This window comes from Ambystoma mexicanum, chromosome 4q (genome assembly GCF_040938575.1).
Source record: "Ambystoma mexicanum isolate Mex_15411 chromosome 4q, UKY_AmexF1_1, whole genome shotgun sequence".
Lineage (NCBI taxonomy): Eukaryota > Metazoa > Chordata > Amphibia > Caudata > Ambystomatidae > Ambystoma > Ambystoma mexicanum.
Window position 1 is genome coordinate 462,119,647 of NC_090928.1, and position 144,179 is coordinate 462,263,825.

Genomic DNA, 144,179 nt, shown 5'->3' on the forward strand with positions numbered 1-144,179 from the left:
ACTGCCTGGGTCCTCAGACTTGGGAGACGCCAAAAAAAACAGAAAAACCACAGTCATCACAAAAAAATCGACGGTTAAGCGACATTGCCATGGCTATTCATAAAGATTCTTCAACCAAAAAACCGGACATGACCACAATCATGTCGGCAATGTCTATTGTTCTAACACCTTTTTGCAAGCTATATGAAGCACTAAAAGAAGAAATCCAGGACAACACAGCAATGCTCTCTAATATGATAGCAAAAATGGCTCATGTAGAAAGCTATATAACAGCAGTAGAAGCACAAAAAAGTATTCAAGAGATCCTGTGGGAAAATAAAATCGAGACTCTAGAAAGGAAAATCGAACTGCTGGAGAAACAAAAAAATAACCCGCAAACAACACAAGACTTAAAAGGGGACAAGCATGTGGTAGACAAATTAAAAAAATTAGATTATGAGCTGAACGGCCTGGAGGTCATTACAGAGAAGAGCTCAGTAAATCCACCATCGACTCAAAATAAATCAGCTATACCGAGAGCTTCACATACACTCTCATCGGAGGCTAGAGCAAAACCACCATATTTAGCCAAAAGTCCAAACAAAACAGAGATGAAGAAAGATGAGATCCAAACTCTTGACGCCCAGTCCCCTCAGACGCCCTCAGATCGGAGATCACCTAGGACGGTGGAAGAATTCATTTTAGATTCAGCATTGATGAATATATCACAACATGATAAACAAATCAAAACTACCACGAAGTCACAGGTGTTAACAGCTGCCACGATAGACAAGTTAAAGAATGATGAAACAAACATCAAAGAAGGAGAAAGAGCGCTGAGTAACGATGAAGAAACGTGGGTGCTTGTGAAGCGAAGGGAAAAATTGCCCGAAAAAAGAGATGTTAGCGATTATAACAGTAAAAGTCAGAAAGACAACAAAGCATCACCACATAGAGTGAGGCGAAGAAGCAGAAGTACCCCGCGAAAACAAGTTCCAGTGAGGGGAAATGGGAAAATGACAACAGAAGAAAGAGGCAAAACCCGATTGTTCAAACTTGAGCAACAGGTCATCAAAGAAGACAATTTAATTCTAAACAGGCCAACGGTTCTGCAGATCCTGAAAAAATCGAAAACTCTCAGGGACCTCAGAACAAAGGACCTAGACTTGGTCGAACCGTACCATAGGGGTAAGACAGCAAAAGCATTTTTACATGTAAAAGCGGAGAGTATAATGCATCTGGACAAATCAGTGTTTGAAGAGCTGAAAGATATGGGCTTCTACTTGAGAGAGCTAACACACCCACAGCGGGAAGAGCGAAGCAGAAATCCAACAAAAATGAACGATCAGAGCACACATTACCATTCAAAAACTGAAAGGCTGTATTCTCATAAGCGATGGAACGAAAAGAGGGACATCAAGCACGTTCGTGAAGACCCAAAATATAGCCGAAGAAATGGGCCGCTGAATTGGGAGGGGGCCTCTAAGTGGGGAAACAGCAAATCACGTCTGAGTAGCCTCCAAGAAAGCAGTAGTGACCCACAGGAACGGAGACCTACCAATAGAAGCAGAGAAAATGAGAAATCCCCACAACAAATCAAACATTCCGGAGGAGAAATAATGGCTCAAAAGAGTTTAGCTAAAACACAAGAATCAAGATCGCCGAGAGGACCGTGGGACTGGTTTACATCCACCTGGTTAAAGAAATCACAAAAATAGCAACAAATAGGGCGGAGTCCCGAGACTTTGTCTTCGGCCTCAACCCTAGAGGAACGGCCCGAACAAAACCACTACAAGGTAGGCTCATGGAACACCAGAGGGCATAATCATTTAACAGTACCGGGGGATGTAAATCTGGGCTCACTTGATATAATATGCCTTCAAGAGACGTGGCTACTTGAGAAACCCTCGCTGGACGGATTCTGCTTGGAAACATCTGCAGCAATTAGAGGTCCTTTAGGAAGACCATCGTCTGGCTTGCTCACAGCCATCAAAAACGGCTTAGGACTGGAACCTCCAAAGAAATGGAGTGAAGCATACGAAATGCTGGTGACCCTTTCCACATGGTCTCCCCCCATGGAAAAGGGTAATGGCACCACAAGAAACACCCTAGCAATTATAAATTGCTATTGGAACCCCCAGCGGACGACAACAAAGGCTTTCTGTGCAAGAATGAGTGCGACTATTGATCAGCTCTATGAAGATTTCGATGATATCGAGATCATGATATGCGGCGATTTAAACGCCAATTGCAATGAAGAAATAGAGAGAACAGAAACAACTGCAACACAAGAACGGGGAAAAGCCTGGATGAAAGTAACAAGCTCTAGAAACTTACAAAACATAGCGACACTCTTCCCAAGTCAACTGAATATCCCGACTTGGGAAAGGGGAGAATCAAAAGCAACCCTAGATTACATCTTTGTATCATCTGGACTGGCAGCAAACATAGTGAGCTTTAAAGTGCTGAAAACGAACAACAGCGACCACAACTTACTTATTTGTAAGTGGAATGGCCGGAGACCAACTAAAGTGGTATACAAAGCCACACTTGAAACAAATGTGCAACAAACCCGTCTACGCATAACGGAGGCAAATATTCAACAAATAAAATCAGCATGGGATAAAAAAGTAAGAGCAAATCAACAAACAAAAACAATTGAGAAACCGGACTATCTACCACTCCTAATACCATACCGGAAACCAATAGTCGCTAGAAAGAAGCCTGTACCACAGGCCGCCCACGCATACAACAAAGAACTTGTAGAACAAAGGAAACTAGGGCGGCAACTAAAAAGAAAGGCAAAAAAAACAAATCAGGCACAAGACTGGTTAAACTGGAAATTGGAAGTAAAAAGATACACTGCCTGGAGAAAACAAACAAAAGCAACACAATACCAGTTGGACGCAGAAGAAATGATGAAAAAACTGATCACCAACAAATCTAGCGACTTCTGGTCTTTAATTAAAAAAAGTAACGCATCACACAATCTAACACCAACAAATGCAGTATCAGAAGCAAAATGGATGGAGCACATTTCGAATGAATTTGAGGAACCTCAGAACCTGACAAAAGTTCTGAAACCTGCAACAAACACGACTTGGGTGTCGATAGCCAATGTGGTAGACATTGAAAAAAAAATAAGAAGCTTGAAATCATCTAGAGCACCCGGCCCGGACGGATTGACAAACACCATCCTAAAAGAGTTCCCAAAAGACTGGGCAAAAGTGATTGGAAAGATTTTCGAGATCTGTGAACAATCCCATCAAATTCCAGATACTTGGTTAAAAGCGGTCATCGTCCCAATCTATAAGAAAGGTAGTCGGGAGGACCCCGCTAATTATAGACCGATTGCTTTATTAGACATTCTGGGAAAGATCTTTTCATCCCTCATCCTGGACCATCTGAGGATATGGGAAAGGTCATCAAAATCGAAAGACATATTACAAACAGGCTTCCAGAAAAACGGAACGACAGCAATCAACATTCTGATAATAAACATTTTCAAAGCAAAAATCAAAGAAGGAGCACCAAAAATATATCTGGCTTTTGTGGACATGTCAAAAGCATTCGACAAAGTGGACAGAAACATGCTTTGGGGAAAATTGAATGGGTGGGGATGCCCAAGATCATTGTTAGATCCACTAATTGCCCTGCACTCAAATACAACGGTAAGAGTGAAATTAAACCAACAGGGAATTCTCTCAGAGGAAATTCAAGTAAAAAGAGGCGTAAAACAGGGTTGTCCTCTTGCGCCCGCACTTTTTATCGCCTTTCTGGGAGATTTGCAATATTCGGAAAATGAGATCAGAACGTTCCCTCCGAAACTAGGGAAAACTCCTATTCCCCGTCTCCTATACGCGGACGACGTGATTCTCATCGACCAGACTAAAGTGGGTTTACAACGGAAATTAACAAACTTGAAAAAATACACAGATGAAAACCTTCTGGAGATAAATAGAAATAAAACAAAAATCATGAACCTTGAGAAACATAGAAAGAACCTAACAACCAAGTACTAAATATCAGATATCTAGGGTTTGAAATAGACAATACAACAACAGACAAAGCTATGCAAACAGTACTCTGGGACAAAGTGAAGAGCCTGATAGCGCAAATGAGAACAATAGACAAGAAATTTGGTAAATTCACCTTAACTCCGGCAATCAACTTCTATAAAATAAAAGTAGTGCCCTCGCTAACAAGCGGTATGGAAGCCTCTCTCTGTATTCCGGAGAACATTTGGAACAAGATAGAAGGTATGGTCTGGAGATCTGTTTTGGGATTGCCCAAATCAACGGCAATTGCGGCCATCAGAAGGGAACTTGGGCTAACGTCTTTGGCCTCGATAGTCGACGTTAGCGCAATGAGGTTATTTAGAAAAATCATTCTGGCAGACTCCCTCCCGATCTACGCTGTAGTTAAAGAAGAAATGTTAAACGGGAATTGCATGATATTCAGAAATTGGGCCGAAACTAGAAAAGAAAGACTGTCGCAAATAATGTGCACGGAAACAGATTTAAAAGAAAATCCAGACAAAATCAAGCGGAAAATGCAGGAAATGGACTGGATTAAAACAATAGAAATAGCAGCAGACAACAAATTGCTACAGCATCTTCCACCTACATGCAATAAATTAAAGGTACCTATAAAATACGTCAGCAAATTTCCAGAAAAGAAAAAAAGACACTTGTTTATGAAAGCGAGACTAAATACACTTCACACAAAGCAAATACTTGCCATCCGAGGTTTGGTGGAAAACCAAGCATGCAGGTTATGTAAAAACGTGGACACCGTGGAAACGATTAGGCACCTGGTTTTAAACTGTCCATACACCAAACAGAACAGAATCACTTATCTATCTCCGTTGATTACAAATCCCTGGATGTTCGAAGAGGATAACATATGGAACAGATTGATCTCAGGTGAAGCTACGCGGTGGACCATGGCCATGACAAACCTAATCGAGTTGGCTTTCAAACAGATAAATGAAATTCTCCTCATCGAAGACGCCTCATTAGTACAAACCTAAGGAGCATCTGAACAATGATATTTGAAACGTATCTACTGTTTATTAAAAGATGTACCTCGATTTGTTGAAAGCCAACTCTCCGGAGAATCTTGAAGGGTTAAATGCGTAGATCTTTTTGATAAAATTACAGGTCTTGGCCTGAAATATAAATCAAATAATAAAAAAAAAAAAAAAAAAAAAAAAAAATAAGGCTCTTTTCAGAGCCGCCTTTCACAGTTAAAAAATAGAAGTGAAAATAAATGAAGCAGGGCCCTTTGTATTTTTTAGAAGTCCGCGGACAGTTCGCAAGCATTTAAAAAATTGGGTTGCTACCCCATCACAAACATTGCAATTTTCTCTGGGAAGAAGTGGTGGCTCTGAAAAGAGCCTTTGGGTGGTGTTTGTAAGTCAAAAATTATAAATGCTTAACACCTACTTCAAAATGGTTGTTGTAATTCAAAAAAAGGTTGCAATGCATTTTGTACATTTCTCAGAAAAATCTGATTGCCAGCATAATTAAGATGGACTCCATCTCTGCGAAAAATGATTGTACTACGAAACATAATATTTTCATTGTGAAAAGAGGACATGCCAAAATCTCTTAGAAAGGCACAAACAGCCTTATTAACATTGCGCCTTGCTTTTTCCATTTGTGGACCAAATGAAGAAGAACGAAGCCACATTTGTCTCTGCGCAATCTGTGAAAATATCACTTGAGAATTAGGAAACATGTCCATAACCTTCCCAAGTCCTTCTTTCATAGCAAATTGCAAAAAAATTCCAGTCACAAGTCCTAAACTGTTCCCTCCACAATGAATTACAATTATGTCTGGATGTTGCTCTGTCTCCAAAGTAGCACAGAGAGGTAGCAAGTCCAACCACTTAATTCTACGTACTCCATGCCAGTGTACTTCCACATGTGGGAATCCAAGATCTACAGCTACTCCACAGCTTTCTGCATGCACCTTCAACCAATGTATCCACGAATCTCCCAAAATCCAAACAATCTGATTTCTGAAACACACAGCCATAGCTATCTTTTGTTCTCTCAGCAAAAAGAGTATCTGAGAAACTCTCTCCTGGCACAACACACCACTAAACATTCCTGACCAATCCCTTTCAGTGCTTATTCTCATTTGCATGACTTCTGAACCCAAAAATCCCCGGATATAACTCCCGATGTCTACGAACTACCGCCATGTCCGCGGACATATCGTAACATGAACAGCCCTTCTACCATTTCCACTTCACTCTCTCTGCCATTCCCTCATTGGATGTAGCTAAAACATCACATGACCATGCACCAATCACATTCAAGACCTCTAGATCTAACTGCATCATCATAGATCAGCACTGCAAATGTACTGTGAATCTCTCTGAGTACAAGTGTCATATCATTGGCAAGCACCATCTACCAGAAATACTGTACAAGTCTCCAAGATTTCTACTTGCAGCTCGATGCATATCCATATGCATGAACACAAACTTCAGGTATGCATATTTTCTGTACAGTAGATAAACACATTTTCAAACAGACTTTTAGCTTGTGTAATCTGTAAAATGAATTTACTGTATTTTTTTCAATATCCTAAAATCAACTATCACTTATAAACCTTTATACTATTTACTTTCTTTATACACACACACTCAAATCATGTTAAACTAACATTTTTTAAATGAAATATATAGACTACATATATTCAAACAAAATTGCATGTAAGCACAATCTATGTTTAAATCTTTAAAAAAATACTTATACAATTTCATATTTTTTTTGTTTTTATTTATTTACTTAATCTCTTTAATTTAGACATGACATTGAGGCGCTATTACCTAGAACATCTTACTTACAGAAATAGTGGTATTCACTGGTATATTATAAATTTCACAAGACATAGTAAAGATATTTTTTTTGCTACAGTTAGTCATTCAATACAATTTGTTCATTAAGAACATATCATATGTACTGAACTGATGCAATGTATCTCATGTAAATAAATTAGTTTAATGGTTTTAAACAAGGCACTGAGGATTTCAATTAAAAAAATCAATATCTAAATTAAAAACAGCACTATATACAAACAAAGTTACTAATTTGAAGCTTTTACAATTGCAGTGAAGACTAGTCTACTGAAAAGAAGCAGCCGAATTCGAAGAACAAAGAAGAACTAAGAAGTTACCTGTTAATTTAAGAAAATAAGTAAGTAGAATATCACCATAATATTTGTATTATTAATCAAACATACTATAACATTAATACAAGCTATTTTGGTGCCTAAAAATAGAGATTGTGTACCATTTTGTCCAAAAATCTCCATGTCTTAAACAGTGATTTACAGCCAGAATGGCCCACAAATTCCTATTTTTGGACACACAAATTACCCAACTGAACCGCTACCATTTTCATATTATAGAACTGTTTTAATTGTATACATTAGATTTACTATTTGTACTTTTCCACACCACTAGCTTACTTTTTTTTGTCATCTGAACCCCAGTTTAGTAACACATAAATTCAAGAATACCTATCCCTACTAGTTGTAGTTCCCAATGCACAATCACACACCATTACATACATCTTTATCATCTTACTCAAACACCCATGCACACAGCACACATACATTCCAGAACACCCCAACCCATATCTTCTTTATTTTTTTCAACAGACCCTAAAGAATGCCTACCCTAAGTCAAGTCCGTAGAAAGCAATGCAAAAGTAGAGCAAATGAAAATAAAAGTGTCCAACATAAGCATCCATCTCTAGCAGAATTTGTAAATAAAAGTTGAAACAAAACAGCTAATACAGTCATTTAGTGAAACACAAGAAGTTTCAAGTACAAAAACTTTGCCTCCTCTATCAAAATGTAAAACAAACCAAAAAACAATTAACAGAAAGTCAGCTATCACTACAGATAAAATTACTTCTTCAAATTTTAATATAGTGCAAAGTAAGCCAAAATGTACCGTCACAAAGTCCTTCAAAATGTTATAAAAACAGGAGAGAAATCAGGTTCAGTGCTTAAAACCTATCGTAGGAAATGAATCTTAGAAGCGTTGATGGACAGTGCAATTCTTCTGAAAAGAAAGTTATTGATTTTACTGTTAAACAAAATGAAACCACTAACAAAACGAATAACTAAATTACAAAAAAGACTACTCAATAAGCGAAAAGTCAACAGAAAGAACTTCTTAAGTATCTGCGGAGGTGAATGGAATCACATTACGAGCACAGAACCATATTTTAATGAAGAAGCGTACAAACAAAAGCAAACAAATACAATTGCCATACATAGCAGTGGTCGAGGTTATGAAAAAGTGAATAATACCATAATGGAACAAGAAGTACTCCTTACAAAAATATGCCCTGAAAACTTAGAATTACCCCTCGATTCAACTGAATCAGAACGTCTAGTGTACAAATGGCCATGCACGTCAATGTGTAACATTCCCAAACAATGTTTCAAATCTTTACGCCAATTCCTCAATAAATATGTAAAAAGCAAAGACAAAATCAAAATTAAATTACTGCAAAATTTGGATACCTGTCCAGTGCGCAAGTACACAGGACTACAAGGACATTCATTGGCCTGCATTACATGACCTACTTGTAAAACCACTTTCCATGATATCAAAAGTATATCAACACATCATTCAACTATAAGAAATCTAGTCTATAAACTGTACTATGCTAAAAGTCCTGCTTTAGCACTAGCAAAGTTAAATAACATCCTTCTACATGGTAAAGCAAAAAACCTACTTGAAGAAATTCACTATATCCAGAAAAAATATTTTGGAAGTGAAAGCCATTTACAGAATGAAATAGCTTTAAACCAATTAAGCAACAATTCTACACATGGCAACTTTTTGCTAAACACATACAAAAAAGAAATACTAAAATTTAAAAGTACATCTGCTGAAGTACCAAACCATGTATGTGTATGTTGCCGTAGAACTTTTTATAAAAGTAACACAAAAACTGTAGACCTATCATACAAAATAGAAGACAATGAAGATTCTAAATGGTTTGAATTAGCTCTCTACCTTGTAGCAGAAAACAAATACGAAATAACTGAGCCCTTAATACTTTGCAGTTACTGCACTACAAAACTTGACAACAACCAAACTCCTTCACGTGCTATCACAAATAAATTGGAATTATACCCAGTACCAAAACCCATACAACAACTTAATTTATATGAGAGCATCATAATTCAAACACTACACCCATTTCAAGCAATAATACGCCTTCAACCAAAAACAGCAAAATTACCTCCCTCTGAATTGGTAAAAGGCATTCGTGGAAAAGTAGTTTATTTACCATTAGATCTAAAAGAAAATGTGCATACCCTAGGAGTGCAACGTCCAATGCAGCAATCTTTAATTATCTTAGTAAATGGAGTACCTACAAAAGACAAAAAAATATGGCAACAGCTGGTAGATTTATATAAAGTTAGACAAGCCTTCCAATATCTTAAAGAGAATAATGAATATTACAAAGAAATTAATATTGAAGAAAACTTGAAAGATACAACTGAAATAATTCAAGAAACACAAGAAGCTGGTCAATTTGAGCTACTAGATCCTGCTACAATATCAAATACTTTAGACCATTATACAAATCATCCTTTGCACTGTAATGACACCGTAGAAGATGTACTGGAAACTTACCAAATGTGTCAAACAAAAGGATAGCCAATCGGCATATGGGAAAAAAGTATAGAAGCACATGCTTTTCCTCTACTCTTTCCTACTGGCAAAGGAGGAAGGTATGATGATAGACCTATTCAAATATCGGCTTCAGAATAGCGCTCATTACGGTTGTATTCTGAAGATCCCAGATTTAGACAAAATGTGGAATACATATTCCACCTACTCTTTGAAAGTGAACTAGCAACTTTATGTTACAGAGTTGCACACATATTAAAATCAGGATCACACTTTCAAAATATGACAGCTACACAATTATTAGAAAAAGTGCAACAAAAGGATGAGGTTTTACAATCAAATATTACAAATCTATTAGCAAATATGCATGGTACTAAAGAGTACTGGTTTCGACGTCATGGAGATGTACGTTGTATGATCAGAAACCTTGGCCCACCCACTTGGTTTGTTACATTAAGTTGTGCAGAATATGCATGGGAAGATTTACATGATTTCCTACGCAAATCAAATAAAAACAAAACAAACATAGATATACTAACACCTGGAGAACTTTGTTCTTTGGATCCTGTTAATGTTTCAAGATATTTTCACCATCGCTTCATTGCTATGCTACATTTTATTTGTAATAAAACTGTTCCTCCTCTTGGAGAAGTGCAACACTTCGTTTGGAGAAAAGAATACCAAGCCAGAGGAGCACCACATATCCACATGCTTTTATGGATTAAAGATGCTCCTAAATTTGGTCAAGACAGTGATGCCACTGTTTTACAGTTTATTGAAAAATATTTTGCTTGTGAAATTCCATCAGAAGCCACAAATAGTGATCTTCATGCACAAATTTTACAATTTCAAAGACACAAATGTGGAAAATATTGTCGTCGCAATTACAAAAACAAAGGGAAATACTACACCAAATGCCGATTTGGTTTCCCTAGACCAGTTACAAATGCAGGTCAAGTGAACAACCTCATGTCTTCAGTTAGACATAGTGTTAAAGGTAAGTCACCTAAAAATACATATTACATAAAAAGAAAAGAAGAAGAACAATATATCAATGATCTTAATGCAATCATTGCCCACTTATGGAATGCAAACATAGATGTGCAGTACATTGCAGACAATTCTACTGCAGTTGCACAATATGTCAGAGCATACTTAACTAAAGCAGAAAAGACAGAGCTCCAAGACCTCTGGAATGACCTGTCATCAGATAAAACAGTATCTCAGAAATTATACAGCTTGGGCATAAAAATGCTCACCCATAGAGAATGTGGATCATATGAAGCAGCTGATTGTTTAACTGGTACTGCATTGTATGGTAAATCTGAAAATATAGTATGGCTAAGTCTTGGTCCAGCTAAATCTAGAAAACGAGTTCTAAAATCATATGAAGACATAGAAACAATAGCCAAACATGATCCCAACAGCCAAGACATTTAAAAAAAACAATTTATTGGACACATACTACCCAAACAGAAGTAATACTTTGGAAAACATGTGTCTATACCACATAGCCCAAAACTACACATACAAAAATAATATGAAACCTGATGAAAAAAAAGGTAAATATAGAGTAACAAACTGTGAAGGCAGCTTAGTTAAACTCACTAAACCAAATTTAATTAATCATATCAAATTGTCCTTAAAGACTCCTCAACATAAAGAAGTATATTAAATGTCCCTGCTACAACTCTTCAAACCATGGAGAAACGAAGAACAATTACTAGATAACTATGACTCATATGAGGATGCTTTCAAAGCAAATGAAAGCACTATAACTGATGTAAACTTTACACAGTACAAAACAATGTTGCACAATGAACAGCAACACGAAGAAGAACTCCAAGCCCAACTAGATAAGGACGCTCCTGACATTAGTCAACCTTCTGTAACAGGAAGCCAAGAACCACTGGGAGAACCACTAATAATAAATGAGGCAGAATTAGCTATGATAGAAGTAGAAAACACCATGTGTCAGTATGAAGATAAGGAAGACTTAACTATACTACAATCGAAACTAAACAATGAGGAAAGTAGCATTTTTCAAGAACTAACAAAACAAATTGCACATGGTGTAAAACATGAAAATAAAGAATGTTCCTGCCATAATTATAAACCTATACTACTGTACGTCAGTGGTGAAGCTGGTTCTGGCAAAACATTCCTAATCAAAATCATTAGTAAGTTCCTTCAACAATTGACAAACAATAAACTGTCAGCTGTTGTCACTGCCCCACAGGTTTAGCTGCCTACAACATAGGTGGTGTTAGATTACACCGATTACTACTATTACCAGTAGAACACCAGAACAAATTAGACTATTACAAACGTTCTGCAGAAGCTGCAATGGAATTACGCAGAGTATTGAAACAAATGAAAATGCTACTAATAGATGAAGTGAGCATGGTCTCCAACCTGATGTTAGCTTTGATTCACCTCAGATTACAAGAAGTACTCAAAACAGACTATGAAGAGCTCTTTTCAGGAAAACACATTATTGTTTTTGGAGATCTGCTTCAATTAACACCAGTAAAAGGTGAGCCTATTTTTAAAACATTAGGACACAAACTCTGCCGTAAAACTGTTGGCAGAATTGGAAATTTCAACCTTTGGCAACATTTCCAATACAGAGAATTAACAGAAAACATGCAGCAATATGCAGATCTCACTTATGCCAACATTTTAGAATAGTATCAGAGTTGGTATACTTTCTAAAGAAGCAGAAGCAATATTGAAAACCCGGCACATTAATGCACTTTATGGCGATAATGCATGTGCTACAGATGTTATGGAACAATTAGCCCACAAAGATGTCAATTGTATGGCCTTAATGCCAACTCTTGCAAGCTGTTTCAAATTCAATGAAATCATGCTAAGTAAAGAAATGCAACCAATCATGGAAATTAGCGCCACAGACAAACTAGATGTACATGGTATGACACTAACCATGTGTGACCAAGCCACAACAAGAATAAATAGTTTAGAAAAATCAATCTCAAACACAGCAGGTTTAGAAAAGATATTAAAATTATCCTTAAATTGCAGAGTAATGCTTAAACGTAACCTTGACGTGGACCAAGGACTAGTTAATGAAGCACTGGGTACAGTTGTTGGCTTTCAAACATACCCACGCGACAACAAAATTCAGTTTGTCAATATACTCTTTGACAAACTTTCAGAAGTAAAAAGGATAGGACGCTCAACAGCTAGATTCCTTCTCTTCAAAGATATGTATGTACGCAGAGAACAATTTTCTCTAACTCTTGCATACGCAGTTCCGATTCATAAATCACAAGGTCTTACCATAGACAAAGCAATGATAGATATTGGTAACACAGTCTTTAAAGAAGGCATGAGCTATGTAGCACTATCACGCTTACGTACACTTGACGGTCTATTTCTAATCCACTTTGATGCAAGTAAAATAAACACTGATATTCCTTGCATTTTAGAATACAATAGACTTCGCTCACTATACAACCCCCACCTAAACACATATTCTGTTCCACAAAAAGTAAAACGTTATAAAAGAAAAATAAATCAAACAGAAATGCAACAGGATGTCACTGCAAATCCTCCAAAGAGAGTAAAAGAAACTAATACTTCATCAAGTACCACAAGCAAAAAAGAATCAATTAGGAAAGTAAACCAAGTACTTCTTTAAAGAAGGAAGACAAACTCCAAAAAAAGCAGTTAGATACAGAACTACATGGACCATTTCAATTCTCAAATATAGTTGGTGTAAGTTGCTACGCAAATGTAGCAATGAATATTCTATTTCAATTACCACCAATTGTTGACAACATTTACTTACACAGTACAGACCCATTGTGTTTGCAAATGTTAGTACTTCACAGAAATGCAGCAAACAATCCTGACAACACCTATAGTGTTTTTGGAATAAGACAACAATTAGACTACTGTGCTGGAATGGTGAAATTCACTATAAATTCCCAGGAAGATCCACAAGAATTTCTAATGTACTTACTACAAGTAGTGGAAAACAAAAACATACCTATAAATGAAATCTTTCAGATTTCATACATGTGGAAACATACATGCACTCTCTGCAACAATGTGACACAAGAAGAAATCCCCAATGAACGCTTCATATATATATCAATACCTAATTGTGAATCCATTCCATTTCAGCGACTTGTACAAAATGCAAACCATGGTAGATTATGCTCTACCTGCAATTCAGATAATCGCTCCACGTTAGTAATACAAACACATAGTAAATACATAATACTAATGCTTCTACGTTACAATGCAGATTGTACCAAAAACAACTGCAAGCTGACTGGATTCACACATGGTCAAATATCACTTGGTAAGAAAACCTTCACAACAATAGGTAAAATCTACCACGCAGGAGCCACAACCAATTCAGGGCACTACACTGCATATATAAAAAAGAAATGTGGATGGTTTGAATGTAATGATAGTACCATTACTCTAAAGCAGAGATTACCAGGAAATCTTACAAACGCTTATTTGATGGTCTTAAAACCAAAATTTGATAAATAAACTGTATTTAAACCCTAAGTAAACTTGTGTTAAAAAAATATAAACTGTTAGAATACTCCAAAGCTATCTAACTGCTCAAAGATTCTACAACAACTAATCAGATAAATGAATACCACTAAATTAGACCAAAAAATACACAGTTAGAATACGCCAATTGGTATCTAACTGTCCCAAAATTTAACAATATCCAAATAGATAAATCAATACCACTAAAATATATAAAAAAAATAGACCGTTAGAATACGCCAATTGGTATCTAACTGCTCCAAAATTTTATAATATCAAAACAAATAAATAATATGTTACTGCTCCAAAAAATACAATAAGCCAAAGTATAAAGCATTAGCCAGAAACAACAAGTGAACACTGAAAACAAATAAATAAACTGTAGCATAACAGAAAAAGTTTTTTTAATTCAACATGGATTTTTTTTTTCTCCCACAGACCCAATGATTTTAGCAACAAATACAGAAACTGAGCAAATTGCACAGTACTCTGATTTGTAATCTACTAAATATGAGAGTACAAAAAAAAGTATATTGATTATACAATGTAATTACAAAATACTAATACTAACATGCTATTTTATTAAATCACAGAAATTAACAAGAAAAACATGGACTCCCGTTACTGGACCAAACAGTAAGTATACAATATTAAGGGGAACCATAGCAGCATATCACATCCATAGAGTCAAACATTTCAACTATGGTCTATGGAAACTTTTAATGTCCGTGGACATTATGAGTGTTCTTAGAACATTTCAGAACAATGCAATAGTTCTTAGAACACTTTCAACTTGACAACAAACAATACGGACAGTGTCCTCAGGACACCCCCATTTTGTTTATTTGCGAACATTTCAGGACACTGCGAGTGTTCTTAGAACACATTCAACTTGACAACGAACAATACGGACATCGTCCTCAGGACACCCCCTAAGAACATTCCCTGGACACTGCAAGTGTTCTTAGAAGCGTCTTCAGAACACCACCATCTTGTTTATTTGCGAACATTTCAGGACACCGGAAGTGTTCTTAGAACACATTCAACTTGACAACGAACAATACGGACAGTGTCCTCAGAACACCCCCATTTCGTTTATTTGCGAACATTTCAGGACACCATCAGTGTTCTAAGAACACATTCAACTTGACAGAGAACAATACGGACAGCGTCCTCAGGACACCCCCATTTTGTTTATTTGCAAACATTTCAGGACACCGCAAGTGTTCTTAGAACACATTCAACTTGACAGAGAACAATATGGAGAGCGTCCTCAGGACACCCCCATTTTGTTTATTTGCGAACATTTCAGGACACCGCAAGTGTTCTTAGAACACATTCAACTTGTCAGCCACAACCCCATTCATATTTGCGAACATTTCAGGACACAGCGAGTGTTCGACAACGTCTTCAGAACACCCCCATTTTGTGTATTTGCGAACAATTCAGGACACCGCGAGTGTTCTTAGAACATATTCAACTTGATTATGGACAATAGGGACAGCGTCCTCAGGACACCCCCTGTTTGTTTATTTGCGAACATTTCAGGACACTGTGAGTGTTCTTAGAACAGTTTCAGTTTGCTTGCAAACAAAACTGACAAATATTGAGTCCTCAGAACACCCACCATTCAGTTTATTTAGAACATTTCAGAACACCCGTCAGGTCCGCAGACAAATCGAACACAAACAGAATGTCTAACACATAAAAAACACAACTTTCATCCTATCTCATACACTCCCACCCTGCCCAAACACTCCTACACACCAACACACTCTACTAAATACAAATTTTGAACAAAGTCTCACCGCGCTGTCCACGGACGACCGCAAATCCAAGATGGCGGGCGCTACCGAAAATCAGACGCGCTTCACGCTCCACGCCGTCCAATCAGCGAACACGTTGCATGTCCGCAAACATCATGCAAGCCGATTGGCCAATCAGGACACTGTCCACGGAGCTAACAGGCAAGTCTGTCCGCAGACCGAACACAGATATCACTAATTTTTTTGGACCTACTTTTTGGTCATTTTTAAAAAAACTACTGGACGGATTTTCATCAAATTTGCAAAAGCACGCTTTCGGGACCAAGCCGCTGCTCCTGGTCCAAATTTGGTGAAAACCCATCCAGCGGTTTGGGCTGTAGACGCGAGCAAACATTTTTTCCCATTCAGTCTATGGGAAAAAAAAGTTTTGGGACCCCCCCTATAACTTTGCCCCCCCTGGACGAATACTCACCAAACTTTGCAAAAAAATCAGAGTGACCCAAATACTTTTTTTGCAAAGTTTGGTGAGGATTCGTCCAGGGAGACCGAAGTTATAAGCCGCCCAAAAAGTGTTCTTCCTATGGAAACAGCAACTTAACCATAACTACATGGCCACTATCGTGGCCATGTAATATATGTATATTCATTGAAAAAACATTGTTAAAGGGACGTTATGGTTAAGTTGCGCTACTAAAAACCTATGAAATTCAGAGAAAAAACGTTGTTAAAGGGACGTTATGGTTAAGTTGCGCTACTAAAAACCTATGAAGTTCAGTGAAAAAACTTTGTCAAAGGGACGTTATGGTTCCAAGTAAAACCGAAAAACCCTTGAAATTCGCCAGTTATGGTAAGCTAAGCAACCATAACTCGCGCCACCAAGTGCACTGCTAAGACTAATACCCAGGACATAAAAGATGACATCACAAATGTCATTGATGACATCACTGATGACATCACATGTGTATGTACTTTTCATGAAATATGTGTACAAGGGATTCTTATTATAATGTTGCGAAACAAGTGTCAAGGATCATTGTAATAAATATCATACCCTATTTAGTGCATTGAACGATGCATTGATATAAATAGCATTCTATTATGGGGTTCTATCTGGTATACTAAGCTACTCATACAGAAACATAACATTGTGTGCAGCGTACAAGATGAAGGTATAATATTCGTAATGTTAATATGTTGAATATTGAAATGATAATTGTTTTCTTAATAGATTTTTGTGTACTGTGAAATATGTAATACATAGTTAATAAAACACATGTATCACATATTTGCATTACTATAGACAAAACACAAAGACACAAGAACACATACCAATATGGGTATATACAGGGAAAGTGAAGTTAGCAAAAAAGCACCAGTAGTAGCAGAAACAATTCATAACTTAACTGATTATTTTCATGCAAATAAATGATTGCTCTGTTTCAAAGCTGCTATTTACCCTATGTATATGTATCACTTGATGTGATTGGACCCACAGGGAAAGTACAGCCATAAAAAAAAAACAACAGAACTTTCAGGAAGTGCTCATATGTCTATTGATTATCTTTATGCACAAAAGGATTGCTGTCTTTCAAGCTTGTGTCTTCCCGTATGTATATGTTTCATATGATGTGACTGGACTCTAAGGGAATTACTGTAAGAACCTACTTGAAGGATATATCTACAAATAAAATAACATTTTTAGTTTCTGACTGTTACTGAAGAAAACCATGTGGCCTAGACATGCCAGCAAAAGAAAAAAGAGCGAGCCAGACATGTGATGTCATCAGTGATGTCATCTTTGATGTCCTGGGTGTTAGTCTTAGCAGTGCACGGTGGTGGCACGAGTTATGGTTGCTTAGCTTACCATAACTGGCGAATTTCAAGGGTTTTTCGGTTTTACTTGGAACCATAACGTCCCGTTGACAAAGTTTTTTCACTGAATTTCATAGGCTATTAGTAGCGCAACTTAACCATAACGTCCCTTTAACAATGTTTTTTCACTGAATTTCACAGGTTTTTAGTAGCGCAACATAACCATAACGGCCCTTTAACAAAGTTTTTTCATTTAATTTAATAGGTTTTTATTAGTGCAATTTAACCATAACGTCCCTTTAACAAAGTTTTTTCATTGAATTTCATAGGTTTTTATTAGTGCAACATCACCATAACATCCTTTTCAATAGATGAAGACCACTAGCATCTTAGGTCCTCAAATTGGGAACCCCAGGTGGTAAAAAAAAGATGTTTCATCCCAAACCGGGACGCCTGCGGCGTCCTGGTGCAGGAAGGAAAATCTTTTACCAAGATGGCCACCATGGAAAGGGAAGGCAGAGTGTATAAAGAGAACACAACAGGGCATGAGCAGGGGGTGGGCGGGAGGGGATAGACACACACAGGGCATGAGCGGGGGGTCGGAGGGCGACCGGGGATAGACACACGGGGCAGGAGCGTGGGGGTGTGCGGGAGGGATAGCGACACACGGGACATGAGTGGGGGGGCGGGAGGGATAGAGACACACGGGGCATGACCGGGGGGTGGGCGGGAGGGATAGAGACACACGGGGCATGTGCGGGGGGTGGCGGAGAGGGATAGAGACACACGGGGCATTAGCGGGGGGTGGGTGGGAGGGATAGAAACACGGGGCATGAGCGGGGGTGTGTGGGAGGGTTAGAGACACAGGGGCATGAGCGGGGGGTGGGTGGGAGGGATAGAAACACAGGGAGCATGAGCAGGGGGTGGGTGGGAGGGATAGAGACACAATGGGCATGAGTGGGGGGTGGGTGGTCGGGATAGAGACACACGGGGCATGAGCGGGGGGTGGGTGGGAGGGATAGAGACATATGGGGCATGAGCGGGGGGTGTGTGGGAGGGATAGGGGCATGAGCGGGGGTGGACGGGAGGGATAGAGACACTCAGGGCATGAGCGTGGGGGGGCGGGAGGGGAGAGACACATGGGGCATGAGCGGGGGGTGGTTGGGAGGGATAGAGACACACGGGACATGAGCGGAGGGTGGGGGGAAGGGATAGAGACACACGGGGCATGAGCGGGGGGTGGGCGATAGGGTAGAGACACACGGGGCATGAGCGGGGGATGGGTGGGAGGGGAGAGACAAACGGGGCATGAGCGGGGGGTGGGTGTTAGGGGAGAGACAAACGGGGCATGAGCGGGGGGTGGGTGGGAGGGGAGAGACACACGGGGCATGAGCGGGGGGTGGGTGGGAGGGCTAGAGACATGGGGGGCATGAGCAGGGGGTGGGGGGAGAGACACACGGGGCATGAGTAGGGGGTGGGGGGAGGGCTAGAGACACACGGGGCATGAGCGGGGGGTGGGTGGGAGGGCTGGCTAGAGACACACAGGGCATGAGCGGCGAGTGGGGGAAGAGACACACAGGGCATGAGCGGGGGTAGGTGGGAGGTCAAGAGACACACAGGGCATGAGCGGGGGGTTGGTGGGAGGTCTAGAGACACACGGGGCATGAGCGGGGGTGGGGGGAGGGAGAGAGACACACGAGGCATGAGCGGGGGATGAGCGGGAGGGAGAGAGACACACGGGGCATGAGCAGGGGTGGGGGGAGGGAGAGAGACACACGGGGCATGAACGGGGGTGGTGGGGAATGAGAGACACACACGGGGCATGAGCGGAGGTGGGGGGAGGGAGAGAGACACACGGGGCGTGAGCGGGGGGTGGGCGGGAGGGATAGAGACACAAGGGGCATGAGTGGGGGTGGGGAGTGAGAGACACACGGGCATGAGCGTGGGGTTGGTTGGGAGGGATAGAGATACACGGGGCATGAGCGGGGGTGGGTGGGAGGGATAGAGACACACGGGGCATGAGTGGGGGATGGGTGGGAGGGATAAAGACACACGGGGCATGAGCGGGGGTGGGTGGGAGGGATAGAGACACACGGGGCATGAGCGGGGGTGGGTGGGAGGGATAGAGACACACGGGCAATGAGTGGGGGTGGGTGGAAGGGATAGAGACACACGGGGCATGAGTAGGGGGTGAGGGGAGAGACACACGGGGCATGAGCAGGGGGTGGGTGTAGGGAGAGACACGGGGCATGAGCGGGGGGTGGGTGGGGGGGATAGAGACACACAGGGCATGAGCGGGGGGTGGGTGGGAGGGATAGAGACACACAGGGCATGAGCGGGGGGTGGGTGGGAGGGATAGAGACACACGGGGCATGAGCGGGGGGTGGGTGGGCGGGATAGAGACACACGGGGCATGAGCGGGGGGTGGGTGGGAGGGATAAAGACATACGGGGAATGAGCGGTGGTGGGTGGGAGGGCCAGGGGCATGAGCGGGGGGTGGGTGGTAGGGCTAGAGACACATGGGACATGAGTAGGGGGTGAGGGGAGAGACACACGGGGCATGAGCGGGGGGAGGGAGAGACACACACGGGGCATGAGCGGGGGTGGGGGAGGGAGAGACACACACGGGGCTTGAGAGAGGGGTGGGTGGGAGGGATAGAGACACACGGGGCATGAGCGGGGGAGAGCGGGAGGGAGAGAGACACGCGGGGCATGAGCGGGGGTGGGGAGGAGGAAGTGAGACACACGGGGCATGAGCGGAGGTGGGGGGAGGGAGAGACACACACAGGGCATGAGCAGGGTTGCGGGGGAGGGAGAGAGACACACGGGGCATGAGCGGGGGTGGGGGGAGGAAGAGAGACACACGGGGCATGAGCGGGGGGTGGGCGGGAGGGATAGAGACACACGGGGCATGAGCGGGGGATGGGTGGGATTGCTAGGGGCATGAGTGGGGGTGGCTGGGAGTTCTAGAGACACATGGGGCATGAGCAGGGGGTGAGAGGAGAGACATACGGGGCATGAGCAGGGGGGGTGAGGGAGAGACACACACGGGGCATGAGCGGGGGGTGGGTGGGAGGGCTAGAGACACACGGGGCATGAGCGGGGTGGTGGGGAGGGAGAGAGACACTCGCGGCATGAGCGGGGGTGGCGGGGAGGGAGAGAGACACACAGGGCATGAGCAGGGGTGCGGAGGAGGGAAAGAGACCCACGAGGCATGAGCGGGGGGTGGGCGGGAGGGATAGAGACACACGGGGCGTGAGCGGGGGTGTGGGGGTGGGAGAGACACACACGGGATCATGAGCGGGGGGTGGGGGGGACAAACAAAAACACGGACATGCCGCACGGACATGAGTTTGTGCGGCAGATCCCTCTCCTCAGCCCTCCGCTGGACACCAACACGGGGCATGAGCGGGGGTGGGGGGGAGGGAGAGAGACACACGGGGCATGAGCGGGGGTGGGGGGGAGGGAGAGAGACACACAGGGCATGATCGGGGGTGGGGGGAGGGCGAGAGACACACGGGGCATGAGCGGGGGTGGGAGGGAGGGAGAGAGACACATGGGGCATGAGCGGGGGTGGGGGGAGGGAGAGAGACACACAGGGCATGAGCGTGAGGTGGGCGGGAGGGATAGAGACACACGGGGCATGAGCGGGGGTGGGGGGGAGGGCGAGACACACACAGGGCATGAGCGGGGGTGGGCGGGAGGAATACAGACACACGGGGCATGAGCGGGGGGTGAGGAGGACAAATAAAAACACGGACATGCCGCACGGACATGAGTCCGTGTGGCAGATCCCGCTCCTCGGCCCTCCGCTGGCCACCGTGTGCGATGGCGTGAGCGGGGGGCTGGAGGAACAGGGGACACACGGAGCATGAGTGGGGGTGGGGGGACAGGAAGGACACACGGGGCATGAGCGGGGGTGGGGGGGACAGAAAGGACACACGGGGCATGAGCGGGGGGTGGGGCAGACACGGGCATGAGTGGGGGTAGTAGGAACAAGAGACAGCCACGCTCCTGCTGACCTGACAAAGCCTCTCATGTGGCAAAGAAAGATGGAGGGCGTCTCTGAAGCCAGATGCACTGCACGCTTCCACCGCATCCAATGAGAGAGCACGTCAGATGTCCGCGGACATCACACAAGCTGCTGGCCCAATAACCGTCCTGTCCGTGGAGCGAACAAGGAAGTCCGTCCCCGGACCAAACACAGATATCACTAATTTTTTTTTACCTACTTTTTGGTAATTTTAAAAAAAACTGCTGGACGCATTTTCACCAAAATCCGTCCAGCGGTTTGGGCTGTAGACACGAGCAAAAAAAAATTCCCATTCAGTCTATGGGAAAAAAAAATGTTTTGGGACCCCCCCCATAACTTTGCCCCCCCTGGACGAATCCTCACCAAACTTTGCAAAAATATTCAGAGTGACCCAAATACTTTTTTTGCAAAGTTTGGTGAGGATTCGTCCAGGGAGATCGAAGTTATAAGCCGCCCAAAAAGTGCTCTTCCTATGGAAACAGCAACTTAACCATAACTACATGGCCACTACCGTGGCATTGTAATATATATATACACAGTTGGTGTTTCCATAGGAAGAGCACTTTTTGGGCAGCTTATAACTTCGCTCCCCCTGGACGAATCCTCAACAAAGTTTGCAAAGAAAGTATATGGCCCACTCTGATTTTTTTTGCAAAGTTTGGTGAGGATTCGTCCAGGGGGGGGGAAAGTTATAGGGGGGGTCCCAAAACTTTTTTTTTCCCATAGACTGAATGGGAAAAAACTTTGCGCACGGCTACAGCCCGAACCGCTGGACGGATATACACCAAATCTTCGGCAGGAGCGGCGGCCTGGTCCCGAAAGCGTGCTTTTGCAAATTTGGTGTAAATCCGTCCAGTAGTTTTTTTAAAAAATGACCAAAATGTAAGGCAAAAAAATTAGTGATATCTGTGTTCACTTCGCGGACGGACTTCCCTGTTCGCTCTGCGGACAGCACCCCGATTGGCCCATGGCATTGCGTCATGTCCGCGGACATGTGACGTGTTCGCTGATTGGACGGCGAGGGGCGTGGAGCGTGTCAGATTTTCTGTGGTGCCCGCCATCTTGTATTCTCCGTCGACCACGTACAGCGCGGTGAAACGTGGATAAAAAATTGTATTTAGTGCCCTGTGTTGGTGTGTAAGAGTGTTTGGGGAGGGTGGGGGAGTATGAGGCTAGGTTCAATGTTTTGTTTTTTTATGTGCTAGACGTTTTTGTTGCGTTCGATTTGTCCGCGGAGAACACGGCTGTTCAGACATTTTGTAAATAAAATAAATGGTGGGGTGTTTAGAGGACGGAGTATGTGTCATTTTTGTTCGCAAGGAAGGTAAAAATGAGCTATGAACACTCGCGGTGTACTTAATTGTTAGTAAATACACAAACTGGGGGTGTCCTCAGGAAGCTGTCCGTATTGTAATCTGTCTAGTTGAATGTGTTCTAAAAACACTTGCGGTGTCCTGAAATGGTTGCAATTACACAAAATGGGGGTGTTCTGAGAATGTTGTTTGTATTGTTTGTTGTCAGGGTGAAAGTGTTTTAAGACCACTCCTTTTGTCCGCTAATAGTACAATTTCCTATGGGCGTCAACGACTTTTTGTCCAATAAAGAAACGATAAATCTGGCTGGTGTGCGCCGACATTATGTGATAATCCTATGACTGGCGCTATTGACCTGGCTGCCTTGCTTTTGCGACACTAAATCATATCTCCCGCCCCTAAGCCTGATATTATCAAAGCATTCATATTCCCCGCCTTTCTCCGTGACGTTACATGGTGCATCATCAAACGCGCCCAGTCCTCTCCAGTCCTAAGTGACTTTACACAGAACCCGGAAGACAACACATATTATGTCACAACACAGCACACCACAATTCGGAATATGAAACAGTGATTTAAAAGCAAACAGCAAGATTGTAAATTTTGTAAAGTACATTTATTTGACATCAAAATGTTTAGAGAATATTCAGCAATTTGCATTTGTCTTTGTTGTCGATCCGCAAAAGTTCATGTTGAGGCACGCGATGTTCCTTTGCGGTACAGAGGGTGTTAGATCAGCTTACAACTCAGTGCGCCACAATTCGGAATATGAAACTGTGGTTTAAAAGTAAACAGCAGGATTGTACATTTGGTAAACTACATTTATTTCACATGAAATGTTTAGTGAATATTCAGCGATTTGCTATTGTCTCTGCTGTCGATCAGCAAAAGTTTATTTGGAGCCACGCGTTGTTCCTTTGCGGTAGATAGGCTGTTGGTTTATGATAAAAGCAGTAAATGGTCGCTCTGATAATCGGAAGGTTGCTCCAAAAACGAGCCATTAGACCACCCTATTGGTTGGTGTGTTGTTTGTAGCCGCTAGTACTGCGTAAGGGCGTATTGGTCCTTGGCGATTGTCCCATAAAATGGTGAGAGTCATGAAGTTGCATACTTGGACCTGCACCTGGCAGTTGAAGACCCCATCCGCTGGAGTCTGTAAATCATGACATAGGCAAAATGGGGCCACATACCTGTTTTAAAAAACATAAATTAGTCTCACCAGCTGATCTTCATTAAAAATCATAATTTTATTTATTAGGGCGTGAAACTATTTGCTATCGAAGATAGTGCAACGGAGTATGTTAATAATATTTTCCCTTTCATATAGCGCTAAGAACTGTGAGGTATCTAAGCGGTGCTTATTATTAACCACGTGTGTGGTGCTCATTTATCGACCACGGAAGGATGAAAGGCTGAGTTTGGCCTTGCCAGGATTCGAACTTGCGTTAGCGAGCGTTGCACTCACTGTGCCATTTGACAGGCTACAGTGAAGTGGCACAGTGAGTGGAGCGCTTGACCGCCTATAGACCGGTTAAATTATTTGTAGTAACCCACCCTGTGTCGTCTGCCTTTTTCAGAGCCCTCTAAACAACAGGGGATCAATTCGGCGGTGATAGTGCGCGGTAGAAAACATTATGCCACTTTCAACGAACAAGTTCAACTTGAGCGGTCTTTAATGCTACGCTATTGTAATTATATTTGGTATAAAATAATCTAAAGGGTTACTTACAGTACAATTGCAATTTCCATTGTCTACAAGTGGTGCAGTCCCAAAATACGACTCCGCGTGTGCCAACGATCTTTCGCATAGTGATATAATATATAAAAGTGGTTTCGATTCATACATTTCATCCTTATCTTCTCTTACGTTTTAGCAACACTCCTTCAAGAGAAGTCTTTCATCACAATCTCTGTCTGTCAAGGTCAAAACACAATACAACCTTATAGTCTGCTTCGTGAGCCTCTCCGGGGCCCGAGAAAAAAATGGAAGCAGCTGACCTTCAGTGTGAACGAGCATAAATTTTTACTTTGCAACATTCTGTGTAAAGCCATATGTAGAAGTTGGTTTTTGCACGCCATGTTTGTATATTTTTTGCGTGATATTAAAAAAAGTTTGTTTAAAGGACATTATGGTTTTAAGTACAGCCGAAACACCCCTGAAAATCGCAAGTTATGGTAAGCTATGAAAAATAACTCGCGCCACCACCGTGCACTGCTAAGAGTAACACCCAGGACATCAAAGATGACATTGCAAATGTCATTGATGAAATCACTGATGACATCACATGTGTATGTACTTTTCATGGAATTTGTGTACAAGGGATGTTTATTATAATGTTGCGAAAAAAGTGTCAAGGATATTGCAATAAATATCATACCGTTATTAGTGCTTTGAACGATGCATTGATATAAATAGCATTGTATTATGGGATTCTGTCTAGTATACTGGGCTACTAATGGAGAAACATAGCATTGTGTGCAGAGTACAAGATGAAAGTATAATACTTGTAATGTTAATATGTTGAATAATGAAATAATTGTCCTGAAATGTTCAAAAATTCACAAAATGGGGGTGTTCTGAGGACGTTATTTGTATTGTGTGATTGCTTAGCTGTATGCAATGAGGGAATGGCACAGAGAGTAAAGTGGACGCCGTCCGCGGACACCACGGCTGTTCGTGGACAGGGCATGCTACATCCGGGTTTTTCCAGGAAATCCAACATGGAAAGAAGACTGTACGTATTAGCCAATCAGATTTCGAGGTTGTGGATTTGTGTTGAAAGAGACTTTGTGTGGTGAAGATGGCAGAAGTGGAGAAAGTCAGGGTGTTGGTGCTCGGAGATATGTTTGTGCATGGTTTACAGCAGTATGCTGAATGCAGGCATGTTGCAAAGAACTTTGATGTGAAAGGAGTGGAGGTGGTGTGGAGCACTGTGCCTGATTGCAATGTACAGGGAATTGTACAAGTTTGTGAGGATATGGCCACGATGAACAATCCGCATGTGGTAGTTTTGCACTATGGTGCTTTCCATTTGGGCAACGTCAGTGCCCCTACTTTGTTGGCTGATTTGGAACACTTGGTTCAAGCCGTAATGAAGATCCTTCCAAATGCGAAAGTAATTTTTTCTGGATTACTACCTAGGGCAATATGGGACAATAGTTCAGTTTTTTGTCCTCAGCAAAACATTGCTAGGTGTGTCATCAACCGAGGCATGTGTGCCTTCATGCTTACAGCTGGTATGTTCTTCTGTAACAATGAGAATATTGATGCCAGTAATGCTGTTAATTTTAAAGAAGATGGCATTTCTTTATCTTTTAGGGGAAATGCCTTTCTATTTTGGAATGTAAGGGTTGCTTTGGAGAAGGTTATGTAAAGATTTTAGGAGTAAAGTAAGAAAAGAAAACAAGAAAAAAATACAAAATAACAGGTGTCTGTCAAGCATCTGTAAAAAAAGAAAAAAAACGGTTCTTTTCAGAGCCAACTTCAAAGGGGAAATGGGGCACAATATTTAAATTTACATTCACCACGCTCAGATTTTCGATGTGTCCGCGGATATGGCGGTAGTCCGCGGACATGAAAATCACTATGAGGGGGTTAGTATGTTCTATGTTACATGTATATGAAGTCAGGGGTATTATGGTTAAGTTGTGCTACTAAAAACCTATGAAATTCAGTGAAAAATCGTTGTTAAAGGGACGTTATGGTTAAGTTGCGCTACTAAAAAGCTATGAAATTCAGTAAAAAAAAAACTTTGTTAAAGGGACGTTATGGTTAAGTTGCGCTACTAAAAACCTATGAAATTCAGTGAAAAAACTTTGTTAAAGGGATGTTATGGTTCAAAGTAAAACCGAAAAACCCCTGAAATTCGGCAGTTATGGTAAGATAAGCAACCATAACTCGCGCCGCCACCGTCCACTGCTAACACTAACACCCAGGACATCAAAGATGACATCACAAATGTCATTGATATATATATATATTACATGGCCACGGTAGAGCGAATTTATAAGCCGCCCAAAAAGTGCTCTTCCTTCGCTTTCGTATGGAAACAGCAACTTAACCATAACTACATGGCCACTACCGTGGCCATGTAATATATATATATATATATATATATATATATATGTTTATATATATAACATGGCCACGGTAGTGGCCATGTAGTTATGGTTAAATTGCTGTTTCCTTAGGAAGAGCACTTTTTGGGCGGCTTATAACTTCGCTCTCCCTGGACGAATCCTCACCAAACTTTGCAAAAATGTATATATAACATGTAATATATATATATATATATATATATATATATATATATATATATATATATATATATATATATATTACATGGCCACGGTAGGGGCCATGTAGTTATGGTTAAGTTGCTGTTTCCTTAGTAAGAGCACTTTTTGGACGGCTTATAACTCCGCTCCCCTGGGACGAATCCACACCAAACTTTGCAATAAAAGTGTATGGGGAACTCTGAATATTTTTGTAAAGTTCATGAGAAATCGTCCAGGGGGGGAAAAGTTATAGGGGGGGTCCCAAAACATCTTTTTTCCCATAGACTGAATGGGGGAAAAACTTTGCGCACGGCTACAGGTCGAACCGCTGGACGGATTTTGACGAAATCTGCGGCAGGTACAGGGGCTTGGTCCAGAAACTTTCTTTTGTAAATTTTGTCACCCTACACGCAGTACGTTCATTTATAATTATGAAAAAGTAGGTCTGAAAAAATGTGTGATATCTATGTTCGCTCCGCGGTCACACTTCCCTGTTCGATAGAAGAACCAGAAACCGATTGGCTAAGGGGCTGCCGTCATGACCGCGCACACGCAACGTCTCTGTCCATTGGTTGCTGCGAGACGTCTTCTGCATCAGATGGTTTGGATGCACCTGACATCTTGGATCCGCGGAAAGCGGAGAAGCGGAGAAACAAACAGCGTACACAAGCTTTTTTCATTACCCTATTTAGCTGTGGCACAGAGCATTGGGAAAGGTTCACACAGTAAGAAATGGGTGATCTATGCATTTTCTCCTCGGCCGTCATGATGTAATTTCTATGCACACATTGTACGTACAGTAAATGTGGGGGATAATAACGATAGCATTTCAGTCCATATAGTGGGCAGGAAATTTGTAACACTGGACTGCATGTAGTGGATGGGTTGGCACATGCTACGGTGGTAGTGGCCAGGGGCTGCAGTCTTCACATATGGGTGATTAAAGCACTTTTTCTGGGGGTCGGTCGTCATGATCTAATGTATATGGACATCTTGTACGCAGAGTACACTTAAACCTGCTCACTGACGTATGTTGTTCAACTGCCTTGTAGGCTCAGAAAAGGAGGGGTCCAATAAGGGCAGTATTTGAGGCCATGTATTGCACAGGGGAGTTGTTACATTTGTACGGACACGTCTGGTGTTAGGGAACATTGAAATTGCCTACATGCTGTGAATACATTACTGTTTCCAATGCCTAATATTATATTCATTAGTACGCTGCACCGGCGAAGTCCCGTAAAGTCCCGCTTTGCCCGCTGCTCTGTGCTGCTTTTTTGCAACTGACGTTTGCTTTGGATCGCCGTTATTACTACGGACTATTACGGACTCAAACAACCATAAGGTGAAGGAAGCACTTTTGAAGATTCAACACCCAGCATCTAAGAGACTATATTTATTATACATATATTAACATATATTAACTCTGTATTTACTTACTTGTAGGCTCTGTATCTCCCTCTGTGGGCGTGCCTATATAAGAGGACTCACGCGCGCACCGTGTGCGCACACCGGCGAAGTCCCGTAAAGCCCCGCTTTGCCGCTTCGCCGCGGCGGCGCGAGCAAAGCGAGTTTCTGGGAAAAACCGCTTGTTGCCCTTTCTTGTTTACCCATTTATTTGCTTAGAAACTTTGAGATCTTGGTGCTTCGCAGTGGTAATCGTGACAAAGTCTCCTGGTTTTGACCTTCACTCGTCAAGTGTCTGTGACTTTCGCTCCCTGGAGGCATCATGAAACGAAATGTATAATGAATGCCTTCTTTGCTCACTACGAATATGAACCTGAACTCAAGCAACATGCAAGTGAAGGCAGTTACCTGTGTATCGACTCCTCGCGCGGTAGGCTTAGGAGCTAAAGCGCAGCGTTCCCTGAAATTGAAAAAGCGTATTACATCTCACGCCACTGACCTTAAGAAACAATCTGTAAGTACACAGGATATACGTTTATTTTACCCGGATTGTGTGACACAAAATCCAACTGTGCAGATTACTAAAGGCAATTCTCAGGTTGCTCTGCCTAAAGTTATAAATAATCAAGAGTGTTGTACGAAAGTGCATGAATCTCTATCTGACAGCACAGTGTTAAGAGGGGACTCAATGGCTCCAAACTCTGAAAACAAACAGAGATCATCGTCAGTGAGAAATCCTGAAGATGTAGCGGTGATTGATTCGCCTTCTTGTGATTTCGGATTTTTTGTTGCAACAAACTCTTGGCAATCTGTCCTTTTCACCAAAGCTGTACTCGAATGGAGGTTGCACAAAATCTAATTTAACATCTTCCTTTTTACATCCGACTCCGCGTAAATGCTCTCCGGCAGAGAAACTGCAGCTGCCACAAAATGTTTCTACGGTAGTTGAATTAACATTGGGAGCAATGAACCTAACTATGCAAACAATTACTACATTGTTTAATACGTTGAATACTAAACTGGACGTTCAAAGTGCCCAATTATTTTCTGCCAATGTATTACCAATAGCGGTCGATAATTCAATCTTGCACCAACATGCTGAGAGTCAAATGTCACCAATTACTGTAGATAACTCAGGCATTTTGTGCTCCCTTCCGTATATTGGTCAAATTATTAGCGAAATGATGCCAGATAATAACCAGTGTCCAGTTGGCTCTACCAACAATGCTACTACTCAAGTGCCCTATACAATTTTCTATAAAAATCCCGCTTTGGCAGAAACCAAATCTGACTCTGGTGGTAACACCAAACAAAAAAACAAAGGCCGTGGTTGCTTGTAAAAAATCCAAACATGTTAAGCCATCGGAAATAATTGCTCCAAACCCTTTTTTGACATGCTCACCCTCCCTAAAAAGCATAGCCAGTTAACTTCCAGTGCCATCACAAAAAAGTACACTCAGTTGACCTTTTAGTTCAAGCAGCCCAAGATTACAAAAACATTGGCACGCAGGAAGATCGTTCTGAGACTCAGCTACCCGAGCGGGTGGTCAGTATTAAACTGCAGAAGACTGCCCTGAGAGAAACTGTTAACCGAACTTCCAAAAGCTCCAAAAAGAGTCTAGCGTTAACTTCCCAATCCAATACATCTGATGATTATGAGCAAGATTTGCTGGCAATCCGAAGAGCAGAAATCAGAAAGGAAGTTGATGCTTATATGAGTGCCTTTGTATCCCAACCGACACTCAAAGCCCCAACACTTAATTTTGGCAAGTGCAAAACTTCTACAACCCAGTCCCTTGTGCCTAGACGCTCGGTCACTTTTAAGAGCAGCCATGAGAAGATACTGGTAGTTTCTTCACCTTCATCGCCTAGTCACAATGCAGAAATTGCCACCTTGTTAAAATTGATACGCCCAGTGCCACTTAATTCCGAGTCCTCTTTGGTCTCAGTTCCTCCTAAGAATCCTGCCACAAAGTCCATCTTGAAACGAAAGCGAACAAAGAGAATCATATTGCCTTAGTGCTAGGCTGTCGGCCAGCGCCACATCCTCAATATGTATTAAATCGTCATAGCATTTTAGAGGTGTTTTCTGATATACCACTCTTACAAGACATTGGGTCAGCAGACATAGCTCAAGTGGAGTTCTTTAATGATAACCTAGTGAGCATGGCGTGTATATGGCTCACATCCCGAGTTATTAGGAATCTCATATGGGAAGCCAAAGATCAACTATTAGCGCTAGGTTTCATTCTTTTATTGGGCCCTACAAATCCATCTGAGGGTCCCTACAGTGCATATGCCTGGATTGAATCTGTCTTGAAGGAGATCATGAACCCTATGAGTGACAGAGAAGCTAAAACAGTGACAAATGTTCCCTCCAAATGCCATTGTAATTGTGACTCCAGCAGTTAACTTCCGTACAAGGTTAAAAATGAACGATCCATCAGTCTTGCCTCATGGAATACGCGGGGTTTCCGCCACCTACTTAATAACACGCAAGACCCCTTCATTAACTATGATGTGATTCTTTTACAAGAAACCTGGCTTATGTCTGCTCCCTCCTGGGAAAATCACAGCATACATTTCTTGCCAGCAATGAAGGGAGAGAAAGGTCGGCCGATGTCTGGCCTCTTGACGGGTTCCAAATTGACCTCGAACACCAGCATAATATTTACATATTCTCCAAATTCTTTTGCCCAACTAACGGTCATAGTAATTGAGAAAATCTTGTACGCGATAGTAAACTTATACTAGAATCCCAAAGGCATTGAAAATCGAAGGTTTCTGATGGATTTATCCACCATGCTGGACTTTATTGTATTAGTTCCGAATATTCAGCACACTATTGTTGCCGGTGACCTCAATCTGCACTGCCTACAAGAAAAGTATGTGATGAAAAATTCGAGACAAAGATTGTGGGAAAAAATAATGTCAAATAGAGGGTTTTGTATGCTGAATGGGAGCAGACTAGACATAGGTGTGCTTGATCATACGTGGCAACAGAGTTCCTTAAAAGCCACAATTGATTATATTTACACAGATGATAGATTGTTCTCTAAAATCCAAGCCTTTAACATTGACTTAAATGCAAACAGCGACCATTGCATTCTCTCTATCAAATGGCTGTCCACTGTTGCCCATACTAAATATAACTCCATGGTGATCTCCCGTCAAATGTCTGTTTCAAACCATTTAAATCGCCTATATTGGAATGAAACCAGTCTTAGTAACTTCGACAACTCTTTGCGAGTTGCCTTTTGCCACTCGCGGAATGCTCCAGCTTCCATAGATACTCCCTACTATGATCTGATGCAATATTTTCCAGACAGCAGAGCTCATAAAACACTGAACCCTAGGCGCACTCATCGATTTGACATAGAAGCGCAAAATAAAAAATCAGAATTTTGACTTCAAATAAGGAATGCGCTAAAGCTCCCACTGAGCATTAGATATGAAACATTAAACAAAGTTAAAACTGCATACAGAAATTGGCGGCGCCACCATCGTAGCAAACTGTTCCAGCGTGATGGAGAGCTGATGTTAAAAATCACTCGAGATAGGAACTCGGCTCAAATTTGGAAAGTTTTAACGGATGCCATATCTCAGGTGCAGGCGATGTCCCAAATTCAGAGTCTCCCAGAAGTGAGTTGGGTTAATCACTTTTCCAAAATTTATGCTCTTCCACCTAACTCTATGCAATATTCTGGGACACTTCCTTATAAACCATTTCACATTGACATCTTTAAGTCCGATATATTATATTTTATTAACAAAATAAGTCATTCCAGAGCTCCGGGTCCAGATGGCCTATCCAATAAAACTTTCAAACAGCATCCTGAGTTGTGGACATCAATTTTGTATCAAATTTTTGAGCATATAAATGACACGCAAGAGATTCCTGTCTGGTGGAAACACTCCCTAATTGTTCCTATCCACAAAAAAGGAGACCGGAGTCTACCTGAGAACTGCAGACCCATCGCCTTATTAGATGCCCCTGGAAAATTATATTGTCGCATTATAATACAATAACTGAACAGATGGACTTCAGCTGATCTTAAACGAGACCCGTTTCAATCTGGTTTTGTGGCGGGTTTAGGGACCTCGATAAACTTAATCACGCTAAACATGCTAAAGTCGAAATACGCCAAGATTAATCAACCACTATATATGGCATTTGTAGACTTTCGTTTAGCGTTTGATTCGGTGGATAGAATGTTGCTTTTTCAGAAACTGAAAAATTATGGCTGCCCATCATCAGTACTAACCATAATCAAAAAGCTTCATTCAAACACAACTATGCAAGTCAGACTATCTCTTGAGGGTTTATTATCTGTGAAAATTGAGACACTGAGAGGCCTAAAACAAGGGTGCATTTTAGCATCAACATTATTTAATCTTTTCCTATTAGATATAGGAATCTCCTTTGAGGAAGTACTCTCTGATGCTCCCAAGTTAGGGTCCCAAAAAATCACATGGCTTTTGTATGCCGACGATTTAGTCTTAATTTCACAAACCCCAAAAGGACTGCAAGAACTACTAAACAAATTAGATGAGTATGTTGGTAATAACAATCTGACTATCAACGTGAGTAAAACGCAGATAGTTACCTGTCAAAAAAGAAAGAACACAACAATGTCTAATTTTCAATGGTTTTTATTACCTCTAAAAATTGTAACTAATTACAAATATTTAGGTCTTCCCTTTTCAGGCTCTGTAAAAAATCAAATTTATGCAGACACATTAAGGGCAAAAACTATGACTTTAACATCACAAGCAAGGATAATACTGCATAAATATGGAAAATGTACATCTACTCATGTTGTCACCTTTTACAACCAAAAAGTCATCCCCATTCTTTCTTACGGAGCTGAGACCTTGATACCACAGCCCAGAACATTTTGGGATCACCTTGAAGGTAAATTTTGGAAAGCAGTGTTATGCTTACCGTTGTGTACTCCGATTTGTTTATTAAGGTATGAATTAGGTTTGATCTCACTCTCTGCTTTGGTCCTATGGAAGATTAATACACAAACATTAGCGATCACCGGCTATGTATCCCTGCTCATCTCATGATGCATTCCCTAAACAGTGGGTAAAAGTCATCTTGAGTTCGCTAGTTGATGCTGATATTTCAATTGATTTGTTAATTACTAATTCCGACAAAGCCAAGAAAAAAATCTATTGGCATGATTGGATTTTGACGCATCAACTGTGTACAAGTTATGTAGATTTAATACTTACTGTTTCCAATGCCTATCATCATATTCATTAGTACGCTGACATGGTTGGTACATGCTACAGAGGTCTACATGCTACAGAGGTCTTGGATGCATGGCCGTCGGCCAAAGGCCGAAGGCCTTACTTCCAAGACTCTAGGCCCTGGCCACAACCACCGTAGCATGTGCCAACCATGCATACACCCCTTGTTGTGTTGCATTTTCATTGGCAAGTTGTGGAGAGTGCGTGCAGTGTTGGATGCATGGCCAAAGGCCATGCATCCAAAAACAAAGAGGTGGTTGTGGGGACATCCTGCACTCTTGGGTGCAAGGCTGTAGACCAGGCACCCAATAATACACTTATACATACTTTATGATGTATGTTCTGTGGCCTCCTTGTACGCACAGAAAATGAGGGGTCCAATAGGGTCAGTATTTCAGCCCGTGCAGTGCACGTGGGAGTTGTTAGATTTTTAGGGACACGTGCATTACTGTTTCCAATGGCTATTATTATCTTCATTAGTATGCTGACATGGTTGGCACATGCTACGGTGGTTGTGGCCAGGGCCTAGAGTCTTGGATGCATGGCCGAAGGCCGAAGGCCTTACTTCCAAGACTCTAGGCCCTGGCCATAAACACCGCCGCATATGCCAGTCATACATACACCCCTTGTGTTGCATTTTCATTGGCAAGTTGTGGGGAGTGTGTGCAGTGTTGGGTCCATGGCCGAAGCCCATGCCCCCAACAAGAAAGTGGTAAGTACTACACTTGGAAGACACTGCACACCCATCCCATTTAAGATCTAGAGACATACACCTAGGAGGGAAGCCTCTGCGCAGAGGTACAGCAGGATAGCACTCCTATAGAATAACCCCCACTACCACACATCACCGAGGTGGTTGTGGGGAGACCCTGCAGTCTTGGATGCATGGCTAAAGCCCATGCATGCAATAATAAAGCAATAAGCAGTGGAGTTCCAAGTTAATATGGGTGTGGCGGATTCTGGTTGTTGTTTTGATGCCCTAGTTTCTTCACTTCATGGCTGCAGACGAAGGTCCGAAAAGTAAATATATAAGCAGCTACTTTACAAGGACCATGTTTCACATATGCAGTGATGGTTGTGAATAGGACCTGTACTCCTTACAACTTGTTTGTAAGGCGTAGGTGTGTAGGTTACTCACCGCAGATGAAAGGCCAGTCTACAGGCACTGTAGCATATTACTACCACACATTAGGTGAGTACATTCCCATGTGTAGAAACTGCCGGCCAATATACTTACTCCTTACTTTGTTTAGAATCCAGAAAAAAAAATGTGTGTTTGGTTTTCGTACTTGACGGAAGTATCACTTTTTCCATTTTTGAGATGAAAGAAAAAGGTGTGTTAATGGTTGCAGATTTTCCACATTTACTACATTGCTTAATAGACAGTGAATTATTTTTGTTAGACCCCCATTTGTACTTTACAAACCAGTGTACTGTGCATTGCACTCAGTTTCTGTGTTTGCTTTCCTAATCCTTGGGTCTGGGGAAAAAAATCCTTGTGGGATTAAAAAAAAACCTTAATTTCTTATACAACTAAGTACTTCATTTTATCATTTCAGTGTGTTCTTCATTTTTCTGATCAATGTTATGTTTGTTGCCTTCCTGCCCATTTTTTATCAACAGTTACATACCTGTAGGAGTATTCAAACTGTGCATTTGTTCCTACAGATTTTTGATACTCATTCATTTGTGTCGTTGTTACATCCTGTTTCCTTCATCTTTCCCATTAATGTTTTCTTTGTTGCCTTCCTGCCCATTTTCAACTACATTTAGATACGTATAGACGTATTCTGCCTGTAAATTGGTTTCCCACAATCTGTGATAATTATTTATTTGTGTCATTCTTCCATCCTGTTGGGTAGTTAGATACCTGCGGGCATATTCTAACTGTTTGTAGTCTTTCACTTACTTTGTTCACAATTTTGAAGTGCACATTATTTCGTAAATTTTGGCTTCAAGAACATTAAATACACATTTGTTAGGTTAGCTGGCAACCTCTGCTTTAGAGTAATGGTGCTATCATTACATTCAAACCATTCACAATTCTTTTTAATGTATGCAGTGTAGTGACCTGCTTTGGTTGTAGCTCCTGCATGGTAGATTATTTCTACTGTTGGAAAGGTTTTCTTTCCAAGTGACACTTGACCGTGTGTAAATCCAGTTAGTTTGCAGTTGTTTGTGGTGCCATCTGCATTGTAACGTAGAAGCATAAGTATTATGTAGGCACTATGTGATTGTATCAGTAAGGTGGAGCGATTGTCTGAATTGCAAATACTACATAATCTGCAATGGTTTGCATGTTGTACTAGTTGCTGAAAAGGAATGCTTTCACAATTTGGTATAGAAATATACACAAATCGCTCATTTGGGATTTATTCCTGTATCACTTTGTTACAGAGAGTGCATGTATGTTTCCACATGTACGAAATTTGGAAGATTTCATTTACAGGTATAGTTTTGTTTTCCAATACTAATAGTATGTACATTAGACATTCTTGTGGATCTTCTTATGAGTTCATAGTGAATCTCACCATTCCATCACAGTCGTCCAATTGTTGCCTTACTCCATAAACACTGTATCTGTTGTCAGGATTGCCTGTTGCATTTCTATGCGGTACTAACATTTGCAAACACAATTGGTCTGCGCTGTGCAGGTAAATATTGTTCACAACTGGTGGCAATTGAAATAGAATATTCATTGCTACATTTGCATAGCAACTTACCCCACTTTCATTTGTAAATTTGAATGGACCAGCAAGTTCTGTACTTGAGTGCATTTTTCGGGTTTTCTGTTGCTTCTTTGCAGACGTGCCTGATTCACATCCCCTAATAGGTTCTTCTATGTTTGCGGCAATTGATGATACTTTAGCTTCTTTTCTTTTTTTTGCAGAATTTCCTGGTGCATTCTGTTACATTTCGGTTTCATTTAATTTTCTTTTACCACGTTTCACTTTATCTGGAACAGGGTATTGTTTCAGATGAGGGGTGTACAGTGAACACAATTTATTATATTCTAGAATGCAAGGAATATCAGCTTGGACTTTACTTGGATCAAAGTTAATTAAAAAAGACTGTTAAGTGTACGTAAGAGTGATAATGCTACGTAGCTCATGCCTTCCTTAAACACAGTGTTTCCTATATCTATCAATGCTTTATCTAGGGTAAGACCTTGGGATTTATGAATGGTAACTGCATATGCAAGACTTAGAGAAAATTGCTCTCTATGTACATACATGTCTTTGAAGAGAAGGAATCGAGCCATTGAGCGTCCTATCCTTTTTACTTCTGAAACTTTATCAAACCAAATATTTACCAACTGAATGCTGTTATCCCGTGGGTATGATTGAAAGCCAACAATTGTGCCCAGTACTCCATTAACTAGCCCTTGCTCTACGTCAAGGTTACGTTTAAGCATTACTCGACAATTTAATGATAATTTCATTACTTTTTCGAACCCAGCTGTGTTGGAGATTGAATGTTCTAAACTATTTAGTCTTGTTGTGGCTTGCTCACACATGGGTACTGTCAAACCATGTACGTCTAGTTTGTCTGAGGTGCTAATGTCTATTATTGCTGGCATTTCTTTCTTTAGCATTGTTTCATTGAATTTGAAACAGCTTGCAAGAGTTGGCATTAAGGCCATACAACTGATATTTTTGTGCACTATTTGTTCCATAACATCAGTTGCACATGCATTATCGCAATAAAGTGCATGTATATGCCGCTTTTTCAATACAGCTTGTGCTTCTTGCGATAATACACCAAATCTAATACTTTTTAAGATGTTAGCATAAGTGAGATCTGCAGATTGCCGCATGTTCTCAGTTAATTCTCTGTATTGGAAATGTTGCCAAAGGTTAACATTACCTATGCTACCAACAGTTTTCCAACAGAGTTTGTGGCCTAAGGTTTTACAAATCGGTTCACCTTTTACTGGTGTCAATTGTGGAAGATCTCTAAAAATGATAATGTGTTTCCCCGCAGAGAATTCTTCCTTATTACTTTTAAGTACTTCTTGCAATCCGAGATGAATCAAAGCACACATTAGATTGGAGACCATGCTCACTTAATCTATTAGTAGCATTTTCGTTTGCTTCAACTCTCTCCGTAATTCCATTGCAGCTTCTTCAGAAAGTTTGTAGTAGTCTAACTTCTTTTGATTCTCTACTGGAAGCAGTAGTAATCGGTGTAAAGTCACACCGCCTATGTTGTAGGCCGCTAAACCTTTGGGGGCTGTTACAACAGCTGACAGTTTGTTGTTTGTCAATTACTGCAGGAACTTGCTAATAATTTTGATTAAGAATGTTTTCCCTGATCCAGCTTCCCCACTGACGTACAGCAGTATAGGTTTGTAATTTTGGCAGGTACATTCTTTATTTTCGTGCTGTACACCATGCACAGTTTGTTTTGTTACCATCAAAAATGGTGTGCTGATCGTTGTTAAGTTTTCCTTGTTGCATAGTTAAGTCCTCTGTAACTTCTTGATACTGATACATGGTGTTTTCTACTTCTGCCATAGCAACTTCAGACTCATTTGCTATGAGTGGTTGTTCTAATGGCTCTTGACTTCCTGTTACAGAAGGTTGACTACTGTCGGAAGAGTCTATCTAGCTGGGCCTGAATTTCTTCTTCTTGTTGCTGCTCATTGTGTAACATTGTTTTGTACTGCGTAAAGTTAACATTGGTGATAGCGCTTTCATTTGCTTTAAATGCATCTTCATAGCACTCATAATTATTTAGTATGTCTTCCTCTTTTCTCCATGGTTTGAAAAGTTGTAAAAGAGACATGTAATATAGTTCTTTCTGTTGAGGAGTTTTTAATGACAATTTCACTTGATTAATTAAGCTTCATTCGTTAAGTTTCACTAAGCTGCCTTCACAATCAGTCACTCTATATCTATTTTTACTTTCATATGGTTTTACATTTTTTTTGTATGCAAAGTTTTGAGCTATGTGGTATAGACACATGCTTTCCAGAGTGGTACTCCTGTTCGGATAGTATGTGTCCAGTAAATTGTTTTTCAGAATGTTTTGGCTGTTGGGATCATTTCTGGCAATAGTTTCTATGTCCTCATATGATTTTAGAACTCTTTTTCTAGATTTTGTAGGGCCAAGACTGAGCCATACTATGTTGTCTGATTTTCCGTACAAAGCAGTGCCGGTTAAACAATCTGCTGCTTCATAGGCCCCACCTTCTCTATGAGAGAGCATTTTTATGCCTAGGCTGTACAACTTCTGTGATAATGTTTTGTCTTATGCTAGGTCATTCAGGAGGTCTTGAAGCTCTGTTTTTTCAGCTTTTGTTAAGTAGGCTGTAAAATATCGTGCAGCAACAGTTTAATTGTCTGCAATGTACTGCACATCTATGTTTGCATTCCATAATAGGGCAATGATTGCATTATAATCATTGATATATTTTGATTCTTCACTTATTTTTATGTAATACGTGTTTTTAGGTGATTTACCTTTAACGCTATGTCGCACTGAAGACATGAATTGTTTACTTCACCTGTTTCTGTAACTGCTCTGGGGAAACCAAAGTGGCATTTGGTGTAGTATTTATCTTTGGTTTTGTATTTACGGCGACAATATTTGCCACATTTGTGTCTTTTGAAATTGTAAAATCTGCCCATGCAGCTCACTATGACTCTGTTGTGAAGGGATTTCATATGTGACATATTTTTGGATAAAGTGAAAAACAGTGCTATCACTGTCGTGGCCAATTGTAAGTGCACCTTTGATCCATAACAGCATGTGAATATTTGATTCTCCTCTTGCTTGCACTTCTCCAAGGCGAGGAACATTTTTATTGCAAATAAAGTGTAACATGGCAATGAAACGATGATGGAAATATCTTGAGACATTAACTGGATCTAGAGAGCAAAGTTCTCCAGGTGTTAATATATCTATGTTGTTTTTGTTGCTGTTTGCTATGTGCAGGAACTCATGCAAATCTTCCCATGCGTATTCTGCACAACTTGGTGGTCCAAGGTTTCTGATCATGCAACGCACGTCTCTGTGCCGTCTAAAGCAGTATCCCTTTGTACAGCAAATGCCTGCAAACAAATTTGTTATACTTGATTGTAAAACCTCATCTTTTTCTTGTACTTTTTGTATTAACTGCATAGCTGACATATTTTGAAAGTGCGTTCCAGATTTAAGAATGTGTGCAACTCCATGGTCTAACAGAGTGGATACTGTAGCTGGATCCAGTTTCTGATGGCTCTTGAATTATTTCAGTTGTTTGCCTTAAGCTTTCATCAATATTTATTTCCTTGTAGTACTCATTGTTGTCTTTTAGATATTGCAATGCTTGTGTAACTTTGTGTAAGTCAACTAACTGTTGCCAAATTTGTTTGTCCTTTGTTGGTACTCCATTTACCAAGACTATTAAAGAATGCTCTATTGAACGTTCCACTAATAGAGTGTGTACATTTTCCGTTAGATCTAATGGCAAGTACACTACTTTGCCACGAATGCCTTTCAGCAATTCAGAGGGAGGTAAATTTGTGGTTTTTGGATGAAGGAGTATAATTGCTTGAAATGGGTGAACTGTTTGAATTATTATGCTCTCATACATATTGAGCTGTTGCAGAATTGCTGTTAATGGGAACAATTCCAAACTAGTTGTAATTGCACGAGAAGGAGTGTGGTTGTTGTCCAATTTTGCAGTACAGTAACTGCAAAATATTAGAGGTTCAGTTACTTCATATTTGCTTTCAGCTAAAAGGTACAAAGCTAATTCAAACCATTTAGAGTCTTCATTGTTTTCTATTTTGTATGCTATGTCCACATTTTTTGTGTTGCTTTTGTAAAATGTTCTGCGGCAACATACACACACATGGATTGGTACTTCAGCCGATGACCTTTTAAAGTTTAGTATTTCTTTTAACTGCCAGCACATATCACCACCGGGGACTGAAGGGTGGAGCCGCATGTAATTGAGAATGAGCGGTGCTAGGGATTGGTTCATAATGTTCAGTAGGTGTGTTCTGACCAGCGTACTTTAGTAAGACTGTCTTCTCCCTCACAGGACACCATGCTCGAAAACAGATTGTCTGGATTGTGGGAGACTCATGGATACATTGGTTGAAGGTACATGCCAAAAGCTGCAGTTTATCTACAAATCTCGGATTTCCACATGCGGAAGTGCGCTGGCATTGTGTGTGCGGCATGAAATGGCTGGACTTGGTGCCTCTTTGTGTTAATTTACAGAGAGAGCGTCCTCCAGATATATTCATCATTCATTGTGGCTGAAACAGTTTAGGCCATGTATCTGGAATTTCTTTACAATTTGCCATGAAGGAAGGACTCGCGAAGCTCATGGACATGTTTCCAAATTGTCAAATACTTTTTTCCCGTATTGCCTAAAGACAAATATGGTTACGTTCTTCTGCATTTGGTCCACAAATGGAGAAAGTGAGAGGCAATGTGAATACGGCTGTGTGTGCCTTTTTAAGAGATGTTAGTATGTCTTCTTTCCACAATGAAAACATTTTGTTTCGTAGCAATTTCATTTTCAGCAGAGATGGAGTCCACCTCACAAATGCAGGCAATCAGATGTTTCTTCACAATATATAAAATGCATTGCACCCTCTTTTGCAATCACACTAACCTATCTGACAATCCGTTTCACCCAATCCACTCCTTTTCAACCCACAAAACACACCACAAAAAGGCTCTTTTCAGAGCCGCCACTTACTCCCAACGTACACTTTATTGCGTTTGCTCCGCTTGCACCCTCCCTTTTTGCCCTCTACGACTGTCCGTGAACTTTTGCTGCACTCCGCAGGGCTCTACGGCCTTCACTTCATAGTTCTATTGTTACACTGAGAAAGGCGGCTCTGAAAAGAGCCTTTTCTGTCATTTTGGTTGTTTTTACATTCATTGATTAACAGCACTACACACACTTGGAGAAGAGGCGAGAGGAGGGTAAGGAAGGGACACCAGCCACGGGGATAAGAAAGGGCAACTGAACAGATACATATTAAGGGTGATCTTTATTTAGGTAAGAAGCAAATCTTCTGGTGCTTGCTGACTGCAGCCTCAAAAGCACTTCAAAGACTCTCCCCCCTGCAGAGTACTGTGTCACAATACGTGCACACTACTGTCACCTTCGAAAGGTAAGGGTCCACATCATTGCGAATGGCTTGTAAAGCAGCTGGAGGGAGGCGCTCCCCCACAGGAGTGTCTCTTGTGGTGGGAGGATCAGATTCTGAGGAGGAACTCAAACGACTACGCTCTTCACATGGCACCACCTTGCGAATGTCCGCAGTGTGGAACGAAGTGAGGTGGCGCTTCATGGTTGTCGTACCAAAACTGTACGCTCCAAATCTCCCGCGACTCAACACCACATCGCACTGGTTACACTTTACCAGGTTCGCACGTGCTTTTGGTACGTTACCGTAAACGGAAAACAATCGCCACACCCCCTACTCCAGGCGAGTGCTCCTAGTGCGGGGTTCCTCCACTTCATTCTCTTCCTCCTCTTCTTCCTCAATCTCTACATCCTCACCCAAATATCTCTCTGCAGGCCCTTGTTGAGGTGGTGATGGTGGTGCGTTTGGGGGAGGTGCAGAGGCTAATAACCCAACAGCAGTCATGGAAGTAATAGTAATTGGTTTCCTTTTCGTCACTACAGCAGTAAAGGCAATGCACCTCTATCTGCTATAGCTAGGAGGACAATGAAGATGCGCTCCGGGGTGTGGCCTTTTGAAGGGGTGCAGGGGTTGCCTCGTGACCATCTTCATCCTTACAAAGCGGTACACTCAATTTTACACAGCACTCCTGAGGTGGCCTATTGTTTGGGATGTGTGAAATTACATTTTTCCACTCCACAATACTTTGCCTTGTGTCTACAAGTTCATTTTTAGTGTTGCAGATGCACACAAACCGCGGAAACTAGTCCCCATGCTCAGCGCAGGAGCGGTCACAAGATGACATCCTCAACACATCTGCCCCCTTCATGAAAGTCCCCTGGACAGCAAATGCAAAGAATCATACATGCACATGCGCACAAGTGTCCTACGGACAGTGTTCGGGTTCTCAAAGTACTTCAAAGTGTGACACAAGTGAGACGGACAGTTAGGAACTGACGCAATGTTGCCAATCCTTTCATTTGTACTGCGCATGTGCTCGCATGCAATGTTTACTGTATGGACAGTTCCAGTGTCCTTAGGACAACTCCATTTTGTTTGCCTACGACCTTTCCGCCCACCGTGCCTCTTCTACGGACAGCACCATTTTGACTGCGCCCAATACGAACTGCTATACTGTCCTTCACACACTCCCTTTCTACTCATTTACACCCATTCCGGACATCTTGTGTGTTCTACCACCATGTATTATCTTGTTCCCAAGCGGTACGCCGAGTTAGTATATCCTTTGGACACCCCTTTCTGTTTATGTACGCACATTGTGAAAAGATGGTGCTGTCACACATCACATCCATCTTACTTGGCATTAGACAGCACCCACATTCCATTGCTTGTGGATAGGTCGAACAGGCGCGCTGTTCGCAAACATTTTACGTCTTTTAAAAAATAAAAAAAAAATCAACACATACTTTAACATGGGCTGGTTATCAGGGGAAGATTTGTGAGGGGAAGAAGGGATGGATACTTCGTCAAAACGTCTATTTTCCTGTTGCAGGTTTGGGGATGGGTCACTAGGGAATGGAGAAGCATGGCAGGTGCAGGTGGGACAATGGTACCAAACTTTCCCTCTCACAACGTCCTCCACAAACTCCTGTAAACTTTGAAAATTGTCATTCAAAACATCCATTTTCGACTCTATCCTTTTAATTCTGTCTTCTTCTATCTCTTCTTTTGCCCTTTACTCTTTTTTTTCCTGGTTTGTTGAAAAAAGAAATACCACAAGTTAAATGCCTATAAAATACTAGTCACTATTCTCCATATGCAGACCAATGTGTACCATTGTTGTCACTGTCTTCAGACATTTCCTCCTTCATGAAATACTCCTCCAACCACTCCAAAGTACTAGCCATTTCTGAGTCAAAACAACGGAAAGAAATTATTATTTCTGCACCACATACTAAAAAAAAAACACAACCACTTCAAAAAAATGGCCTTCACTCACTCTTTTGCTGTAATCTCCCTTCTTCCAAATGCGTCGGTCCACTATCGTTCCAGCCTGCTGAGTTTCTGTGAAGTGACTACAGTGGTGGCATCCTTTTTTTTTTTTTGGTACCATCTACTTCATTCTACATGATTATTAATTGTGTAGTTTCCATTTCCTACCTTCTACTTTTCATATTTACTTATTAGTACTTACTAAATCTTTATGCCCTTCTTCACCGTTTCACCCTTTTTGTGTAAAACAATTGTACATTTTCAGATACCCCCCGCCTCTTTGGGTAATGTTGATCCTGTACGCCCCCATCCGCAAACAGGCGCTCAGTCCGTCCCTTTCTACAGTCAATAGGGAGGGAGTTCTGAATGTTCTATGTTAAATGTATGGCAAGTACTACATACCTCTCAAAATCACATGATTGCAGTACATATTCTGCTCACCAACTTCATTGCCACAATTTCATGCTTAAGTTCCACCTTCCAAAAACCTGTACATTTCCCTACAAAACACTCTTTGATAAGGGGACGTCAGGGTTCAGTTGCCCTCCCAAAAACCAGTGCAATTCACTACAAAAAAAACTTTGTTGAGGGGACGTTATGGTTAAGTTGCCCCAGCAAAAACCTGTACACTTCACTGAAAAAACTTTCCACCACCCCTTTATGCTTCACATTAAAACCGAAAAACGCCTGAAATTCGACAGTTATGGTCAACTAAGCCCCCAACCCTGCCACCACCCCTGTGCACTGCTAACACTGACACCCAGACAATGAAAGATGTCATCTCACATGTCGCTGATGACATCAATGACAACATCACTTGCTTAGCCCCTTTCTTTCCCTTCCCTGCCATACATATATATGTACATTCAGTAAAAAGATTTCACTAAAGGAATTTTACACTTCACAGTGCTACCACACTCCACTGCACATTCCCCCTTTATAGTAAGCTAAGCAACCATAACTCGCACCATCTACGTACATTGCTAAGCCGAACACCCAGGACATCAAAGATGACATCACAAATAACATTGATGACATCACTGCTGACATCACATGTGAAAATAATATTCCTAAAAAGTCCCTACCTACAAGGGGTTCTTTCTACTATGTTGGTAGCAAGATGTGAGGGGTGATTGTGTAATGTTACACATGAAATAACTAGGTCACAAATCTAGACTTAATACACAATTGTGCTACAACAAACAATACATGTGACGACCCAACGCATATAAATGAGTGGCACATACAAGGCAACTGAAGTAAGTTAGAAACATCTAGTAGCATCCGACAGTTTATCTTCCTGTACACAAATTAATTGTGTGTTTGAGGCCTACTATTGCCCCATGCATGTGCATCATAAGCTTACACCAGACCCTAAGGAAAGTACTTTAAAAACCATGACAAGGGTATCATTTTGCTATACAGCACCTTTTCAATTTTCATATTGTGCTGGTCAGTGATTAAAACCACCTAGCCTACATTTTTCAATGCACCAAAATAAATTAGGCAAACATGTGATGTCATCAGTGATGCCATCAATGTTATTTGTGATACCATTGTGATGTCATACCTGCCATCACCACTGTACACTGCTAACACTAACACCCAGAACATGAAAGATGTAATCTCGAATGTCACTGATGACATCACTGATGACATTACATGTTTAGCCCCTTTGTTTTCATTCCCTGCCATGTATACATATGTACATTCTGTAAAAAAACTTTGTTAAAGGATGTTATACTTCACAGTGAAACCAAAAAACACTAAACATTACCCAATTATGGTAAGCTAAGCAACCATAACTCGCACCATCTACGTGCATTGCTAAGACTAACACCCAGGACATCAAAGATGACATCACAAATATCATTGATGAAGAGATTACAGGAAAAGAGTGAGTGGAGGTCATTTTGTTGTATGTGTGAATTTTTTTAGATTGGTATGTGGTGCAGAAATATTAATTTCTTTATGTTGTTTTGACACAGAAATGGCTAGTACTTTGGAGTGGCTGGAGGAGAACTTTCCACATGGGGAAATCTCTGAGGACAGCGACAATAATGGTAGACATTGATGTGCATATGCAAAATAATGACCAGTATTTTGTAGGCATTTGACATATGTGTAATTTTTTTGTACATACCAGGAAAGAAAAGAGAAAGGTCAACAAATGAGAGAGAAGAAGACAGGATTAACCCTCCCCAAACCTTCAAGGAGAAAAGAGATGTTTTGACGAAATATCCATCCCTTCTCCCCCTCACAAATCTTCTCCTGATAACCAGCCTGTGTTGAATCCCAATTCCCCCATATTTGTTTCAGTGTCAGCCTCCCCCGCTATTTCTTTGGAGTGAAGGGTGTGTGTGTAATTTTTTATTTGTACAGTAGTTGTTGGTATAGAGTTTGTTGGTAAAATGTTTGCGATCAGCGCGCCTGTTCGACCTATACGTAAGGAATGGAATGTGGGCGCTATAAAGGCAGTACACTTTCCCTTAGTAATGTGATGTAGGATGGACTTTGATGTTTTTCTGCACCATCTGGTAAAGTTGTGCGTACATAAACAGAAAGGCCGTCCTATGGACATTATACCTCGCCGTACCGCTTACAAAGTGGATGAAACATGTTCACACCAGATGTCCAGGATGGCTGTAAATGAGCGAAATGGGAGTGTGGTGAGGACAGTATACCTGTCCGTATCGGTCACAGCCAAAATGGTGGCGTCCGTAGAACAGGCGCGGTGGCCGGCAAGTTCGTAGGGCAAACAAAATGGAGTTGCCCTAAGGACGCTGGAACTGTTCGTACAGTGAACATAGCATGTGTACACATGCGCAGTACAAACGTAAGTATAACAAACATTGCGCCTGTCCCTAACTGTCCGCCTCACTCTTGTGGCACTTTGAATTACTTTGAGAACCGAAACACTGTCTGTAGGACACTTGCGAGCATGCGCACGTTTGATTCTGTGCATTTGCTGCCCAGGGGGCTTTCATTAGTGGTGCGGATGTGTTGAGGACGTCATCATGTGACCGCACCCACGCTGAGTGTGGGGACTATGGTTGGTGTGCTTCCGCAATAGTACAAAAGAACTTGTAGACACAAGGCAAAGTATTGTAGAGTGTAAAAATGTAATTTGACATATCCCAGACAATAGCTGACCTCAGGACTTTCTGTGAAAAATATTTGTACCGCTTTGTAGGGATGAAGAGGGTCACGAGGCACACCTCTCCACCCCTACAAATGGCCACACCCCAGAGAACATCTTCATTGTACTTCTAGCTATAGCAGATTGAGCTATACTGACTTTACTGCTGTAGTGACCAAAAGGAAACTAATCGGAATGGCTTCCATGGCTGCTGTTGGGTCATTAGCCTCTGCACCACCCCCAAACCCGCCATCAACACCACCTCCCCAAGGGCCTGCAGAGAGATATATGGGTGGGGATGTAGAGAGCGAGGAAGAAGAGGAGGAAGAGAATGAAGTGGAGGAACTCTGCACTAAGAGCACTCACCGGGAGTCGTGGGTGTGGCGGTTGTTTTCCGTTTATGGGAACGTACCAAAACCACCTGCGAACCTGGTGAAGTGTAACCAGTGTGAGGTGGTGCTGTGTCGCGGGAGATTTGGTGCGTACAGTTTTGGTACGACAACCATGAAGCGACACCTCACTTCGTTCCAACTGCGGACATTCGCAAGGTGGTGCCATGTGAAGAGCGTAGTCGATTGAGTTCCTCCACAGCATCCTCCATGTCCGAAACACTCCTGCTGTCTCACAAGCCATTCGCAATGCTCTTGACCCTTACCTTTCAAAGGTGACAGTAGTGTGCACGTATTGTGACGCAGTACTCTGCAGGGGGGAGAGTTTTCTAAGTGCTTTTGAGGCTGCAGTCACAGAGCACCAGAAGATCTGCTCCTTACCTAAATAAAGCTCACCCTAAATCTTTCTTTGGTCACTTCCCCTTTCTTATCCCCGTGACTGGTGTCCCTTCCTTACCCTCCTTTGGCCTCTTCTCCTAGTGTGCCGTGTTCTGTTAAGCAAAAAACGTAAAAACAACACAAATTACAGAAAAGCCTCTTTTCAGAGCCGCCTTTCTCAGTATAGCAGTAGAACTATGAAGTGATGGTCGTAGACCCCCGCAGAGTTCTGAAAAAGTTTGCGGACAGTCATAGGTGAAAAAAGGGAGGGTGCAAGGGGAGCAAACACAATGAAGTGTACGCTGGGGGGAGTAAGTGGCGGCTCTGAAAAGAGCCTTTCGGTGGTGTGTTGTGTGGGTCATAAAGTGTGGATTGGTGAAAACGGATTGTCAGATAAGTTAGTGTGATTGCAAAAGAGGTTGCAATGCATGTTGTACATTGCGAAGAAAAATATGATTGCCAGCATATGTGAGGTGGACTCCATCTCTGCGGAAAATGAAAGTGCTGCAAAACAAAATGTTTTCATTGTGGAAAAAGGACATGCCAACATCTCTTAAAAATGCACACACAGCCTTATTCACATTTTGTCTCACGTTCTCCATTTGTAGACCAAACGCAGAAGAACGCAGCTATATTTGTCTTTGTGCAATACGGGAAAAAAGTATGTGACAACTTGGAAACATGTCCATGAGCTTCGCAAGTCCTTCCTTCATTGCAAATTGCAAATAAAATTCCAGATACATGGCCTAAACTGTTTCCTCTGCAATGAATGATCAGTATATCTGGAGGACGCTCTGTCCGTAAAGTAACACAGAGAGGTACCAAGTCCAGCCATCTCATGCCATGCACGCCATGCCAGTGCACTTCCACATGAGGAAATCCGAGATTTGTAGATAAACTGCAGCTTTCTGCATGCACCTTCAACCAATGTATCCATGATAATCTGTTTTCGAGCATGGAAAGCCATGGCTGTGTGGTCTCCTGTGAGGTAGAAGACAGTTTTACTAAAGTACGTCGGTCAGAACACACCTACTGAACTTTACGGACCAATCCCTAGCTCCGCTCATTCTCATTTACATGCGTCTCCACCCCTGAATCCCCGTTGGTGATATGTGCTGGCTACAAACTACCGCCATGCTCGCAGACATGTACAGGATCAGAGTGTGACGACAGTACATTAAAGTACTATTCCCCTTTTTCCCCTTCAAGGTAGGCCCTGAAAAGAGCCGTTTTTTTTTTTTTTGGGGGCCAGATACCGTACAGACATCTGGTATTTTATTTATTTTCTTGTATTTTTTGTCCTTTATTTACTCTTGCAAACATTACAGAACCTTCTCTAAAGCAAGCCTTACGTTCCAAAAGAACATCGCATTTCCCAAAGAAGATAGCGCTACACCATCTCCTTCAACGTAATCTGCATTGCTTGGAGCAATGTTATTGTAGCTGCAAAAAAACATACCAGCTCATAGCATGAATGCATGCATGCCACGATTGATGATACACCTCCCGATGCTTTGATCTGGACACAAAACAGAATTGTTGTTCCAGTGTACTCTTGGGAGTAAAGCAGAAAAAATTACATTCGTTGTTGGGAAGATGGTCATGAGTGCTTCAACCAACTGTGCCAAATCTGCCAACAAAGTATGTGAAGTCACGTATCCTAAATGGCAAGCACCGTAGTGCAAAATTACGACATGAGGAGTGGTCATTGTGCGCATCTCTCTACAAACTTGCAGAATTGCCGCAGCATTGGCATCAGCGTCAGCGCTCCACACTACCTCCACTCCTCTCACATCAAAATGGTGTGCCACATGCCTACTCTCGCCATAGTGTTGTAAGCCTTGCAGAAAAATGTCTCCAAGCATCAAAACCCTGACCCTCTCCACCTCTGTCATCTTCAGTGTGCGCACCGTCTTTCGACACAAAAGAGTAATGTGAACATCTGATTGGCTGATGCCTCCAGTCGCCTTTCGATGCAGGATTTGCTGTACAAACCCGTATGTGACACACCCTACCAGCGGACAAGCGTTGCCTATGTGCGGCTCGTAAAACTTACCCAGTCCTTCCACCCTTTCCACAGCGGTACCAAAGCGAATCCCTCATTGGACACAACTAAGCAGTTGCACAATCATCCACCAATTACATTGAACATTGCTAATTTTAACTCCGTCATCAACATTGCGCACTTCAAAATTACTGTTGATTATTCTGAATGGAAGTCGCATATCATTGCAAAGCATCTACTTCACAAGCTACTGTACAAGTATTGCAAATTACTACGTACAGCTCCATGCATGTGCACATGCATGAGTATAGAGTACAGGTATGTATATTTTAATCAGAGAACATGTGGAACCCTTATGATTCAATTTAGACAAAATAATGCTGCTAAATGTCCATAGTGAATACATAACAACTCTCCCCCTTTAAAGTGCAAGACGTCTGATTTGTCATTCACAAATCACACGACTGCTTACTGTCTTCTGCATAACCTGTACATACGTTGAAAGCATGCCTATTTAGGGCAGAACTCAATTTTGTATGTGAAAATGTCGGAGTTGTGTACTCTGTATGGCCCATAGTAATGCTGCATGCAATGTGATCGTATGAGAATAGTAAGCGCTCCCGATTGCGGTGGTGACATTTCCTTCTAGGGTCTCCCGATTTTTCGGCATTGTGCTTTTAATTTACAAGTAGAAACTAAATGTTTCCCCATCTAATACTATGCCCTATCGCTTACAAACCTCTCTCCTATGCATAGTACACTTTGTAAACAACAAGGCATTTCCATACCCTTAAAGGTTTTAGCTATTTTGAAGGACTTTCAAGTACCATGCAAAGACTGCACACAGTGAAGTGAAATGTACACGTGCACTGGATTGAAATATGAAAGTTGAATGCTCTGACGAAAGAAGCACAATTAATGTGTGCAGTATCATCACTGCTGCAAACACACAAAGTAATTGATTTTGTTTTTTTGAATCACGGTGAACACTACTCTCCTGAGAATCAACAGCATCTACACTGCAGACGACATATCCGAAGAAACCTGGTCATCTTGCACAAAAAAGTAATTACAGTACAACCTTTATATTGTAACTACTCCTCAAAGAGGCTGCGTGGGTTATGTGTTTATTTTGGGCACCAAAGCAAGCAGTGATTTGTAAACCATTCTACCTACAAATATCCATTTATTGAACAAAGAATGACGGGCAGAGTGGCTGACAAATCCTTGTGTGTTTGGTACTCACATAACATACGTAATCCTTAGAAGGTTAGATTGTGAAAAGAAGTTGCTGTAGCAAGTTTTTGGCATTTCAGTTATTAATAATGGTTCTCGTCACAAGTAGGCCACTTTGTAGTCTCATCTGAAGCATGTACACAAACAGTAAAGTACCTTACCAAATCTTTGCAAGAGTTCAATGCACTTTGACACACCATGACAAAAAGGTTCCCCATCAGACTCATGCACACATGCACACTGCACATATACATTGGACAACAGACCAAAGTATATATTTTTTCTCAACAGACACCAAAGAATGCCTACCAAAAAGCAACTCCGTAGAAAGGAACGCAGAAGTAGAGCAAATAAAAATAAAGGTGCCCAATATAAGCATCCACCTGTTGTAGATTTTATAGAGAATGTTGGTATAAACCAGCTAATGCAGTCGGGTAACAAAATAAAGCAAGTCTCAACTACCTAACCTGTACCTCCTCCATCAAAAAGGGTCACAAAACACAAAAATGTTGTCAAAAAAACGCCTACCAGTACAGCTAACAATATTCCTAATAATCCTGATAGTGTAAAAAGAACCCATAGTAAAAAAAGTATTTTAGCAAAAATGTTTCATCACAGAGTCCTTCAGAATCTACTAAGAAGAGGACCGAAATCATCCTCACCCCTTAAAACCTACGGTAGAAAGTTAATCCTACAAGCTCTCGTGGACAGTGCAATCCTTCTCAAAAGGAAGTTGTTCATATTAGTGTTAAATAGGATGAAAGCACTAACAAAACTAAGTACCAAACTACAAAAGAAACTCAGCAATAAACGGAATGTGAACAAAAATAATTTCTTATATGTTTGTGGTGGTGAATGGAGTCACACAACAACCACAGAGCCATATTTTAATAAAGAAGCATACAAACAAAATCAAACAAACACAATTGCCCTCCATAGCAGTGGACAAGGGTATGAGAAAATCAATACTACCATCATGGAACAAGAAACACTGCTTACAAAACTATTGCCTGAAAACTCAAAATTACCTCTTGATTCAGCAGAACCACACCGTCCAGTACAAATGGCCGTGCACATCAATGTGTGCCATTCCAAACAAAGCTTTCAAATCTTTACGTCAGTTCCTCAATCAATATGTAAAAGGTAAAGACAAAAGTAAAATGTAAGTGCTGCAAAATATGGATATTTGTCCAGTGCGGAAAGACACAGGACTAAAAGGACACTCATTAGCCTGCATTTCTGGGTCTATTTGCAAAAGTACCTTCCATGATATCAAAAGAATATCAATACATCATTCCAATGTAAGAAATTTAGTGTATAAAATATGCTATGCAAAAAGTCCAGCTTCAGAATTAGGCAATTTAAATACCACTCTTTTGCATGGTACACCCAAATACTTACAAGAAGAAATTAACCGTTTTCAGAAAAAGTATTTTGGAAGTGAGAGCCACTTACTAAATGCAACAGTTTTAGAACATAGTAGCAACAATTCTGCACATAGCAACCTTCTATTACACACTTACAGAAAAGAAATAGTAAAATGTAAATGGTCATCGGCTGAAGTACCAAACCATGTGTGTGTGTGTTGCCGCAGATCGTTTTACAAAAGGAACACAAGAAATGTGGACATATCATACAAAATAGAAGACAATGAAGACTCTAAATGGTTTGAATTAGCTGTGTACCTTTTAGCTGAAAACAAATATGAACTAACTGAACGCCTAATACGTTGCAGTTACTGTATTGCAAAATTAGACAACAACCACACTCCTTCACGTGCTATTACAAATAATTTGGAATTTTTTCCATTACCAAAAATCCTGCAACAGCTCAATATGTATCAGAGCATAATAATTCAAACAGTTCACCCATTTCAAACAATTATACGCCTTCATCCAAAAACAGCAATATTACCTTCCTCTGAATTGGTGAAAGGCATTTGTGGCAAAGTAGTTTATTTGCCATTAGAGCTAACAGAAAATGTACACACTCTAGGAGTGGAAAGTTCAATAGAGCATTCTTTAATAGTCTTGATCAATGGAGTAGCAACAAAGGATAAAAAAAATTGGCAACAATGTGTGGACTTACACAAAGTTAGACAAGCATTGCAATATCTAAAAGACAATAATGAATACTACAAGGAAATGAATATTGATGAAAGCTTAAGAGAAACAACTGAAATAATTCAAGAGCCATCAGAAACTGGACAATTCGAACTTCTGGATCCAGTTACAGTAGCCACTCTTTTGGACCATTACACAATTCATCGATTGCATTCCAATGAAAGCATAGATGATGCACTAGAAACTTACCAAAAGCGACAAACCAAAGGATCACCAATGAGTATTTGGGAAAAAAGTATAAAAGCACGTGCTTTTCAACTGCTATTTCCTACTGGCAAAGGTGGAAGATACGATGATAGACCCACTCAGATTGGGGCATCAGAATACCGCTCATTACGAATGTATTCGCAAGATCCCAGATTTAGACAAAATGTGGAATACATATTCCACCTACTCTATGAAAGTGAATTATCAACACTATGTTATGGAGTTGCACACATTCTTAAATCTGGAACCCACTTTCAAAATATGTCAGCTATGCAGTTAATACAAAAAGTACAGGAAAAATATGAGGTTTTACAATCAAACATAACAAATTTGTTTGCAAACATGCGTGGTACAAAGGAATACTGGTTCAGACGGCATGGAGACGTGACGTGCGTTGCATGATCAGAAACCTTGGACCACCGACTTGGTTTGTTACGCTAAGTTGTGCAGAATATGCCTGGGAAGGTTTACATGAGTTCCTACGCATAGCAAACAGCAACAAAAACAACATAGATATATGAACACCTGGAGAACTTTGCTCTCTAGATCCAGTTAATGTCTCAAGATATTTCCATCATCATTTCATTGCCATGCTACACTTTATTTGCAATAAAACTGTTCCTCCCCTTGGCGAAGTGCAGCACTTCTTTTGGATAAAAGAATATCAAGCGAGAAGAGCATCACATATTCACATGCTGTTATGGATCAAAGGTGCACCGAAATTTGGGCACAACAGTGATAGCACTGTTTTGCAGTTTATCCAAAAATATTTCACATGTGAAATCCCTTCACAACAGACACATAGTGAGCTGCATGGGCAGATTTTACAATTTCAAAGACACAAATGTGGCAAATATTGTCACTGCAAATACATAAACAAAGGTAAATACTACAATAAATGCCGCTTTGGTTTCCCTAGACCAGTTACAGAAACAGGTGAAGTAAACAACTTCATGTCTTCAGTTTGACATATTGTTAAAGGTAAATCACCTAAAAACATGTATTAACTAAAAAGAAGGGAAGAATCAAACTATATCAATGATTACAACTCAATCATTGCCCTCTTATGGAATGCAAACATAGATGTGCAGTACATTTCAGACAATTGAACTGCTGCTGCATGATATTTTACAGCCTACTTAACAAAAGCTGAAAAAACAGAGCTTCAAGACCTCTGGGATGACCTAGCATCAGACAAAACATTATCACAGAAATTGTACAGCCTAGGCATAAAAATGCTCTCTCATAGAGAATGTAGGGCCTATGAAGCAGCAGATCGTTTAACCGGCAATGCTTTGTATGGAAAATCAGACGACATAGTATGGCTGAGTCTTGGTCCTGCAAAATCTAGAAAAAGAGTGCTGAAATCATATGAGGACATGGAAACAATTGCCAGAAATGATCTCAACAGCCAAGACATTCTAAAAAACAATTTACTGGACGCATACTATCCGAACAGGAGTACCACTCAGGAAAGCATGTGTCTATACCACATAGCTCAAAACTTTGCATACAAAAATAATGTAAAACCAGATGAAAGCAAACGTAGATATAGAGTGACCGATTGTGAAGGGAGCCTAGTGAAACTTACCAAACAAAGCTTAATTAATCATGTACAATTGTCATTAAAAACTCGTCAACGGAAAGCACTATATTACATGTCTCTGTTATAACTTTTCAAACCATGGAGAAAAGAGGAAGACATACTAGATAATTATGACTGCTATGAAGATGCTTTCAAAGCAAATGAAAGCACTATCACCGATGTGAACTTTACGCAGTACAAAACAATGTTACACAATGAGCAGCAACAGGAAGAAGAACTTCAGGCCCAACTAGATGAGGACTTCTGAGAAACTTCTGTAACAGGAAGTCAAGAACCACTAGGACAACCACTAATAGCAAATGAGGCTGAAGTAGCTATGGCAGAAGTAGAAAACACCATGTGTCAGTATCAAGAAGATACAGAAGACTTAACTGTACAACAAGCAAAACTGAACAACGATCAGCGCACCATTTTTGAAGACATAACAAAACAAATTGTACATGGTGTATAACACGAAAATAAAGAATGTACCTGCCAAAATTACAAACCTATACTGCTGTACGTCAGTGGTGAAGCTGGATCAGGGCAAACATTCTTAATAAAAATCATCAGCAAGTTCTTTCAACAAATGACAAACAACAAACTGTCAGCCTTTGTAACGGCCCCCACAGGTTTAGCTGTCTACAACATAGGCAGTGTGACTTTACACCGATTACTACTCATTCCAGTAGAGCATCAAAATAAATTAGACTACTACAAACTTTCTGCAGAAGCTGCAATGAAATTACGTAGAGTATTGAAACAAATTAAAATGCTACTAATAGATGAAGTTAGCATGGTCTCCAACCTAATGTTCGCTTTGATTCATCTCAGATTGCAAGAAGTGTTTAAAAATAATAACGAAGAACTCTTTGCAGGGAAACACATTATTGTTTTCGGAGATCTTCTACAATTGACACCAGTGAAAGGTGAACCGATTTTTAAAACCTTAGGCCACAAACTCTGCCAGAAAACTGTTGGTAGCATAGGTAATGTTAACCTTTGGCAACATTTCCAATGCAGAGAATTGACTGAGAACATGCGGCAATCTGCAGATCTCACTCATGCCAACATCTTAAAAAGTATAAGAGTTGGTGTATTATCACAAGAAGCGCAAGTTGTATTGAAAAACCGGCATATACATGCACTTTATGGCGATAATGCATGTGAAACTGATGTTATGGAACAAATAGGGCACACAATGTCAATTGTATGGCCTTAATGCCAACTCTTGCAAGCTGTTTCAAAGTCAATGAAACAATGTTAAAGAAAGAAATGCAAACAATAATAGAAATTAGCGCCACAGACAAACTAGACGTACATGGTATGACAATACCCATGTGTGAGCAAGCCACAACAAGACTAAATAGTTTAGAAAATTCAATCTCCAACACAGCTGGGTTGGAAGAAATATTGAAATTATCCTTAAATTGTAGAGTAATGCTTAAACGTAACCTTGACGTAGAGCAAGGGCTAGTTAATGAAGTACTGGGCACAGTTGTTAGCTTTCAATCATATCCACGTGATAGCAACATTCAGTTTGTAAATATTCACTTTGATAAAGTTTCAGAATTGAAAAGGATAGGGTGCTCAATTGCTCGATTCTTTCTCTTCAAAGACATGTATGTACGTAGAGAGCAATTTTCTCTAACTCTTGCATATGCAGTTACCATTCATAAATCCCATGTCTTACCCTAGACAAAGCATTGCTAGATATAGGAAACACAATGTTTAAGGAAGGGATGAGCTACGTAGCATTATCACGCTTATGTACACTTGACGGTCTATTGTTATTAAACTTTGATTCAAGTAAAGTCAAAGCTGATATTCCTTGCATTCTAGAATACAATAGAGTGTGTTCACTCTGCACCATTCATCTGAAACAATACCCTGTTCCAGATAAAGTGAAACATGGTAAAAGAAAAGTAAATTAAACAGAAATACAACAGAATTCAACAGCAAATTCCATAAAGAAAAGAAAAGAAGCTAAAGTTTCATCAATTGCCGCAAACATAGAACAACCTATTAGGGAATGTAAACCAGGGACGTCGGCAATGAAGCAACAGAAAAACCAAAAAATGCACTCAGATACAGAATTTGCTGGGCCATTCAAATTTGCAAATGAAAGTGGGGTAAGTTGCTATGCAAATGTAGCAATGAATATTCTTTTTCAATTGCCACCAATTGTTAACAATATTTACCTGCACGGTACAGACCAATTGTGTTTGCAAATGTTACTGCTGCATCGAAATGCAACAAGCAATCCTGACAACACATACAGTGTTCATGGAGTAAGGCAACAATTTGACGACTGTGCTGGAATGGTGAGATTCACTATGAACTCACAAGAAGATCCACAAGAATTTCTAATGTATATACTATTAGTATTGGAAAACAAAAGCATACCTGTAAATGAAATCTTCCAATTTTCGTACATGTGGAAACATACATGCACTCTCTGTAGCAAAGTGATACAGGAGGAAATCCCAAATGAGCGATTTGTGTATGTTTCCATACCAAATTGTGAGAGCATTCCATTTCAGCAACTTGTACAAAATGCAATCCATGGCAGATTATGTAGTATTTGCAATTCAGAAAATCGCTCCACCTTACTGATACAATCACATAGTGTCTACATAATACTTATGCTTCTACATTATAATGGAGATGGCACCAAAAACAACTGCAAACTGACTGGATTCAAACACGGTAAAGTGTCACTTGGAAAGAAAACCTTTACAACAGTAGGAATATTCTACCATGCAGGAGCTACAACCAATGCAGGTCACTACACTGCATATATTAAAAAGAATTCTGGATGGTTTGAATGTAATGAAAGCACCATAACTCTAAAGCAGAGATTGCCAGCTAACCTAACAAATGCATATTTAATGTTCTTAAAGCCAACATTTTCGAAATAATGTTTACTTGAAGATTGTCAACAAATTATGTGAAAGACTGCAAACAGTTAGAATACGCCCACAGGTATCTAACTACCGAACAGAATGGAAGAATGACACAAGTAAATGATTATCACAGATGGATACAAATGCACAGGTAGAATACGCGTACAGGTATTTAACTGTTGTTAAAATGGGCAGGAAGGCAGCAAACATAACATTGGCCAGAAAGATGAAGGAAACACTCAAAGGAAACAAGGAAGTAGTTAGTACCATAGGAAATGAAGGGTTTTTTTTATCCGTCAAGGATTTTATTTCCCCAGACCCAAGGATTACAAAAGCAGACGCAGAAACTGAGCGCAATGCACAGTACATTGGTTTGTAAACTAAATATGAGGGTAAAAAAGAGGGTAAAAAAAAAGGTTAACTGTCTATTATGCAATGTAGTAAATTTTCCAAAAATGCAAACACTAACACAGCTTTTTCTTTCATCACAGAAATGGAAAAAGTGATACTTCCGCCAAGTACGATAGCCACTTAAAAAATGTATTTGGATTCTGAACAAAGTAAGGAGTGAGTACATTGGCAGTCATTTTCTCCACATGGGAATGTACACGTCTAATGTATGGTACTAATGTGCTGCAGTGCCTGTAGGCTGGCCCTTGCATCTTCGGTGAGTAACCTACCACTACGCCTTACGACCAAGGTACAAGGAGTATAGTTCCTATCCACAACCATTGCTGCATATCAAAACCATGGTCCTTGTAAATTACCTACTTATAAATTTACTTTTCGGACCATTGTCTGCAGCCATGAAGCTAAGACACTAGGGCGTCAACACAACTAGAGCATTACACCACACCCATATTGACTTGTAACTCCACTACTTATGACTTCAGGTTTGGGTGCATGACCTTTGGCCATGCACGCAAGAGTGCAGGGTCTCTCCACAAACACCTCAGTGATGTGTGGTAGTGGCGGTTTTTCTATAGGTGTGATATCCTTCAGTGCTTCTGGCCAGAGGCTTCACTCCTAGCTGTATGTCCATAGATCTTACATGGGATGGGTGTGCAGTGGCTTGCAGGGGTAGTAATTATAACTTTGTTCTTGGGTGCATGGTGTTGGGGAGAAGCTGGATCCCCACCATGGCTGTGGGGCCCAGCAGCCATACCCTCACCAGCTATGGGAGACCCCAACACCTCCCATATGGCCCACAGAAATGCAACAGAGTCCCAAGCAGGCAGCAGCATGTTCCAAACTGCGTTTATTTCTGGGCAGCAAAAAAAGAAAAAAACACGCAGAGCATCGTGCACATCGAGAGTTCAGGCGCTGTCTCCCCCGGGGCTGGCTTGCAAGCCAGCTTTGTAATCACACTGCAGGCTGACTTCACAGAATTGGATCAGCTCCCAGAAACCTATCTCCTCCTGTTATTGGCTGCTAAGTAATAGGTTACCTATGCAGCCCTTATAGAGAGCCTGATAATTGGACATTAGAGTTTTGCGTCAGTGGGTTGGTTTAGCTGTGCCAGCCCACCATTACCTAATTCTAGCTTGTTGCATTATGAATTTGTTCCCATAACTTTTTAGCTGAAGCAAGCATTTCGCACCTGAGCTCTGAGTGCTCATTGGCTAGGCCTGAGCCATTCTTGTTACAATTATGTTTCAAATGTTGTGCGAGTCTTTGCGAAAATGTCTTTCTTTCCCAGAAAGAAAAGGAAAAAAACACACTGGGTTGCCGTGGCTTACTCGCATTATTGGAGAATTAAAAAATGTTTGTCTGCAGAAAGCAATGTTATCTGACTGCGCGACCGTGGCTGCTCGTGGGTTTTGCGAGGAGCATTGCTGAAGGCTTCTGCAGCCAGTGTTCAGTGAGAGAAATGAACTTGGCTGTAATTTTCCTGAAACATGGCTTTACACTGTGCAATTAGACCATGTTAATTCATATAGGCATTTGCAAGCCTTTAAACAGGGATTTTTGTGTTTGTAGATTCTGATATTGCAGCATTGATTCTAATGTCGCATGGAAGTTGCACTGTTGGTGAAGTGGGTGTGTTTCAGCATATCTGTCACCCATGGGTGCGCTGGGGCCTGGTTCAAATGATAAGTGCGCCTGGGGTGAGGGGGCATGGGTTTGATCTCAATTTTCGCTCTTCAATCCCCCCTCTGGTCGACTTTGTCGACCACACCGCCAAGCAACATTCACCTCCTTCCGGTCTGCATATCTTTGTCAATTCCTTGAAGTGTCCATAATTGTTTGCATTGTTGTTGATGAACAGTACATATAGGAGTGTTCTCCTTCTGTGTTCCACCACACTCACTTCCCTTCGTACTTCCTCTGATCACAGGGAGTGGCCACCTTTATTACTGCTGGAACCATGTCGCACACCGCTATCTTCTCCCTTAGTCCGGCTCTTCCTTTCACCATGTCTCTTATTTGCATTCTGATGTCTTCTTCTGTTGTTCTCTCACATCTTGCAATGTATCTCGATCTTGCACAATGATGCTGTGCTCGGTACTAGTGCTTCCGTTATCACCTTCAATCAACCAGGCAGTCATGATGTCATCCATTACCATGCAAGCACTAGCTAGTTCTTTGCTTTCTCTTTTCAGATGCATTTTTTGCTGATCATTCTTTAGTATGCTGGTACTTCACCCAATGATTCTTCTGTCTCGCTCGAGAAGTAATTCCCCCTTCTTTTTACTCCTCTGTCTGTTTCTCTTCTTCCGTTGTTTTCCATCTTGGTGAATGTGTCATTCTTCACATCTTCCTTGGACATCACCAACAAGGGCATGTTAATGTGCACCAACGAACAGTTGCCTCCCCAATTCGCTGGTAGTTTCTCTTGATCTTTATATCCATATGGTCAATAGTTGTCCATAAGCGGTGATGTTCCTGCTCTCCCTATTTCTTTCAACCTTCTATCATCCAGCATTATTGTCCACTTCTTGTCACTGTTGTGCTGGTAACATAAGGCTGGTACCTTCACAGTATACGTCCTTCTTCATTCTCCACCCAAGTGACCATCTTCACTCTTTTGTCTCCCTCCGTTAGGCAATTATCATATTTTTGTCTCTTTTTATTTTCTTCTTCTTCTCTCTTTTGTTTTTTCTTTCTTCTTTTATTATTTTTTTTTCTTTTGTTTTTTTTTTCTTCTCTTGCAGCTTGCTCACTGGTGTATTTGCTGGTTGTTTCTTCTCTCTGGTCACTTTCCACAACCAGTTGTTCTCCAATTAGCTGCTATATGTAATCATCTTCCATAGGGGATTACTCCCCCTTTTTTTTTATCAATCTCAATGTTGCTGTCTTCCCTTGCAATCTTCTTCACACCTTGGGATACATGGGCGACGTCCTCTGCTATAGTAATTTCTGTTGTAATCAATTCTCTCACGGCATATGTTAAAGAGCAGTCAGGACAGCTCTCTCCAGTGGTGTCCCTACCAATTTTGTACATGTGTGCATGTTGTTGGTCACTTCTGCTATGTGTGTTATGTGTATGTTTTACTCCCTTTGTGTCTGCCCTTACCTCTCCTTATTTTAGCAGCAGCTTTTCCTCACCCACTGACACCGTAACTCTTCCTGCTTAGGTTAGGGAATGTTAGCAGGGGATACAGCGGTAATGCTCACTATTACATATAATTTTCAAATTACCACCCCCATTATTTCGTTCATCATTAATAGTCCCATCGTGAAGGTAAAAGTCCTTATTTGCTTGCCCATAACCACTTACACTGCTGGGTCCTTGCAGCTGATGAGATGATAAAGATGCCCACCTGAAAATCGCAAGAAAGGCGTTAATACGTTAGTACTTGTTAGTAACCTCAAGCTGCGCGAACTAAACAATCACTAAGGTCAAAATGAAACCTCCCCCTGGACATTTCGTGTTTTCAAAATTTCTGAATACGGGTAGGGAAAATCTTGGGCTGTTTATTCAATGGAAGCAAGGAAATATACTTCAGGGAATCATGCTCTAAGGGGTCTGAGGTTCCTGATAGGGTGGGCAATTGAGTGGGGAATGCTTTACGATGGTTTATGAGTAGGCCTTAGGGTTACTAATGGAAGATAACATTAAGGAAATTTCCTACACATTTCTATCAGCATACATACGCAACAACCTGCATGTGCGGGGAAAAGAGAAGGAACAAAACAGCGTTACAGCTGTAGGTGCACAAAATGTAATATGAAACTCAATTAAACTTTGGACATGCGTGTGTCGGTCCCTATTCTAGTTGCTAGTGTGCGTTGGACCAGAGGATGGCCATATTTTCCTAACTCGGGAGTGTTCGTGCTATTTTGCAGTTCACGAAAATCTCTTGCGTTGGCCCTGTTGATCGTTGCTCCCTCGTTGCCAGGGTGGCCACCGCTTTGTAGGGCTTGACGCCTCACACATCTAACAAAGTCTGTCAGGAGGGAAAAATGTCCCACTGTAGTCCGTAGCCATTGGTGTTAGTTGTCCGTTGTCTTCAGGCCTGCCCTGGGTCCTTTATGTCTGGCGAGAAATGAAATGGAAACGCTTGAGACCTGAGCATTTACATATTCTTTAATTTCTTGACCTAACCTCTCTGCATTACTCTTGCACTATTCAGTGTCCTAGTGGGAGGAGCCAATGGTACATTTATGCACCATCCTGTCACCACCTGGTGGCGTTCAATGACAGTCTGACCGTAACTTGTTGCACTATTCGAAATGTACCTGGAAAATGGGTAGGCACTTAATTTATTTGAAGATACTCATTACACACTTGGATCATATATACGCAATTTAGGTGCTAGTGTAAAAATGGGCCTTTTGATCTTTATATTTACTGTGCTTTTGTTGTAAGCTATTTATAGTGCGTGCCTTTGTCCCGTGGGGCATCAGACACTGACAAGCTAAACAGGGAAACATCAGGGTGGTAAATTCGTCATATAGGGTGGCTGTGTTTCTAAATTAAGTGGACCATGTTACTTAGTTAAGATAATCGCAGGGTTTTTAAATCTTTTTTTCTATGGCTCCTCTCTCAACTTCTCAGGGCGTGTCTCGCAGTGAACTGCATGCACGTTAAGCTGGTACTAATGAAATTTACTACCAATTATTCGCTACCTGTCCCTCCCCCTCTTTGTATTTATTTATTTATTTATTTATTTATTTATTTATTTACTTCCTCTTTTCTTTCAAACCCACCGTCACAATTTACTCCCATGCTCTCTATCCCACCCCATGTCCACTTGTTAAACCCTACCTACTCTGTTAATTACTCATTTAGTCTAGTATTTTATTACTCCACTACTTTAATTACTGTTACATTTAAACAATATATTTCTCCCCCCAATATCTGCTCTCAAATTTTAATACAACCATTATTCTCCAGTTCGTGCAGCAATGACCTCTTTCCCTATGTGTGTTGGCTAATGCATTTGTGACAGTGCTGTGTTCAAAAGCGCTAGTGGCATTACTACTTGCACTGTGTTATTTAATCGCCAAATTGAGTCTGTTGGGAACATGGATCATCCACCCTTTTCCTCTATTTCTCTCCTCCCGTGATCAACTGTCAATGAAATGTACGCCCCCCCTCAAGTGCACCTTCCTCCACCTTGTGTGTCTCATTTAATTGCTGTGTTATTCGTGTATGCATGAGCTCAGTCTCCTTGCTGAAAGATGTGTGCTCAGAATATAGCTAAATGTACTCTCTTGTTACGCGCTATCTCTATGCACCCCCCTCTGTACCGTCCACCCCCACTATTCTTAAACAATCTTCCTTACTTTCAACATGTTTATGCCTGGTGTTTAACAAGTTATGGCTTTCTCTATTAATAAGGTGGTTATATCCACATCGCTCATGATGTCACAAATGTCTCTTCCCTAATGCATGGCCTAGTCGCCCCACTGTCACCCAGAAAAGAAAATATTTTTATACCTATCACCACCCCTATGCAATTGTCCTCTGCATTATTGAGTGTGCGTGAGTGTGTGTGTCGGCGTGTGTCTCGCCCACTCCGTTGGGGAGGTGGAGCATGAGTGTGTGTGGCAGAGTGAGTCAAATCAAGTTTGTCTTGGGCTGTCCTATTAAGGGTATAATGTCAATCTATGTCCTTTGAAAGGTTTGTTCCCCATCAGGAAGACCCCTCCCAGTCATGTAACCGGTACCGTTGCAATTGTGTCAGTGTTCTGTATGGGTGCTTACTGCTGTGCAGTGCCCCTGGGTTGTGATGCTTGTGCGTCCTGGGGTAGTGGTGCTGTCATTTGTTGTGTCTGTGTCTGTACATGTGGTGGTGACTGTGCCTGTGATGGTGGTTGTGGTGTCTGCTGAAACGATCCCGTCCTGCCCCATGTATCCTCCCCATATGGGCGGTGCATATTGTGGTGGTTGTTCATACTACTATTGTGATGCTTGTGCGTGTGTGTTGAGGCTGTTTTTAACTGCCCCTCCCATTGAATACTTTAATAATTTAATTTGTTCGTACTTGTCCTCATCTGCCTTTCTATACCTCTCCCGTTTTTTTTTTAACCGTCTTCTCTTGCCACAATCTACAGTGCACACAGTCAATATCTAGCGTGCTATCCTTCCTTCCTCCCTTCCATAACACCATGCATGTTGCACCACCCCTTACTGAACCTCCATCATGTTTGGCTGTGTTTTCTCGTTCAGTCCTTCTCTCCTCCTCCCATCACTTCCTTTCTTATTCCAGTGCAACCCACTCACTGGCCACTTTAATCACTTGTTCATCCTCCTTCTTTTGTACCCATTCTCTTGCCATCTATCCCTTCTCCACCCTCTTTTCCCATAATCTCCCTCTCATCCTTCCTCCTCCATTCCCTTTCTTCCCTTTCCAGTTCCCCCGCTCTCTTCCTGTCCCTTTGCACTGCACTTTCTTTTCGCGGTCCATCTCCCTTCTCTCTCTTCTCCCTCCATGTGCACTGCCCAGTCAAGCTTTTGTGCTCCTTCTCCCCACTCTCTTTTGCTATTGTTACTCCTTGCACCTCCCCCGTTATCTTCCCTTAAATTTAATTCCTCTGTACCTGTTCCTTCAAATCTTCTTTCCTCCGTACCTGTTCCTTCAAATCTCCTTTCATGCACTGCAGCCTTCCCTTGCTCGCTCCTGTGCTGCTAGTGGGTTGTTCTGCACCTCCTGTTTGTTCTCTTTAGTGTATTGTGATTGTGTGTGTGTGTGGTGTTTAAATGTCCTTCTGCTGTTTTCAGTTCTATCATGCAATTCATTCCTTGCTTAACATCTGTGTCATCAAATATTACACTCCCGGAGGTGCAGAAGGGTGAGTCCCCTCTTCCCTCTGCTCGTGCTGGTTCAGCGTCTGCTGACGCCTCGCCACTTCCCTACCCTTTGTGCACACCGTTCAACTGTAGCCAGGTGCTTTTTCCCCAGCTTCTTTCCTGTGTAAGTGCTATGCATGTGTGTCATTAGCGATTGCTGCACGCTTCTGGAGAAGCTGCCTATGGGCAGCCATGGTCTCCTTTATTTACCTTCAGTACTTTTGAATCTTTGCACACTATGTTTTACTAACTTATTTTGTCATGGAAGCTGTGTGCTACACAACAGGTGAAGGGGAGTCATTTCTGTATTGTGTGATACATTTTACCTCACCTCAGTTTGAAAATTTCGATAGTCCGCTATTCAGGGAGCAAAAGTTAGAAGATAATTGAACATATTTTCAATTTCTGTGAGCCTTCTTGGCTCAGCACCTTAGCCAGTGCACTCCACGTGCAGCCCATCTTCACCAAACCATTGCCTTCTCCGGCACACCCCCATAATCTTGCGCATGTGTCTTCCACACACCGCCTCTGGGTCACCTATTCTCCAAATCCAAAACCACACCACTATCTCCTCAACATCAAAACTCTGTGTCCTATGCATCAATCTAAAGGTGACGTCACCAAACTAAAAACACAGTGCAAATGAACAGACAAATGTGCATACGCAGAACAATAACCCATTTCTCCCAACCCCACAAAAATCCCAAAATAAAACCCCACAATCCCCACAGCTGTCTTCCTGTCTCAACTGGAACAAGGTAAACCACAATCAAAACTCTTATAATTGGACTGCGCACGCTGCGTCGCCTCGCGTGTGATACGCTCCTCACCAGGGGACCTTAACCAGCCAACTATCTTCCGCACTCGGGAAAAATCTAGCTACCTTCTGCGGGGAAACATCATCCACTCACTGAACTAAAGCACTCAATTAGCAGGGAACCTCATCTACTCATTGATCTATAACGTCAATTCATAGGAAATCCAGACATGAAATCGCCATCCAGACCAACCAGCGCGGCACTCCTGTCCTATATGTGGGGAGTCACTACCCCACCCAATAGGCTCAAAAACACAAGAAGGGACCACTGCCACCACCCCAGTCCCAACTACAATTCACGTGCCGATCACCACCAATTCGCTGAATTTTGCGACAATGTACAATCTCCCACCACCCAATTTACAGTGCCTCCCCCCAGTTTCTACCCAAACAAAAGAACTTAACATTTCTGCAACATACTGATCAACAATACATTATAATACTTGAAACATTTCCCCCCCTCAAAGCCCATGTTGCTGGTTGACTTACATTTCCTATGCTGCACTGGCACTTGCTCTGCTACTGGACGCCCCCTCAAGGCACTTCACCGGACCCCTTCTTCTGCAGGGCTCTCACCTGCCCTCAAGCGGGGTATTTCCAAGTGGCCCCCGAAGCCTTTAGCCGGTTATGCGTTTTCCGGTGGTCTTCAGGTGCAGGCGAGGGTCCCACAGCTTCCTTGAGTCAGCGGCAGGGACTGCAGTTCAACGCAGGGCTTGCGCAGGCAGTGCTCATTCACCCATGTTACAATGAGCAATGAGCCTCACAGAGGGCACCAACTTGTTGGGGAGAATCTGGACCCCCACCAGGGCTGTGGGGCCCAGCAGCCATACCCTCACCAGCTATGGGAGACCCCTACACCTCCCATTTGGCCCACAGAAATGCAACAGAGTCCCAAGCAGGCAGCAGCATGTTCCAAACTGCGTTTATTTCTGGGCAGCAAAAAAAGAAAAAAACATGCAGAGCATCGTGCACATCGAGAGTTCAGGCGCCGTCTCCCCCGGGGCTGGCTTGGAAGCCAGCTTTGTAATCACACTGCAGGCTGACCTCACAGAAACCTATCTGCTCCTGTTATTGGCTGCTAAGTAATAGGTTACCTATGCAGCCCTTATAGAGAGCCTGATAATTGGACATTAGAGTTTTGCGTCAGTGGGTTGGTTTAGCTGTGCCAGCCCACCATTACCTAATTCTAGATTGTTGCATTATGAATTTGTTCCCATAACTTTTTAGCTGAAGCAAGCATTTCGCACCTGAGCTCTGAGTGCTCATTGGCTAGGCCTGAGCCATTCTTGTTACAATTATGTTTCAAATGTTGTGCGAGCCTTTGCGAAAATGTCTTTCTTTCCCAGAAAGAAAAGGAAAAAAACACACTGGGTTGCCGTGGCTTACTCGCATTATTGGAGAATTAAAAAATGTTTGTCTGCACGAAGCAATGTTATCTGACTGCGCGACCTTGGCTGCTCATGGGTTTTGCGAGGAGCATTGCTGAAGGCTTCTGCAGCCAGTGTTCAGTGAGAGAAATGAACTTGGCTGTAATTTTCCTGAAACATGGCTTTACACTGTGCAATTAGACCATGTTAATTCATATAGGCATTTGCAAGCCTTTAAACAGGGATTTTTGTGTTTGTTTGTAGATTCTGATATTGCAGCATTGATTCTAATGTAGCATGGAAGTTGCACTGTTGGTGAAGTGGGTGTGTTTCAGCATATTTGTCACCCATGGGTGCGCTGGGGCCTGGTTCAAATGATAAGTGCGCTCCTTGTTCTTCCTGCTGTTCTTCTGTGTATGCGCCTGGGGTGAGGGGGCATGGGTTTGATCTCTATTTTCCCTCTTCAATGGCCTTTGGCCATGCACCCAAGACTGGACGTACTCCCCACTACTTGCCAATCGAAACACAATATTACGGGTGTATGCATGGGTGGCACATGTTACGGGCTGTCAATTTCAATGTTCCCTAACACCACACGTGTCCTTACAACAATAACAACTTAGGAAAAAGTATAGCAATTACGGCATGGTGTCAATTTCAATATTCCCTTACACCACACGTGTCCTTACAACTCTAACAACTCCCCCGTGCACTGCACAGGCTGAAATACTGGCCTTATTGGACCCCTCATTTTCTGTGCGTACAAGGAGGCCATAGAACATACGTCATTAAGAAGGTATAAGTGTATTATTGGGTGCATGGCCTTTGGCCATGCACCCAAGAGTGCAGGGTCTCCCCACAACCATCTCAGTGATGTGTGGTAGTGGGGGTTATTCTATAGGTGTGTTATCCTTCAGTTCTTCTGCCCAGAGGCTTCACTCCTAGCTGTATGTCTATAGATCTTACATGGGATGGGTGTGCAGTGGCTTGCACGTGTAGTACCTATCACTTTGTTCTTGGTTGCATCTACTTCATATTTCTCAGTAAAGTAAATAGACTCAATAAAATGTTTCAACATTTCCAATTTCATTTTGTGTAATGCCAATGGGAATATTGTGGCGTTCATCCCCCGTTGCAGGGACTGCAGCACAAGTTATCAGCCCAAGAAAAGCGAGGGTGGATAACGAGGTATCCAGACCATTATCCCCCATTCCAGCCCCTGTAATGGTGGATGAAAGCCATTAGCACCCTAGGTTCCCAAAGCAGGTACCCGGGTGCTAAAAAAAGGATTTTTCTTCCTACATGGGGACGCCTACAGCGTCCCGGTGTAAGAAGTAAAATCCTTTTCCAAGATGGCCACCATCGAAAGGGAATGCAGGGTTCCATACAGGGCCCCTCTTCCCTTTCCATGGCAGCCTGCAGAAGGCGAAAAGAAAACCCTTTGACCATATTTCCAGGAGCACATTATTCTTCCCTTTCAATCCTATCCCAATTTCGAATAACTTTAGCACAAAGCCAGTTCTAGGTGGACATGGCCACATTAACCCCATGTGTTGTCCCTCATGGTCATGGCCACTAGCCAGATTGTCCGGATCATGACCTTATTCCATGACCTGGACAATCTGGCCACAGGCCACATCTCAGTCACCACTTAGCAAGCCCCGCCCACCTGGTGCCTTCCTGCTTGCTGCTCTTTTTCCTACTTAAGGAGCCCTCCAGCCTCTTTTCCTTTGCAGATGGGGAGCAGGTGCAAGTGGATTTAGGTCACCTGGCCTAAGCCCCACCCACCTGGTGCCTTCCTGCCTGCCGCTCTTTTTCACCACTTAGCAAGCCCAGCCCATCCTTTTCCTATCTCCTCCCCGTACTTTCTTCTTTGCACTTACTCTATCAGAATTGTCCCTGGACCTAATACGATAGCAACCTCATCTGTTTCCTCCAACCTCCCATTACTGTTTTTTTCCTCTCCACTCCCCCTCCAGCACTATCTGAAATGTCGTCATGCCTAGTATGATAGTCGCTTGTTTTGTTCCTCCCCTCCCTTTCTGCACCTCTCTCCCTCACCTTTTGTTTTCTCTGGCTCTACCAGAAATGTCGTCAGGCCTAGTACGGTAGTCACCTGTCTGTTTCCATTTCCTTCCTACTCTCCCCCTCCCTTCCTTATCTATGTCTTCGCTCTTGAACTATCTGAAATGTCGTCAGGCCAAGTACGATAGTTAATTTCACATCATTACTGTCCATGGCCTGTAAGAATGTCATTGTATTTTCCCTTGTTCCCTCCCTTGCCTTGAAGTGCTTTGAAACACATTGTGTATAGGGGCTATATAAATAAACTATCATATCATATCATTGGCCCTCATTACGACTCCGGCGTTAACCAATGGCGCTATTAGCGCCATGGTTAATGCCGGTAACTTACCGATTCCGCCATAGTGAAATGGGGAATTACCACCCCATTCCAAGGTTGGCGGGGCGGCAATTCCCCATTTACCAATGGCCCTTCCCCATTCCCATTTTTGCCCCATAGGGCTCAATGGGAATGGGGAAGGCGGTAATTACGGTACCGCAAAATGCTGTACCGTAATTACCTTCAAAGTCCCTTTGCGAGTCCTTACCTTAACGGCTGTTACAGACCAGCCGTTAAGGTTGGGAGCCTCAAAGGGAACTCATAGTAAGGCGTTAAGGGGTTAACAGTGCCGCAACCTTTTACGGCCCTGTTAACCCCTTAACACCTGGGTCGTAATGACCCCCATTATATCATATTATATCATATAAAAGGTATATCACTATTTTTTGTACCTACATTATGACACTTGTCAAAAAAAAAAACAGTGGCACATTTGCAAAACCATGCTTTCAGGTCCTTGCCAATGCTCCTTACACAGGTTTACTGGAAATCCACCCATGTTTTATTTTTTCAAAAGTGTAAATGTATGCACATACAATAGTCATATAACCCAGCCCCCACTTGTCAAAATCCGTTCAGACTTTACGAAAACATTTATATCTAGATCTATAATCTTTTTGCAAACCTTTGTGTAGATTTGCCAAATGGCACCACATTTATAAGACTTTACAATATTTTGGGACACCCCCTCTAATTTTTCCCCCTCTTGACAAAATCCCACCAAACTTCACAAAAATATTTATATCTAGATCTATTATCAGTATGCCTAATTAAGTGTAGATTCGTCAAATGGCACCTCATTTATAAGCCTTTACATTATTTTGATACCCCCCTAATTCTGCTCCTTCTTGACAGAATCCCATCAATCTTTGCATTCGGAATCAGTTCAGGGATATAATTGCAGAATTTCATTCCGTTTCATTAAGTGGCACCAAAGTTATAAGCCATCCAAGAACTGCTTTTCATCAACCCTGTAATGCTGAGGTGTCCGCGAAATTCTCAGGATTGTCTGCGAACATCCGTAATGTTTGCAGATTTTTACGGTGAAAAAAACACCTGTTTTTTAGCTTCTTGCAGCCATATCCCATCCCATCCTCATCACCCCTCACTGCCCCAGAGATTATTTAATAAGTTTGACAACTGCAATTTTTTTTTTGTTTTATATTGTTTTACCGCGATATCCGGGGACACCGGCCGTTGTCCGCGAATCCAGGATGGCGGGCGTTTCCAAAAATCTGATGCACTTCACACTTTTCACCATCCAATCAGTGGGCATGTCCGATGTCTGCAGACACCACATTGCCTTCTAAGCCAATCGGTGTCCTGTCCGCGGAGCGAACATGGAAGTGTGTCCACGGAGCGGACATAGATATCACTTATTTTTTTGGACCTACTTTTTGGTCATTTAAAAAAACACTACTGGATGGATTTCCACCAAATTTACAAAATCAAATTTGGTGAAAGTCTGTCCAGCGGTTTGGGCTGTAGGCATGAGCAAAGTTTTTCTCCATTCAGTCAATGTAAAAAATTTAATTGGGACCCCCTATAACTTTGCCCCCCATTGACAAAATGTCTCCAACCTTTGCAAAAAATTCAGAGCGGGCCATATACTTGTTTTGTAAAGTTTGGTGAAAATTCGTCCAGGGGGAGCAAAGGTATAAGCCACCCAAAAGTGCTCTTCCTATGGGTTTAGCAACTTAACCATAACTACTGGCTCGCTACTGCAGGCTCAGTAACATATATATATATTACATAGCGTACATACGATCGGGCTGTAACAAATATTATAAATGTCAACTGTTGGCTATCGTACTATGCAGCTTCTTCATCTGATTGCAAAGAGGGTAAGATAACACTTACCAGAAAGCAGGTCGCAAGAGTGCAAGAATGCTCCAAGCCACGGCGTAGGATGTGGCCATGAAGTTCCAATTGTTATTATGTTACTATAGCGATCACGCAAGGCATCACGGATCATCGGCATGTGTGCCGACGTTCCGGCGCCTCGCGTCCCGTGTCCCCATGGAAACAGGCGAACGGGATAAGAGGATCATCCAAGCCGTGTTGACGGTATGTGTACTTATTGCAGATAACAATTCATAATGGATGCAATGCATCATTTAGTCCATGTACCTAACTCCAAGATAAGTTGTCATATTATACCCAGCCTTGCCATGCTGGAGTTTACATGTATATTAGTAACATCATGATATGCTTATATCAAATACAACATACTCATAAAGATGATGTAGATAAAATTGAAACGTGTGTTAACTGTTTTGAATACAATGCATTAGAAACGATGTATGATATTTATATTTAATAGTGTGTGTTACTGTAGTTGCAATGTTATTGCGGAAAGCATAAATATTCTGAGCCAAACTCAAGCTCTACTCTGTAAAGAAATAGTGAAATAAATAGGAGATGTATTCTCATGATGGAGAAGAGAACCCAAAACAAAGGAAGGTTTTTTTTTTCATAATGAAAGAAATACTGTACTGTGGATTATCAAAGACACTAACAATAATAAATAGGAGATGTATTCCGGTGATGGAGAAGAGAACCGAAAACAAAGGAAGGTTTTTTGTTCATAATGAAAGAAATGCTGTACTGTATTTATATTTAATAGCGAGTGTTACTGTAGATGCAATGTAATTGCGGAAAGCATAAATATTCTCAGACAAACTCAGGGTCTATTCTGTAAAGAAATAGTGAGATAAATAGGAGATGTATTCCCATGATGGAGAAGAGAACCCAAAACAAAGGAAGGTTTTTTTTCATAATGAAAGAAATACTGTACTGTAGATTATCACAGACACTAACCATAATAACCTATGCCACATATCTGTATATCTTAACAATCAGTAATGCACACTCATCCAAAAGAGTATTTTTTAGCAACTAAACAAAAACCATATAAAAACCATAACATGTAGCTGTTCGTGTTTGGGATGTCTAATAACCAAAAAGGAGGTGTACAGTAAACTTTAAAGATAACATGTCCAGTTCATTTCCTCGTTCAGTCCCATAGGTGCAAGGGTCCGTAAGCATTCAATCCAGAAGCATTCCCTTCTGTCCATTCTTTTCTTTAGATTCTCATGGGGCTAATTTTTGTGAACCACTTCTAGTATAAAGAATCGGATTTGTGCCAAATTGTGTCTCTTGTTCACTCAATGTCTGGCTACTAGAGCATTTGTGTTCTTATTACGTATGCATGACCGGTGATCATTCCAACGTAGTTTTGCTTTTCTTCTTGCTTGGCCTACATAATATAATCCACATGGACACTTGATTCCATATATTATGTTTTGCGTATAACATGTCGCAAAATATCTGAGTGTTATCTTCTCACTAGTGTGGGGATGATTAACAGCGTGACCTTTCTGTACATAACTGCAATTACTACATTATAAGTAAGGAAATGTTCCTTTACGTTTGGTGTCCACTCTTCCACCAGGCAGTCGTGTTTGTACAAGGCAGTCTCTAAAGTTTCTGCTATGTTGTTATGCGAAAGAGTGATCACATGTCAACACTTGCCAATGTTTCTTGATTATTGTTTTAATGTGATTACTCAGAATATCTTGATACAAATACCAATGAAGGTTCAGATTTCAATTTTCTCGGTGCTATCATCAACTGTTCTCTATTTTGGAGATCTACTTTCATCTTAGCTGCCATAATCTCTTCTTCTTTGTAACCCCTTCTGATGAATTTTTTCCCCCATTTTTTTCAAGTTCAGTAGTGTAATCTGTGGGGTTACAAATAATAAACTTTACCTTGAGCATCTGACTATAGGGTAGATTACGTATAAAACTTGGCTGGTGAAAACTTACAGGGTAATTCATAGAATTTCGCACAAAAGTGGCGCACGCGGCTGGCGCACAGTGTGCGCGTGCGAATGTCTGCGCCAGCCGCGTGTGCTAAAATCGATTTCCGCGCACAGCGTATTCATGGATTATAGCCTCCAAAACCAGCCGTGGCGCAGAGTGGCGCAGCGACCCTGCAGCAGCGCCATTTACGCCCCCAAGAACGCCCTCGCGCAAGGAAAAGCCATCAAAATTCCCAATTTAGCGCAAAGGGCTGTGCTAACCCTGGACCAGTTTACAGGGCTGCCAAACAGCAAACACCAAGTGGGGAACGTGTATTACTGGGGTGCGCGTGACGTTTCACATGCGAAAGGGCCTGTGCGAGTGGGGTACGTGTATTACTGGGGTTCGCGGGAAGTTTCACACACGATTTCAGCAGGGTACGTGTATTACGGGGTTCGCGGGAACTTTCACATGTGAAAGGGCCTGTGCGAGTGGGGTATGTGTATTACGGGTGAGCGCGGGAAGTTTGCCTGGGTACGTGTATTTCCACGCGATTGGCCTGGGTACGTGTATTTCAGGAGTGTGTGGGAAGTTTCACACGCGATTGGCCTGGGTACGTGCATTTCAGGGGTGCGCGGGAAGTTTCACACGCGATTGGCTTGGGTACGTGTATTTCAGGGGTGCGCGGGAAGTTTCACACGCGATTGGCCTGGGTACGCGTATTTCAGGGGTGCGCGGGAAGTTTCACACGTGATTGGACTTGGTACGTGTGTTTCAGGGGTGCGCAGGAAGTTTCACACGTGATTGGCCTGGGTACTTGTATTTCAGGGGTGCGCAGGAAGTTTCACACGCGATTGGCCTGGGTACGTGTATTTCGGGAGTGCGCGGGAAGTTTCACACACGTTTGGGCTTGGTAGTGTATTTCAGAGGTGCGCGGGAAGTTTCACACGCGATTGGGATGGGTACGTGTATTTCAGGGGTGTGCAGGAAGTTTCACACACGATTGGCCTGGGTACGTGTATTTCGGGGGAGCGCGGGGAGTTATACACGTGAATTGGCAGTGTGGGTCTTCCCAGGTGTCCCCTCTACCCCCTCCACGGCCCCTGCAGGCAGCCCGCACCACAGGAGACTACCCTGCACCCCTGGTCATGTCCCGCAGGCAGCCCATCCACCATGGGCATGCCCCCCAGCCAAGCCACATGTCACGTTGCAATATGATCACCAACTCATGTCTCCCAGCACCCCCACCCCCCAGCAGTGCAGGGCACCTGCCAGCAGGCCCCCACTCATGTCCCACACATGTCCCCCTGCACCCCCACCCCACAGCAGTCAGGGGCACCTGCCAGCAGGCCCCCACACATGTCCCCCAGCACCCCCACCCTCCAGCAGTCAGGGGCACCTGCCAACAGGCCCCCACACATGTCCCCCAGCACCCCCACCCCCAGGCAGTCAGGGGCACCTGCAAGCAGGCCCCACTCATGTCCCACACATGTCCCCCAGCACCCCCACCCCCCAGCAGGCAGGGTACCTGCCAGCAGGCCCCCACACATGTCCCACACATGTCCCCCTTCACCCCCACCCCCCAGCAGTCAGGGGCACCTGCCAGCAGCCCCCCACATGTGTCCCCCAGCACCCCCACCCCCAGCAGTCAGGGGCACCTACCAGCAGGCCCCCATACATGTCCCCCATCACCCCCACCCCCCAGCAGTCAGGGGCACCTGCCAGCAGGCCCCCACTCATGTCCCACACATGTCCCCCAGCACCCCTACCCCCCAGCAGTCATGGGCACCTGCCAGCAGGCCCCCACACATGTCCCACACATGTCCACCTGCACCCTAACCCCCCAGCAGTGCAGGGCGCCTGCCAGCAGGCCCCCACACATGTCCCCCAGCACCCCCACCCCCCAGCATTCAGGGCCACCTGCCACCAGGCCCCCACACATGTCCCCCAGCACCCCCAACCCCCAGCAGTCAGGGGCACCTGCCAGCAGGCCCCCACACAGGTCCCCGGCACTCCGACCCCGCAGCAGTCAGGGGCACCTGCCAGCACGCCCCCACTCATGTCCCACACATGTCCCCCAGCACCCCCACCCCCCAGCAGTCAGGGGCACCTGCCAGCAGGCCCCCACTCATGTCCCACACATGTCCCCAGCACCCCCACCCCCCAGCAGTCAGGGGCACCTGCCAGCAGGCCCCCACTCATGTCCCACACATGTCCCCCAGCACCCCCACCCCCCAGCAGTCAGGGGCACCTGCCAGCAGGCCCCCACTCATGTCCCACACATGTCCCCAGCACTCCCACCCCCCAGCAGTCAGGGGCACCTGCCAGCATGCCCCCACTCATGCCCCACACATGTCCCCCAGCACCCCCACCCCCCAGCAGTCAGGGGCACCTGCCAGCAGGCCCCCACTCATGTCCCACACATGTCCCCAGCACCCCCACCCCCCAGCAGTCAGGGGCACCTGCCAGCAGGCCCCCACACATGTCCCCCTGCACCCCCACCCACCAGCAGTGCAGGGCACCTGCCAGCAGGCCCCCAAACATGTCCCCCAGCACCCCACCCCCCAGCAGTCAGGTGCACCTGCCAGCAGGCCCCCATTCATGTCCTACACATGTCCCCCAGCAACCCCACCCCCCAGCAGTCAGGGGCACCTGCCAGCCGGCCCCCATTCATGTCCACACACGTCCCCCAGCATCCCCACCCCCCAGCAGTCAGGGGCACGTGCCAGCAGGCCCCCACACATTCCTCCTGCACCCCCACCCCCAAGCAGTGCAGGGCACCTGCCAGCAGGCTCCCACACATGTCCCCCAGCACCCCCACCCCCCAGCAGTCAGGGGTACCTGCCAGCAGGCCCCCACACATGTCCCACACATGTCCCCCTGCACCCCCATACCCCCATCATTGACAGGCACCTGCCAGCAGGCCTTGACACATGTCCCCCAGCCAACACGTCATCACAATCCAGATTCCTGGCTCTTATGGCCACACAAATCCCACCCCACAGCACCCCAGTCCAAACACCCAAACAAGCTTTACATCCACTCCAAAGTGAAATCCCCATTACATGATAGATCACAAATAAGCAGTATGCGCATGAGTACAAGTCTGTCCGACCCACACAATGGCGACACATGACTGAGAAAACCCACATTGGGACATGCATGAAACCAATGAGAGAAGACCACACAGTAAGAAAAAAAAATGTAAGTAAGTCAAAATGAAGTGAATGAAATAAAAACACACAATAATGCCAATAATAATGAAAATGCTGCATGTCCCAAAAAATGATTAATTAAAAAAATGAGAATCCAAATTAATCCAAATGAAAATGTGTCCAAAGTCACCATCCAACAAAACAAATCCAAAGGGAAAGAAAAGCGTAATATCCATTGCTCCATGGTGAAGAAAAATAAAGATGAAGGAGAAAAATCCACTGTAAAAATATGTACAAATATCAAATCCAGGGTCCATGAGCCCAACGACATAAATGAAACCTACAATGAAAGCTACCTAATTAATAACTATATACAAAAATGTGGGGCATAGTCCATGTGCCCCAAATGAAAGAAAAAATAAATGAAACTTAACGCTAATGAACTATATACAATGGCGGCGGGCAAGTCCAACGGCTCACTTGTTGATGTCATGGGCCAGGACATCATCGAACTCCTGTTCAATGTCTTGGAGGCGGGCCTGTTCTATGGCCACGAGGTCTCGCAGGGATAACGCCATGTCCACCTCCAACTCCCTGCGAATTCCCTAAAGGCACTCAGCCCGCCTCAGCGCCCTGCGCATGGATTTCTCCGCCCTGACCATCGTGAGTCGTGCCTCCTCCGCCCGCCACCTCTCTGCACCTATCTGCTGGCCCAACCGCTGCCACACGGAAGACACTCCCATTCCAGGGTCCTCCTGCCCTCCGGCCGATGCCTGCCCCTCTGATGTAAATTGCCCCGCGCCATGATGCCTCCCACGTTGAGCCTGCTGCTGCCTCCGACGCAACTGCCTCTGCCAGCACGACGGCATCCAGGCTGATGGAATCCACCGACGCCGTTGTGCACGTGCCCTGCTCGATGATGCCGGCACATCCTCCATCTGCTGGGGTTCAGTTGCTGTGGTGTCCACCCCTGCTGGACCTCTGACTCCCGACTGTGGCAGGGATGGGATCCCCACCGAGCTGGCTGCATTGGTCAGGGCAGGTCCACAGGGGGCCCTGTTTGCATCTGGGACAGAAGACGGCATGGAGAACGACTGGCGCATAGTCTCCACAGAGGAGGAGAGGGCCGCCAGAGTGGCGGACACATGTACAAAACCCCCGAACATGGACACTCCCAACTGGGCCACGTTGGCCCACTGCTCTTCCTGATGACGTGCATGCTCCCCCCGGGAAGCACGCACGTCATCACGAATGTCACGCGTGCGCAACACATTACCAATCAGGACTTTCTCAATACGGCCAGGGGTCCCCTCGTCCACAGGTAGAGGAATGTCAGATGACATGGACATCCCCCCTACCTGCGGACAGGCCTGGGATGGGGCATCCCTGCTGGTGCATGGTGGTGCAGTCACAGGGTCAGGGACAGCGACATGCACAGGCCCCTCTACGGTGACCTGTGCCTCCTGCACCTGGCCCTGGACTGCACCACTTTCACCAGTGGTACCACCCCCACCAGGCCCCATGTGCGGCTGAGTAACGGCCTCCTCCTCCTCTGTGGAAACCACCAACCTGGATGGCTCCACCCTGTGGGGGCTCACCCACCCCTTCCACTGCAGCCGTAGTGGCAGACGCAGCACTAGTCCCCTCACTCCCGGACAATGGTAAATTCTCGGAGGGTGACTGGGCCTTGCGTCGCCGGCCGGTGGGGGCATCCCTGCCACTTTGCTCCACAGCGCCGTCTCCGCCCTCTTCATCACATGCCACTGTGTAGAGGGAGACATAGAACACAAGCATCAGGGTACTGTACAATGGTCCCCTAGACAGGAAACAATAGCAGATGAGTGGCACCGTCAAACATCACTTCCATCATGTCCCTCCACAACACATGGGTCAGTACAGGCAAAACACATGCAGTAACAGGCATGGCACATGCTATGAACATTAGCATACATGTCCAAGGGGCTCTTGAAACATACAATGGTGGTTTGAAACTCACATGCATCATGGGTCATGCCTATCACATGCACACACTTCACCCTAGTTTCATCCATCTGGCCTTGTACACCCCAGACATAGTGGATACAAGGATGAGTAGGCTGCATCAGTGAATCTGAACATTGTCACAGACATGTGTCATGCATCCATGGCATTTCCAAGTCAAAGACACACAAGTCAGACACACAGATATGGACACCATACATGTCTATGACAGCAGCACCCATCTCTCACACCCCATCCATGCCCAATAACAGAGACAGGCATGCATTAATGTGTGCATTCCCCATGCTGCTCCGCATGTTGCATTGTAACACATGCACCAACCATGTGGTTCACACATTACTGGTCTCACATGCATGACCATGATGTCCCTGCACACACACATACATACATGGCCTATGTCACATATACAGGCAAGTATCAGACAACCAGCACCCTGCAACATGCCCTGTCCCACACAGCAATGCTTGGCCACTTACCGCTCAACTCCGGACGGGTCTGCCTCCGAAGGATCTGGGCGTGGAACGCTGGGCCTACGTGTTCCAGGACCCTCATCTGGATGCTATTCATGCTGCCCCGGCCCCCCTCCACGAGGCGCCGGGCCTTGTTGAGGGTCCTGGACCTCAAGTCCTCCCAGCGCTTCTTGACATGTTGGAATCTTTGGACTGCAACCGCCTCCGCGTTGATGGCAGTCACGATGTCCATCCAGATCCTGGTCCGTCCTTCCTTACCGGTGCGCGAACTTCTGAAGAGGGCATCATACTGCCCCAGGACTTGCTCCACCAGGACACCACCTTTGGTGGCAGTGAAGCTGGTGGCTCTCTGCCTCTCTGGCTGGGGGTTGCCAGTGGTGCCAGATGGAGATGTGCCCAACATGGCAACCCCAGAGGCAGGAGTGGGAGGGCAACTGGGTCCTGGGGCTGGGCTGTGGAGCGATGGAATCCCAGTTGGGAATCTTCTGTTCCAGCAGGGGTGGACACAGCAACTGGACCCCTGCAGATGGCTGACATGCAGGCACCAAATAGCAGGGCACGTGGGCAGCAGGCAGCAGCAGATGGCTGGTGGGAGCTTGCTCGGGGCTCTTGGGGGCAGGAAAATGGCCTTCAGGGCAGGAGCATGGTCTTCCGTGTGTGTACGCATGGCCAGCTTGATACGGAGTGATTTGGCATGTGAAAAAATTGCACGTCAGCGTGAAATTCGAGGAAAGGGCCTTAGCGCGTAAAAGCGTCAGCGCACGCACGCGATTCCATTGGACCAAAGGCCCTTAGCGCGTAGGCACGTAAATTACATTACACGCGCAGGTGTTTCCCTCATTGCACGTGATGACAGAGCACACGTGGAAAAACTGCACGTCCGAGTGTCATCGCGTGTAATTGGAGGAAAGCGTCCGCGTACACGCGTATCTGACGTGTACGTGTGGGCCGGTTTGAAAGCTGCGTGTAGGACGCCATTTCCTTGTACGTGCTTTTCATGGAGAGCGAGTGGGTGAAATCTGTACTTTTTGTCGGTTCATTACTTCACAGCGTTTCTAGTTCGTACTCCCTGTTACCTCTGACAGCTCTTTTCTGATTTTTTGTTGGGCCTGTTTCCTCAACCCGAGTTCACTTCTCCTTTTGCCCTGTCTCCTCAGACAGCGTACAATTCTTCTTTTGGCGGGGGTGTTGCCAACGCGCACACGTGTGTATTTTTTACGTTCTTTTTCCAGGCAGACGGTGAGTTCCGCACGTACTTAGCAACTGTGCTTGCCCCGTGTGTCGCGTTCCCCTTCAGAGGTCATTGTAGGCTGCGTGTATTATGCGTACGCTTATTTTTGTGTTTCTGGGTGCCACAGCGTAGTGCGAGTTCATTTTTTCACGCAACTGGTCTACGAGGGGTTGCGTACATGTTTATTTTTGATTTTGGGCTGCCTGTGTGTTGCGTGACCCGTCATCTTCCCCCACGGGTCACAGACAGCCTTGTTAGAGCACTAGGGTACGTATTCCATCTGGTATCCTACCCCTTTGATCCCCAATGTCCCAGGGCAATAGTTTACTGCAACTCCCATACGCACAACAACATCAGTGCCATGGCTGGGAGGCGACCAAGCGGTAAGGGAGGCAAAGGTGGCCGACCCTCAAAAGGTGGGCGTGGTGAGCACTGTAGGGGATGTGGCTGGGATTTGCAGGATGCCCCTATGCCCCCATGTGTGGAGGAACAATCAGGGACACCCATGCCCCCCCCATGGTTGAGGGAAACGTGGCTGACACCATCCATGCTCAGCCCCTGTTGGACCAACCCATTGTGGCACCTGACCTGGCACAGGATGACTCCCTGGCTGACTTCCAGGTCAGCAAGTCTAGGCCACGTGTGGTGGTGCAAGTTGTTGTCACCAATACACGTGGATCTGGGGCAGCTATGTCATCTGCTGCCCTAAGTATGCAGGGTGGGGAGGCTGCAGGGGCAGCTGCAGCTCCATCCACCCCAGCTCTGACTCTCCCAGCCAGGACAGTGTCAGTCCCAGTCCATCAAACTGACGTTCCCCCTGCCAACATTACCCAGCAACCAATGCCTGCATGAAGAACTATGGTCATTGTGCATTCCCACACTCCTACTACCCAGTCCACCAGTGATTCTGCCCCTACTGACCAGAGTGGCGTAAGTCACTCTGGCTCTGCTCCACCTTTAAAGGAAGAAGAGTGCTCTGGCACGACAGGCTGAGACCCCAGACACGGCTACACACTCCGGCACATCAAGGAAGCCTTGCTTTAATGACGCGGAACTTGATGCACTTGTGCGCTATGTGTCGGCACATAGCCACGAAATGTTGGTGACTGCAGGGTGCAAGACAACACCTGGTCAACGTAAGGCACACTGGCAGACCATCGTCAACCACATATAAGGTTTCCTTCCCCTATTCAGGCTATTTTCCCTTATTCAAGTTTCTTTCTCTTTATTTCTCTTTTATTATCCTTTTTTAGTTTAGCCTTGTGTGGGTGGGAAGTTTTCTATTGTAGTTGGTTTGGCCTTAACTTCCTGATTCAGAATCCTGGTTCTGACCCAAGGCAAATTGGAGTTTCACTGTGACAGCTCTGATTGGTTAGAAGACACTGCAGAACAACAATGAACATTCTAAACTGTCACTCTTTGCCTTTCATCATCTAAGCCCCAGCTGAGAGGACGTGTGTAGTGGCTGCTCCTGCTTAAGACTTGGGCCTGGTGGATTTTATCCTTCAGGCGCTAGCAGTTGAGCGGCTACTTTCTTGGGGGTTTCAGGAGAAGTTCTCAGCTGTCAGGAATGCGCTTTGAAGACAGAAAACTCTGAAGATCTTTAGAAAATCGTTCTGGAGATAAGTGACTTTGTTTAGAGATTTTTAGACTGCCACTCTGTTTATCTTAAAGACATTTAAGTGAGAACTCGTAAAATGTTTTCTTTGAATTTATATTTTGAACTGTTTGAGTGTGCTTGAAATCTAGCGCGAGGTTAACGGGTGAACGCTTTTTGTTAAACACGTACTACGGGGAATCAGAGACTAACCGTTGAACCTTTGCGCGTGTGAGTTTAGCGCGTGTGCTTCCTGGCGAGAGAATTCAACTGCGCGTGTGAGTTCCAGCACGTGTGCTTCCTAGCGCGAGAATCTGTTCGCCGCGTGACAACTCTATTGCGCGTGCGTTTTCAAGCGTGTGTGTTTCTGCGCGTGAACTCAATAGCGCGTGTGATTTCCAGCGCGTGTGCTTTCTTACACGAAATTCAGTCCGCGTGTGAACTCTTTGGCGCGAGGTTTAAAAGGCGCGTGTGAATAGGCGCGGGAGTTCTACAGCACGGGTGAATACTAGCGCGTGTGTTTTCTGCGCAAGAATCCGTTTGCGCGTGAATTTTGCTTCGCGTGTGTTTACAAGCGCGTGGGTTTCTGCGCGTGGATTTTTCTTTCAGTGCGCGTGTTCTTCAGCGCGGGAAGTTTTCAACGTGCGAATCTTCAGCATTGAGATCATCGGCGCGTGTACTTTTGCACGTGTTTCTTCAAGAATTCTCAAACTCTATTGAATTGTAAAAAGGTTTTGGAAACTAAAGAAAAGTTCAAAAAAAAAAAAGAGAATATTAAAGAAAATTTAACTGGACAATTAGTTACCTTTGGAAAAAGGCAAAGAGCAATACTTTCCAGGTTTGCCCAAAATAAGAAGTTGTTGTGAATGTCAAGAGACTCAAGTAAGAGAGATTTTCAGCTTCTTTACAAGCTTCTCGAAGAAATTTAAAGAGAAGAACCAGGTTCAGCCTTGGCTAGCCTTGACGCAGTCAGCCTGGTGTTGTTATGTTATCCACTTCCCCCTTTCCCTTTGGGGTGTAGTTTACAGAGCTGAATTTATATCTAGTTCTGGGAATTACATCTCAGGGGGATTGTCGGGGGTTCAGCAGCTTCCGCGGACACAGGACCTCTCAGCCTGACAGCACATAAGTGCCCTTGGATTTGTGAGGCGCTCAGCTGATGATTGCTACAAATGGTGGAACGACCTGAAACGCAGAGCAAAGAACAAGCTGGCCTCAAATCATGCTGCTACTCTGGTGACTGGCGGTGGGTCTCCACAAGAGGACAACAAACTCACTGAACATGAGTCTGTTGCTGGGGCCTTCGTCACAGAGGAACAGATCCAAGGTGTGGGAGGACTACCTGATTATGAAGCATTGTCCGGTGAGTGCCCATGCATGTGTGTGTAATGCATGTGTATGTTGTTTGGGTGACAAGTTCTGATTGAGTGCCAGGTGAAGGTGTGTGTGCCTGAGTGGTATGGATCACCCATGTGCTTCATCCAAAACATTCAGCGGCCTGGGATTTGGGTGTGACAGTATCCCTTCTGCCCACATTAGTAATTTGGCTCAACATTACGGCAGTTGCCCTTGAAGTGGCATCTTGCAATAACATTGTTTGTATTTTTCATTGTTCATTCAGGCTGATTGTTTCAATTCTCCCACTTTGGCTACGCATTCCTCAGCCCTATTGTCACATTTGTGACATGCTTCTGATGAACCCCACATTTGACCACATGTGTTACCTTGTTAGATGAATGATTTGACCATTCAGGCTAATTGAGTATTGGCCTGATCACATGAATTTTTGGGGCCTGTTTGAATGTGGAACATGATAGTTGTTTCCTGTCATGTTGAAGTGACAAACCATTGATGTATACATCGGCCTGCAATCACTGTATTTTTGGACACTGGATGTGTTGCAGTGTGTGGCACATGCCTATTTTGTCACACTCTGTAGCATTTTTCATCTCATCATGTCCATCTCACATGGATGGCTGACAGTATTCATACACTGACATATGGATGTACTTGTGGAATGTACCATGGCTATGGTACATGCCATTAGTGTGATGGCATGTGTCATGTATGTGTACTGGACATGCCACCCACAGGCCAATGTGTGATGGCAGTGCTACCCAGCATGCAGCAAATGTGTTGCTCTTCCATGTAGGTGTCATCAGTGTCTGCCTTTTGGGTCCCCTTCAAACTCAGTGACAGTGCATGCATGGGAGGGTTATAGTCATGTGGGACATGTGTAAATCGTGTAAATCATGTAGTAGTTCTGTAGCTTGTCAGGCTGTTTGTGTGCTATGGTGCTAATGCCTGTTTCCATTTTTTGTCTTTCATGTATTTACAGGGGATGACGCACTTGATGCTGTTGAGGTTGAGGAGATGGTGCATACCCAGGAGGAATCTCAGGCACGACCGGGCACCAGTGGGGGATGTGGTGTGGTGGTGGGTGAGAACCCAATCTTGCTGCAGAACATTCTATCGAGGGGTGCCTCTGGGTGCACCTCCCCAGACCTCTATTCAGGTGTTGATTCGGATGATGAGACCTATGTGGCGTCGCAGGTAAGTGTTTTTGGCAGGGATTCTGCTCTGTCCAACCCACCTGTACCAGGGGTAGAACCCTCTATGGGGATTTCAGTGTTGGTAAGTCCGCCTTTGGTGGTTATGGATGCAGGGTCACACTCCATAACAATCGGATCCTGTTCCTTGGCCAGCAGATCAGAGGGGGAAGGCAGTCCTGCAGCCTCAGGCAGTGCCGGCACAGCAAGGCGCAGATCGCCTTGCCCCAAACAGGTGTGGTGCCCGCCGACGCGGTGGCCGTACGTCACCAGGCAATACCCCATGGGAGCAATCCATTTATGGTATGGCAACCCAACAGGCAGCATCAGTTGAGATGATGGCTCAAGCAATGGAGAGGGTGGCCACTTCCATTGTCCCCCCCTGACAGGCAGATGGAGCTACTACAGCAGGCAACAGACTCCATTTGCCAATCACACAGGGAGGACATGTTGGCGTCCAACAGGGACAGATGGGCGGCACTGGAGACTCTATGCCATTCGATATCAATAGAGTCCTAGGGCCACAGGGAAGCCCTGAGGGTAGAACTCCATCACCTCAGGGAGACTCTTGTTGACCTTGAGGCTACTACTAACTTGAGGACAGAACAGCAGCTTGAGCGGCTCACACGTTCGCTCCCAGCTGAGATGCAGGCAACTCGGGAGGAGATCCGTGCATCACGTCAGGTGCTGCATGGGGATCTCCGCACTATAATCCTCCAAAACAAGAGCTTTCACACCCGCATGCTTGCTGCCATGGAGGACCATACCAGGGCTTTGTGTGGGCTGCCTCCCATTGCACCACCACCTCCTGTGGCAGCAGCACCTCCTGTGGCAGCAACAGAGGGTGATGATAGCGACAGCAGCAGTTCTCCCACATTGGCATTGCCGTGCAGGCCATGAGCCCATGGAGGTGGTTTTTTTTCCCAACATCCACACAGGTGGGTGTTGGTGTGCACCCTGTCCTCAGACCTCCTGGGTGGCCTCTCGCCCCCTTGCCCCCACATGGCTATTTTTGATTTTTTTTTTTTTTTTTTGCAGTGTGTTGCCTTGTGTGGCTCCCGTGGGCATCCACTGTATTCCGGCTGGGCACATGCAGGCTTGTCCTGAGTTTGGGTTAGATCCTTGGGTTCGTGAGACACACACCCCTCCTGCTTCCCGTTTCCATGGGCTTGCAAAGGGTGTGCCCAAGTGACATTGACTTACACGGTGACGTAGGACACCCATGAGCTGTTGGGCAGGCTGTAGTCAATACTGTGTATACATTCCTAGTGGATATTGTTGTTGAATTGTACACTGCATGGTGTATTGCTATGTGCTTGTGCATCCATGTCTTTTGCCTAATTTGCAGGTTAATTCCTCATGTCTTCACAAGGCCGTCTACTTTGGAGATGGAGTTCATGTTGTAAGCAGTGCACTTGGACATTTGCATGGCAGCAGCACTGTACAGTTGGAAGTGGCCAATCTGCTGGCATGATCAGGTTGTAAGACTACCACTACTTTAACTTTAACTTTAGCACTGTCATGTTTATGCTATGTTTGAGGTTGTGTAGCTGCATTGAATTGTTGGTAATTATTTGGTCATGTTTGTTTTTAGTTCTACATTATTGGGAGCATATTGTGTGTGGGTAGTTTCCGTGGAGGACACTGTACTTTGACACTTGTGTGATGTTTTGGGGATTGCTTTGTTTGCTCTCACATAGCATGACATGCCATGGTGTGTTGGGTGGCGGTGCTGGGGAGGGGTTGGGTGACATGGCACTGTTGTCATGTTGTATTTTGCAAGGGGGTAATGATTTTTGCAGCATAGAAGTGTGTCTTTTGATGACACAGCATTGGTGATGTTTGTGTAGGTATGGCACACAATGTAACACTTCTAGGTGACCAATATCAGGCTCGTATAGTTGTGACAGTTGACTGTCCCTTATGTCATCATCATTGATTGTCAGCTGGCATGTGCCAGGGCTGTGTGCACTCCACGGAGGTGTGATTTTAGGTGAAGTAATTATCCACCAGCTGTGCATGGGCTGCCTCACCCCGTGCCCTTTCCCCTCCCATGTGAAGCGGCCGTGCTTGTGGTTGGGGATGTGGGGGCACCACCATGTCCACCGGCAGACCCCGGCGTGTTGCAACGTTGTGCAGGACACATGCTGCCACTATGATCCTGCACACTACTGGGGGAGCGTATAACAGCTGCCCGCCAGAATGGTCAAGGGAGCGAAAGCGTGACTTGAGCACTCCGAATGTGCGCTCCACTGTGCCCCAGGTTGCAATATGGGCTGTGTTGTATCTTACCTCGGGTGGCGAGGTGGGGTTCCGAATTGGCGTCATCATGTGGGTGCTCAGAGGGTAGGCACTGTCCCCTGGGAAGGTGGTGATGGGTATCATTAGTGGGGTTGTGACATTGCTCAATATCTGACATGCATGCATGTGCTGTGGCATTTATACTCACCGAGCAGCCATTTATAGCCATGCTGCCCAGCTTCTATGTCCCGGTTTAGGGTTGACATTCTGTAAATGAAACTGTCGTGGGAGGACCCTGGATAGTTGGCATATACTGAGGTGATGATTCCCTTGGCATCACATACTACCAGGACGTTGATGGAATGCCAGTGACTGCGGTTTCTGTAGATGTGCTCTGATGCCCTGGGGGGACGTAGAGCCACATGGGTGCAATCAATGGCACCTAGCACTTTGGGGAAGTGTGCCACCTGTAAAAATATTGGACAACAGCCTGCCTTTCTGCAGGTGTTCTTGGCAAGTGTATGTGCCTGCGGACTGATGGGCGTGCAGTCATGATGGCCAACACCTGGTGTAGGCAGTGTGACTGCGTGGCCTGTGACACCCCCCCCCCGCTATAGCAGTTGTCCGTTGAAATGATCCAGTGGCCAAGAAGTGCAGTACATTGAGGACCTTCTGCAGGGGGCTGAGTGCTTGGGAGCACAGGGTGGGTGATATGAGGTCATCCTCCCACTCACTGACCAGGTCGAGTATTATGTGAGGTGGAAACCTGTACCTCCCATACACCTGGTCATCAGGCATCCCAAAAAGACTTGTTCTGGGTGTAAACATTCTGGCCCTGACTATCCTCCTCCTCCTCCTGCGGTATCCCACGGCCACTGCTGCTAGGAACCTATATTCACCCTGGCGTCTGAGCTTGTTGGTTGTTTGCGTGCACTTTTATGCTGCGCGAGTCGACGTACGCCTGCTTCCTGCAGGTGTACGTCTTTCTGGATTAGCGCGTCTGGGGAGTGCTGGGGGACATGAGTGGGGGCCTGCTGGCAGGTGCCCCTCAGTGCTGGGGGATGGGGGTGCAGGGGGACATGAGTGGGACATGAGTGGGGGCCTGCTGGCAGGTGCCCTGCACTGCTGGGGGTTGGGGGTGCAAGGGGACATGAGTGGGACATGAGTGGGGGCCTGCTGGCAGGTGCCCTGCACTGCTGGGGGTGGGGGTGCTGGGGGACATGAGTGGGGGTCTGCTGGCAGGTGCCCCTCAGTGCTGGGGGTGGAGGGGGTCATGCTTTGGTGATCAGTAGTGCAAGCTGACATGTGGCTTGCCTGGGGGCATGCCCATGGTGAATGGGCTGCCTGCGGGACATGACCAGGGGTGCATGGTAGTCCCCTGTGGTGTGGGCTGCCTGCAGGGGCCGTGGAGAGTGTAGAGCGAACACCTGGGAGGAGCCACACTGCCAATTGACGTGTAGGACTCCACGGCACCCCCGAAATACACATACCCTGCTGAAATCGCATGTGAGACTTCCCGCGAACCCCAGATTTACACGTACCCAGGCCAATCGCATGTGAAACTTCACGCAAACCCCAGGAATACACGCACCCCACTCGCACAGGGCCTATCGCGTTTGAAACTTCCCGCAAACCCCAGATTTACATGTACCCAGGCCAATCACGTGTGATTCTTCACGCGAACCCCAGATTTACACGTACCCCGCTCACCCAAGGCCAATTGCGTGTGAAAGTTCCCGCGAACCCCCGAAATACTCGCACACGCTATTTTTGACAAAGCAGGTGTCGTGTTTGTCGCGTACCCCTTTGCACGTCATTTGTCCTAGAGGGCCACAGTATGTGACATTCATCAGAGCTGTATATACGTGCTTTTTGTTAGCACACATTTTGGCGCACATTTTTTTCATGCGCAGGGATGCTACCGCCTGCCTTCGTGTAGCGGACGTGTTTAGGCCTGTGCGCGTCTTTGTCCGTGCGCTGTTTTTCCCTATTCGATTCTATGAATACGTGTTGTAGGCGAGCGTGTGGGCGTTTTCTGCGCACTTGCCTCCTGTACTTGCCCGTGACGCCCACATTTTCACGAGTTTTTCCCCATTCCGCGTGTCACGCCCAGTGTTACGCCTACTTTTGTTATGTGCGCCACGCTATGGGCGCTTTCGCTGTGGTCGTGGCGCACGCCGTTAGATGACCTGTGCGCCGGCGTGCGCCACACAGATTTTTAGCGCACATCCCCGATTTTACTCACGCACGGACTTCCATTAATCGATATGCGCTGGTTTCGCTGCGATTTTTGCAGTTTTGCTGCGATTTTCACACTTGCACTGCGATTCGCACGGTTTCGCACGCTTGCGCGGGAATTTTCAGCGCACATTAATTCCATGAATCGGATCTATGGATCTATGAAGTAGGTTATTACGATCAGTTGCTTTGTTGTATATATTGGTCTTGTAACTGTTCTCTGTTGATTGAATATTAACATCAAGAAAATGTATACTTGCTTTTGAGTTTTTGTGTGTGAATTGGATCCTATGGTCAATGGAATTAAGGTATTTGACAATTTTTCCCAGCCGTTCTTCAGTATCCGTCCATATACCGAAAATGTCAGCGATGTAACATATCCATGTTGCCAGATACGGTTTCCATGTGGGATTATTGAGGACATGGTCCAGTTCAAATTTGTACATAAAAGTATTCGCATAGGCTGGTATCATGGTGACACCATAGATGTTCCAGCGATTTGTAAATAGATTTGTTGATTGCACTGAAAGTATGAGTTCTTTTATATGAAATGGAGTAATATGATTATGAATTATTTTTCTGCCTCAATTTCTCCAGTGTTCAATAGTAACCATTCAACATCTTGAATCCCCAGGTTGTGTGGAGTAGACTTGTACAGGTTCTTAACATCAATTGTAAACAATATTTGATTTGTAGTATGCAGTATTTCACTTAGACGTTGCAAAAATTGAGTTGTGTCCTTAATATATGTGGTTGTTTTCTGGATCAAAGGTTGTAGGAAGTAATCTACATACTTTCCTATGTGTTGCAATACACTGTTAATCCCCACCACAATTGGCCTTCCCGGCAGATTCTCTGAATCTTTATGCACCTTTGGTAACGTGTAAAAGTTAGGTATCCATGGATTGGGGTTATGTCGAAATGTATGGGTATGGTGATTGATCCATCCGTTCTCCTCTGCCTCTTCCAATATTGCTTCCAGATCTTGCATGATTGATGTTGTGGGATGATTAGCGAGTGTTGTATATGTGTTGGGATCAGCAGGTTGTCTTCTGCACTCTTTATCATAGTCCTCAGAATTCAAAATGACCAATGTGCCACCTTTGTCTGCTGGTCTAATAATTATTGATTCATCACTGTACAGATTTTTGAGCAATGCTAGTTCATCTGGTTGCACATTTTTATGTTTAGTACTTGTGAAATGAATCTTATACAGATCTTTTAGGACTTGTTTTTCAAAAATGTCAACCACTGGTGTGCTTGTGGGAGGTATGAAATTTGTTTTAGCCTTAAATATGTGTGCTCTTCATTAGGTTGGGGTTGTTCTTCAAGTTCTTCAAAAAAGATCTTCAACTTCATTTTCCTTATCAATTTAAAGAGTTTGACTTTGGTGTCGAACAATTGTTATATGTTGGTACAAAACTCAGCCCCTTTTGGAGAGTTTCCTTTTCTGCTGTTGTTAGTATTCTTGAGGATAGGTTAATCACTAAGTCTTCCTCTGTTGTAATCGCGTCAATGTTCCTCCGTGTCCTCTTTCTTTTCCCCCTCCTTGTTCTCTTGATCCTCTTTCTAAAAAAGAGACCCCTTATGTACCAGCCCTGCCTGTTGTTGGTCCAGATGATCCTGTTGGTTGTATATCTTTCTCTGCATAGGGTTGACCTGTTGCTTCTGATTCAGAGCTTGATGTGTTGCTTGAATTATTGTACCTTGGTCTCCTCAGTGGTGGTCCATATTTTTCCATCCAAGTATAAACTTCATCATTAATGTCATCGTAAGTATCCCTTTTGAATTTTCTGTTTTTTTGTTTTCCAACTCCGATTTGGATTCTGCCAACTTGGTATTAATGCCTGAGAATATTTCTTCTATTTCCTCTTTCTTTAGTTTGAGTGTTGACAATTCTTTTTGGAATTCTTTTATTTCTGTGTCAATTGATTGTAAATTAATGGTGAGTTCTTGAATAGTCAATAGTATTAAGTCTAATGAGCATCTGTTAAGGATTGCTTCCCATTTCCTCACAAACATTTTACTCTCCTTGCAGAGTGTGGGTCGAAGTTGAATCCTGAAGCCTCTAGGTATTTTTTGATTTTTATAATATCTTCCTAGTGTTATAACGTGTAGTTTATGGTTTCTCTCCTTTCTGATGAGGTACTCTAGTTGCTTGATCCTTTTGGTAGGATCTTGGTTTCCTGTGGTATCCTTATTGAATCCACTGTCTTTGATTAATCCCAGGATCGTGTTTGCTTCCTCCGTGGAGAAACCTAATGTGTCTGCCCTTTTTCTGGTGAGTGCTTCAATGTCCTCAAAGGACATTTTGTGATTATGTGTGGTAATTGTTTGAAAAAAAGGTTTGATCTCTTTATTGTCTATTTATAAAGACTGTTTGTTAGTTCGATTCTTGTTGTGTCGGGGTGCCTCCACCTCAATGGTGTTGATTAGACTACAAACTGAACAGGCGGGAAGAGATGGGCACTATGGTTAAGTTGCACTAATAAAATCTCTAAAATTCAGTGAAAACTCTTTGTTAAAGCGGCGTTATGGTTACAAGTAAAAGAAAAACCTTGCAAGTCACTGGTTATGATAAGCTAAGCAACCATAAATTACGCAACCACCATGCACTGCCAAGACTAACACCCAGGACATCAAAGATGACATCAATAAGTAGTAATATTATACGACATTGAGGAAAACAGTGATTGTTGTAATGGTGTGATTTAGTGTACAGGTATGAGGGCTGTGTGGGTGTAATTGAAAAGAGGTGAGGAAGAGTGTGTATGAGTGGTAAAGTGTGTTAGTCATTTCGAATGCAATGAGTTTGAAAGTTGTTGGGTTGGAATTGAGGACTTGAGGTGGTTAGTGTCATGGAATAATAAAGACATGAAGTTGTGGTATAGAAGTTCATGAGAGACGGTTGTGTTGTTAGGCAATAAGGAATGTGTGGTGTATTGAATAAAGAGAAATGCTGATATAGGGTTAGAAAGAGTGTGGATGCTGCAATCTAATGAGAAAGAGTGAAATATAATATTGTTGAGTAAAAAAGAATACTTTAGGCTAATATATAGTGAGAGTATGTTATTTCAATAGGAGAGATACACATGCTATATTAATGTACTTACTTTGTAGGACGTGCGCCCTGCGCCCAAGCGGTGTAATGTTCTCAAAAAGGGGTAGGAGCAAGCAGAAACAGACCACCATCGAGACCTACATGGCTGGTGGAGCAACTAAGCCCGACACCAGCGCCACTGGCACTGCAACAGCAACACCCGAACCCACTGCCGCGACCACAGAACCAGGGAACTCGCAGATCCTGGCAGCCATAAAAACACTCCAAACGACTATGGAAAGCAAAATTGACGCTGTGGCCATAGACCTGAACCTACTACGACAGGATGTCCACATCATCGCTGGCAGAACCGACCCACTCGAAACCCAGGTTCGAGACAACACTGAGACCAAAACACAGCTATTGAAGGACGTTCACGAACTGGCACAGAAGGTTAAAAAACTTGAAGATAGGGCTGAGGAAGCTGAAGGGCGGGTGCGCCGAAATAACATTAGAATCTTAGGCCTGCTGGAGGGCATCGAAGGGAACGACCCCACAAACTACATCGAAGACCTCCTACTACAAGAAATTGGGGCCGGGAAACCATCGCAAGGCTTCACCATTGAAAGAGCCCATCGGTCCCTCACCAAATGACCGCCACCTGGAACCCCGCCCAGGCCAATAATTGCCAAAGTACTTAACTTTATTGATAGAGAGACTATCTTAGTCTTCTCGAGATCAGGTGGCCACATACAACATGACTCTGCAAAGATAGCCATATATCTAGACTACACTTTACAAGTCCAAATGAAAAGAGCCCAATTCATTGACACCAAAGCAAGAATGAAAAAAGCGGGCCTGCGATATATGCTCCTATACCCCACGAGGCTGAAAGTACTGCATGGTTACAAATCGCTCCTGTTCGACGTGCCGGCTAAGGCCAGAGAATGGATGGATGTGGAACAAATCCCAGACTTAGAAGTAAAAGAGCGCAAACCACGCTAAACAAGATGGACCATCGTGAACCCAGTCACTAGACAAGACAAGCACGCAAAAGGCAAAAATTACATCCTAACGCAGCAACACAGACCCTTCTGGAGCCGTACCAAAGCCGGTCTTCTCCTAACACGATAACAGCCGCAGCGGACTTCTTCCACCCCCAAAAGTAATTTGGGTACACCTTACCCACCCGTAGGGCACCAAGAGACCACTACACGGTCAACTGGAGCGGAAACGGGGTAGTCAGAATGGGGGAAACATTGCTAGACATATTTTGTTAATAGGGAGTTTAAAGTTTAGCGAGGGAGGGAACACGGAAGTTGGTATTCTAGTTGGGGAATTTTGTAAGGGAAAGCTAAAACCACCCATAGCATCAGGAGCTGCCGGAACCAGAATAATGTCCACCATAAGCGCCACCCCGAACCCCTGAACATGCAAAGGTCATGCCGGATAAAATCAGAATCATGACATGGAATGTTAGGGGAATGAATAGTTACGTCAAGCAGTACCGAATTCACACATTCATCAAACAGAGCAGGGTTGGGTTAGCCCTACTGCAAGAGACTTATCTGGACGTGCAAAAGCTTGCTGCATTAGCCAAAACCTGGGGAGGAACACTGATAGGCTGCACATATTCCACGTTCGCCAGAGGAGTCCTGATCTGGACTGCCCCAACCATCCCCATAAAATTGATACACTCGAAAACTGACGACAAAGTGTAACGCTCACCTGATTCCCGCAGAGGCGCCGGTCTTGACTGGGTGAATGCCGTGTCTTCAAAGGTGATGTGTAACACACGGTTGGTTCCTCAAGCTGGACCTCTGTGCACTGTGTGCCTGACTCGGAGGGTAAGATGTCTGCAGATAGAAAATATGGGATTAATGAATTGGGGTTATTGGGTGCCTCTCTCCTCTTCCCTTTCTCTTCTCCTTTAGGACCCCAAAGGTTAACGATCTCACCTTAGGTAGGTGAACGCCGAGCTCTCCATCTGCCTCGGGGGCAGGGTGCCGTAACCAGTTTCTTCACTGGATAAGGGTGCAGGCATCTTGACCTCAGAGGACTGCTGTCCGTCGTTTACTGCACGAACGGTAAGTTCTGGGCACTTCAAATGTCTTAAAAGTCTTTAAGTGCGTAAGGCGTGTCTGCTGTGGAGCGATGCCGAGGAGCACGTGAGTATGGCTTTTGACTTATGTAAAGTTCTATTGTAATGATACCTCTTGTTTTGCAGGGTTCCGGCGATGGCGGATGGCGGGCTGAAGAGAGTTGAGGATCGAACCCGCGTGAGGAATAAAAGCGCTTGGAAGCACGTAAGTGAGCGCTTGTTGCCTGCTTCACGATGCGCACTAACTGTCTCTTTTACCTTGCAGGCACAAGTTCGGAGCTTTAGAGAAGCTGAAGGGTGCTGGGATACCCGCTGATTTCGGCGTGGGAAGGAGTGATGGCACGTGAGTAGTAAAGTTGCCCAATGTCTCTAAACGCACCTTCTTTTGTCTTTCAGATGCGGGATGCAGCATTGAAGGCCTCCAGAGCCTGCGAAGAGCCGGTAAGCTTTTGTCTTTCAGATGCCGGAATGCAGCGCGAAGACCTCCGGAGCGTGCAAAGAGTCGGTAAGCCTTTGTCTTTCCGATGCCGGAATGCAGCGTGAGGCGTTGGTGACAGCCGCTGGACCAGGTAAGAGATGCGTTGCCACTGAAGACCGTAGTGCTAACCTGTTCTTTCTTTGTCTTTATAGGTGCTGCTGAAGACTGGATTCCAGGATGGTAAGCCTTTGTTCCCTTAGGCACAGGATCAGAAGACAGGGTGAGCGTTCTGCTGCAGAGAATGCAGAATAACGTAAAGCAAGATTCATCCATCGGGTGTGGTTTAAATAGCCTCCTGTAGTGCTTAGGTGTCTCCTTCCACGGCCTCGCCTAGGTAAGAAAAGAGTTCCTGCTTTCCAGAAGAGTTCCAGTGTTCTGAACCTAGGGAGTGGCTCCTGCCCCACCCAACAGCAAAAGTAGTCCCAAACAGAAGAGGATCAGGGGCTCAACTGGCAGGTAAGTAAGTAGCATGGTCTGCTGCAGGTAAGTCCACCCAAGCATTATGAGCCCGGCGCTTCCAGCGCTGGGACTGGGCATATTTATGAGCCTGGTGCCACTGGCGCCAGGACAGGGTCCAAAAGGTCCCAATTGGGACTGGCCGGCTCCCGGTACCGGGGTTATGGGTCTGCTTCCAAGGGAGTTGGGTAAGTCCTGACCCTTTGGAAGCAGAGATCATGACAGCACCCCCCCTCAAGGCCCCTCCCAAACCGGGCTTCTCCGGGGGTTTGGGCTTGTTAGGAAATGTTCGATGAAATCTTTTGATTAGACAAGGCGCGTGGACATATTCTGCAGGTTCCCAGGACCTTTCTTGGGGGCCGTAACCTTTCCAGTCAATCAGGTAAAATAGTTTAGATTTGGAGATCTTAGAATCCAGGATACTTTTGACTTCAAACTCGAGTTCTCCATCAACTAGGATGGGTTTTGGAGATTTAGTTAGTCGGGTTTTAGGTTGCACGGGTTTTAGTAGAGAGACGTGGAAGACCGGGTGTATCTTCATGTGATGGTGCAAGTCCAACTTGACCGCTACCGGATTTACTATGGTAGTGATTGAATAGGGACCAAGGTATCTTGGGTTGAATGTGCGTGGTCCTTTTAGAGGTAGATATTTGGTGGATAACCAGACTTGATCTCCTACTTGATATTGGGGGGCTTCCTTCCGATGTTGGTCTGCTCCTTTCTTGTATTGTTCTTTAGCCCTTTGAAGGTGAGAAACGGCTTCCTTAAAGGCTTGGGTGATTGTGGAATGCAGGTGGTCTACTGCTGGTGTTCCAAGATCTTGGAGTGGATCCAAATCCGAGGTTCGAGGGTGACTACCGTATAAAAGAAAGAACGGGGTCTTCCCGGTTCCCGAGTGGACAGAGTTATTGTAGGCATATTCGGCTATCCAAAGGATATCTTTCCAAGTTTTTTCAGTTTGTTGCAGCATGCAGCGTAAATACTGTTCCAGAGTTTGATTGGTCCTCTCGGTTTGTCCGTCGGTTTGGGGGTGGTGGCTGGTCGAAAGTCTCACATCAATTTGAGCCGACCGACAGCAGCTTCGCCAAAAATGAGAAATAAATTGACTTCCTCGATCCGAAATTAGAACCGAAGGAAAACCGTGCAGTCGGACGATGTTTTCGAGAAATTCTCAGGCCAGAGTTGCTGCTGATGGTAAGCCTTTGAGTGGAATGAAGTGCGCCATCTTGGAGAATAGGTCCACGATTACTAAGATCGTATTGTATCCGGAGCATGGAGGTAGATCGGTGATGAAGTCCATAGAAAGCGTATGCCAAGGGCAAGGTGGGATGTCAATAGGGCGTAAGAGGCCGGCTGGTTTTTCCTTTTGACTCTTGTTTTGGGCGCATACTCCACAGGACATTATAAAGTCTCTGATATCTTTTTTCCAAGACGGCCACCAGAAGTAGCGCTTGATCTTTTCCGAGGTTTTGGCCATACCGGGATGTCCTTCCATTAAAGAATCGTGATAACAGGAGATTACCTTTTTCTGTAAATCTGTGCTGGGCAGGTATAACCGTCCTTGGAAATACAATAGATTGTCCTTCACCGTAAAGTCCTTTCCCTGCAGATGCCAATTTTGTATGTCTGCTGGAGTTACCAGTTGCCTGGCTTTATCCTTAACTTCTTCAATGGATTGTGTGGCGATTACACCCAGAATTCTTTATTCGGGAATGATAGGTACAGGTTTAGGATTGATCAAGTGTTCTTCCACTCCCATCCGAGAAAGGGCGTCAGCTTTACCGTTTTTCGTACCAGGTCGGTAGGTAATTATGAAGTCAAACTCGGCAAAGAATAGTGCCCAACGGAGTTGCCTAGAGGATTGAGCTTTCGCGGTTTTCAAATATTGCAGGTTACGGTGATCTGTGATCACAGTAACGGTGTGTCGGGCCCACAGAAGATAATGCCGCCAAGCCTTAAAGGCGGACTTGATAGCCAGAAGTTCCTTATCAGTGATAGTGTAATTGATTTCAGGAGGCGAGAATTTGCGGGACCAAAATGCCACGGGATGCAACTGATTGGTTACTGGGTCCTTTTGTGATAAAACTGCTCCCATGGCAAGACTCGAAGCATCAGTTTCAACAATGTAGGGGAGTTCTGGGCGAGGATGTTTTAAGATCGGTGCAGAGATAAATTTAGTCTTCAAATTCTGGAAAGCTTGTTCCGCCTCGGTAGACCATTCAAAACGTTTGTTTTTCTTTAACAGGGCGGTGATGGGCTGGACTATTCGAGAGAATTCGGGGATAAACCTGCGGTAAAAGTTAGCAAAGCCTAACATGCTTTGAACACCTTTTACGGAGGATGGCGAAGGCCACTTGAGAATTGCATCGACCTTCTTTGAATCCATACGCACTCCGCTAGGTGATAATATGAATCCCAAGAATTCAACTTCAGTCACGTTGAAAACACATTTTTCCAACTTAGCGAAAAGTTTGTGTTGACGCAACCTCTCGAGGACCATTTTCACGTGTTTCCGATGTTCAGTTTCCGATGAAGAATAAACGAGGATGTCGTCAATATAGACAACGACACACACATCTATGAGTTCTCTGAGGACGTCGTTCATAAAATATTGAAAGGCGGCCGGGGCATTGCAAAGTCCGAAGGGCATGACCTGATATTCAAATAGCCCATACATGGTGCGGAAGGCCGTCTTCCATTCATCGCCCTCTTTTACTCGTACCAAGTGGTAGGCTCCTCTAAGATCCAGCTTTGTATATATGCATGCTTTTCTGACTTGGTCCAGGAGTTCAGGGATCAAAGGTAACGGATATCTATTCTTAACGGTGATCTGGTTCAGGGCGCGATAATCTATACAAGTTCTAAGGTCCCCTTCTTTTTTTGGAACGAAGAACAAAGCTGAGGAAGCAGGGGACTTGGAAGGACGGATAAACCCATTCGCTAGGTATTGATCCAGGTATTGTCGGAGGTGAAGATTCTCAGGCTCGGTGAGGGCATAAATTCTACTACAAGGAGGGGTAGATCCAGGTATCAGGTCTATCTGACAGTTATTAGACCTATGAGGAGGTAGAGAGTTAGCTTGATCCTTCCGGAAGACATCTTGGAATTCTAGGTATTCGGGAGGTAACTGGGGAACCTCCGAAGAAATTGCTGCCAGTGCAACATCAGGTCGAGGGTAACAAATGGAGACACATTCTGGAAACTGAACCGTTCTTGCTCGCCAATCGATCTGATGATTGTGCTTCTCTAACCAAGGAATTCCTAGAATAATCTGGAACTGAGGGGCCTTGATCACATCGAACACGATCTTCTCATAGTGTCCATCTTGACTTACTAACGTCACTTCTTGGGTGGTATGCCTTACTGGTCCGGAAGCTATCTCCGTACCATCCACCGTAGTAATGACGTCCTTTAGAGCCTTTGGACAAAGAGTCAGATTCATCCTCAATACCATTTCATGATCCACATAATTGCCGATGGCACCGCTGTCGACGTAAGCTTCAATCGCATGTAATCGATCCGGACGTTCAGGGCTAATGAGGACCATAGGTATCACGAAATGCGAGGTCACAGAACTGGTTTTAACGCTCGGCAAGAGGACCTCTATTCTTGTCGTGCGAGGTCGTTTCCCTGCTCAGAGTTTGTGACCCTGGTAACTGCAGCTCCTACTGCCTTCTTGGCTGGTTTCACCGGACAGTCTCGAAGAAAGTGCTCCAAGTTTCCGCAATAGAGGCATAATTGCAGATGTTTTCTCCTTTCCCGCTCCTTTTGGGTTAGTGGTCCTTTCAGGCCCCCTATTTGCATGGGTTCCCCGGAGTCTGCTCCTTTGGTAGGAGTGGGTGGTTTGGAACACACTCGAGCATCAAACTTGGAACGATCGGCCTTCCTGTTCTGTAGTCTGTGGTCTATTTGAACGACTAAGTCAATATAGTCCGAGCAGTCTTGCGGGGGATTCACTACTTGGGCTAACACATCTTTGAGCTCTCCACGTAGACCTCTATAAAACAGCGTAATCCTTTTGTCCTCAGGCCATTGGGTTTCCACTATCAGTCTGTTGAAAGACGCAATATAAGCCAAAAGGTCTTGATTACCCTGTCATAATGAAAGGAGCTCATTGTCCAAGGCCTGCCCCAGTGAATGTCTTGCAAACAGTTTTTCCATGCTGAGCTGAAAAGCTTGAAAATCATGGAGAACCGGATCATCCTGATTAACTAGAGGGATCGACCAATCTGCCGCACTGCCACTGAGGTACGAAAGCACGAAAGCTACCTTAGCTTGATCTGTTGGGAAGGCTGCTGGCCGGCATAAGAAGTGCAAGCGGCACTGATTAATGAATACTGCAAACCTCTTTGGGTCACCAGAAAATCGTTCGGCCGGCGCCCGAGGCACATTCCCGGGTAGGTTGATCTGCACTGGGTTCGTAGAGGATGTTGAAGGATGATTTGCCCCTGATGCGGGCAACTGAGTTTGTCCGGCTTGTGACTGTAGCAATTGTCTAGCGAGATCATCTGTTCGCTCCTTGGAAATAATCAGTTCCCTTCTTAGAGCATTCGTTTCCTGGCGGGCTGCATGCACTTCTGCTCTTAGTTCCCCAAGTAACTGGGCTAGCTGGTCGGTATCCAAGGTTTCCATAGCGCCTGGGTGGGAGTTTTGCGGTGGGCTTTGCGTTCTGTAACGCTCACCTGATTCCCGCAGAGGCGCCGGTCTTGACTGGGTGAATGCCGTGTCTTCAAAGGTGATGTGTAACACACGGTTGGTTCCTCGGGCTGGACCTCTGTGCACTGTGTGTCTGACTCGGAGGGTAAGATGTCTGCAGATAGAAAATATGGGATTAATGAACTGGGGTTATTGGGTGCCTCTCTCCTCTTCCCTTTCTCTTCTCCTGTAGGACCCCAAAGGTTAACGATCTCACCTTAGGTAGGTGAACGCCAAGCTCTCCATCTGCCTCGGGGGCAGGGTGCCGTAACCAGTTTCTTCACTGGATAAGGGTGCAGGCCTCTTGACCTCAGAGGACTGCTGTCCGTCGTTTACTGCACGAACGGTAAGTTCTGGGCACTTCAAATGTCTTAAAAGTCTTTAAGTGCGTAAGGCGTGGCTGCTGTGGAGCGATGCCGAGGAGCACGTGAGTATGGCTTTTGACTTATGTAAAGTTCTTTTGTAATGATACCTCTTGTTTTGCAGGGTTCCGGCGATGGCGGATGGCGGGCTGAAGAGAGTTGAGGATCGAACCCGCGTGAGCAATAAAAGCGCTTGGAAGCACGTAAGTGAGCGCTTGTTGCCTGCTTCACGATGCGCACTAACTGTCTCTTTTACCTTGCAGGTACAAGTTCGGAGCTTTAGAGAAGATGAAGGGTGCTGGGATACCCGCTGATTTCGGCGTGGGAAGGAGTGATGGCACGTGAGTAGTAAAGTTGCCCAATGTCTCTAAACGCACCTTCTTTTGTCTTTCAGATGCGGGATGCAGCGTTGAAGGCCTCCGGAGCGTGCGAAGAACCGGTAAGCTTTTGTCTTTCAGATGCCGGAATGCAGCGCGAAGACCTCCGGATCGTGCGAAGAGTCGGTAAGCCTTTGTCTTTCTGATGCCGGAATGCAGCGCGAGGCGTTGGTGACAGCCGCTGGACCAGGTAAGAGATGCGCTGCCACTGAAGACCGTAGTGCTAACCTGTTCTTTCTTTGTCTTTATAGGTGCTGCTGAAGACTGGATTCCAGGATGGTAAGCCTTTGTTCCCTTAGGCACAGGATCAGAAGACACAGTGAGCGTTCTGCTGCAGAGAATGCAGAATAACGCAAAGCAAGATTCATCCATCGGGTGTGGTTTAAATAGCCTCCTGTAGTGCTTAGGTGTCTCCTTCCACGGCCTCGCCTAGGTAAGAAAAGAGTTCCTGCTTTCCAGAAGAGTTCCAGTGTTCTGAACCTAGGGAGTGGCTCCTGCCCCACCCAACAGGAAAAGTAGTCCCAAACAGAAGAGGATCAGGGGCTCAACTGGCAGGTAAGTAAGCAGCATGGTCTGCTGCAGGTAAGTCCACCCAAGCATTATGAGCCCGGCGCTTCCAGCGCTGGGACTGGGCATATTTATGAGCCTGGTGCCACTGGCGCCAGGACAGGGTCCAAAAGGTCCCAATTGGGACTGGCCAGCTCCCGGAACCGGGGTTATGGGTCTGCTTCCAAGGGAGTTGGGTAAGTCCTGACCCTTTGGAAGCAGAGATCATGACACAAAGGCAGAATGGCCCTGGTGCACGGCACAATAGAAGGAAAGGAAGTCTGCCTAATTAGCACCTATGCCCCCAACCACAACGCCACGGTCTTCTTTCAATCTCTTTCTAACTGTCGAGGCCCCTGCAGAGACAGTACCCTGATATGGGGGGGTGATCACAACTGCACCCTGGACCCCTCCATAGACAGATCTGACAGCAAGCACAACCGCCCGTCCCCACCTGCTAAAGTGTTGACTGCACTAAAGCAGCAGTTCGCGCTGTGCGACATATGGAGGGAGCAACACCCAGAAAAATTAGAGTACTCCTTTTACTCACCCCCACATGCCGTTCACACCAGACTGGACTACATATTTGTGAGTGAAGAACAACAAGCCTCATTTGGGGACATGCAATTCCTGGCCAGGGTTCTGTCTGACCACTCCCCGCTGACAACCACCTGGTCAGTGTTCGCACCCAGACCCCCAGCGCCCAAATGGAGACTCAGAAGTGAGGCCCTGTTGGACGAGGCCTTCCGTGAGCAGATCAAGAGGGCCACACTAGACTTTTGGCACACAAATGAAAAAAACGTGCAGATCATTAGCACTGTATGGGAGGCGCACAAGGTGGTCATGAGGGGACAGATGGTGGCAGCCACAGGGGGGGCCCAGAGATCCATCGTAGCCTCATTAGCACACACCAAGAAGGAGCTTCTGGAGTAAGAAGCCAAGGTCTTCTCGGATCCAGACCACGTACAAAAAGTGGTTGAGCTCAGACAACCTTGTCTAGTGCACTGGGAAAAAATAAGGAAGCTCAGCTATATCAAACACATGGAAAGAAGCCATGCCCTTGGTGACAAACCAGGGAGGCTCCTAGCTTGGCTCTACAAACAGGAAGCCCCCAGAAAGCCCATCTGCCAAGTCCGCAGACCGGACGGCGCTGTAGTGCACACACAGGTCGAGATAAATAAGGTATTTACTGAGTTCTACCAAGACCTTTACACCGACCCTCGTCCCCACAAACATTGAAATAGAAGATGTCCTAGACATCATCAAGCTACCCAAACTAGGCGCACAAATGGCCGAGGCATTGGATGAGCCCATCACCCCAGAAGAGGTGGCAGCCACCATTAGATCCCTAGCCTCCGGAAAAGCTCCAGGAACAGACGGACTCCCGGGGGAGTTTTATAAAACATACGAAGAGACCTTGGCACCCCTCCTAGACTAAGTGTTCAACGAAGCATATGAATTAGGCACCCTCCCTGACACCATGAGAGAGGCTGTAATTATTCCCCTATTAAAACCAGGCAAGAACGGAGAGGAGTGCAGTTCATAAAGCCCCCTATCAATGTTAAACTCTGATAATAAGATGCTGACAGCGCTACTGGCGAGGAGGTTGCGCAGAGTGGTTCCCCTGCTGATCCATCATGATCAGACCGGCTACATGCCGGGGCGGACCATTACTGAGAACCTGTGCAAATGACACCATGTCATATATAGCACCCAATGCAGCCCGGAGAAATGCACAGTGGCTTCCTTGGACGCCACCAAAGCATTTGATTCAGTCCGATGGTCCTCGTTGCATGCTACCATGACCAAAATGGGGATAGGACCGTCCTTTTTAAAATGGACCAAACTCATATACACCAACCCTATGGCCAGGGTGCGTACGAATAGCACATACTCAGCCAAGTGGTTTGTTCATAGGGGCACGCGGCAGGGATGCCCACTTTCCCCCATGCTGTACATCATAGCCATTGAACCTGTTGCAGCATACCAAAGGCAGGAATATGGAGATGGGGGCATTGTGATAGATGGAGTGACCCACCTGGTCTCCATGTATACAGACGACACCCTCCTATATCTCAATAATCCAGAACCTATATTGCGCTACATCCTAGAGACTCTAGACGGGTTCCATAGATATACAGGGATACAAATCAACCACGAAAAGTCATGTCTCTTTCTCCTGGCTGCCCTAAGCGAGATTAGAGAAGAACGCCTCCCGACCATGGCCTTTAAATGGGAGACCATCACCTTTAAATATCTGGGTATAGCCATCCACCGAGACCCCAAGACCGAGCACACCTTGAACACACTCAGAGCAAAAGAAAGCTTAGAAAAATCAATGGACTTCTGGAGCAAACTCCCGCTCTCGGTGGCAGGTAGAGCTGGACTCCTTAAGATGGTGGCACTGCCTCGACTTTTACATCACTTCACCAACCTCCCATTTAACATTCCGCCACGGTTTTTCAATGATCTAAACAAGCTTTGCAGACGATTCCTCTGGCAGGGAGGGAGGAATAGAGTCCCACTAGAAGTGCTTCAGAGACCTTACGAAAAAGGAGGCTTGAAAATTCCTAACTTCGAGCTATACTACCTTGCAGGCCAACTAAAACACATGGTCCAATGGGTGGCAGACGAAACCACAACCGACACCCGATTCCTACAACCAGCCATCCCCCACTTGCTACTCAGAGACTTGTTCTGGGCCCCTGCAAGCGCAGTTCAACATAACCCTTATCTGGTAAAACTGGGAATCCAAACATGGAAACGGGCATGCAAGAACGTAAAGATAAACGACCCATACTCTACCCAGATCCCAATAGCTGCCATCATGACGCAAAGACCTGGGGGCCTACAGGAGGTCAGAAACATATGGGAGCCCTGCAGAGTCGCTACCCTGGGTGACCTAGTGGGGGAACAAGGGATCTTGACATTTACAGAACTACATGAGACCTCAGGACTTCAAAAGGGCCAATTCCTACTTCATAGTGCGGTGGTACGGTGGCTCGCTGATAGATGGCCCGAGACCGAAGACCTTGAGACAGGGCACGAGACCATAGAGAACATGCTGAACGTAGCCGAGGGGGGACACGAAACCTCGAGACTCTATGAGACATTGATAGACAGCACTACTAAGCAAGAGCTCAAGAGCAAAGAGAAATGGGAACACGAGTTGGGCCTACAATTCAAGGACAAGGAATGGGGATCCATAACCCACTACCACAAGAAGGTGTCCAGAAACACCGGACTGCAACTTATACAGTTCTATATTACCAATAGAGCATATCTCACACCCGAGGTCATCTCCAAGTTCAAAGGGGCGAGCACCATAGAATGCCCAAAATGCAAAGAACCCTGCATGGGGATGACACACATGTTTGGGGGATGCCCAATAATACAAACCTTTTGGGAACAAATTGCTGCAAAGGTGGCCGAGGCAGACATTAACTTAGACGTCACGTCATCAAGTGTATGCATTCTGGGCACATATACTAAAAGCAAAAAGAAGAAGCCCCTGAACAAACTCAAGAACCTGATGTACATCTTAGCCAAGAGACGCATTACTATGGGTTGGAAAAGCCCCAAAAACCCAAGCACTACACTATGGTGGGAGGACCTCCGAAAGTGGGCAATGGCAGAAACTGGGGCATGGTCGAAAGCGCTTACTGACACAAAATTGACATTAGCGATGATTTACATCAATGTGTGGCGCTCACGGAGTCACTTTTCAGCCCCAAAGAGGAAGACGCTTCCGCCGAAGAAGCAGGCACCCCATGACCGACATCTGGCAAAGGCAGAATTGAAAGAAGAAGAATCGTGGTCTTGGGATGGAGGAGGGAGGGAAAGAAGGGGGGGTATTCAAGTTATAATTACAATATTGTTATGTTGTTAATAAACCCAATAAAGAAATTTGAAATAAAAAAAAATACTTTGTAGGACGTGAAGGGTTTTCTTTTTTTTGCTGTATTTATAAAAGAAATTTAGTTGGTATTTGTGGTAATGGTGAAGTAGTTTAGTAGCAAAGGTTTTCTGTTTATTAAGGCATAGTGTAAAAAGGGATGCATTTGGTGCATTTTTGCAGCACAGAAAAGTTTGCAGAAGAACTAATCTAGAATGGTATAAACTGTACCGCAAAATTTGCGATGTTGCAAAAATGCATCAAAAATATATCTTTTTGCAGTAGGGACGTTTTTGTCCTGGTGCTTTTAATATGGAAAGTGCAATTGTTATGGTGTAATTGATTTGTAATGTGTTGCAGTGTTTCTAAACAGTAGGGCAAACTGTGACCTAGTTGTAATACTGTGGTACTTTGAAGTTGCAGCACTGTATTGTGTTAATATAGGGTGTGTTGTAGTAGTGGTTGAAAAAGACTATTCTTTGTGTGGCTTGTTTATAGTAGGAATTTATTGAAAGGGAAAAGAAGTATACATACATTGACACTATACCCATATATGTGAGAAGGTGGAGAATGGTGGCACTATAAGGGATGTGATAGAAAAGGTTGGAAAATATTACATTTATATGTAAGGAAAAATGATGTTCTTTTAAAAATGTTTCTTTTGAGGAGCATTTTTTTAAAACAAAAATATGCATATGTGCATTTAGAGCTGTACAGTTTGTTAAGTTTTTCTACAAATTAAGGAAATTCAGTTGCCATTTGTTATGCCTTCTTTGATGCTCTGGGTGTTAGTGTTAGCAGTGCATGATGGTGGCGCAAGTTATGGTTGCATAGCTTACCATAACTGTCGAATTTCTTGGAATTTTTGATTTTACTTGTAACCATAATCACGCTTCAACAAAGTTTTTTCACTCAATTACAGGGCCTGCGGTAGTTATGGTTAAGTTTGTCAAACCATAGGAAGAGCACTTTTTTGCCGGCTTATAACTTTTCCCTCCTGGACGAATGGTAACTAGACATTGCATTTGGATTGAGTTTGTGAAGTTCGGTGAGGGCAAAGTTATTAGGGGATCCCAAAATGCATGTTTTTCCCCATAGACGCAATGGATAACAAATTTTGCTCATGCCTACAGCCCAAACCCGCTGGACGGGTTTTCACCAAATTTGCAGCAGAAGCAACTCATTGGTTCTGAATGTGTGCTTTTGTAAATTTGGTGTAGATCCGTCCAGTAGTTTTTTGAAAACAGCCAAAAAGTAGGTTAAAAAAATACTGATATCTGGGTTCGGTCAGCGGACTCACTTCCCTGTTTTGTCTGCGGACGGACCTCCGATTGGACCATAGGAAGACGTGATGTCCGCGGACACCGGACATGCCCGCTGATTGGATAGTGAAAGCATGAGGTGCGTCAGAGTTTGGGAAACACCCGCTGTGTTGCATTCGTGGACAGCAGCCAATGTACATGAACATTGCGGTAAAAACATATTAAAAAACACAACATTGCACTTGTCAAACTAATAAAACAATCTCTGTAGAGGTGAGCGGTAATGAAGATGCGATGGGATTGGATATGGCCTTAAAAAGCCCAACAAATGGGCGGCTTTCCAACTCTGAGGTCCGCAAACGGACGCATGTCGAGTGATATTTGCTAGCATCTCAGACGTTTGGCAACATGGAGGCTTATTTGTGCATTACAGAGTTGGTGAAAAGCAGTTTTTGGGTGGTTTATTACTTTGTCACCACTCAGTGAAACTGCATGACATTGTGGAATTTCATTCTAGACCTGACTCTGAATGGTTCTGCAAAGTGTGGTGCTGTTTTGTGAAAAGGGAAAATGTTTTGAGTGCGGGTCCCAAAATATTTTAAAGGCTTACAAATGTGGTACCATTTGAATTACAAAAGTTTGCAAAAAGATTGTAAACCTACACACTCGTTTTTTTTCCTTCAAAGTTTGGTGGGATTTTGTCAAGAGGGGACATAATTGGAGGCAGAGTCTGAAACTTTTTCGGTGGCTTAGAACTTTGTTGCCATTTGACGAATGAGGACAAAGGTTTTCAGAAAGATTATAGACCCAACTTTGAATGTTTGTGCAAAGTCTGAATGGATTTTGTCAAATGAGAGCCAAGTTATATGACTATTTTATGTACGTACATTTTGACACTTGAAAAAATAAAACATTGGTGGATTTGTATTATACTCATGTAAGGAGCATTGGCAAGGACCTGAAAGCATGGTTTTGCAAATGTGTCCTTGTTCTATTTTTTGAAAAGTTTCATAATGTAGGTACAAAAAATAGCGATATAACTTTGGTGACTGAGATATAGCCTGTGGCCATTGGCCCAGATTGTGTGACAATCTGGCTACTGGCCATGACCATGACGGACCAGCAATGGGGTTAAAGTGGGCATGTCCACCAAGGACCGGCTGTGTGGTAAAGTTTTTCAAAATTGGGATAGGTTTGAATGGGAAAAAAAATATGCTTGTGGCTACAGGTTGAAGTGCTGGATGCGATTGCAGCAAATATACACGAGGAGGGTCAGCATGAACTTCAAAGCATGGTATTGCAAATATGTTGTGCGTTTCATTTTTTTCAAAAGTGTAAAATGTAAGAACACAAAACATTGATATAACATTGATGTCTGGGCAAAGTGCCTGGCCTTCAGCAAGGAGAATTATATTTATTTTTTATTTTATGTGGTTCTCCACAAAATGTTTTAAAAAATTTAAATTTTCCATAAGCATATCCATTTTTTGTTCCATACGCTGCAGAGTATTTTCTAATGTCTGTTTTGCTATATTATTTTCAATATTTTTGTACGGTCTGTTAAAAAAATATATATGTTAAGTACAGATAAAGTAATGATTATTAATTTTCTTATTTAGAGAAGCGTCTACCATCAGTATCACTGTCTTCAGTCATTTCCTCACGTGGGAGATGTTCTTCAAGCTATTCCAAAGTACTGGACATTTCTGTGTAAAAAAAATATATTACTTTTAGTGTACCTAATACAGAAAGTTTAGAAATATATAAGAAAAAAGAAGTTTATTCATTAGTTTCTGGTAAGTTTTGTTGTTACTGTTGTGTAGGTCTGCTGTTGCTTCTTGCTGTGCAGTTTCTGTGAGGTAATTATGTTGGTGGCATAACTTTTTTGTTTTTAGTATATTCCATTTCAGTACGTATGCTATTTAAATGGACTGTTGATGTGTTACATATATAGGGTCCACTTCTTATTTATTATTACATATAATATGTTTATGTTCTGCTTTTTGAAAGTGTTCAGTGTTTATATGGTATGAAAGAACAATTTAAGATACTCACTGAGTATTTGGGTAGTGTTGATGTCCGCGTCCATCCGCGGACCTACGCACAGTCCACGGACATCAAAATTACTAGCAGGGGGTTCAGTATATTCTATGTTACATGTATATAAAGTAAGGGAATCCTTGTGAACATCTATCAAATTCACACTATGAATATGTATATTTAGTAAAAAAAAAAAACCTTTGATAAAGGGAAGTTATGGTTAAGTTTTGCTATTAAAAACCTATGAAATTCAGTAAAAAAACTTTGTTAAAGGGACGTTATGGTTAAGTTGCGCTACTAAAAACCTATAAAATTCAGTAAAAAAACATTGGTAAAGGGACGTTTTGGTTCCAAGTAAAACCAAAAAAAACTTGAAATTTGCTAGTTATGGTAAGCTAAGCAACTATAACTCACGTCACCACCGGGCATTGCTAAGACTAACACCCAGGACATCAAAGATGACATCAAAAAAGTCATTGATGACATCACTGATGACATCACATCTCTGGCTCCCTCTTTTTTCCTTTGGTGCTATATCTTAGCCAGTAATACTTAGGAACAAAGAAATCAAAAAGTACTATATTTGTAGACTTATACTTCAAATATGTTCTTACAGTAATTCATTTGGGGTTCACTCATGACATATGAAACATATACATAGGGAGAATCCACACTTGAAAGATAGCAATGCTTTCTGTGTATGAAGACAATCAGTAAGGTTATCAACACTCTCTTATTGTTCTGCTGTTTTTTTTATTACTGTACTTTCTCTGGATATGCTCATGTTTGTATTTGCATTACTATCTTTAGGGTGCAGTCACATCATGTGATAGTTGTTCATAGGGAAGTAGTAGGTTTGAAGCAGAACAATCATTTCTGTGCATAAAGATAATCAGGTTGGTTATGAACACTTTCTGGTTCTACTCCTGCTTTTTTGTGTACTTCACTTTCCCTGTATATATATTTGTATGTGTTGTTGCATCTTTGTGTTTTGTATGTAATAATGAAATTATATAGGAAGTGGGTTTCATTAGCTACTTATTACATGTTGCACAGTACACAAACCTCTAATAAAGCATTTATCATTTCACTATTCAACATGGGAAGATTATGAATATTGCACCTCCATCATGTATGCTGCACACAATGCTTATGTTTATACATGAGTAGATTATTATACTGTAATAATAGAATGCTATTTTATATCAATGCATTGCTTAATGCACTTCATAGCTCATGATCCTTGACACTTTTTTTGTCAACATTATAACAAGAATCCCTTGTACAGACTTTTTATGAAAAGTACATGCACATGTGATTTCATCAATGACATTTGTGATGTCATCTTTGATGTCCTGGGTGTTAGTCTTAGCAATGCACGGTGGTGGCGCGAGTTATGGTTGCTAAGCTTACCATAACTAGTGAATTTCAGGGGGTTTTTGGTTTTACTTGAAACCATAACGTCCCTTTAACAAGGTTTTTTTTACTGAATATTTATATATATATATATATATATATATATATATATATATATAGGGTGAATCAGACTCCCATAGGAAACTCGTGAAATTCAATTGTTAATAACTTTTGGTTCGAGTAACGGATTCGAGCGAAATTTTGAAAGTTATTTGGGACTTGTGACTCCCCCTCCACCCCCCAGACTGCAAAGTTGTGTAAAGATAATTTAAAAAATAAGAACGTTATTAAGAAGACAACATTTTTCTTTTTCTAAAGTTGTGGCCTACTTCCCATTCTATTTCACATAGACAAAGAAGGTCAATATTTGCCAAAGTGCACAGCCCAAACAGCTCGATGGATTTGGACAAGGTCCTAAACAACTTGGGCACAAAGCGTTTAAAAGAGGTTATTCAGTGCAGTAGTTATTTAAAGGTTTGATGAAGAAGGGGCTGTCCCCTTTTTAAAAATAGATAGCTCCATCTCAATGATTTACCCAAAACTGGGGGTTTTAACCTTTTAACTGCCCTGGGTTTTCCCCCCGAGTGCCAAGGACTTTTTGGTGATTTTGGTATTTCGCCATTCAATGTCTTCTAATGTTTTCTGTTTCATTAACCCCTAAAGTGCCAAGGACGAGATATTTCGCCCTTGGCACTTAAGGGAAATGAAATGACTGCCATCCTTTCTTTCTCTCTATGTGAGAGATAACCGTGGCTATAGCCGAAAATAACCAGAAATGAAAAGTAGTTAAAAAGCTATTTGCACATTAAAATATTTGCAAATTACTTTAGTCTAGGGGTGGGGAGGTTGCTGGAGGATACCATGTGAAATTTGGGAGATATAGGAGGTCCAGGGACTGACTTTGCAAAATGAAGGTCTATGTAGTCGCGGCTATAGCATCGAATAGCGGACATCTCAAACCAAACTGTGTCGCAGAAACAGTGTGTGTTATTGGGGGAAACAGTGATGGTAGGTGAGGTGAGAAGACCATCTGAGGTGAGGGGCTGGCAGAAATGAGGGAGCACTTGATGAGGGCCTGGGCGGGCATGAAAGCATTTTATTATCCGTAATTGGGATAATCGCAGCTCTATTTGAGGTTATACAGGACTAGAGATAGCCGTGGGTATGAGTAGTTCTGTGCCCGCGGCTATAGGTATTGGTGGGTTAGTGTTTTTTTTCTTTTTTAAAGTTATTTTTATAGGTATAGTGGCGTTGGCTGTGAGAAATCCCTGGCATTTGGTCATGGTCAGTGGCACAGAAGGTATTTTACCAATTTTGGATGTGTGTTTTCAAACTTTCTTACATGTGAGACTGTGGAAAAAAAAAGAAGAAAATTCTTTTAAAAAATCAATACAAAAAGGAGCGCCCCTACTCTAGTTTATTCTCACACATGCTAATATATATTATATATTATATAACGCCGGGTATTCACTGAGCGCAGTAGTTCCTTTGAACTATATTATCCAGCCGCAACTGGGATATTATTAGACGTTGGCGGCACATCAGCACTGGTGCTTTTGACAGGCCAGTTAAAGCTGGTACTTAAGGGGACATTTTCTGAAGACCTTCATTTAACTGCATGAATGAGAACGTTGTGCTGTCTGACTGAAAACTGCATTACTTTGTATTTTTTGAATCAGATTGATTTATTACACTCACAGCACATTATAGAACTGTGCTGACTTATGTGAATGCCTATTTTGCTGTATTGTTGATGACGGTGCCACACATTCATTATGTAGCTTAGAAGTCAATTTATTCCAGCAAAGTGTGACTTTACTGAAATTTCTAAATTGCTCCCAGTGAGACTGCATAGTCTCGTGGGATTGTGTTAATTAATACCAGCATTTCTGTTTACTCACTTTGAGCCTGTTAACCTAGCTCACTTGAAATCTTACCTTCACTGAGCCCGGCTTGCTGTAACACCTGGTATACACTGCACACAATGGTTCCTTTTAACTACATCATACAGTAGCAACTGATCTATTATTACACGTTGGCAGCATGTTAGCGCTGGCGCATTTGACATGCTGGTTAATGCCGATTTCTGCAAGGTGCATGCAAGGGAGCCCCCTCTTTTCCTCAACTACTGCTGCATCTATTTGCAGCACTCCATAGTGTTTTCATCTACCACCAAGAAGGTAAGCCCTTCACAGAGCACGCTGCAACATGCCCACCTTATTAAAACACAGATTTCAAATTTGACAATCCGAGATTTTAGCTAAATTCAATACCTTGAGGCTATCATGTTGACAAAAACTGAGGGCAAGGACCCATTACCTGATCCCATAGCCTCACTACCCAACCAAACCAAAAGTGTCAACCCTGATACAAACAAGACGAGGACAAGCACGAACCATGACAGTTTCCAAACCAAACATGTACTTGATTTGGAGCGCTATCGAACTGCAGAGCCTTCATTCTTTATTAAAACATCTAATATGACTACTGCAACTTTTGCTGCTAATGACTCATTGCCAGGCTGCATAGACAATACCAAATAGCCCGTAATTGGCTCCGATAGTGATCAACTCATATTAGATAGCAAAAAACAAATGATCACACGGCAATCCTCTTTGACATCACTAGACCATGGCCCAAAGCCCATTGAGGTCCCACATCCTAAAAGCAATATTAATGTGACCTCCCTTAACCAGGAATGTCTTTACTTAACACATGCCCGCTGGTCCAGCATGGGATAGATGTTGCCGACAAAATCACCCTCCATGATCTTGATATGCAGACAGTCAGCAAGACATGGTTTAACAGATAGCTCAGATCTCAGCCTCACTTTCCCTGCCACTAGGCTATACAATGCTAAGAACCGACTGCATTGAGCAATGAGGAGGTGGTGTGGCATTCACCTTTAAAGAATACATAGACTGTCACCCCATAAACACCCCGGTGATTGAGGGATGTGAAAGCCTGACAGTAAATATGAAAATTAACCCCAACTGCTCTTTGACAATTTTTCTCTTCTGCAAACCCCCACAAAATATGCCATTATTTGAAGAACAACTTCTCGCAGTAGAGAATAGTACCATTAAACCCAAATCATATGTCATCGTAGCTGGAGACTTTAATCTGTGGCCAGAGGATCCGTTGGATACACAGGCAGCATTGTTCCTGGCAGCTTTTCTGGCCACAGGCTTTACCCAACAGGTTAAGGATCAAACTCACATAGGAGGTCATACAATAGACTGTATACTGACATATAACATGAGCGTGTTTTAATCGCCATATAGGTATGCCCATGGTCATTCCACTTGTTAGTCAATGCATCTATACTATTACCTTCTGCGCCCGTTGGATTGGATAATAATCCAAGAACAGAAAGGAAATGTAGGAGACTTAAAAACATAATGGGTACTAATTTCTCAACGCTTTTCCATGCCAACCTGTGACCAATGGAATCATTTAATAATGTCACAGATTACAACACCTTTCATACACCATTGCCTCTATCATTGATGCACTGGCACCTGAGAAAATTAAGAAAATCAAAAGTGAGAATATCAAAAATGCATAGTTTAATTATAGCATCATACAGGTAAGGGAAATGGACACTTATCTTACTACCTTGAGTAAATGTAAAGAGGGATTTGAAGCCTTCAACAGAACCATTATAAAAGCAAAGGCAAAAGGTTTCAACCAAAGGATCACTAATGCAAGCTCCAGTACAAAAAAGCTATTTAGAATGTGTAGGGAATTCAAAACAAAAACATTACCTTTTCCTCCTGTCATCAGATCTGATGCCTGGTGCCAGGAAATACAAAATACACTCTTGAATAAAACCACCAGACACCAGCATGCCATTTCCAATCGCCAGGTTTCCCTAACTAAGGCCCAAGAGGATGCTAAAGCACATCACACATTGACATCACCCAACCATGACTGTCCATCTCCTAAGTTTGAGTTCAAAGCCTGTACTGCAGCCGTAATCAGTTCCATAGTCCAGAAACTCAAACCAACAGCATGTTTGGGGGATACATGTCCCACAAACATACTAAAGGGCTCTATGGAGGTACTTCTACCATGGATTACCAAAAGAGTTAACATGTCTTTTGCAGATGGCACAGTTCCTCAGTCACTGAAAGAGGTATGGATTACTCCTTTGATTAAGAAGATCACTCTAGACCCGTCATCCACTAAGAATTACAAACCTATTACCAATGTACCGTACTTTCTCATGATATTAGACAGAGAGGCCTACCAGCAGCTGCAAGAATTCATAGAGGCCAAGAAAATCTTAGGGACCTCTAAATCAGTATTTAGAACCCAATTTAGGACTGAGATCAAACTTCTCGATCTCAAATCTAACATCATTGAGATTGTGGAGAAAGGACACCCAGCACTCTTGATGTTGTTGGACCTATTGGTGGCTTTTGATCCTATAGATCACAGGCTGCTGCAAAGAAGATTTGAAGAAATAGTAAATTGCTCAGAGAAAACAACCCAATGGATCATGTGATTCTTAGGTCAAAGAACATCCAGAGTAGCTGTAGAACATGGCAAGGCCCCTCCTATTACCACCACATGTGGAGTACCACAGGGCTCATGCCTGTCCCCTACTATCGTCAACATCTACCTCAGGCCCTTTCTTGACCTCCTTGATAGCCTGGGTGCTCCGATACGCTAACTATGCCAATAACACCCAGGTACTCCTGAAATTGTCAGGGAATCGTCAGAAGACCATAAAATCCTGGATAAGGCGTACATGGAAATACAACTATGGATGGCATCTAACTTATAAGCCCTCAATAGCAAAAAAACAGAACTCCTCATTTTCGCTACAGGACCACAGTTAAAGAAACTAGTTCCACTATATGCCAATTTCACAATCCTGGGTAATCAGATACCAGTCTCCAAAGGTGTCAAAAAACTGGGAGTGTATCTTGACTGTGAATTCGCTGTGAAACACCAATAAACTTATTCACCAGATCAGACCCTTCATATCCCTTAAGAACAGAGCCCTCCTTTCATCTGACATGTTAAACTGCTGACTAGACTACTGCAACAGTCTATTGAATGGCAAATCACAATCTAATTTTCACCGCCTACAAACAACTGAAAATGGTGCAGTCAGAGGAGTTTGCAGTCTCTATAAACGTGAGCATGTAACCTTACATAGGAAATCTCTGCACTGGCTACCCAATAAACAGAGGATTATACACAAGATGATGTCCCTCACCTATAAATGTAGGAACGCTGCGGCTCCTCAGTTCCTAACTAACTGCCTAAAAGTCAAACATTCTGTATGAATATTACGGGCAGGCGACACACATACACTATGTCAACCATGCTTTAAACTAGGCCTATTTGGTGGAAGAAACTAAAAATAAATGCACTCCGAAAATGGAATAGTCTCCCTCTTTGTATAAGAACTTCTCCATCTCTGACTGACATTAAGAAGGCTATGAAAACCTGCCTCTCTAACTGTTCAGACTAAGCATGTCCCATGATCTGACCCTCCTCGGCTCTGCTATATGTTGTTTGTCTGTTGTGTTTTGTGTGTGCTCTGAGGCCTATAGGCATGTGGGTCTTTACAAAAATTAAAATAAATAAAAAATAAAATAAATATATCTTGTGTAATTTTACCCATTAAATGTATCCCCACCTAGTTTACTGTCATGTGTACTCTGCTCCCTTTGTCATCATCTACATAACTCCATGAGCAGTCATTTACTGTATTGATCTGTTAACTTCCATTGTATTACTAATGTCTCTTTCATCATTCAAATTCCATACTCAGATCTTTTTTGTAAACAAGTTATAGCCATGGCTATACAAAAAGGGGAGTGATTGGTGTATTGAGGATCGTGTTTAGCAGCGCAACGACTGGAGTGTTTATCTGCAGCCACACAACGTCCTCACGATGTGCGGCACTCCGACCCATCAGTACACGAGGCATGCTGTGGGTATACGGTGGCAAATGAAAAATTGTGTGTTAGTGGGCATGTGGTAGCCGTGGCTACTGACCATACATCATTGTATTGGCTGTTCTTGTTAACGCGGCTATGGTAACATCTGCGTCTATTGAAACATACATTTTCTGTGCAATAATCATGTTGTTATGTGGATGATACAGCACCGAATTTCATTCATGTTGGTCATTTTATGTGCTTGGGTGTTCCCTTGTTTCATTTGAAGTTTTGTAGGTCGGCTTAGTTTGATTTTGAGCTTGCAAAAAAACTGCATGCATAGCTATGGCTACAAGGTAAGATTTATAGCCACGTTGAATAGCCGTGGCCATGAAAGATAATGGGCAGGTATAAAGTACATTTCTGTGAGTTTGATTGTTTGTTATTGGTCGTTGTTATTGTTTTATTTGTGTAGCTGTCTGTGCTTGGTTGTAGTGAACATGTGTCATCCATTTCTTTTTGTGGTATTCATTTTGGAAAGTATAAAAGCCACCATTTTGTGCAGTATTCTTATTTATATTGCAGAACTCCACAATAGAATATGCTGAGAGTGTGGCTGTTGTGGAAGTGGGTATCAGGAAAGTGGTAAATATTTAAACGTGTATTTGGGTGTTATGTGTCAGATACATTTCCACTGCTATCAGATGACATATATTGGTAATATTTTGAGCCTATTTAATTTAAGTGGTAGTTTCATTTTTTTGTGCCTTTTATTTTAATTTCTGCTTAATAAAATGTGTGTCAGTTATATTTATTACTATTTTCAGATGGTATACTTTGGTACTATTTTTCATATACTCAGATTTAATGGCAGTTAATGTTTAGGGGCCGATTCATGGAACAAACGTGCGCCGAAAATCTTCGCGCAAGCATGCGCAAGCATGCGCAAGCGGAAAAAAACAGGCGCACGCGCACGCGTGCGATTCATGGAAGTCCCTGCGCGTGTTCACCGCGGGATGTGCGCCAAACCCGTGCATGGCGCACAAGTCACTGCAACATCGCGAAAGGCGTGCGTGACGCGCACAGTGAAAGCGCACAACCTCAGCGCACACACCAGAAAGTGGGCGGGACATGGGGCGTAACGCGCGGAATGGGGAACAACACGCAAAAATAAGGGCGTAACTGGGGATGTACTGCAGGGAAGCAGACGGAAAGCCCACACGCACTCGAACCACACGTATTCATGGAATCGAATAGGGCAAAGCCACGCACAGCCAAAGACACGCACAAGCTGAAACACGGCCGCCACACGAAGGCAGGCGGTAGAGTCCCAGCGCATCAAAAAAGTGGCACGGGGGAAGTCAAATACGCGATTGAGCGGGGTACGTGGATTTCAGGGGTGCGCGAGAAATTCTACACGCGATTGGCCTGGGTACGTGTATTACAGGGGTGCGCGAGAAAATCTACACGCGATTGGCCTGGGTACGTGGATTTCAGGGGTGCGCGAGAAATGCTACACGCGATTGGCCTGGGTACGTGTATTCCGGGGGTGCGCGAGAAATTCTACACGCGATTGGCCTGGGTACGTGTATTACAGGGGTGCGCGAGAAATCCCACACGCGATTGGGCCTGTGCGAGTGGGGCAGTGTATTACGTGGGTGTGCGGGAAGTTGAAGAGGTGAATTGCCAGTGTGGGTCCTCCCAGGTCTCCCCTCTACCCCCGTCCACGACCTCTGCAGGCAGCCCACACCACAGGGGACTACCCTGCACCCCTGGTAATGTCCCGCAGGCAGCCCATCCACCATGGGCATGCCCCCCAGCCAAGCCACATGTCCCCTTGCACCCCCACCCCCCAGCACCGTGGGGCACCTGCCAGCAGGCCCCCAACCATGTCCCACTCATGTCCCCTTGCACCCCCACCCCCCAGCACTGTGGGGCACCTGCCAGCAGGCCCCCAACCATGTCCCCTTGCACCCCCACCCCCCAGCAGGCCCCCACTCATGTCCCCCTGCACCCCCACCCTCCAGCACTGTGGGGCACCTGCCAGCAGGCCCCCAACCATATCCCACTCATGTCCCCTTGCACCCCCACCCCCCAGCAGGCCCCCACTCATGTCCCCTTACACCCCCACACCCCAGCACTGTGGGGCACCTGCCAGCAGGCCCCCAACCATGTCCCCTTGCACCCCCACCCCCCAGCAGGCCCCCACTCATGTCCCCCTGCACCCCCACCCCCCAGCACTGTGGGGCACCTGCCAGCAGGCCCCCAACCATGTCCCACTCATGTCCCCTTGCACCCCCACCCCCCAGCAGGCCCCCACTCATGTCCCCCTGCACCCCCACCCCCCAGCACTGTGGGGCACCTGCCAGCAGGCCCCCAACCATGTCCCACTCATGTCCCCTTGCACCCCCACCCCCCAGCAGGCCCCCACTCATGTCCCCCTGCACCCCCACCCCCCAACACTGTGGGGCACCTGCCAGCAGGCCCCCAACCATGTCCCACTCATGTCCCCTTGCACCCCCACCCCCCAGCAGGCCCCCACTCATGTCCCCCTGCACCCCCACCCCCAGCACTGTGGGGCACCTGCCAGCAGGCCCCCAACCATGTCCCACTCATGTCCCCTTGCACCCCCACCCCCCAGCAGGCCCCCACTCATGTCCCCCTGCACCCCCACCCCCCAGCACTGTGGGGCACCTGCCAGCAGGCCCCCAACCATGTCCCACTCATGTCCCCTTGCACCCCCACCCCCCAGCAGGCCCCCACTCATGTCCCCCTGCACCCCCACCCCCCAGCACTGTGGGGCACCTGCCAGCAGGCCCCCAACCATGTCCCACTCATGTCCCCTTGAACCCCCACCCCCCAGCAGGCCCCCACTCATGTCCCCTTACACCCCCACCCCCCAGCACTGTGGGGCACCTGCCAGCAGGCCCCCAACCATGTCCCACTCATGTCCCCTTGCACCCCCACCCCCCAGCAGGTCCCCACTCATGTCCCCTTGCACCCCCACCCCCCAGCACTGTGGGGCACCTGCCAGCAGGCCCCCAACCATGTCCCCTTGCACCCCCACCCCCCAGCAGGCCCCCACTCATGTCCCCCTGCACCCCCACCCCCCAGCACTGTGGGGCACCTGCCAGCAGGCCCGCAACCATGTCCCACTCATGTCCCCTTGCACCCCCACCCCCCAGCAGGCCCCCACTCATGTCCCTTTGCACCCCCACCCCCCAGCACTGTGGGGCACCTGCCACCAGGCCCCCAACCATGTCCCCTTGCACCCCACCCCCCAGCAGGCCCCCACTCATGTCCCCCTGCACCCCCACCCCCAGCACTGTGGGGCACCTGCCAGCAGGCCCCCAACCATGTCCCACTCATGTCCCCTTGCACCCCCACCCCCCAGCAGGCCCCCACTCATGTCCCCCTGCACCCCCACCCCCCAACACTGTGGGGCACCTGCCAGCAGGCCCCCAACCATGTCCCACTCATGTCCCCTTGCACCCCCACCCCCCAGCAGGCCCCCAACCATGTCCCCCTGCACCCCCACCCCCCAGCACTGTGGGGCACCTGCCAGCAGGCCCCCAACCATGTCCCCCTGCACCCCCACCCCCCAGCACTGTGGGGCACCTGCCAGCAGGCCCGCAACCATGTCCCACTCATGTCCCCTTGCACCCCCACCCCCCAGCAGGCCCCCACTCATGTCCCTTTGCACCCCCACCCCCAGCACTGTGGGGCACCTGCCACCAGGCCCCCAACCATGTCCCCTTGCACCCCCACCCCCCAGCAGGCCCCCACTCATGTCCCCCTGCACCCCCACCCCCCAGCACTGTGGGGCACCTGCCAGCAGGCCCCAACCATGTCCCACTCATGTCCCCTTGCACCCCCACCCCCCAGCAGGCCCCCACTCATGTCCCCCTGCACCCCCACACCCCAGCACTGTGGGGCACCTGCCAGCAGGCCCCCAACCATGTCCCCCTGCACCCCCACCCCCCAGCACTGTGGGGCACCCGCCAGCAGGCCCGCAACCATGTCCCACTCATGTCCCCTTGCACCCCCACCCTCCAGCAGGCCCCCACTCATGTCCCTTTGCACCCCCACCCCCCAGCACTGTGGGGCACCTGCCACCAGGCCCCCAACCATGTCCCCTTGCACCCCCACCCCCCAGCAGGCCCCCACTCATGTCCCCCTGCACCCCCACCCCCCAGCACTGTGGGGCAACTGCCAGCAGGCCCCCAACCATGTCCCACTCATGTCCCCTTGCACCCCCACCCCCCAGCAGGCCCCCACTCATGTCCCCTTGCACCCCCACCCCCCAGCACTGTGGGGCACCTGCCAGCAGGCCCCCAACCATGTCCCACTCATGTCCCCTTGCACCCCCACCCCCCAGCAGGCCCCCACTCATGTCCCCTTGCACCCCCACCCCCAGCACTGTGGGGCACCTGCCAGCAGGCCCCCAACCATGTCCCACTCATGTCCCCTTGCACCCCCACCCCCCAGCAGGCCCCCACTCATGTCCCCCTGCACCCCCACCCCCCAGCACTGTGGGGCACCTGCCAGCAGGCCCCCAACCATGTCCCCTTGCACCCCCACCCCCCAGCAGGCCCCCACTCATGTCCCCCTGCACCCCCCACCCCCCAGCACTGTGGGGCACCTGCCAGCAGGCCCCCAACCATGTCCTACTCATGTCCCCCTGCCCCCAGATCCTGACGAAACGCAATCATGGCAGTAATGGGCAGCATACCCAGCACAAACACCCAGCCAAGGATTGCATCCACCCACATAGTAGATGCAATTACATGATACAACCCCAATGGCAAGTATGCAAATGAACACATGTCCGTCACACACACATACACAATGGGTGCAAGTGAATGTCAAAACCCATATCATGACATGCATGAAACCAATGAGAAAATACCACAAATGTAAGTAATAAATATATGTATTAAAGATGAAAATGAAGTAAAGAAATAAAACACACAACAATGGGGATGACAAAACAAATGGGCCATGTCCGAGAACTAATAGAAAAAATCAAAAAACAAAGGAATCCAAAAACTAATGTAGTCCAAAGCAAAATAATGGGGGGAAAAAACAAGGAAAAACCATTGCCTCATGGTGAACACAAATATAAATCCAACAAAAGTTTCCCAAACATCAAACTATGTACAAGAATATCCCAGGGTCCATGAGCCCAACACCATAAATGAAACCTACTACTACTAACTAATAAAAAAAATATATACAGAAAAGTGGCCATTGTCCGAGCGGTCCAAAAAAAACTTAAAAAATAAAGGAAACCTAACACTAACTAACTAAAGAACTATATACAATGGCAGCGGGCAAGTCCTGCGGCTCACTCTGTGATGTTGCCGGCCAGGGCATCATCGAACTCCATGTCGATGTCCCGGAGGCGGGACTCTGTCCTGGCCCCGAGGTCTCGCAGGGACAACCCCGTGTCCACCTCAAACTCCCTGCGAGCTTCCTCGAGGCACTCAGCCCGCCTCAACGCCCGACGCATGGAGAACTCCGCCCTGACCATGGTGAGTCGCTCCTCTTCTGCCCGCTGCCGCTCCGCACCTATCCGCTGGACCAACTGCTCCCACACGGAAGACACTGCCATCCCAGGGTTCTCCTGCCCTCCGCCCGATGCCTGCCCCTCTGATCTTCATGGCCCTGAGCCATGATGCCTCCCACGTCGAGCCTGCTGCTGCCTCCGACGCCACTGCCTCTGCCAGCACGACGGCATCCAGGCTGATGGAATCCACCGATGCCGTCGTGCACGTGCCCTGCCAGATGATGCCGGCACATCCTCCATCTGCAGGGGGACAGTTGCTGGTGTGTCCACCCCTGCTGGACCTTCGACTCCCGACTGTGGCAGGGATGGGGTCCCCACCGAGCTGGCTGCGTTGGTTGGGGCAGGTCCACAGGGGGCCCTGGTGGCATCTGGGCCAGAAGACGGCATGGAGCACGACTGGCGCATAGCCTCCACAGAGGAGGAGAGGGTCGCCAGAAGGCCACACACATGTAGGAAACCCCCGACCATGGCGGCTCCCAAATGGTTCACGTACGCACGGTGCTCTTCGTGATGATGTGCATGCTCCTCCCGGGAAGCATGCACCTCATCACGAATGCCAGCCGTGCGCAACGCGACACCAATCAGGACCCTCCCCACACGGCCAGGGGTCCCCTCGTCCGCAGGTAGAGGAGTGTCAGATGACATGGACATCTCCCCTACCTGCGGACGGGCCTGGGATGGGGCATCCCTGCTGGTGCATGGTGGTGCAGTCACAGTGTCAGGGACAGTGACATGCACAGGCACCTCCACGGCGACCTGTGCTGCCTCCTGCCCCTGGCCCTGGACTGCACCACTTGCACCAGCGGGGATGCCCCCACCAGGCCCCATGTGTGGCTCAGTAGCGGCCTCCTCCCCTTCTGTGGAAACCACCAACCTGGATGTCTCCACGCCGTCTTCCGCCGGTGCAAGCCCATGTGGGGGCTCACCCACCCCTTCCGCTGCAGCCGTGGCGGCATCCCCGCTGCTCTGCTCCACAGCGCCTTCTCTGCCCTCTTCTTCACTTGCCACTGTGTAGAGGGAAACATAGAACACAAGCATCAGGGTACTGTACAATGGTCCCCTAGACAGGAAGCAAAGGCAGATGAGTGGCACTGTCATACATCACTTCCATCATGTCCCTCCACAACACATGGGTCAGTGCAGGCAAAACACATACAGTAACAGGCATGGCGCATGCCATGGACATTGGCATACATGACCAGGGGACTCATGATTCATACAATGTTGGTTTTAAACTCACATGCATCATGGGTCTTGCCATCACATGCACACACCTCACCGTAGTTCCATCCATCTGGCCTCGTACACCACAGACGCAGTGGATACAAGGATGACTAGGCTGCATCAGTGAATCTGAACATTGTCACAGACATGTGTCATGCATCCATGGCAGTTACAAGTCACACACACGCAGGTCAGACACACACACATGGACACCATACGTGTACATGGGACCAGCACCCATCCCTCACCCCCACCCATGTCCAGGAACAGAGACTGCCATGCTTCCATGTGTCCATTCCGCACAGAGCCCCCCATGTTGCAATAGAACACATGCACCAACCATGTGGTTCACACATCACTGTACTCACATGCCTGACCATGATGTCCCTGCACACACACACATACGTACATGGCCTATGTCACACATACAGGCAGGTATCAGACAACCAGCACACTGCAACATGCCCTGTCTCACACAGTAATGCTTGGCCACTTACCGGCCAACTCCAGATGGGCCTGCCTCCGAAGGATCTGGGCGTGGAGCGCTGGGTCTACGCGTTCCAGGACCCTCATCTGGATGTCACTCAGGCATGCCCGGCCCCCCTCCGCGAGGCGCCGGGCCTTATTGAGGGTCCTGGACCTCAAGTCCTCCCAGCGCTTCTTGATGTGCTTGATGTCGCGGGTTGCCACCCCCTCCGCGTTGATGGCAACCACTACATCGTCCCAGATCCTCTCCCGTCCTTCCTTGTTGGCGCGTGGTCTTCCGAAGAGGGCATCATAATGCCCCAGGACATGCTCCACCAGGACACCAACTTCCTTCTCACTGAAGCTGGTGGCCCTCTGCCTCTCTGGCTGGGGGTCGCCACTGGTCTCAGATGGTGCTTGCCCCGACATGGCGACCCCCGAGGCAGGTGTGGGTGGGCAACTGGGTCCTGGGGCTGGGCTGTGGAGCGATGGTATCCCAGTCGGGAGTCTACTGTTCCAGCAGGGGTGGACACAGCAACTGGACCCCTGCAGATGGCTGATGTGCAGGCACCAAATGGCAGGGCACGGTGGCAGCAGGCAGGCAGGCAGCAGCAGATGGCATGTGGGAGGCTGCTCGGGGCACTGGGGGGCAGTGATTCGGCCTTCTGGGCAGGAGCGTGGTCTTCCGTGTGTATTCGCGTGGCCAGCTTGATACGGAGTGATTTGGCACGTGAAAAATCTGCACGTCAGCGTGTAATTCGAGGAAAGGCCCTTAGCGCGTAAGCGCGTCTGCACGCATACGCATTTTCATTGGACCAAAGGCCCTCAGCGCGTGAGCGCGTCTGTGACGTGTCGTGCGAGGGTGTATCCCTCATTGCTCGTGATGACAGAACACACGTGGATTCCAACCAATCGCGTGTGAAAGTTCACGGCACCCCGGAACACACGTACCCATGCTAATCGCGTGTGGAACTACCCGCGCACCCGGAAACACACGTACCCAGGCTAATCGCGTGTGGAAAACTGCATGTCCGCGTGTAATGCGCGTAATCGCGTGTGGAAAACTGCACGTCCACGTGTAATGCACGTAATCGCGCATGAAAATCTGCAAGTCCGCATGTGACGTGACGCGCGCGTGCGTTTCCCTCAGCACGGGTTAAAGGTGAGCGGGCCCAGCAGTTCGCTGTACGTGCCTTTCGTGGAGACCGACGGGTGTTGCTGCTTCCAGTTGTTTCGCGCGCCATCTACTTCACAGCTCTCAAGGACGTATCTCTTCTTTTGGCGGGGGTATTGGCTACGCGTGTTTTTCTGCATCGCGCTAGTCAGACGGTGAGTCGCAAACGCTCCTTTTCCCACTGCGGGTGCCCCTGTGTATTGCACCCATTTTCGATGTCATCGTAGCCTGCGTGTCCCACGCGTACGCGTTATTCGTGTTACTGGGTGCCACCGCGTACTGCGGGAGGTTAAATCCACGCACGTAGGCTGCAGGGTTGCGTGCACGGTTTTACTGCAGTTTTGGGGTGCATGAGCGTTGCGTGACCCGTCACCACATCACCGGGGTCACATACAGCCTTGCAGGTGCAGGGGGGCTGTTAACATCTTGCTTCCCACCCCCTTCACCCCAATTGCCCAGGTCAATTGTGCTGTACACCTCCCATTGGCACCACTCCATCTGTGCCAGCACTATTACATCTGTGCCATGGTTGGGAGGCCACCAAAGGTGAGGGGCGCCTCAGCTGGGCGTACTCCTCGTGGCGGGCGTGGTCGGGGACGTGGCCGTGGTGACCAGGGAGTAGGGGGACTCCAGGGTGTCCAGGGCAGCCACAGAAGGGGAAGAGGCAGGGGTGCGCCACTTGAGCACAATGTTGTTCCGGGGGATGCAGCTCCTGCATCTGGCACTGGCACCCGTATGACCCGGCAGTCCGTTCCATCGACTGCCACGGGCCCAAGGGAAGCGGTAGCTGCAGGTGCAGCTGTGGACACCGCCACCCAGGCTCAGGGTCTGCCAGCGCAGGCTGCGTTGGCACTTGAAGAGCCCTTGGTGGATCTCCAACAGGCCAGGGGGGAAACCATAGGGGCACGCCGGGCTGCTCAGACCAAGACACGTGTCCCTGGGGCAGTCATGTCATCTGCTGCCCCGAACAGCCAGGTGTTGGCAAGTGCAGGGGCAGATGCACCCAACAGCACCCCAGTTGTGAGTCTGCCAACCAGGACCGTTGCGGTCAATGACCCTGCCACAGCTGATGTTGCTGCGCAGGGTCCATTAGTGGGCAGCCAGCTGCCACTGACACAAGTCAGGCCTTTGGTCATCCCTCCACCTGCCACTCCCTCGGCTCAATCCACCGAACCCACTGGCCATACTGGTCAGGGCGGCATTAGCCAGCCAGGGTCTGCGCCACAGTCCAAGAGGAGGAAGGTTGCACCTGCAGCACAGGCTGGGACCCCACACACAGCCACGACCTCCTGCACGTCGAGGAAGAAGCCTTTCTGTAAGCAGGAACTGGACTTCCTTGTGGACTACATGCGGGGACACAGCCGTGACATGCTAGTGGGTGCCAATAGTCAGACTACGGCTGCCCAACGTGACACCCACTGGAAGCATGTTGCGGAACATGTTAGTTCATTCGGCCATGAGGTGCGCACGGCGCAGGAGTGCAAAAAGCGCTGGAATGACATCAAGCGCAGCACTAAGGCTAAGCGTGCCTCAAATTACAACTTGACTCTGGTGACTGGCAGTAGGCCTGCACCAGAGGAGGAAGAACTCACTCCGCATGAGGCTCTCGTTGCGGAGTTCATACCACCAGAATTGGTCGAAGGTGTGGGAGAGATGCTGGACTTTGATGCCCAGTCCAGTGAGTGTTGATGCGTAGTTGTTGAGGACGTGTGTGTTTCACTTGTGGGATGTGTAGTGCATGATTGCTGCTACATGTGACGTGTACATGGTTCTGATGTGTAAGTAATGCAATGCTACCGTCATGCATGTCTCCTCTGCCTGCATGCGGGACTCCATGTGGGCATGCCCCCTTGCCCCTCCTCCGCCACTCTGCACCCGAGTTCCACCTTTGCACTGGTCTGCTACATTCTTGCCAATGTGTAGTTTCTTGTTCATGTGTCCTGTGTAGATGCTAACTTCCAGCTTAGAAACTGCCAGACATATGCCGTGTGGTACAGCCTTAGTACTCTATGCAGGGTATCCCACTTGTACTGTGCATGGGTCAGATGTCCCGCAGGGACATGAGTGCCCATTCATGCTCCATGTGCATTGCACGCATGCCCCTATGTGTCCTTGACTGGATGATCACTGTAATATGAGTCCTTGGTTACATACATTGCCTGCCATATTATCGGCCACCCCATGTCAACTGTGGCTCAGTCCTGCGTTGCACACATGTTTAGGCTCTGACAATCTGTGTGGCTCACAGGCCTCAGCCTGTTCAATGGCCAATGACTCTGTCCAACTCTTGTTGTGTCTTCTTCACACGTGGCCGGCCTCCGGATCTTCCATCATGTGTCCTGCCCACTGTCCCAGCATCATTTGCAGTGTTGTAATTTGAATCACATTAAGCTGTTGATGCCAGTCAACACTGCTTGTCAATACACAGGTGTATGGGCAGCCTTTTGATACCATGCTAGGCATCCCTGCTTTGGTACTGGGGTGGAGGGGTGCTTGGCTTCTAGACATGGTACACATTGAATACACAATGCACGTGATGTCTGAATTTGACATTGCACTGCCTTCACATTTCCTGGCACACACCATGGGGTGCTTGTACATGTAGGTAGTGAGTGGCGTACACATTTCCAGCACTGCATAGACCCACTTCCATGCAAACTGCTACCTTTCAACAGGTCTGATCACAGAAGCTATTCAAAGTAGACCCAGCATGCATGCCAGGTGATATGTTGTGTGTCACATTTCTGCCGGATGCCTTTGCTGTCGGTGTGTGTGTGTGTGTTGTGTGCTTCTGACATGTGTAGTGACCTTTTCCTCTCTATTTTTCAGGTGATGACGCAATGGATGCAGAGGATGGTGTTGTCATGCCAGACACAGGGTTGGTAAGACCACATCAACCCGGCACTAGTGGGGGTCGTGGGGTGGTAGGCCACGAAAACCCCCAAGTGCTGCAGTCCATCCTGTCTCTGGCTGCCTATGAGTCCAGCCTTGATGACGACTCTGACGTCCATGTTGAGTTGGATGAGCATCAAGTCCATGTGTCATGGGTGAGTGATTCTGATGTGGACACTCCTCTGTCTGCGACACCTGCACTGAGGGATCAGACAGTCTTGGTTCCTCCACCCGTGGTGGATCGGGACGCAGGGTCACCCTCCACACCAGTCACTGATGTGCCTGGGACATCACATCGATGGGGGCATGTAGTCGTGCAGCCGCAGGCGGTGCCAACACAGCGAGGACCCCCGGTCCTTGGGTCCCGCAGGGGTCAAGCCCGGCAACGCGGTCGCCGCACGCAACCGCTGTATACTGAGTGGGAGCAAGACATGACTGCCAATTCCGAACGGCAGGGGGCAGCAATGGAGAACATCGCTGACAGCATGGAGCGTGTGGCCCGATCTGTGCTCCCCCCTGCTAGGCAGGTGCTTCTCCAGCAGCAGGCGGCACGGTCCACGGCCCGCTCGCTCAGGCTGGGCATGGCGGCCTCAGACAGGGCACGCCAGGCTGAAATGTCGTCTCTGGGTCAAGCAATTGCTGCTCACGCAGAGGCGCACATGGATGCCCTGAGGGAGGAGTATGCCTCCCTCAGATCCACTCTGGGTGTCCTTATGATGTCCCAGAGGCAGCAGGCAGAGGAGAGGTTTGCACAGCTTGAGCGCACCATCTCGGCTGAGCTACAGGCTTGCCGGGAGGTGCAGCAGTTGTCCAGCCAGGCCTTGCAGGAGGAACTCCGTGTTACACGTGCTACCTTGCAAGAGGAAGCACGTGTATCACGTGAGGTTCTGCATGCAGACCTATGTAACATCGCCACACAGAACCGGGCTCACCTGTCCGGCAGACTTGCTGCCGACGAGGGGCAAGCTGCGGCTAGGCGTGGCCAGGCTACTGTGCCACGTCCTCCTTTCCAGGATGAGCCAGACTCGGACGACCATCTATCTCCCACATAGGTCGTGCTGTGCAGGCGTTGAGCCCATGGAGGTATTTTTTTTTGGCTCAGCATCATCGCATGTGGATGTTGAGCAGCACCCTGTACCTCCCCCCTCCTGGGTGCCTCCCCTCCCCCCGGGTCGTATGTGGCCATTTTTGATTTTTCTTTTAGTTTAGTTAGTTAAGTTTCTGTTTGATAGTTAGTTTAAATAGGTAATGTAGGTTTTCCATAGTTAGTGTAATTAGTTAATAGTTGAGTTAGTTTAAAATTTGTAGTCTATTGTGCTTTCATATGACAGTGCGGTGCCTTGTGGTTTTTGAAGGCATCCACTGTCTGTTCCAGCTGGGCCCTTCATGGTTGTCTTGTGTATGTGTTTGCTGCTTGGGTTCCTTGACTCACATATGCCACTCCTGCCTCCCTTATCCATGGGCTCGCAAGGATGGTTCGGTGTTACAGAATTTTACACAAGGGCTTTGGACTGTCATATCTGTGGCATGTCTGGTGCTTTGTGACTTGTGTTGACACCCCTAGTGGGGATGATTTAGGTGTAATTGTCCACTGTTCAGCTTTTGCTAGATGGGGTGTGTCATGATTAATGTGGACATTGATTGCTATGCATTGTGTATTATGTATCATATCTTTCCTGTACACGTGCTTGTTGCAATTCATGCTGTAGATAGTGTTCCACACTTTGGAGGTGAAAGACGGACTGATGGTGTGATTTGTGATGTGACTCTCTGACATGGTCAAGTAATGAGATGCCTGATGAGACACACACAGATCACTTTGATGCATTGATCATTTGTTTCATGCACTTTCTGCAGGGGGATGAGGCACCAGAGCACCTTTGCCAGCAGACATGGCCCATTGGACGACGGAATTCCTGACCCGTTTGTTGGTGCCCACATGCACATGTGTGGACGAGCAGAGCCACAGTGATTGCAGACCCACATCCTAGAACTGCTGACATGTTCCAAGGAACTCCAGGCAAGGTGAGCATCACAGGGGGGCCACGACACAGCAAAGCTTGCACCAGGCGAGTTGCACATGCAGGCTTAGTCACAGCACTGAGGGTGAGCTTAGACGAATATTGGTGTTGAAGCACACAATGCAGCTCAGATGTGTTTGTGGACTGATGGCTGTTGATAGTAGGGTTGTCTGGGACACATGCAGGGGCAGTGGCACATTCCCTGCGGTACACCAAGGTTCATTGAGGCACTTGTATCAACCATGTAGCCTTCCGAGACATGGAAAGGGGCAGCTCACAGGGACATACAGCAAGGGACATACTTGGGTGCAGTGCATGTCTATTACACGCACTTCATGATAAATGCACTGCCAACTTTGTTTTGGTCATGGTGGTACGCAACTTGCTCTGTAGTCATGGCTTGCCATATGGGTCTGTCTGCTTACCCAGGGAACATTGCATGTTGTGTGAATTGTGACACATTGGTGTTCCATTTGCCACGCACCCACCAGCGCCTGACTTACTGCATTGACTGTGTATGACCCGTCACAGGGGTGATGTTATATATGGGTACGAAGCATCGAGCACTGATTGTCTGTTTGTAGAGTAGTTTGTTGCTATGGGGCATGTTTGGTGTTGTGTTTTTGTGTAATTGGCACATACAGGTTGTTGACTGTGTCTCTCTTTGCAGCATTGCAATGCTCCTGTAACCGGCCCTGAGAGTGCGCAGGCAGGAGGCCAGCACTCAAAACCAGAGCTAAGTGTCTTGTTGTTTTCCTTACAAACTGCCCTGCATAGGCTTGCTGGGGAGTGTACTGATGCATGGATGTATGTGTGGTCCTATTTGGTATGTTTTTTTCCCTAATCACCCGTGATCCTATGCAATTTTGAAACCTGTACCCTCTACCCGGTGTTCCTGCTTCCCGTGCCTATCCAAGCAACGTTCCCTGACCCTCTTTCCCCACTGGGGTTGCGGATGCCTGTGTAAGCCCCGAACTTGCAGGCGCCAAAACCCTAGAGGGGGTGGTTGGTTCGTACCACTCCTGAGCCTGGACTACAGAAGGCCATGACAATGATGTCCAAGTTTGTTTGGATTGTGTATGTGTTCATGCAGGTTGTACATTTTCGTGCATTCCCTAGTTTCATGTGTCATTCCTCCTCCCCTCACCTGCCACTCATTCCAGTCATCCAGTGTGTCTACACCTGTCCCAACTGCATATCCCTGAACCTCATTCCCCACCATGATCTCAGGGGCCTGTGTGAGTTTGACCTTGCAGGCACCCGGGACATGGTGTGGGTGGTTGTTTCATGAGACTCCCGCGCCTGTACAGGGGACCTGTGACAGTACACATCCATTCATGGTGCATCATCCTATGTCATGTACCACACATGTCTCACATCCTGTCGTGACATTGTTCTGCTGTGCTACCTTGGTTGTTGCATCATTGTGGTAGTACTTGGCGTTTGTGAGGTACTGCTACGTCAAGTCATCTACTGGAGGGTGTTTGGGTTTGTTTTCATGCCTTGGATTTTGTGATTTTGGAAATGAGTGTGGATTCTGAGGGTTCAGGCATCTTTTTACACACAAGGTGGGAGATGGACACGAAGGGTAAAGGTGATCCTGTGGCCAGGTGGAAATGAGGGTTGGAGGCTCCATGACCCAGGTGCAGTTGTTCAGTGGGTCATGGTCATTTGCGCGGGAGGGGGGGGTTGTTGTTGATAGTTGCATTGCCCTGCAGTGTGATGGGAACTCTGACATTGTAATGTTGTTGTCCTATGTACATGTTGTGTTCTGCTGATCAATGCCTGTTCATGTGTTGTGTTTTCCTTTCAGGTGCGAGGGGATGGTTGTGGTTTGACATGCTGGGGTGTACACATGGTGGATGTTCACATGTGATGTGTAGGGAACACTGATGGTCACTTGAGTGCACATGCATATGTGGAGTGCATGTCCCTGCAGAACCACACACTTGCACTCGGATGCACTCCATGTACTCCCACCCTTGCATATCCACGTGTACACTGTTTGCCTTCTGGTGCCCACTGTGTCCCGGCAGCACATGTTCTGTGACCGATTATGGTTCCAGTACATGCCTAATTTGATGTTTGATGTAGTCTGTCACTTAGATGTGATGCTCAGGGTGTGCATCACACGCAATGGCTGTTCACTGTGCTGTGCGCTGAGCAGTGTGATGCAGGAGTGGGACACTGCACACATGAGCTGCAGTGTTGATTTTGCAATGCATAATGTGCATATAGACAGGAATGCATTGTGATGTTACGTCTACGACTGTTGCAATGCATTTGGAAACGACTTATTTTGGGTGGGACATTTTGTTGGTCTGTCATTTCATCTGATTCCGGGTCAGGCATCATTGTCCGATGCCACTGTACATTTAGGACATGGCAATGTGTACCTTATCGTTACTGCGTCAGTGTATGGGTATTGCTTGCCATGTCATGTTGATGTTTGGGAGGGTTTGACTGACATGACAGTGATGGCCATGGCCTGTTTTGCAGGTGTGTGTGATGCACACCTTGCATGTCCAGGTCATCCGCTTCTCAGAGCAACTAGCTGGGGGTAGGTTTCTCTCCGCAGCAGGGCCCTCCCCCTGGAACAGACTTCCTGCCTGACTTGAACTTGAGGGGAACCATCTCCAGTCCTGGAAGCACCTCAAGATCTTCCTCTTTGCTTCTGCTTACTCTCTGCCTCTCCCTTGCAGAATTCTTCATTGGAACTGCACAGGAGCTGCTACTGGGACACTCTCACCAACCTCGGTCCCTGGCCCAGCCACTGTCCACTTGCACTGCCACCCTGGCAACCCCTGCACTGCAGTACTGTCTCTCTATCCCTACAGCCCTCCCTTCCCAGCACTTGTCTGCACTTACCTTTGCAGTTGCCACCAGGCGACCTATGTATTATTTTTTTGGCCTACTTCCCCTGTACTGGACTCCCCCCCACCCTTCCCCTTGCACTTTTCCCTTCCCCCTACCCCTGCACTTGCACAATCTCAATGACACCTGGCCTAGTAGTACCGTTCTCTGTGTTCCCTTGTCCCCCCCCCCTGCCTCATTGCGCCTTGGAATACTTGTGTATGGCCCATGTCATGTCACATGTCATATGTGTGCATTTTGGTTGCACAGGATAGCTTGTGTTTAAGTAGCTAGGGATGCAGACGATGTGGCACTTCCATGGCAACTATCTCAGGGTGGTAGGGTTGTGACAGTTGACTGTCACTTTGTCATCATCGATTGTCACCTGGTATGTGCCAGGCCTGTGTGCACTCCGCAGGGGTGGGAGTTTAGGTGAAAAATGTGGCCACAAGCTGGGTCTGGGCTTCCTCGCCACGTGCCCTGTCCCCTCCCATGGGCAGCGCCTGTGCCTGTGGTTGGGGATGTGGGGGCACCACCATGTCCACCGGGACGCCCTGCCCTGTTGCAACATTGTGCAGGACACATGCTGCCACAATGATCCTGCACACTACTGGTGGTGCATAGAGTAGTTGCCCACCAGAGCGGTCAAGGGAGCGGAAACGTGACTTGAGCACTCCGAATGTGCGCTCCACTATGCCCCTGGTTGCAATATGGGCGGCGTTGTATCTTACCTGGGGTGGTGTGGTGGGGTTCCGGATTGGCTTCATCATGTGGTTGCTCAGAGGGTAGGCACTGTCCCCTGGGGAGGTGATAATAATTGAGATTATTAGGGTTGGGATATTTGTCTGTGTGTGACTTGCATGCATTTGCAAGGGCATTTGTACTGACCTAGGAGCCATGTGTCGCCATGCTGCCCAGCTTCCAGGGCCCGGCTCAGGGCGGACATTCTGTATATGAAACTGTCATGGGTGGAGCCAGGGTAGTTTGCATAGACAGAGGTGATGATTCCCTTTGCATCGCATACCACCTGTACATTGATGGAATGCCAGTGCTTGCGGTTTCGGTAGATGTGCTCAGTGGCCCTAGGTGGATGTAGGGCCACATGGGTGCAATCTATGGCACCGACCACTTTGAGGAAGTGTGCCACCCTGAATAAATCCAGGACAACGGCCTGCCTTTCTGCGGGTGTTCTGGGCATGTATATGTGCCTGCAGACTGAGGGGCGCGCTGTCATGATTGCCAGTACCTGGTGTAGGCAGCGTGACTGCGTGGCCTGTGAGACCCCCCCCCACTATGGCAGTGGTCCGCTGAAACGACCCAGTGGCCAAAAAATGCAAGACATTGAGCAGCTTCTCCAAGGGGCTCAATGCTTGGGAGCAAAGGGTGGGGGATGTGAGGTCATCTTCCCACTCCCTGACCAGGTCTGGGATGATATGGGGTGGAAACCTATACCTGCCGTAGACCTGGTCGTCAGGCATCCCAAAAAGGCTTGTCCGTGGTGCAAAAATGCGTGCCCTGGCTATTCTCCTCCTCCTGCGGTGTCCCACGATCAGTGCAGCAACAAATGGGGCATTCATCGTCGCTGTATATACGCGTTTGTTGTTTGCGCGCACTTTTATGCTGTCCGCGGGATGCCTCCGTGTGGGCGGACTCGTTGACGCCTGTGCACGTCTTTTGCCGTGCACGTGTTTCCCGTATTCGGGTGTCATCGCGTGTGATCGGAGGGGAGCGAGCGTACACGCGATTGGCCTGGGTACGTGTGTTTCCGGGTGCGCGGGTAGTTCCACACGCGATTAGCCTGGGTACGTGTGTTTCCGGGTGCGCGGGTAGTTCCACACGCGATTAGCCTGGGTACGTGTGTTTCCGGGTGCGCGGGTAGTTCCACACGCGATTAGCCTGGGTACGTGTGTTTCCGGGTGCGTGGGTAGTTCCACACGCGATTAGCCTGGGTACGTGTGTTTCCGGGTGCGCGGGTAGTTCCACATGCGATTAGCCTGGGTACGTGTGTTCCGGGGTGCCGTGAACTTTCACACGCGATTGGTTGAAATCCACGTGTGTTCTGTCATCACGTGCAATGAGGGATACACCCTCGCACGTCACGTCACAGACGCGCTCACGCGCTGAGGGCCTTTGGTCCAATGAAAATGCATATGCGTGCAGACGCGCTTACGCGCTAAGGGCCTTTCCTCGAATTACACGCTGACGTGCAGATTTTTCACGTGCCAAATCACTCTGTATCAAGCTGGCCACGCGAAAACACACGGAAGACCACGCTCATGCCCAGAAGGCCGAATCACTGCCCCCCAGTGCCCCGAGCAGCCTCCCACGTGCCATCTGCTGCTGCCTGCCTGCCTGCCTGCCTGCTGCCACCGTACCCTGCCATTTGGTGCCTGCACATCAGCCATCTGCAGGGGTCCAGTTGCTGTGTCCACCCCTGCTGGAACAGTAGACTCCCGACTGGGATACCATCGCTCCACAGCCCAACCCCAGGACCCAGTTGCCCACCCACGCCTGCCTCGGGGTTCGCCATGTTGGGGCAAGCACCATCTGAGACCAGTGGCGACCCCCAGCCTGAGAGGCAGAGGGCCACCAGCTTCAGTGAGAAGGAAGTTGGTGTCCTGGTGGAGCATGTCCTGGGGCATTATGATGCCCTCTTCGGAAGACCACGCGCCAACAAGGAAGGACGGGAGAGGATCTGGGACGATGTAGTGGTTGCCATCAACGCGGAGGGGGTGGCAACCCGCGACATCAAGCACATCAAGAAGCGCTGGGAGGACTTGAGGTCCAGGACCCTCAATAAGGCCCGGCGCCTCGCGGAGGGGGGCCGGGCACGCCTGAGTGACATCCAGATGAGGGTCCTGGAATGCGTAGACCCAGCGCTCCATGCCCAGATCCTTCGGAGGCTGACCCGTCTGGAGTTGAGCGGTAAGTGGCCAAGCATTGCTGTGTGAGACAGGGCATGTTGCAGTGTGCTGGTTGTCTGATACCTGCCTGTATGTGTGACATAGGCCATGTACGTATGTGTGTGTGCAGGGACATCATGGTCAGGCATGTGAGTACAGTGATGTGTGAACCACATGGTTGGTGCATGTGTTCTATTGCAACATGGGGGGCTCTGTGCAGAATGGACACATGGAAGCATGGCAGTCTCTGTTCCTGGACATGGGTGGGGGTGAGGGATGGGTGCTGGTCCCATGTACACGTATGGTGTCCATGTGTGTGTGTCTGACCTGCGTGTCTGTGACTTGTAAATGCCATGGATGCATGACACATGTCTGTGACAATGTTCAGATTCACTGATGCAGCCTAGTCATCCTTGTATCCACTGCGTCTGTGGTGTACGAGGCCAGATGGATGGAACTACGGTGAGGTGTGTGCATGTGATGGCAAGGCCCATGATGCATGTGAGTTTAAAACCAACATTGTATGAATCATGAGTCCCTTGGTCATGTATGCCAATGTCCATGGCATGCGCCATGCCTGTTACTGTATGTGTTTTGCCTGCACTGACCCATGTGTTGTGGAGGGACATGATGGAAGTGATGTATGACAGTGACACTCATCTGCTATTGCTTCCTGTCTAGGGGACCATTGTACAGTACCCTGATGCTTGTGTTCTATGTCTCCCTCTACACAGTGGCAAGTGAAGAAGAGGGCGGAGAAGGCGCTGTGGAGCAGAGCGGCGGGGATGCCGCCACGGCTGCAGCGGAAGGGGTGGGTGAGCCCCCACAGGGGCTTGCACCGGCGGAAGACGGCGTGGAGACATCCAGGTTGGTGGTTTCCACAGAGGGGGAGGAGGCCGCTACTGAGCCACACATGGGGCCTGGTGGGGTCATCCCCGCTGGTGCAAGTGGTGCAGTCCAGGGCCAGGGGCAGGAGGCAGCACAGGTCGCCGTGGAGGGGCGTGTGCATGTCACTGTCCCTGACACTGTGACTGCACCACCATGCACCAGCAGGGATGCCCCATCCCAGGCCCGTCCGCAGGTAGGGGAGATGTCCATGTCATCTGACACTCCTCTACCTGCGGACGAGGGGACACCTGGCTGTGTGGAGAGGGTCCTGATTGGTGTCGCGTTGCGCACGGCTGGCATTCGTGATGAGGTGCATGCTTCCCGGGAGGAGCATGCACATCATCACGAAGAGCACTGTGCGTACGTGAACCATTTGGGAGCCGCCATGGTCGGGGGTTTCCTACATGTGTGTGGCCTTCTGGCGACCCTCTCCTCCTCTGTGGAGGCTATGCGCCAGTCGTGCTCCATGCCGTCTTCCGGCCCAGATGCCACCAGGGCCCCCTGTGGACCTGCCCCGACCAGGGTGGGGACCCCATCCCTGCCACAGTCGGGAGTCGAAGGTCCAGCAGGGGTGGACACACCAGCAACTGTCCCCCTGCAGATGGAGGATGTGCCGTCATCATCTGGCAGGGCACGTGCACGACGGCATCGGTGGATTCCATCAGACTGGATGCCGTCGTGCTGGCAGAGGCAGTGGCGTCGGAGGCAGCAGCAGGCTCGACGTGGGAGGCATCATGGCTCGGGGCCATCAAGATCAGAGGGGCAGGCATCGGCCGGAGGGCAGGAGAACCCTGGGATGGCAGTGTCTTCCGTGTGGGAGCAGTTGGTCCAGCGGATAGGTGCGGAGCGGCAGCGGGCAGAAGAGGAGCGGCTCACCATGGTCAGGGCGGAGTTCTCCATGCGTCGGGCGTTGAGGTGGGCTGAGTGCCTCGAGGAAGCTCGCAGGGAGTTTGAGGTGGACACGGGGTTGTCCCTGCGAGACCTCGGGGCCAGGACAGAGTCCCGCCTCCGGGACATCGACATGGAGTTCGATGATGCCCTGGCCGGCAACATCACAGAGTGAGCCGCAGGACTTGCCCGCTGCCATTGTATATAGTTCTTTAGTTAGTTAGTGTTAGGTTTCCTTTATTTTTTAAGTTTTCTTTGGACCGCTCGGACAATGGCCACTTTTCTGTATATATTGTTTTTATTAGTTAGTAGTAGTAGGTTTCATTTATGGTGTTGGGCTCATGGACCCTGGGATATTCTTGTACATAGTTTGATGTTTGGAGAACATTTGTTGGATTTATATTTGTGTTCACCATGAGGCAATGGTTTTTCCTTATTTTTTCCCCCCATTATTTTGCTTTGGACTACATTAGTTTTTGGATTCCTTTGTTTTTTGATTTTTTCTATTAGTTCTCGGACATGGACCATTTGTTTTGTCATCCCCATTGTTGTGTGTTTTATTTCTTTACTTCATTTTCTTCTTTAATACATATATTTATTACTTACATTTGTGGTATTTTCTCATTGGTTTCATGCATGTCATGATATGCGTTTTGACATTCACTTGCACCCATTGTGTATGTGTGTGTGACGGACATGTGTTCATTTACATACTTGCCATTGGGGTTGTATCATGTAATTGCATCTACTATGTGGGTGGATGCAATCCTTGGCTGGGTGTTTGTGCTGGGTATGCTGCCCATTACTGCCATGATTGCGTTTCGTCAGGACCTGGGTGCAAGGGGACATGAGTGGGGGCCTGGTGGCAGGCGCCCCACAGTGCTGGGGGTGGTGGGAGACATGGGTGGGGGCCTGGTGGAGGCTGCCCCTGGTGACTGGAGGGGTGGGGGTGGTGGGAGACATGAGTTGGACATGGGTGGGGGCCTGCTGGCAGGTGCCCCACAGTGCTGGGGGGTGGGGGTGCAGGGGGACATGAGCGGGACATGGTTGGGGGCCTGCTGGCAGGTGCCCCACAGTGCTGGGGGGTGGGGGTGCAGGGGGACATGAGTGGGGGCCTGCTGGGGGGCGGGGGTGCAAGGGGACATGAGTGGGACATGGTTGGGGGCCTGCTGGCAGGTGCCCCACAGTGCTGGGGGTGCGGGTGCAGGGGGACATGAGTGGGGGCCTGCTGGGGGGTGGGGGTGCAAGGGGACATGGTTGGGGGCCTGGTGGAGGCTGCCCCTGGTGACTGGAGGGTGGGGGTGGTGGGAGACATGAGTTGGACATGGGTGGGGGCCTGCTGGCAGGTGCCCCACAGTGCTGGGGGGTGGGGGTGGTGGGGAACATGAGTTGGACATGGGTGGGGGCCTGCTGGCAGGTGCCCCACAGTGCTGGGGGGTGGGGGTGCAAGGGGACATGAGTGCGGGCCTGCTGGGGGGTGGGGGTGCAAGGGGACATGAGTGGGACATGGTTGGGGGCCTGGTGGAGGCTGCCCCTGGTGACTGGGGGTGGGGGTGGTGGGAGACATGAGTGGGGGCCTTGTGGAGGCTGCCCCTGGTGACTGGAAGGGTGGGGGTGGTGGGAGACATGGGTGGGGGCCTGGTGGAGGCTGCCCTTGGTGACTGGGGTGGGGGTGCTGGGAGACATGGGTGGGGGCCTGGTGGAGGCTGCCCCTGGTGACTGGGGGTGGGGGTGCTGGGAGACATGGGTGGGGGCCTGCTGGCAGGTGCCCCACAGTGCTGGGGGGTGGGGGTGGTGGGAGACATGGGTGGGGGCCTTGTGGAGGCTGCCCCTGGTGACTGGGGGGTGGGGGTGGTGTGAGACATGGGTGGGGGCCTGGTGGCAGGTGCCCCACAGTGCTGGGGGGTGGGGTGCAAGGGGACATGAGTGGGGGCCTGCTGGGGGGTGGGGGTGCAAGGGGACATGAGTGGGACATGGTTGGGGGCCTGCTGGCAGGTGCCCCACAGTGCTGGGGGGTTGGGGTGCAAGGGGACATGTGGCTTGGCTGGGGGGCATGCCAATGGTGGATGGGCTGCCTGCGGGACATGACCAGGGGTGCAGGGTAGTCCCCTGTGGTGTGGGCTGCCTGCAGAGGTCGTGGAGGGGGTAGAGGGGAGACCTGGGAGGACCCACACTGGCAATTCACCTCTTCAACTTCCCGCACACCCACGTAATACACTGCCCCACTCGCACAGGCCCAATCGCGTGTAGGATTTCTCGCGCACCCCTGTAATACACGTACCCAGGCCAATCGCGTGTAGAATTTCTCGCGCACCCCTGAAATCCACGTACCCAGGCCAATCGCGTGTAGCATTTCTCGCGCACCCCTGAAATCCACGTACCAAGGCCAATCGCGTGTAGCATTTCTCGCGCACCCCTGAAATCCACGTACCCAGCCCAATCGCGTGTAGACTTTCTCGCGCACCCCTGTAATACACGTACCCAGGCCAATCGCGTGTAGAATTTCTCGCGCACCCCTGAAATCCACGTACCCAGCCCAATCACGTGTAGATTTTCTCGCGCACCCCTGTAATACACGTACCCAGGCCAATTGCGTGTAGTATTTCTCGCGCACCCCTGAAATCCACGTACCCAGGCCAATCGCGTGTAGCATTTCTCGCGCACCCCTGAAATCCACGTACCCAGCCCAATCGCGTGTAGATTTTCTCGCGCACCCCTGTAATACACGTACCCAGGCCAATCGCGTGTGGAATTTCTCGCGCACCCCTGTAATCCACGTACCCAGGCCAATCGCGTGTGGCATTTCTCGCGCACCCCTGAAATCCACGTGCCCAGGCCAATCGTGTGTAGCATTTCTCGCGCACCCCTGAAATCCACGTACCCAGCCCAATCGCGTGTAGATTTTCTCGCGCACCCCTGTAATACACGTACCCAGGCCTATCGCGTGTGAGAACACCCGCACACCCCTGAAATACACGCTCCCCGCTCTGCGTTTGCTGCTGCCCTTTGTGCTGGATTGGGGATTTTGATGGCTTTTCCCTGCGCGAGGGCGTTCTTGGGGGCGTAACTGACGCGGCTGCAGGGTCGCTGCGCCACTCTGCACCACGGCTGGTTGTGGATGTTGGAATCCATGAATACGATGTGCGCCTGAATGTGTTTCGGCGCACGCGGCTGGCGCAGACTACCGTACGCGCACACTGTGCGCCAGCCGCGTGCGCCACTTGTGCGCCGATTTCTATGAATCGGCCCCTTAATGTTTTTTTAAACTTTTACTAATATGCTGCTTATATTCAATAGTATTTTTATTCATCTTTTTTTGTATGCAGCTTTTTGAGGGTATGTGCTGAAACTGTGTTGAACAATAGCCTTCCGGTAGGGTTCTTTCCGTGTCATATGAATGGACCTGCACAAGGTGGTTGATGGCAGTTGAGGGTCTCAAACTTGGAGATGGTTTATTGTACAAAACGTACACTGCACTTCCTGAATGTCTTTCTTACTGTGATATACCTTGATCCGAAAATACTGTGATTCATCAGCAACAGTTTTCTGACCATTTGGTATTGTTTTCTGAGTGGATGTAAAGCAGAAGATGCCACACCACGTTTTTATGAAGTTGTTTTTTTTCAATACACCATGGATTTTTTCCCAATATCCGAATGGCACTGTTTTGTCATGTTCTTGGCAGTCTTGTAGATCAGGTGTAGACAAGATGGAATGAGGTTGGGAGGAAGTGACAGTGGTGGCAGAAGTGGAATTTAAAGGTGCACTGCCATTATGCTTTTTTTAATCCACCTTGGATTTTTTTCCCTAATGACCAGAGGATAGTATTATTATTTTTTAAGCATAGATGAATAACTGTGGCTACAGTATTGCCCAACGGGGCATTTCAGAGGTGTGGGTTCATTGGACAATACCTGTGGCTAGGCCTCAATGTACAAATAAGTATGCTGTTTGTACTTGAAACAGCCTTTCTAAGAATTATCTATTATGTATATATGTATATATGTATAAAAACGTATGTCACTTGACCCCCCCAAAGTTTCATATTATAACCGTGGCTAGTAAAAAAGTCAATGAACTCTAGCCACTGCTATGAGAGATGAGTTATTTTAGAAAAGGTTTTTGGATGCTATTTCATTGTATTTGTGTGGTAAAATGTGATGGATTTATTTTCATTGTATTTGTATATTTATATGTGATTAATAGTCCTTAAAAGGACCTTTTTGGGGTACACACTGAGTGTAGAATTTTAGCACATTTGGTGTGCTCTCTTTATTAGCATGACCCTTACATAACCAATTTTAACTACCATTGTATCACTCTTTTGCCATTGATATGCCATACTCAGTTTTTTTGTAATAAAAACACAATCCAATAGCTGTGACTACATAAAAAGGGGTGCCATTGGTGCAAAAAGGATCTTGCCTTGGACTAGCAACGACTGGGGGTGTTTACTCAAGGCTATTCCCAACCCATCCCACACCATAGGTTGTTACCCACGGGTATACCGTGCAGCTGTATATATCTATTTAAAAAAAATACATGTGTGTGGGTAGTCATCTTGGAAAGTTTTTTTAAGATGTATTAAGTATAGTATTTTGTAAACAGTTATTGTAACATTTTTTACACTTTTTATTCATTAATATTACATATGAGTTTGCACATTTTAAAAGGGTAAATAAATATGCAAACAAGGATAGTTAAAAATAGGCTTATTTGGGGGGATGCGGTTGTGGGTTTTCTTTTTCTTTTAGTTTGGACACTTTATACATCTTCTTCCTCAGCTAAATTATTTGTATTCTTACTGCCCATGATTTGTCTTCAATTTTCAATGTCTTTTCTCATTGATTATACTTCTTTTCGAACATTAATTAATAGTTGTTTTAATTATGTTAATGAATCCATTATTAGTTTTGTTGGTAGTTCTTGTGTTGTTTCTTGTTTAATTCTTCATCATACTTGAATGTTTTCTTCGTCTGTTTGAAAGTATTTGAAATATTTTTAAACAATTGACGCTATAATGCACTTAAAACATTATTGTGTTGGTTGTATGGGTATTTAAAAGTAGTTACATTAACTATATCTGATATTTGTTCAATAACATATTATTGTAAGTCTAGTTTTACATAAATATAATGAATGAACTCACATAATCCTGAATGTGATGTATTTTCTTCTGGTACCTTTTCTTGAGCATCTTCTTTTTAAATGTATTTTTCTGTAGAATAATTCTCCTTCAGCCATTACATGTAGTTTTCCATTGTACTGTGATAGGATAAAATACTGCTTGTCACCTCAGATATTAGAAATATGAATGGGGGAAGATTACATGAGGAGAGAAGATGCAATTTCTTGTATTTATTTTCTGAGGTGTTCTTTATTGTTTGTGTGGTGGGTATCTGACAATAGGACGTCAAGTACCTCAGATGCTGTTCAATTGTTGAACCTATAAGAGCATGTATTTTTTTTGAGTGATGATTTTATGAGCCAGTAAAACTGTAGATTATATTGTATCATTATATTAAGAGTTGTATTATTTAGTACATTTTTATTGCTTGAGAGTAAGGTTTAGTTTTAGGAGATTGTTCTATTTTTGGGGTATAGATATTGTTTCACTGGATATTTGAAACATGAAGCCAATTTCAGAAAGACAGGAATTTCATTGTTCAGAAGACTGTGGAGAATTTCAGAATTTCGGGAATGGTGTTAATAGTGATGTTGAGGATATAGGTGATGTGTTGTCAAAGCATGTGTTGTCAAAGCATTTTACCTTGCAAATTATTTGTGGTTCTACAATAGTATTTTATACAAAGTGGTTGAAATGAGAGGTTTATGCTGCAATTGTGGAGAAATGTTTTTGACAGGGAGCACAGTTTTTTTTTTCTCTTTGGGAAAAGAAAATTATTTAATCATCTAAAGAAAGAGCACAGAGTAAATTTCCAAGATTGTTTTAGTTGTAATAGAGGTGAAGAGTATTTCTCTGATCGAAAATATATATTTTTGGTTATCTATTGGTAGAAGACCGCAAAGGCTCTTTTAGGAGCCACCCAAAGAACTTTTAAAGAATTTTGGTAAAGGAAAATACCTTTTATGCCTTTTTTTATAAGTAGCCGCAGCTACAACTGTAGCCAATTAAACATTTTATCCTGTCAGGGGGAATTAGAGCCGCGGGTACCAGTAAGCCAACGGGTCATCATGCAATTTTTTGGTGGGCGCAGCCATGGCTACAACTTTGCCTTAGCCATGGGTATATATCGATACCAATTCTTGTGCATTGATCATGATATTTCATGGATTTTTACAGAACACAATTTTACATGTGCTTCTGATTCTTTGCCCTCATGTGTACCTTTGTGTTGTTTGAATTTTTACACCTTGTTTATATGTCTTTTTGAATCTGTAAAAATCTTACGTGTAGCTGCGGCTACCAGTGGTTGTCCACACCCATGGTTATCAGGGCTCCAATTGGACATCGAACATTTTGGCAGGCTGGTATAGCCACTGGGATGAGCCAGGCTGCTCTACCTGCAGCTATAATTGTTTGTATTTTGGTGCAGTGATCATATTTATTTTTTTATGAATGTTTTAGCACAGAATTGTACGTGTCTTTCTGGTTGGATGTTCTCCCCTCAAGGCATCTTTGATTTATATCTGAAACCTTTGAAATATGTGTTTTCAATGTATGGAAAAATGCACATGTATCCACGGCTATGGCCGGGCTCCCCAGCTATGGAATTTGTTTAATTTGAAAAATAAATTGGTTTCATTTAATTGTCTTTCTACATGTTCTGTAAAGTAGTCTTTAGAAGGACTGTTTTGAGATTCATTGACTGGAATAGGTTGCAGTAAAAATTGTGTTGATCATTTTACTTTGTTTTGTACAGTCCTCTTTTTGTGCTATTGATTTCTGAAAACTATGTAAGTGACCATTGTGTTAACTTTTGACATTCTGATTGCAGACGCTAGAGTATGCAGATGTTCTGTGCTTGGCTATTGTGATGATCTATTCATTCTTTGAAACTGCTGATGGTCAGAGATTGTCTGTTTTATATATATTATGTATAATATGAATTGTTGTTTATATAAAATATATTAAGTATGTTTAGGTTGGTAGTTTAGTACAGTTTATAAGTACAGTATGCTTTTCCATATTTTATTTCAGTGTTTTCAGAAGGTTGAAGAACCAGTAGCACATGCTATGCTATGGTTATGTGTGGGAAAAATATAATTCCCATTCAAGATTCTGTCTGACTGTTTTTTTGAATGACTTAAAAATGTGTTGATAATGTGGATTTGGAAATGTTTTGTTTTATCTTCCTTATTTGTTAAAAATAATGAGCTGTTTGTATGTATGACTTTTTTTTGTTGCATTATGTATCTTTTGTTTCCACAGTTGCCGCACTAAGAGTATTTTGAAATTGAATGTGGCATTTCAATCACAGATTGAAAGTACATTGCATCACATTGCATTCAGCACATCATTGGTGCCATAACATACAGCTC